Source organism: Manis javanica, chromosome 5 (genome assembly GCF_040802235.1).
Source record: "Manis javanica isolate MJ-LG chromosome 5, MJ_LKY, whole genome shotgun sequence".
Taxonomy (NCBI): Eukaryota; Metazoa; Chordata; class Mammalia; order Pholidota; family Manidae; genus Manis; species Manis javanica.
The window spans coordinates 3,841,992-3,966,539 of NC_133160.1; the positions used below are offsets into that span (position 1 = coordinate 3,841,992).

The 124,548-nt window shown below is 48.0% G+C and overlaps 3 protein-coding genes, 2 long non-coding RNA genes and 1 pseudogene across 9 annotated transcripts; 2 read left to right on the forward strand and 4 right to left on the reverse strand.

The window, feature by feature from the left end:
* Positions 1-23,766: 23,766 nt before the first annotated feature.
* Positions 23,767-42,112, reverse strand: LOC108406177 (guanine nucleotide-binding protein G(s) subunit alpha). Of its 4 annotated transcripts, none has more exons than XM_037006359.2 (13): positions 41,891-42,112; positions 38,214-38,286; positions 35,054-35,098; positions 30,994-31,051; positions 30,787-30,906; positions 28,773-28,870; positions 25,823-25,877; positions 25,617-25,690; positions 25,446-25,504; positions 25,208-25,328; positions 24,936-25,066; positions 24,559-24,626; positions 23,767-24,284 (listed from the first exon to the last, which is right to left on the reverse strand). In XM_037006359.2, exons 1-13 carry the CDS (start codon positions 42,027-42,029, stop codon positions 24,138-24,140), a joined length of 1,188 nt encoding a protein of 395 aa, XP_036862254.1. In that variant the 5' UTR covers positions 42,030-42,112; the 3' UTR covers positions 23,767-24,137. The 4 variants fall into 4 exon arrangements, with proteins under 4 accessions (XP_036862254.1, XP_036862255.1, XP_036862257.1 ...); XM_037006360.2 differs by having other exon boundaries at positions 30,994-31,048; positions 41,891-42,110; XM_037006362.2 differs by lacking the exon at positions 35,054-35,098 and having other exon boundaries at positions 30,994-31,048; positions 41,891-42,111.
* LOC108406179 (neuroendocrine secretory protein 55-like) lies at positions 35,054-92,485 on the reverse strand. Its single transcript, XM_073236404.1, has 3 exons — positions 88,235-92,485; positions 38,214-38,286; positions 35,054-35,098 (listed from the first exon to the last, which is right to left on the reverse strand). The coding sequence occupies exon 1, from the start codon at positions 88,994-88,996 to the stop codon at positions 88,277-88,279; it is 720 nt and encodes a 239-aa protein (XP_073092505.1). The 5' UTR covers positions 88,997-92,485; the 3' UTR covers positions 35,054-35,098; positions 38,214-38,286; positions 88,235-88,276.
* Positions 42,656-44,559, reverse strand: LOC118970247 (uncharacterized). The gene is made up of 2 exons (XM_037006363.2): positions 44,331-44,559; positions 42,656-43,992 (listed from the first exon to the last, which is right to left on the reverse strand). Exon 2 carries the CDS (start codon positions 43,833-43,835, stop codon positions 42,990-42,992), a length of 846 nt encoding a protein of 281 aa, XP_036862258.2. The 5' UTR covers positions 43,836-43,992; positions 44,331-44,559; the 3' UTR covers positions 42,656-42,989.
* On the forward strand, positions 44,849-46,364 carry LOC118970248 (uncharacterized). The gene is made up of 2 exons (XR_005058059.2): positions 44,849-45,084; positions 45,835-46,364. It is a non-coding gene; the product is annotated as an uncharacterized lncRNA (long non-coding RNA).
* Positions 73,192-76,700, reverse strand: LOC118970338 (guanine nucleotide-binding protein G(s) subunit alpha isoforms XLas-like; annotated as a pseudogene).
* Positions 78,295-96,281, forward strand: LOC140849438 (uncharacterized). Of its 2 annotated transcripts, none has more exons than XR_012131245.1 (4): positions 78,295-78,789; positions 80,307-80,489; positions 86,876-87,503; positions 95,230-96,281. It is a non-coding gene; the product is annotated as an uncharacterized lncRNA (long non-coding RNA). The 2 variants fall into 2 exon arrangements; XR_012131244.1 differs by having other exon boundaries at positions 78,298-78,789; positions 86,876-87,339.
* Positions 96,282-124,548: the final 28,267 nt, after the last annotated feature.

Sequence of the window (124,548 nt, forward strand, 5' to 3'; positions counted from 1 at the left end):
TTTAATTACATTTTTAGTTTTCTTATTGTTAAGTTTTAAGAGTTCTTTGTATATTTTGGATAACGGTCCATTATCAGATGTGTCCTTTGAAAATATCTTCTTCTGTTCTGGGTCTTGTCTTCTCATTCTATTGATTCAGTCCTTTTTGCAGAGCAGCAATTTTCAATTTTAATGGACTCAGCTTATCAAGTATTTCTTTCATGGATTGTATTTCTGATGTTTTATCTAAAAAGACATCAACATATTCAAAAGCATCTTGTTTTCTCCTATTTCATCTCCTAGGTGTTTTATAATTTTGGTTTTTCACTGAGGTCTATGATCAATGTTATTTAGTACTAATCATTTTTTTCCATTTATTGTCTTGATTTTGTAAATTATATCATTGTACAAAAATATAATTTTTTCTTCTCTTTTCCAATACATATACTTCCTAATTATTTTTTCTTACCATATTACACTTGCCAAAAATTTCCTAGTAATTTGAATAATGGTCATGATAGCAGACATCTTTATATTATGCCAGATTATAATAGGAATGCCCCTAGTATTTGACTTGTAAGTATGAAATAAAATTTTTTCATTCTGCTCTAATTCATTTTGAGTTAATTTTTTGAAGGGTAATAAGGTCTGTCTATGCCAAGACTAATTTTTTGGCATGTGGCTGTCCAATTGTTCCACCACTATTTGTTGAACAATCTTTTCTCCATTGTATTGCCTTTGCCACTTTGCCAAAGATCAGCTGATCACATTTGTGTGGGCCTCTTTCTGAGCTGTATTGTCCCATGGATCTATCAGTGTATAATTTTTGCCAATACCACACTGTCTTGATAATGTAGCTTTAAAATAAGTCTTCAAGTAGGGTAGCATCAGTCCTATGACTTTGTTCTCCTTCAGTATTGTGTGGGCTATTCTGGGTCATTTCCTCCCCATATAAATTTTAAAATCAGTTTGTTGATATCCATGAAATAATTACTGAGGCTTTGATTGGGATTACAGTGACTCTACAGACCAAGTTGCAAGAACTGACAACCTGACAATGTTGAGTCTTCCAATTTATCAACATGGAATATCTCTCCACTTGTTTAGTTACTTGATTTCAATCATCAGAATTTTGTAGTTTTCCTTATGTAGATTTCCTATGTATTTTGTTAGATTTATACCTAAGTATTTCATTTTTAGGGTACTAATGTAAACCCTATTATCAGGGTTTTCTTAAAAATCAGATTCCACTTGTTTATTACTGGTATATAGGAAAGCAATTTACCTTTGTATTTTAAAATTGTATCCTGCAAACTTTCTGTAATTGCTTATTTAGCTCTAGATTTTTTTGCTTTTTGTCAGTTCTCTTGGATTTCCACATAGATGATCATGTTATCTGCAAAGACAACTTTATGCCTCCCTTCCCAATCTGTATGCCTTTTAATTTTCTTTTCTTGTCCTATTGCATTAGCTAGAAATTCCAGTGCAATATTGATAAGCCAGTGTGAGAAGGAGCATCCTTTGCTTGTACCAGATCTTAATGGGAAGCTTTGAGTTTCTCACTTTAATTATGATGTCAGTTGTGGGTTTTTTGTAGTATTCTTTATAAAGTTGAGGGAGTTCCCCTCTCTTCAAAGTTTACTTAGAGTGTTTTATCTTGAACGGTATTGGTTTTAAAGATAAATGCTTTTTCTACATCTGTTGATATGATCATGTGATTTTTCTGTCTTAGCCTGTTGATGTGATGGATGACATTAATTGATTTTTGAGTGATGAGTCAGCTTTCCTTGCATACCTGAGATAAATCCCACTGGGCACTAGTGTATAATTTCTTTCATTTATCATTGGATTTGGTGTGCTAATATTTTGTTGAAGATTTTTGCATCTATATTCATGAGAAATATTGGTCTATAGTTTTCTTGTAATGTCTTTGTCTAGTTTTGTTATTACAGTAATGTTGGCATCATGAAATGACTTTGAAAGTATTCTCTTTGCTTCTAAAAGCAGACTCCTCTGAAAGAGATTGTAGAAATCAATATAATTTCTTCCTTGAAGGTTTAGTCTAATTTACCAGCCAACCCATTTCAGGATGTTGCATTCTGTTTTGGAAAGTCATTAATTATTGATTCAAGTTCTGTAGTATATATATATAGAGAGACCCATTCAGATTTATCTATTTCTTATTGTGTGTGTTTTGATAGATTATCTCTTTCAAGGAATTGGTCTCTTTCATCTAGGTTATCAAATTTCTGGGCATAGAGTTTATACTATTCCTTTATTATCATGTTAGTGTCCACAGGATTTATAGTGAAGTCCTCTTTCATTTCTGATACTAGTAATTCGTGACTTCTTTTTTTTTCTTAGTTAACCTGGCTAATCAATTTTATTGATCTTTTCAAAGAACCAGCATTTGTTTAGTGATTTTCTCTATTGATTACCTGTTTTCACTGATTTCTGCTCAAATTCTTATTATGTATTTTCTTTTGCTCACTTTAATTTCCTTTTTGTCTATTTGGAAGCTCAGATGATTGATTTTAGATCTTTCCTATTTTCTAATATATGTATTTAATGTTTAATGCTGTATTTGATATGTAAATTTCCCTTTGAGCTCTGCTTTTTGATAAGTTGTGTTTTCATGTTAATGTATTTAAACATATGTTAAATTTCCCTTGAAATTTCATCTAAGACCCATGTGTTATTTAGAAGCGAGCTGTTTAATCTCTATGTATCCTGGGATTTTCCAGTTATATTTCTGTTATTGATTTGTACTTTAATTCCAATTAAGTTCAGAGAGAAGGCATAGTTTTCTAAATTCAATGATTTCTATTCTTTTAAACTTAAATAGAAATGTAAATGTAAAAAATTTCTATTCTCATAATAGGTGAGCTTTATGGCCAGAATGTGGTTGATATTAAGGAATGTTCCATGTAAGATTGGAGAAATGTACATTCTTTTGTTGTTGGGTAATGTGGTCTATAGATGTCAGTTGTAGCCAGTTGACTGATGGTGTTGTTCCGTTCACCTGTGTCCTTTCTGAGAACATGCTGGCTGGATATGTGCATTTCAGATAGAGGGGTGTTGAAGTCCCAAGTGAAAGTCTCATAGTGAAAGTGACAGGTGCACCAGGATTCAAGGGTTTGGGAATAGACTCCACCCTAAAGAAGGTTCTGGAAGAGCATGTGGAACTGAAAATATTGCTGTGGCCATTTGTGGAAAGTGCAGCCTTCCATACTGACTGCACACTTCACGTCCTCAGGTCCCACAAATCCCTATTCTCTCCCGTCTGCCTTTTGCTTTTCAGCTGTGCTTGTGAAAGTCACAAATGATTTCCACGTTGATAAATTAAGTACATTTTTACGTGTTTTATTTTGTGGTGATGTATGGAAATGTTCCGATACATTCAGAAGTAAAGAGAATGGTGTAAGGCATTGCCTGCCATCACCCAACTTCAGCAATTATTAATATTTGCAAATCTTGTTTCACTGACCACCTCCCATTCAATAACTTTGTGGAGAATCTCACCTCACTTGACCCCCAGTAGCCCTGGACAGAGGTGACCTCTCTCTTCCTCTGGGTTTTCCTGGCACAGATATGTGGTGGTTGTCCTTTCCTGTTCAGGCCTTTCTTTCCCAGTCTATTTCTCTATTATTGTACTCTCTGAAACCTCTAAATGTTAGAGGACCTCAGCGGCTGGCCATGGCTTTCCTTCCAGTCATCTGGTCTCACCCATGCCCCTAATATCAATCCACCATGTGCAGATGACTCCTGGGGCAGAGACACCAGCCAATGCCAATAGCCATCCTATCTACATTTCTGCCTGCACAAAGCCCACCATATCATCAGAGCCCACACAGGCCTCTTTCTCATGCTCCTTGCCCCAGCCACCGTCATCCTGTGCTTCCCCAAACAGACCCTGAGCTTCCTCATCTCAGGGCCTTTGAACATGCACATCCCTTACTCTGGAACCTGCTCTTCACTTCACGCACTTTTTCCTCGCCCATTCAATAAATACATGAAGGTATGCATCATACCAATTTAAGAGATCACCTATTTCCAGTGGGTGGTGAGTGGAAGTGTACACAGATCCAGCTGTGAGCAGGTGAGCTGTGGATCAAAATGTGAGGTCCATTTGTTCGTCATTCAACAAATATCTATTGGATTAAACATCATTCAGGTAAAACATCTTAGGTTAAACATCACATCCTCTGGAATCACCCCAGGCTAAGTTGGGGCTCCTGCCACCAACTCTCAGAGCACTTTTTGCCCCGTCACTACTTCCCTGTAACATTAAATATGGTTGCAACTATATAATCTATAGTATCTTCATCCCACTGGGCACTGTGATTGGTTCACAAAGGGGCATGTGATACAGGTTGGGCCAATCCAAATTCCTCCCTAGGTTTCTTTTCTACCATAAGGGTTGGGAAAGAGTTGCTTTCTTTAGGCTGCAGTTGTTAAGGTGCTATGTGTGTTTGACTCTTAGAGGCCACCATGCCCACTCTGGAGAGATGGAGAGAAAGATGGCGATCAGATGACATTATTTGAGCACCTAGATCCAGCTGTCCTGCCCAGTGGGCTTTTGAATTACTTGACCCAATATACTCCTTTCTAAAAAATTAGTTTCAATTGAGTTTCTGTCTCTTTCAATCAAAAGCATCCTGGTAGATACACGACCTTACCTTCACATGAAGTGCTAAGCCAGGAGTCGTCATTGGTTTCTCTGCCCAGAAGAAGAGTACCCCTCGCTTCTCCCCGTGCCCCACACCTACTCTACTTGTTCCCGCCTTGTGGTTTAAACAGAAGCTGCCGTTTTATAGGCCTCACCCTCCCAGTCACCTGTGATTGGCCCAGAAATGGCTCCTGATTCAAGCCTGGCCTATCTTTCTTTCTTGAGATATTTTTTGTCCCCAAGGAGTTGGGAGATGAGTTGCAATCCATTAAAATAATATATTACTTTCTGGGGGAAAGTAATACACTCATATTCATATGGTTTCACATCCAAAAGATACTGAAGGTTATGTAGTAAAAATCTCTATAAGGAACTCTCAAAAATCAACAAGAAAAATATAGGCGCCCCAATAGAAAAAAATAAATAAAGAGATAGGAGCAAACGATTTACAGGAGAAGAAATCTAAAATCAGTAAGTATGTGAAGAGCTACATAAACTCACTAGAAATCAGAGAACTACAATTTAGAGCAATAATAGCTATTGTTTTAGACCCATCTGGCGAAATTTAAAAAGCTGGTTTTTGCCAAGCATCAGGAGGATATGCGAATATACCCACCTTTGTGCCTGCCTGTGGCAGGGGCTGGAGAGGCAATCCAGAGAATGATCCGGCACTCTTAGTGAAATCAAATACGTGCTGTACTGCCCAGAACTCCACTGGGTGTATGTTCAAAGCAACCGTCACCAGGGCCTATGGGGGGCATAGGCAGGTGTGTCCATCACACCATTGTTTGGGGTAGCAGGCAGTTGAAGCCTGGGGGGGTCACTGGTACTCATTAGGACTGTCCACAAATATTCCAGCTCTTTCTCTTTCTACAGTCACATGATAGGACTGCACTTCCCTGCCATTAAAGTTAGGTGATAGACTTTGGCCACCAAAATATGGGCAGAAAGGATGAATGCCACTTCTGGATGGAAATCGAGAGTCGGTGCAGACTGCATTCTTACATATTATTTTGCCACATTCTTTCACCTCTGGTGGAGCAACTGACAGTGATAGAGATTGTGCCTGGGCTCCGGGTGATTACAATGGGCAGAGCGCTGCTGCCAACTTATAATGGGCTGCGGTGAAGAACCAAAATGAATGAGAAATAAGCCCTCCTGGTTCTAAACCATTATGATCTGGGGAGTACTTGTTACTCCCCAGGGGAATCCACTCTAGACTGACAATGGCCACATGCACAGCAGTGGGGATAAATCTTAAAAACAGTGCTGGCTGGAGGAGAACTGAATGAATCTATGCCATAATGCCATTTTTGTCAATGAAAATAATGGGCCCCAAACAGTTTACATGTTTTCCAAGAACACATATACACAAACGGATATAAATCAAATATACTGGGATTGCTGCCAATGGCAGAAAGAGAACTGCGGCTGAAGGGGGATCAGGGAAACACGAGGCAACCCGCACAGGCCAGTGAGGACCGGCCAGGGCCTGGGGAGCATCGTTAACTCTTCTCTGGAGGTCCGATAAGAGGAACAAGATTCCCCCCTTGTAACACCTCCCTGGAGGCAACCAGTAGTACCTGTTTACTGTGTATCCTGCTGGGGGGCTAAACAAATCCACACAAAGAGATATTCTCCCCCCAACACGACACAGATGTGCAGCTTTCTTATACAAATGGAAGCACAATGGGTTGTGCTGCTTAGCCCATCATTTGTTTCTCGGTGCACTTTTGATGGTGAGGTTGGAACATCTGAGACAGGGGACAGGCTTTGACACCAGATTGGAAGAAAAAAAGGACTGGGAGAATGAAGCCAAGAAGCAGATATGTACCGTTGATCTTTCCAGAGTATCACGAATCCCTCCATTAAATTCCTCCTTTTCTTGAGGTATTTTATACTGAGTTTCTGTTACATATAATCAGATGAATTGACTGATGCCCTCACTTGCCACTTTGATCATCTATCACATTTCCACACTCCTGGGCCTGTTTTGGACTTCCTGTTTTGTTTCAATGCTCTATTTGTAATATGTTTGTAACATTTAGAACGTTTTATTTCTGGGAAGGCAACTCTCCCCTCCACAGCCTTCATTTTCAGAATTTCATTTGCTATCTTTTATATAATTTATTCTTCCAGATGAATTATAACATACTTTTCACATTAAAAAAAACTGTGTACTCTGAGGTTGTGTTAGATTTAGAGGTTTAGAGAACTGACATCTTTAAATAGGGATTCTGCCTGGTCAAAACACAAGGAGTGATGTTTTTATTTATTTAAATTTTCTTTTATGTATTTCAGTAAAATGTCTCTCATAAAATTCTGTACTTCTAACATTTATTCTTAAGTACTTTAGAATTTTTCTTGCAGATGTAATTGGTGTCTTTTTCTAGTTGTATTTTGTAAGTGGTGATTGTTAGTATATTTGCTATGCTGAGAGCATAGCCCAGTGCGTGGGCGTTTATTCTGCATCTTGCCCACTGAGTGACTCTTAGGCTGGGTCTATTTATTGCAAGAAATGGAGGATCTCCTGAAGTAGCTGCATCAGCGTGTGTGCGTATGTGCATTGGGGGTGGGGAAGTTTATTGGTGGCCGTGGGGAGTCCAGGCGCGGAAACAAGGTAGTCAGTCCTCAAGCAGCCTGAGCAGCAGGCCAGTGAGAGCCAGAAGCCAGTGAGAACCTGCTCTCCCTTCCTGGTGGAGGCCCTCTGCCCTGTCCCCGGGCACCTCTGCCCACCTGCTTATCCGCTCCTTTCTCCCATCTGCGCCCTCTGGCTCCTCCCTGCGCTCCTGGGCGCGCTGTCAGCTCAGCCGCGGCCCTGCAGGAAGTTTTCTCTGCAGCTCCCGTCGGCGGCTGGCTGCTTCCCGTGCCTCTTCGCTCACACCCCTGCGGATAGGAACCTGGTACCACCTTGTCCTCTTTTAGCGCCCAGCCAGCAGGAGCTCTGCACGTGGCCATGTGTCGTTCCCTCCCCCAGTCACTTGGTATTTCTTAGAGCACACACACACGCACACACACAGCTCTTGGCCCTCGGAGAGTCATTTCTGTCTCTTTCAGGGTGGAGAGGGGCAGGGGAGGCAAAGCCTCCCACAGCCAGTGAAAGTTTCCAGGGTGGTGGTGGGGTGGCTCCAGGCAGGGATTCTAGAACCAAAGCGACGCTGGAGTTCTGCTCTGCCAGCAGCGGCCTCCGTGGCCCTGGCACGTGAGCTTGCCTGCGCCTCAGGTTCAGCCTCCATAAGTGGTGGGACTTACGAATCAGTGAAATGAAGTATAGTGTGACGCAAATCGCGTGTAACTTCATATGTAATGTTATGTCCCGTTATATACTTGTAATTATAATATGGTATAAAATATAAATATGCAGTGATATGACATTTTAATAACCTATATTAATCTATATCACAAAATATAATGTAGTATAATCCATTATATATAATTTAGTATGTAATAACTTATACATACATAATTATATATGAAATATATTACGTAAATATAAATAAGTAGTAATATAAAAATATAATGCAATGTTAAAAATCTATAATCCATAATCAAATTTATAATACAGTATAGTACAACATAAATTATATATACATAAAATGTTTTACATATATGTGTAATTACATATAAACTATATTATAGAAATATATACAGTAATACAGTATATATTATTAATGATCTATGATAATATATAATATGTCATAAATAAGGTTTAAAGCCTCTCACAATTGTTAAGAGTATTAAGGTATTTTGGCAGGGCCTGGCACATGAACAGTCAGTAAGCATAAATTTTATTCTGTAGCTGTGTAGTGTATCTACTATATGAGCAGCAAAGTGCCAAAGAGTCCCGGGCACACAGGAAGCCCTCCATTAACTCTAGCTTTTATTATTAGAGCAGTCCAGTCTGTGAGTGTTGAAAGACTTAGAATAGGACCTGGAACTCAGTAAGCTTCAAGTCTAATTATAGCTTCGTGAATTTTGCGGGGGGGGGTTTCCTAAGCTATACAATCATATCCACACATGACAATATTACCTTTTATTGTCTCATGTTTTTAATTGCAATTATTATTTTATCCTCGAATTGTCCTCAGTGTAGCCAGAAATTGCAGAGCAAAATTAAACAGTATCGATGAGAGTAGGCGCCGTTCTTGTTCCTGACGTCAGGAATGTCAAGAACAGTGCTGGCTGTTGGACGCACACCCACCAGGGCACACAGGCACACACGATACTAAGGGAGTATCCGTTTATTACCCCTCTGCCAAAGGCCTTCAAATATTCCCCGGAAGGGACCTAATGCTCTCAAGGGCCTTTTCAATCCGCACTGAACAGTCGCCACCGAATGTGTCTTCCCTTTTGATCCATCAATGTGGAGCACCCTGTTAGCCAATTTTGGGATGCTCGTCGTTTTCATTGCTTAGGTAAAACCCTCTTGCCGTGGTCTGGATCCTGTTTGCTATGATTTAATTCATCTCTTACTTTGTAAAGAAGTGTGTCCAGCAGTAGAGACAAAGTATCAGAAACATTTTAGGAAGAACCCAAGGAGCAAAAAGCAAGCTCAACGTGACAGCATTCTTGGAGATGTTCCCTAGTTGCTGAACTGTATCAGATGCAGACAAAGCTGCGAGGGGCGCAGAAGAACCTTTGTCAGAATTGCTTGCTTCGAGGGCATAGACAGAAACTGACTCTCAAAACTCTTCCGAATTTAAACTCTTACAATGAGGGTTTGGCTTTCAGAGGGTGCCTGGAATTACACCTGAGAAAGCCCTTGCCTTGATCAGATGTATAAATGAGGTAAAAATTCCTAATTGAAAAAAAAAAGTAGGCGACTTAAGTCAAATTTTTATTTAATACAAGTGGAAAGCCTTAAGGCAAATGATAAGCTGCTATTGCAACTTCAGTTTATTGCGGAAACTGTTACAAGACTAACCTCTATATGGAGAAAATGGAAATGTTTATAGTTGTGGATGGAAGCAATTACAGAATTCTATATGTGGTAATTTCTCAATTTGTTGTACCATGAGCTATAATTTTATAGGTAAAGGTTTAATGCTTTGTTATCATATACTGTTACTTTGAATTTAACCTGTATTGCCTGCTGATTTTTAGATTTCCAGCTACTAATTAAGGAAAGGTCTTTCTCTTTTGTGAAATGTATTCATCTCTGCACTGGAATCTTATTTCTGGAGACAAACAAGAATTATTCTGGCTATTCCAGTGATAATAATTCTCTTTTTTGAGAAGTCAAGAAAACTTGAATTTTCCCTCAAAACTTTCTACATCAGCAGTCTGGTTTCTCCCTCATCATTTACCAGTTTTGTTTAGGAGCCTCTGTTTCTCTCATCTACATCTTTTTTGTGGCCAGTCGATCTACTAAAAAAGTTTTCAGTTTGAAATTAAGGAAAAAAATTATAGCACCAAATTACTCAAAATAAACTACTCTGAAGGGTTCTTCAAATGTTAGGGGCCCAAGATATTTCAATCTTGAGAGTCTTTAAGAAAATGTTGTCACCGTGGGCACTGCTACCAAAGGCTACTTCATAATTGGGAAAGAAAGACCAAAAAAAGGGGGAAATATTGAGTAACTACTGATTAACCAAATGCAAGGTGATTTTTAATGGTTCTTCAGATGTTTGCTAAACACCATGAGATTATAAAGCCCTAAAAAACAGACTTCAGAATGTCTTCACTGGCCAGTTATTACAATGCCTAAGGATCCCCAGGTTGCTATTGATCAATAAACTTCTAAAACTAGTACCAGAGAATAAGAAAAATGAGAAAACACAAAAGCATTGTTAACCTTTGCTTCAGGAGCTGCTTGGTAATACCAACCCTGTACACAGTTTTCCATTTCTTAAAGGCCATGTTCACTGACATCCAATTTAATGGAGACTCTTTCCTTTGAGGGGCCCCAACCCTGGGGAACAGAGTCACAGTTGTTTTTTGTTTTGTTTTGTTTTGTTTTCTGTGGTTCTTTCTTTCCTCTTGGAAAAAGAGAAGAACCAGTTCTTTTCTCTGGTTCATGGGTCCTTATTTCTAAGGGCTGATCTCGATTATTGTCAGACTTGAACTTCATCTCTGAAGCAGCAACGTGTGTGTGTGGAGGAAGCGTGCAGGCAACGGTGGCCAGGGGGTTCCTACGCTCACCTACCCACCATCAGAAGAGTGGCACGGATGGTTCATTAATTTCAAGAGTATGTTGATGGAAATGCCCTCTTATTTCTCTAATTGGTTCGTCCCACAGCTCTTTGTGCTTTGGGCTGGGCACTGTTCTGGGCTCTGTGTTCAATGCCTTTTATTCCAGATTCTGATACTTGAATCATTCCATTATTTATTCTTGTCTTGACTGTACCCCCAAGTCCTACCCCTTCCCAGCCTAAATCTTGACTCTTAGTTTATATCTGAAGAACATCATGTTGAAAAGGGAGGAATCTGAGATGCAAGACCAGCAATCCACAGGCAGCATGTCATACATCCTTAATTACAAAAACACACGTGTCTTGAAATGTGTGGCTGAAAGACATGACGTGTTCCCACGGTCGTACCCAGTGCCCTGAGTGCCTTCCTCAGACCCTCGTCTCTTTCACGCTACAGGCCTCAGCTCGTGTCACCTCCTCCAAGAAGCCTTCCCTGACCACACCTTCTGAAGTGACACCATCACACCGTGTTGATTTAAGTGGACCCGTGACCCTCTGAGTCACCTTGATCATTTATTAATAATCACCACCGTACTGTCCGCATCGCCCTCCTGACAGGCGTGCTGCTGTCTGGTGCATAGCACAGCTCTTGGTGGTTAGTAAGCATCCGTTAAATATTTGGGAAAATAGTCTGTGCTATGACAGAGAGTGAAAACATCTGTTTTTAAGATATAGAAGATTCCTCTTAACAGATTTATGCAGAGAAAGTACCAGAACACCATAGCAATAAAAACTAACCCAGAACTTTACATCTGTAACCCCCCTATCCCTGCCCCATTGAACCCATATGAAGGCAATCCCAGTGTGGAAACGTGCTCTGCTTCCCAGGAGAGAGCGCTCTGGGAGGACAGGAGCTACATCTGTCCTGCCACCATCTTCTTGGCGAGCACTGGGCTAAAGGCGGCATTCAACAGATTTATGATTGGGAAAAGGGTCTCCTAAATGGTGTGTTAGCTGTCATCCAGCAACTTCTCCGAGTTTATTCCCAGTCTCACAATTTGGGTTGTTTCTTGGAATCAAGTGTCTTGGGTCAGTTTAAAATCTCAGGCTCTGTATCCGGCATCCGCACTCTCTGGAGGACTTGTGCCGGGGGATGATCATCAAAAAGCCTCCACAGGGATCCGGACGATGCTGCGGTTGTGGCTGCATCCAGCCCACCGTCTCCTGGACTTGCCATTGGAATGAGGAGGGAGATGTCTAGGCTGGCATGTGCATACAGTGAGACAACGAATTTGACCGGATCTGTACTGTTGGAACTCAACCAGGAGTTGGGAGGGGTGCAAGTTGTAGCACTCCAAAATCTCATGACTATAGACTATCTATGGTTAAAAGAACATATGGGATGTGAACAGATCCCAGAAATGGGCTGCTTTAATTTGTCTGACTTCTCTCAGACTGTTCAAGTACAGTTGGACAATATCCATCATATCATAGACAAATTTTCACAAATGCCTAGGGTGCCTAAATGGTTTTCTTGGCTTCACTGGAGATGGATGGTAATTATAGATTTGCTTTGTTTATGTCACCGTATTCCTATTATGTTAATATGTGAGCGCAAATTAGTTGGGAGTTTAAAACCTATACATGCTTAAGGTACTCTACAAGAAGATATGTCAAAGAAATAATCAATCCTCCCATGTTTTCTTCCATATGCTACATCTATAGCTTTTCTTCTTCCTTCCTAATTACAACCCTTAAATAGAATTCGTACCTCATATCGAATTTACCGAGTATCATAATTCCTCCAGGTGGTAAAGATACCTTGAGACAAGTGCTGGGCATAGAAGCCACAGGGCATAAATCTGCAAAGAAGTAAAAAGCTAACCTTTGCAAACAATATGGCTTCTCTCTCACTTACCAACTTTACATTTCCCTGTATGGCCCCGGAAGATGACTGGTTAGCCAGAGACGGGTAAGATTCCTCAAGGGAGGAACAACCTAAGACAGGCACAGTCGCAGGGGAGCCATCAGGTGAGAATTTGGGGATCAACAGAGGTGAGGCTCAGAACCTCACCCCCCTGTTTTGAGAGAAATCTTCTGCATCCGTGGATGTTTTGCTGCCCTTGTCTAGCTCGAATTAACACATAGTCTACAGGCACACATCTGATCATCTACATTTGCCCTCTTACAGCACTAAACTGTTTTCTACCTTTATCTTGCATCTACCTACCACTTCAGCATTTTATTAAAAATAAAAAAAATAATAATAATAAAGGGAGAAATGTGGGATCCACATATAAATCAGGTATAAAAATCAAACGAATATTCATATTTGACCTGATTGTTTATAGTTCATAATGTGTGATCAGAACCGAAAGTTTCTGTGATGAATGCCCTTGCACTGTTCACCATGTAAGAACTTACTCACCATGTAAGAACTTGTTCACCATGTAAGAACTTGTTCGTTATGCTTCAGAAGATTGGAGACTGACGAGAATTAGGCTTGGGGTGGATTAATGATTGTGCATTGAGCATTGACCACCCTATACAGAATTTTATTGTTGTTAACAACCATTTGATCAATAAATATGAGAGATGCCCTCTCAAAAAAAAAAAAATGATGGGCATCTCCAGTGAACAGTCAAAAAAAAAAAATCTCAGGCTCTGGAGCCTGCCTGCCTGATTTGAATCCCAACTCTACCACTTATGGCTGCGTGATTGTGAACCGAGGAAGTCGTTCAGATCCCTACAGCTCATTCTCCTCTGTAAGACAAGAATGACAACAGCCTCTTGAGTTATTCCTTGTAAAGCACTTAGCCAGGGTCCAGCAGGTAGAAGGCCACAGTAACGCCCCAGCTCTTACTGTTCTCATTGTCTCAGTTTGGCAGGTGGCTCATGGGCAGCCCATGCGATTATGTAATTCCTGCACATGATCGTTTACAAATGGCCACCTATGACATTGGAAGTGTTTAAAATATTTGATCTTGAGATTTAGGATCTTTCTTTCTTTTTTCTTTTTGGTTATATTTTTGGTTCAAAAGTCAAGCATATGTGATATTAGATGGGGATGTAATGCACAGCATAGTGTCAGCAGTTACCGTGCAAACAGTGACCCTGTGCAATCATGGCCGTTAGCTGAACGTATTGTGGTGATTGTTTATATACATATATATGTAAAATATATATATATGTAAAGTCATTATGTTGCACCCCTAAAACTAACACAATGGTCTATGTCAATAATGTCTGAAAAAAAATGCTAAAATAGTATAATGAACCCCCATGGACCCGTACTCCAACTTCAACAGTCATCAACTCGTAGCCAATCTCACTTCGCCTCTGCGTCTCTCAGGGCTGCGCCAGAGCCGGCTCACTTTGTCGACCAAGAGCACGTTTCTTCCCAAGTCCATGTGCAGTGACATACTCCTGGGGGTTTGAAATCAACCGTGATGGGAAGATGTACATCATGGAAACTGGCAAATACTACACATCAAGGCTCCCCTTCCTCGTACCTCCATGCTGGGGAGCCTGTTGTTGGGCTCCCCAGCACACCCCAGCTCTAATTCCCCCTCTCTTCCCATCCCATCGTATTATTCTGGAGCATCATATTACTTTGTTTTAGTCTGTACATTTAAAATATTAGAATTCCTTTAAAAATTCCCCCATCACACATTAAAAGGTTAGCACTAATTTTAAAAAATATTGTCAAATATCCAGTTGCCATTCAAATTTCCCTGATAATTTCCTAATCTTTAAAAATTATCAGTTTGGGTAAATTGGAATTGCAAATAGGCCTGCACTATAGGGATGTGATCAGCAAAATCTAAAATATGGAAAACTTTACAGGACAAACGACCTAGTTCCTTCACGGCTAAATTGTAAGGGTGGGGGGCTGGGAAAGGTAGGGGAGGGGAGGAGAGAGGGAGAGGGAAACCTACAAATTCAACAGATTTAATAGGTGAATGAACCAAATGCAGCATGGGGGCCCTGTCCAACCACTAGTCTCCTAAGCTTTTTTTTCTTCTAAAAGCTTTGTTGTTTTAACTTTAACATGCTATCAATTTTCTCCCATCTTTATTGATGTATGGTTGACAATTTTTAGAAAACATATATTTAAATTGTACACCTTGATATTTTGATATATGTATATGTTGGGAAACAATCACCAAAAGCAAGCTAATTAATGTACATCAATTCATGTAGTTGCTATTTTCTTTTTTTGTGGTGAGAACACTTAAGATCGACACTTCTAGCACATTTCAAGTATACAGTGTGATACTATCTATGGCCACATTGCTGCACATTAAATCTCCAGAACTTACTTGTTTGCATAACTGAAATGTTACCTGTTTAACAACCTCTTCCCTTCCCCCTCAACCCCAGCCCCTGGCAACCACCATTCTAACTCCCTGCTTTTATGAATCTGACTATTTTAGATTCCACATATAAGGGAGACTGTGCAGTACTTTGACTTTCTGTGTCTGGCTTATTTCACTTAGCATGCTGTGTCCAGGTTCATCCATATTATCTAAAGTGGTAGGATTTTCTTTTTAAGGCTGAAGAATACTTTGTGTGTGTGTACATAAAACATTTTCTTTATGCATTCATCCATAGACAGATTTAGGTTATTTCAATACCATGGCTATTGTGAATACCACTGCAATGAGCATGAAAAGACAGGTATCTCTTGAGGTATTGATTACATTTCCTCTGGCTATAAACTCAGAAATGGGATTGTTGGATTATAAGGTTGTTCTATTCTAATTTTTTGAGGAAACTGTGTAGCGTTTTCCATCATGGCTGTACCAGGCTACATTCCCACCAACAGTGTACAAGGGTTTCCTGTTCTCTACATCGTTACCCACATTTATCTTTTGCCTTTTTGATGATAGCCATTCTAACAGGTGGGGGTGATATCTCATTGTAGTTTCAATTAGCGCTTCCCTGATAATTAGTGATGTTGGGTCCCTTTTCACATACCTATTGGCTGTTTGTATGACTTCTTTTGAGTAGTATCTATTCAGGAGCTTTACTCATTTTATAATTGGGTTATTTTTGTTTGGGGGGTTTATTTTTTTTGCCAGTGAGTTGGTGAGTTCCTTATATACTTTGGATAATAACCCCTTTTGGATATTAATCAGATAAATGATTTACACATATAGTCTGCCGTCCCATAGGTTGCCTTTCACTCAGTCGTTCCAGTTGCTGTGCAGGAAGTCTTTGGTCTGATGCGATCCCACTTGTCTTTTCTGCTTTAGCTGCCTGTACTTCCAGGTGATATCCACACCACCACCACCCAGACCAATTCAAGAGATGTTCCCCACGTCTTCTTGTATTAGTTTTATGGTTTCAAGTCCTATATTTAAATATTTTATCCATGTTGAGTTGCTTTTTTATATGGTGTGAGAGAAGAGTCCAATGTCATGCTTCTGCATGCGGCTATCCAGTTTTCCCTCTTTCTCCTAAAGAGACTACTTTTTCACATTGGTACTGTTGTCAAAGATTAATTGACCGTGGATGTGTGGGTTTATTTCTGGGCTTTCTCTCCTGATCCATCAGTCTGTATGTCCATTTTTATGCCAGTACCATATGTTTGATTACTGTAGCTTTGTAACATATGTTGAAATCAGGAAGTATAATGCCTTTGGCTTTATTCTTCTTGTTCAAGATTGCTTTGGCTATTTGGGGTCTTTTGTTGTTAAATATATTAATTTTAGGGCTTTCTATTTCTCTATAGAATGACTTTGAGATTTTGATGGATATTGCATTGAGTCTATAGATCATTTTGAGTAGAATAGACATTTTAACAATATTAATTTTTCCAATCCATGAACATGGGATGTCTTTCCATTCACCTGTGCCTTCTTTAATTTCCTTCATCACTATTTTGTAACTCTCAGTGTACCAGTTTTTTTTATCTTTTGGGTTGTTTATTCCTAAGTATTTTATTTTTTGTTGTTGTTATTGTGAATGGCATTGTTTTCTTACCTTCTGTTTTAGATAGTTTGTTGTTTGTGTATAAAATATGACTGATTTTTGTATGTTGACTTTTTTATTCTGCAACTTTACTGAATTAATTAGTTGTAACAGCTTTTTGTTGTTGAGTCTTTAGAGTTGTGTACATATATAATCATGTCATCTGCAAACAGATCATTTAGATGAATTTTTTTTTCTTATCTAATGACTCTGGCTACAACTTACACTGCTATGTTGAACTGAAGTGGCAAGAATGAGCATCCTGCCTTGTACCAAATCTTAAAGGAAAGGTTTTCTATTATCCTCCCTTGATTATGGTGCTCACTGTGGGATTTTCATACATGGCTTTTATTGCGTTGAGGTAATTTCCTTCTATACTTTTAGTTGAATTTTTATTATGAATGTGTATAGAACTTTGTCAAAAGTTTCTCTATATCAATTAAAATGGTCGTGTGATTTTTACCCTTCATTCTTTTAATATGGTGCATTATGTTGATTGATTTGCATATGTGGAACAATCCTTTCATCCCAGAGTTAATTCCCACTGGATCATGGTGTAAGATCCTTTTAATTTGCAATTGAATTCAGTTTGTTAGTATTTACTGAGGATTTTTGCATCTATGTTCACCAAAGATATTGAACTGTTTTTTGGTTTTCGTTTTGTTTTTTTCTTGTGGTATCTTTATTTGACTTTGGTGTCAGGGTGGTATCTTTATTTGGCCTTATAAAATGCGTCTGGAAGTACTAGCTATTCTTCTATTATTCTGGATGAGTTTAAGAAAGATTGGTATTAATTCTTCTTTGAATGTTTGGTAGAATTCACCTATGAAGTCATCTAGTTCTGTGCTTTTCCTTTTTGGGAGGGTTCTGATTACTAATTCAGTCTCCTTATTTGTTACTGGTCTGTTTAGGCTTTCTCTTTCTTGATTCAGTTTTGATAGGTTGCATGTTTATAAGAATTTATTCTTAGTTATTCAATTTGTTGGCATGTAATTGTTCATAATAATCTACAGTTTTTCTGAGGCATCTGTTGTAATGTCTCTCATTTCTGATTTTAAAATTTGAGTCTTCTCTCTTTTTTTCTTATTCTAGTAAGCGTTTGTTGATTTTGTTTATCTTTAAAAAAAAACCAACTCCTGGTGTGTTTTTTCCTATTGTTATTTTATTCTGTATTTGATTTGTTTCTGCTCTAATCTTTATTACTTCCTTCCTTGTGCTAGCTTTAGCCTTGGTTTGTTCTTTTTCTAGTTCCTTAAGGTGTAACGTTTAGATTGTTTACTTGCAGTCTTTCCTCTTTTCTAATGTAGATGTTTATCACTATAAACTCACCTCTTTGTACTGCTTTTTCTACATCCCATAAGTTTTCATATATTGTATTTTCATTTTTATTTGTCTTAAGATACTTTTACAATTCCCTTTTGTTTCTCTTTGACCCAACAGTTATTCAAGAATGCCCTGTTTAGTTTCCACCTATTTGTGAATTTTCTCATTTTCTTACTGCTTTGATTTCTAGTTTCATTCCATTTTGGATCGGAAAGTCACTTGGATTGATTTGATCTTCTTAAATTTGTTAAGACTTGGTTTTAACAAACTGTGTTTAACAAAGATAAGTGTGATTTATCCTGGAAAGTGTTTCACGGGTGCTTGATAACAATGTGCATTCTTCTGTTGAGTAGCAAGTTCTGCGGATCTCTGTTAGGTCCATTTGGGCCATAGTGTTGTTCAAGCCAGCTGTTTATTGATTTTCTGTCTGGATATTTAATCCATTATTGAAAGGCTATTGATTTTTCATGTTGATTGTATAATCTGTTTACTAAATTCTCATTTTTTAGTAATTTTCTGTGATTTTGGGGGAGAAATTATGATATTTAATTATATCATTTGCAATAAAGTATAGTTTACTCCTCTCCAATTCTCAGGCCTCTAATTTTTCTGGCTTATGTGTCCAATACAGTGATAATCAGTATGGTAATATGAGATATCCTTGTCTTTTTTGTTTCTTATTCGTGATACTAATGGACAACCTTTTAGAAGTTCCTCATTAAGTAAAATGTTCATTTTTGGAGAAAAAAATATTTTATATATATACATATATATGCACTATACTGCATATATTTTATATAGATGTATGTTATATATATATATATCTATATAGTCATATATTAAGAAACCATCCATTAATTACTCCTTTATTGGGTTTCTAAAAATATAAATGGGTATTTGGAAAAAATTACTATTTTGCTAATATTCAACTAACCTTGAATTCAGACTAAATCTTACCTAGGCATGATGTATTAGTCTTAAAATTTAATATTGGATTCTGTTTGCTTATATTTCAAGAATTTCACATTGCTATTCACAAGTGGTCTCTAATTTTACCTTTAGATATAATGATCTTTATATTAAATATAATGATCTTTAGCAGGTTTTAGAATCAATGTTATTCATATTTTACAAAAATAATTTTGACGTTTTCCTGTGCTTATACTATAGACTAATTTAAGTAATATTGGAATTATTTGACCTAAAAAGGTTCAGTAGAATTCCCTGTAAAACCACGTGGGCGGGGGTGTCTCATGATTTTTTCCCTTTTCCTCCTTAAAATATTTTCTAATTATAATAAACGTACTGAAAACTGCAAAATCATGGGTGTACAGTTCAAAGACTTCTCTCGAATGCAGTGTATTTGTTTAAGGAGCATTTAGGTCAAGAAACAGACACAAGCACCCATAAGCTTCCCTCACATTCCCATCCCACCACCAGCTTCCTGCTCCCACAGAAGCTTGGGACCATTTGTCGTGAGGCTCTCTGACTAGGCTCTGTAGTTTGTCCTTCTGGTAGCTAGTGTGCCTAGACTATTCTGTCTCCACTGGGGTCAGTTTTGATAAACAATGTTTTCCTGGGCAATTATTTCATCTAGGCTTGCAAATGGATTTACACAGAATTATGCAAATTAGTCTCTTATGATTTGAAAGTTTTTTACCTGTTACCTTCCCTATTCCTTAAAAGCTACAAGGCACTGAATGTATCTTTCTGGATGTTCCATCAAGGTCCATGCAACAGAAAATTACAAATCCTCTGTGTGTGTGTGTGTGTAATGGTGTTATTGAACAGACACTTTTGTCTATTTAGCTGTCTGCCTAGTAGTGGTTTATCTAGCTGTCTAACTATTGATCTTGCTATCTAGGCACCTCATGTATTTCTCACGGTGGAGAGAAGAGCAGCTACAAAGCATTTGAATTCATGATAAAGGAGAAAGTTGGCTGGGCTCTCCGTTTTCTCTCCTTTCCGCCTTGGGCTACACTGTGATACCATCCTGCAACCATGGAGGAGAAGCCAAGGGAACTGCGGAGGGCCTAGCCCTGCCTTGATGAGCTGATAAAATAACCCCAGGAATCACCTGTCTCCAGACTCTTCGTAAGTGAGATATAAACCTCATTTGTTTGTGCCACTCTAAGGGTGCTGTTGTATGCAGCTGAACACAGTCCTAACTGATACAAAGAATAAGATAGGCAAAACCAGAAAAGTTTAGTTGTTCATAGTATATGAATACTTAAACACGGGACGGTTATCATAGGGGCACCAAATCCCCCAACTCTCAAATAGGAACCTGTACAGCAGTTAACCTTATCGCAATGGCCTTTTGAGTGGCACCATTGTTAAAAGCATGATTTGCATAATTATTCACAGTGGTTTAGGTATGATTTTGCCTTTTTCATTTTTGTACAATGGGATACAGATTGGGTACATCTTGCCCAGATGATAGGGTTATCTCCTCATAGGGTTTTAAAAAGATTAAATGAGATAATCCATATAAAGGGCTTAGGACAGTACACATCACATGGTAAAATACTCCATGGTATTACATTATAAATATTAATTATAATGTAATAGTATTAATCAAAAATAGTGATGTTAGCTACTTGTACTTAGATGGTTAGCTCCTTATCATCATTTGCATTCCCATAAGTCACCTTCTCTAAGAGATACCCTCCCAGTCTATTCTAAAGTGGATTCCCTCCCATTCTGTTTATTAACTCAGAGACCTTGTCAATGTCTTTATTCCCAGTAGCTGACATAGATCCCATACTCTTTATACATTTGTCAAATAAAAAGATGGTCAAAAATGTCTAAGAAACTATTATGATGAAAGAATGCCCTTTGACACAGAAGAGCTTTACAGAAGACATTTCTTGTGGTATAGTTTTGCACAAATTTAAATAAAAGTGAAGGAAGATAAAAATTCTTCCCAATTCTAGATAGACCCTCTTTATACTAGGCCTCATTGGGGCAGAGGCTTAATGGTTTATTATTATTTTTTTCAATCTCTCAAAGGTCAAATAATATTTATTTATAATATTTGGCCTATAAACCTTTATAAAGTGTGGCACAAATTGCTACCTTTAGAAAATACATTGTTTTGCATTTGAATAGAGATGTAAAATTCAGCTAAAAAAATTTAAAGCTGATGGCATCTCGTAGTCAAAGATTTAGACGAAATTCTTCATAATTTTTTGGCTTCCTAAAGATCCTAGAATTTAGATTTTAAAGTAGGCCTCTAAAAGTTAGGTTTGGTATCAGGTCAGAGGGAAAATGGAAACAAAAATGTTTTAAATAGAAGGGATGAGTCCTAAGGAAGAGAAGGGGTCTTAAACACACCTGAATGACTGGAGGTGGCTCCGCCGCAAACCCCTGAACTGGCAGGAAGCAGGTGTATGTCCAGCACCTGTGTCCGAGGGAATGTGAACCCCCAGCCCAACTCTGTCACCTACCCACCCACTCCATCATGAGCTGGGGCACCTGGTGGACGTCCCCCTGGGGTCCCAGGTCATGGCCTCCTGACAACTGGCACCCTGGAAGGAACGCCAGGAGACCTCTTCCTTTTTCTGTACCTTCCCAAAGGACAGGATCATGTCATAGTCAAGCAGAGGCTTGACTCCAAATTTAAAGCCCGTTTTTGTTCACTGGTCACATCTCTTGGAGCCAGTTACCTTGACCTCTGTAGGTCTCCCTTCACCTTGGTAAAATGGTATTAACAGCCAAACCTTTGTTGCTGGGCCATGGTTGGCACACAGTAGGTGCTGAATAACTCTGATTTTTATTACCCTCCTTTTAGAAGTTATCACAAAGGCTCTACCAGGTTTGACCAGCAAGGGGGAGGCTCTGGAGTGATATTTTCTTTGTATAACTGCTCTATGGCCTGGAAATTTGTTTTCTAAGTTTGGATATGTGGCTAGTGATGTGGCAATCTTATGTGGCAGAGAAGGTTCCAGAATGTCTACATAGGAGGGGTGTACAGCCAGCCATCTTTAAGAGGGGCTAAGGGACCTATGCTGAGCCATTGTTTTCTGTTGGTCCAGCCTTTGCTTGGATGGGCGTCGGTACGGCGGACGGGCCTCGTGATTTCCCTTGATAGCTGGTACTGGGTTTGAGCTAGTTGTCTTTATTTGGGGAACTTTGGGGGCTTATGGAATCTGTGGGCTGGTCTTCTGGCTGTATGTGCATAATCAGCATTTATGTAGATTGTTAATTTGGGGGCACTTTTGCTAGTTGTTTTGTAACTAAATCTGCATGGCATGCACACATTTTCATGTGGACTGAACATCACACAGGAAGCTCTGGGAAGCTTCATAGGGGGGGCCATCTGCTTTTTCTGCCATCCTTGGGCCTATTTTGCTCACCTCTGCTAAACTATGCTTGAAGAATAATTTGGCTGGGACTAATTTAATTTGGAAAATAGAACAGGAAGTGGATTTTTGGTCTGAATTACAGAATCAACTTCATGTCCTTTTTGGCTGGTATCAGAGGGCACATGGTCGGTGCTGGGGGAAAAGCTGGCCTCTTCCTCTCCTGTGCAGGAAGCCACACCAGGGGTGCCACCCAGCTTCAGGTGTGAGCCTGGGGGTGAAGGACTAGAGAGCCCATGGACCTGAGGCCAAGCCACAACACACCACAGCCTCGTGGAGTTTGGTGTGGGGCCCATGAGTGCTGGAGGCCACTGCCCACCCCCCCCCCACCCCCACCAGTGGTGGTAAGTTTATTTGTACGTTTTCCCCAATGATATTTGAATCTTTTTTTAAATTGCATGTTCATGTACTTTGCCCATTTTTGTGATGGATTAATTCTGAAGAGCTCTTTATTAGGGATATAAGCCTTTTGTTAAATTTTTATCCAGTCCCCCCACCTGTGCATATTTTCATTTGATTTTAATTTTTTAAAAATTCCCTTCTTCTCCCACCTCCTGCCCTTCTGGCTTTTGGATCTTAGGTCATCCTTTGAGAGGTCTTCATAAATCATGATTTTAATTGTAAAAATAGCCATTTTTAAAAGTACTTTTTATGTTTAACCATGAGATCTACTTGGAACTCATTTGTGTACAGAATGAAGTAGGGGTTCAGCTTTAAGTTTCCCTAAAATGGCTATCTGGTTGTTTCAGCACAGTTTTTAGTTTTGATAGCTCTTGTTCCCTTGTGCCCTGAGGTATTAACTAAAGTGTAAGATATTTAAAGTGTACATTGTGCTGATATACATGCACATGGATACACACCTCAGCTTTTGAATAACCCTACTTCCCCTCACGTTGAAACACTATATTCCTGGATGTCCCCCACATCGCTGAGCCCATTTCTTAAAGCCGGACAGAGATTCTAAAATCCTAACTATTCTGGGGGGCCTCTAGGTAATCAGGCGAACTGTGTGATGACTTAAAAGGGTGCAGATGGTAGAGTCTCTGGATAGGGAAGCAACGGAGGAAGTGTAGGGGCTGCTTTGAAGGTGCCTGACTTTTCTAGAGGTCATGGATTTAGGACAGGAGTGGACTTTTCATATGGTCTACGATTGTTTTAGAAACCCAAAGATTAGATCAACAACATCAGATAGTGGCCAGATTTTACACCCACTGATAACCACAGGACCTTGTCACCTAAATGTAGGGCTTCCCAGCTCTTAATGCAAGTCAAAGCCATGGACAGGTATCTGCTCGATGCCGCAAGTAATTCACAGGAGTCATACTTTGCTCACATTTAATTTTTATTTTGATTTTTTTAATGCTGCACAAGACAATATTTATCTCACTTTTTTCATTTATTTCTTGTATTTCTTTATTTCTTTTTGCTGCTGTTATTTTTTTACTGAAAGATAGAGGGAACTCTTGTGGCCTTTTTATTTTTCTCTTCTTTTTCTGTAGGCCGCCTTAAGCTTTCTAAATTTGGAATATTTAAGCAAGCTGTAGGCAAAAGGGGTTTCGCAAAATCACTTTGGGGGGGAAAGGAAAGGTTGCTTTGTTAACCATGCCCTATGGTGGGTGATTAACCGCGTGTACAATCACGTTTCACTTTTAATTAATTGTGCTTAAGGCTTAATTAAATTTGGGCGCTCCCTTCTTAGAGCAGCTCGTACTGACGGAGGTGCATGCGTTGGATGATGTCACGGCAGTCGTTGAACACACGGCGGATGTTCTCGGTGTCCACAGCGCAGGTGAAGTGAGGGTAGCAGTAGTGACGTCCATCCCCACTAGCAGTGCTGATTCTCTGTGGCACAAACATAAGGGAACACACATGCTCAGTGCCACCCGTCCTGAATCCTCCCCTCCCCTCTCACCAACAGGGACATCTACCAAAGACTGTTGACCAGCTATTAGCTTTTTGTTAAAACCAAACCAAGTAAAGGGGCACAAACCTAAAATTCACACTGGCTGTCAGGGAAATAAAACCAAAGAACTGGATCCCTTAACCCCCAGAATTAGAATGAAGTGAACGTACACCCCTAAGATTAGGGAGATAAGTAAAAAAGGTCTGTACTCACCAGAAACTCATCGCGGATGAAGTACTTGGCCCGGGTCACGCGTGGGTCCTCTCCGGGCTCGGGAGTGGCTACAAAGAAGATAAATATTTTGTAACTTAAGGTAATTAAAAGGTCAGAGCAGAGCATCATTGCAGCCCCTGCCTGGATTTCCTGGATTTCTCCATATGCAGATGGAGTAGAAATAAGTTTTTCTTGCTTTTCCCCCTGCAAGTCCTGTATAGTTTTGGTGGTGGAAGGGGGGGAGACTTCCATGCCTGGAGGCTGTTCATAAAGATCCAGCTAAATGAACAACCGCCAAGAACGCAAACTTTTAACATGTGCATGACTGTGTAGGACCAATGAGCTGAGTGGGTGCCCTCCAACCAGACCCTACGTACCATCCTCAGGAGTAGTGTAGCGAGCAAATTCTGGAAAGTAGTCCTCAATTTTCGATTTTCCAGCAAGGACTTTCTCAGCGAGCAGGTCTTGCTTGTTGAGGAACAGAATCACAGAGATGGTGCGCAGCCATCTAACAGACAGAAGCGGGTTAAACACGAGGAGGAGAAAGCCTTGTTTATGATTCTTTTCTAGAACAGTGCAAATACAGGGCTCAAGGTCAGGAACGGGGCTCCTGGGGGGCAGTCAGGGGAACAGGGGGCCCCTGACAGACCTGTTGTTCCAGATGCTCTTGAAGAGGTTCAGAGCCTCCTGCAGGCGGTTGGTCTGGTTGTCCTCCCGAATGACCATGTTGTAGCTGCTGCTGGCCACCACGAAGATGATGGCAGTCACGTCTTCAGCACGAGAAAGCAAAAGCGAGTCACATTAGCAGTGAGTACGGTTCTTCAGATCACTACAGTAACATCAGTAACATGTCCCTGAAGTGCACCGAGGCCCCCCAGCTTCCATACCGTTGAAGCACTGGATCCATTTGCGGCGTTCATCGCGCTGGCCACCCACGTCAAACATGCTGCGGGACAGAAAGGATGTCTGCTCGCACCAGGGGGCGCACACGGGCCCCCTGCGCCCCCGCATCCAGACACCACTGCCTCTGCTCTTTAGAAAGGGGGCCATTCACTTACTGGAAGTTGACTTTGTCCACCTGGAACTTGGTTTCAAAGATCCCAGAAGTCAGGACACGGCAGCGGAGCAGATCCTAAAACAAAACCAGGGTCAGTGGGTCTCCCCCAAACCAATCGGAACATTAATAATCACCAATGGGGGGCAAAAATGTTGCCTAGCACAGAAAGAGGGGCTCCCAGTCCTTGCTGTGAGAACTTTTGCCTACCTGGTCGCTGGGCACATAGTCAGCCTGCTTGATGACATCAATCTTGTCCAGGAAGCTGGGAGGAAAAAGATAGGCACACGGGGTGTTCAGAGTTATTGCTGATCACCTGAGACTCCTGAGATTTTAGAAGGCTGATTCTGTGCATACCAACCAGCAGGCTCCAAAAACAGGCCTCTCAGATTCTACACCATTTGATAGTGAGAGAGTAAATAATTTAAAAATTTCAAATTGCTTGGCTTTAATGAAAGTGGCAAGTAGTTTAAAATTGTACACTTCCATGTCATTCCACTTTTAAAAAAAATGTAAAATGTCACTCCTAAAGGATTTTCCCCCCAAGGGACTAATGAACTGAGACTGAGTTACTCAGAATGGGTATTCCTTCCGTCTACTTTTTAAGAATCTCACTTATGAAAGAGAACAAGAGGCTGACACAAAGGGGCCCTTTTTGCCCTAACCACACTGAGTCGGAAACAAACACCAAGTTCCCTTCTGGTCCGTTTGGTCCGTGTAATAGGACACTCCCGATATTAGACTTTGAATTTTGAGAAAACCCTACGGTCACCCAGGTCCTGGGTCCTTTATATGGCAGGGACATAGCACAGAGAGGGGCTCAGGGTCCTAGAGATTGTCCTCAATGATAAAAAGCTTCACACGGAGAAGCAGGCGCTCCACCTCCTTCTCCACGGCCATAACTTTTCCCAAAGCAGAAAGTCTCTTGCTTATGGTTGCTCTGCACCATTAGGAAAAAGAACTTCTGAAAGATAGGCCAAATTAATACAGAAAATGAACGTTAAAACCATGGTGGTGCGGTGGGGTGGGGGTGGGGGCAGTTGTAACTGTTGTGAATTGGGCTGATCAGAAGAGAAAATCACAAAGGGGAAAAGCCTACTTCAAGAAATTCTGTAAGTTTTGTTCCCCTTTCCTTTTTACGAGTTTAGAGTTAGTCTGGCTTAGAGGATATACGAACTTGCCCAATCAGTCTTACATTACAGCACCAGTCCAGAAATAGCTCCCCAGCCGCCCTGGCCTCCAGCAGGTTGCCATGGCAACAGAACCACAGTTCTATAAATAGATCATCACCAAATCTTGTGAGAGAGACATCTGGAGTGGGGCCAGCCAAACCCCAGCTTGACAAATAAAAATAGGCTGCTTAAGGAATGGGCAAGGTACCAGTATCCCGACTTTAACATAAAGGCAGTTAAACCAGAAACAGACTGGCCGGAGCAAATGCGGGGCTGTTTTAATCATCCGACTCAGGAAGACATTTTAAAAGTTTTAAGCTATGTTGTTCTTTTTCTCTGAGTTTCCTTAGAACTTCCTGTAAACTGTGCAAATGTTGCCGTTTTCAGATAAAGTGGCAGGAGTAACTTAATGTTCTAAAAACAACTTTTAAATGGTGTGAGATTTAAGGAAAAAAAAAAAAGAAAGACTTGGCTAAACTAGTATTAATGAAGTTGTTACACCCTCCCCCGCTTCCAGGGCGCTCAAAATCACCCGGCTAAGCCCTCCTGGTCCCGTACCTGTACTTCTGGCTCGGATCCCAAATACAGAACGCAAACAATTCCAGGATTTCCATTTGTTTTGAGTTACTATAATTAGCACTTCCAGCTTTTAGTTCAAACTTTTGAGAAAATCAGGGACTTTGTTGAAGTCGGGGTAGGGGCACGGGGTCACGGGGACTGGCCAGGATGGACTGTTTTTCTGTTCCTTGAGAAAATATACAAATGTGCTTGTATATTAAACTGTGACATAACTACATATGTGAGAATTGGAAATAATCAAATATGTACTTCCTATGGGAAAGCAGGGCTGGGGAAAGGTGCACTGATAGACTTCACAGACCCTCACACAAGCTTATGTGATTTACAGGTAACAGGACTGCAGGGAACTCGCTTTTTGTTTGCTGTTTGATGGCTGTTACTTCTTCCTCCCTCCTATTTATTCAACTGGTTTTCACAACAAATTCCTTAGGCTTGGGGCTCCTGCACAGCACTCTGTTAACTTTACGTGAGCCAGTCTGGTACCCTGGTCCGGAATATGTAATACTTTCTATAGTAAAATACTTTCTGAGTTTCACATACTTACATAAAAGGCTGAAACATCACAAATATCTCCTCTCCCCCACACCCTAGTCATGGAAGATCCTCCCACTTCAGAATATTATAACTGAGACCCATTAGTGCATTCGTACAACACGGGCGAACACAGGGTATCTTTAAAATTTTTACGGCTCTGACCACTGTATCTTTGCTGTACACGTATAAGAGGAGAGCAGCCATGAACTCTCTGAAAGCAGCTTTCCAGACATGTCACCATGTGAGCCCTGGAGGAGAGCCTATGGAGGGGTAAGGCGAGGACCCCATGGGGGAAGCATCCTGCAGTTCAGGACCAGTTTAAGTGCGTAAATAAGGCTGGGGAGCCGAATCCAACACCAATCCACCTCTTGATGGACTTTATCTAGTGACGCTGGGCTTTAGGGCCGTCACTCACCTGACCAGAAACACCAAAGCAATCGTTAGCTACCAGGCAGGAGGTATATTTTTGTTCTTACTGTACTTTCTGTTTTCAGATTACAGCGATAACAATATAATATTTTTATATTATCCAAAGTGTAAGGGCTACCCTATTTCCCTAAATGCTTGGTGGTCAATCCAGTTAATTTTTCCAAGCTAATTAATTACAAACATCACTTTATTGTAAACGATTACTGTTTTGCTCTAACATGCATTAACTGTTTATATAAAATAACGTCACTGCACTAAAAAGGGCAGTTAAGGGCTTAATAAAACAAATGAATCAGACTAGAGCTTTCTGGCTACAGGTGGGGTAACTGGTTGGTTTTAATGAACAAAACTCATTTGCAAATAACTTTAAAAGGGAGACTTGAGGCTTCTGATATCTTCTCCATCTGTGCCTATTTCGTGTGCTGGTGTAAGAGGGAGGTACTTACTACTGAGCGCAGTCGATCAGCTGGTATTCATTGGAGCGCTCATAGCAGGCGCGCACACCTTCGTCCTCCCACAGAGCCTTGGCGTGCTCGTAGAATTCCTGAAAGTGAACACGAGAATGTCTAAAGACGTGAGCGTGCACCAAGACGAGGACACTGTCATTGTAAGTGAGACCATAGTTCACTGCACGACCCACACTTGCTGTGATTCCCGATTGAGAGCAAATTAAGGAATTAGCACCCATAAAGACCTTTCAGTAAACGTGTTAAACGTATTCCAAAGTTGAATTAACTCGTGCTGCTCTTACTGTGAATTACTGGTCTTGGGTGGTTTTCCTCCTGTATTTCTTTTTTGGGGGGTGGGGGTGCTCTGCAGAGGTAAACTCCTGAGTCATTTTGTTTCTTCACACAATTGCTTATCTGGTTAGAATATATGTTAATATGCATTAGGAAAATATGCTAATAAGTGATTCAGTGTTGTGAAAACAAGAAATTCCATTTGTAAGAAGTGCTGTTTAAGAATTTCACCCAAAAATATTCTTAGTTGGGAACTGCTGGCAAATCTGGCCTTGCCCGTGGCTGTCCTGTGGGGAGGGGTCATCGTCGGAAGAAACAAAGGCACAAATAACCTCGGAGTTGTTTCAGACTGCAGGTTATGGTTTACATTTCATTTGAGCATAAAAACACTTTTTTAATTGTATGGGGGGAGTCTTCCCTTACAAGGAAAGAAAAGGCTCTCTCCACTGCCAATTCAGCAGAAGGATCAAAAAGTCTGTAGGAACATAAAGTCCAGCTGTCAGGTGGACTGATAAAAGGTTACTGCTCTGGTGCATTTTTAATAGGCTGTCAGGTTTTCTTCTCCTGTTAGAAATACAGAATCACATCTCACGAAAAAGCCTGTGTATTGCATTATGGATATTGTGTTTACTGTTTCATGAATCTTTTTTCTTTTCAAAACAAATGTTATGTAGAAAAATTGACCTAGCCATACTTATTAATACTGTTTCCCCACTAGGGTAAGTTTGCAGCCAAACCCACTTAAAATACACAAACACAAATTCCCACGAAAGCCTGACAAAAGGCAACAATAACTCATTGTTTTAACTGTAGACAGTCTTTTCCTTCTGGGCCTTATAAACTCACAGATCTTCCCATCTTGTTTCCCGTTACCCTCCTCTCAACTATTCTTCCCTCACAAAAGGGTCAAACTGTATACACCTGTGCATGGGCAGGTCTGTTACCTAAAAATAGTTCTTTATGGAGCAGACAGCTTCGTAAACAGTGTCATGCACACCAAGCAGGGTGCATGGAAGAAAATTCTTTGCATTATAATTTAGTGGAAAGTCTTTTCTTTCTTTCTTTTTTTTAATTAATAATGGGAAAAGATTTCATTTGCCCCAAGGCAAGGGGCTGATTTTCGAAAAAACTAATAAAAGATAAGTGGCAAATTATTTAAAATGAGAATGTCTTTCGCTTATAAAACTCAGAGCTGGCACTTCATCCCCTGCATCCCTTGATATCTCAGGTACTTTCATTTAACTGGACAATTAGCATTTGTCTGCCATATTTAACATACAGTGCTGTCTGTCACGAGATGTGTATGAGGGAATTAAGGCTGCCACAACTCGACTTTTTCCCTCATAAAAATTTACAATCTAATAAAGTGAGAATTGTAGTATCGAAGTGTGATGTTTACTTGCGGGGATGGATGAGCCAAGATTTACAAAGGTGACAGAATTTTGCTCATCTACCTTGAGCAAAGCTCTACCTATTGTCAGCTCTTATTTTTTTAAACATTAAAGATGCTTATGGAGTTATCTTTTTCCTCAGAATCACTATCACTAAAATGTGTTTTGCCAGAAGGGTGGCTTCCACTCAGGTATGTGTGCCCGTGTGCGGAAATCACGCCCGTTCCTGGATGTGAAGGTGGCGGGTGGGCAGAGCCCGGCCCACCGCTCACCCCGGTCTGCTGTGCAGGGGAGGGACCGAGGCTACTCGAGGCAAAGGCGTAGCTTACAGGAGGGAAGTCGAAGTCGGGCACGTTCATCACGCTCAGAATGTAGTCCACTCTGAACTGGTTCTCAGGGTTGGCCAGCTCCACGGGGGGCACCAGGTTGCTCATGGCGGCCACAATGGTCTGAAAATGAGTCAGCAAAGAGGTCAGGGGCACAGGGCTGTCTGAAAGGGAGGCTAGAAGAATGACAGAAGGGACCCAAGCACATACTTCGATGGCCTCCTTCAGGTTGTTTTTGATGTCCTGCACTTTGGTGGCCTTCTCACTACAGTGGGATTGAAAAGAAAAAAGAAATCATATTGCATCATGCTGACTAACATTGTCACTTTACTTAAGACAGTCCCTGGGAAAGCATAGTATTCTGTTCTTGAAAGAGTTGCGGGTTCAGATCTGTGCAGATTGTAGGTTTGTGAGTAAAGGTGGTTTCAAATTATAACCTCCCAAATGTGACTCGAGGTCAGGCCCAATCGGGGCAGACCAGCAAACTGGCATCGAGATAATGGTCAAGGCTACTGTACCAAAGTCAGACCTGGGTCATTTATTATTTCAGATGTGTTTCCATTGTCCTGAAGCTCCCAGTGCACACCCTCACCTCCTAAAATGTCCCTCCTGGCCCTCACCAGCATCCCTGTGTCTGTGTGTTGTCAGGAGGGGGTGGGGGGAACGGTGGTCCATGTGAGATTGGGAAGGAGTTTAACTGGTTTGATTTAGGGTTTCCTTGGCCACTAGATTAGGATATGCAGGTGTTAATTACAAATTTAAGGGCTTTGTAGCTCTACCTGTTCCCTTATTTAAATAGTGTCACTGTAGCCAGCAGCACCTTAACAGCTGAATGCTGACACACACTAATCCCTCAACATGAAGAGCCGTAAGGTAGGATTCTGCCTCCAGAAGTCTTTATGGTTTGGGACTTACATGTTCAGGGTTACATGGCAGAGGTTAGAGGTTCAGGTGCTTTATAACGGTCTGAACGCAGACACACAGAATGGTCTGTGGAGAATAATCTATATTCAGAGTTGCTGGGACAAGTACAAGTCACATCCTTTGGTTTCTGGGCTCCTGATGGGATGTTTGCACCTGATCATATCAAAGTGCTGTGTCTTTTTGAAACTGTCCTTCATTAGAGGCATAGCCATGGAAGGCTCAGAGTTTGTGTTTTTAGGGGGTAAGGATGGACCTCTTGCTCCAGGTATAAATCCTGCCACATCTACTGCCCCCACCGGGCCTCTGTTTTTGAGTAGGGCAATGGGACCAGCATGCGTGACCCACCTACTGTGCACTAGGTCCTGGGACGTGACAGCACTGCACACGGAATGAAGGTGCTACTCTCACAGAGGGGGAAACTGAGGCTGAGAGGGACAACATGCCACAGGTGGAAAGGACTGAGCTCATCTTTTTCTTGTTCTGTGTAATTATTTAAAAATCTCTTGAGATTCTCAATTTTTGAAGCATTCACTTGGTTGATTCACCAGGAGTCATGGGGTGGAGATAGAAGGTGAACACATGATCCCTCAGGAGCAGACATGACAGGTCAGTGCAGGGGACACACAAAGCAGGGTTACCAAGGTGGTTAGAGGGGTGGGGTGGCGAGCAGACCTGGGTGGGGCACGGGCTTGGCGGCCAACAGCCCCATCCCCCAGAGAACCCAGTCTCTTCCTTTTCAAATAATTATAATAGCTACTATTTCCTGAGCATTTTATTCTTTCAAAATAAATATAGGCAGATCTGAGGGGTGGGCCCTCGTTTTCTGAATGACCTTCTTTCATGCTTTTCCAGGGCCAGCCCCTTTCTGTCACACCAGCCTTGGGGACACTGCTCCTTTAGTATCAAATAATGAACTGCTTTAGAGGTGCTGTTATCACTAATTGAGGGCAAACATTTGGTGGGGGGAATGACAGGTGGTACCCAGATCCCCCTCATGGCCATTTAAAAACAAAAGGGGCTGCGAGCCAGCAATTTAGGAGGGTGAAGGGCGTACTGAACACCAGTAGACAATTGGTGCCCCAACCTAGGGTCTGGCGCTGGCCCCCCGGACTCTTAATGCAACCGCCCTATATTTAAAGGGACTGCGAGTCCTAAGCCTGCTGTGGGAATTTCCTGCTTTGCACGTGCAGAACTGCTCATTTCTGGAATTGGGACCCACAGCCAGACTTGAGTGGAATAGTCTAAGCTCAGTTATTTAGGTGTGAAAACTTAAAAGGACGCGTGTTTGCTCCTGATGTTCGCTCGTGAATTCAATTTTACCCAAAACCCACAAGACGCATCTGTTCCCATTCATTAAAAACAGGCTCCATGCGCATTTAACCTCTGACTTTAAGGCTCCACCACAGTTAAAATTAGGTGCGTCCGGGTATTAAATACGCAACTGTATGTACAACAAGAGAAAAGTATTTCCAGAAACAAGGTTCTTTCACTCGGTTTGATATTTTGGTCTAAGTAGTAGTAGTGTAATTGGAAAACTTCCAGTCTTAAATACAGATATTTTGAGAACGTGTTCAGATTCATCTACGTATGTGAATAGGTGTGGGAGTATATCAAGTTTAAAACAGCTAAAATAGAAATCTAAAACCTAAATCGGGTGTGGAATACTAAAACAGAAAATTCTTCCATTGAAGCAATTACTCTGTAGATGGAGATATTATACTGGGGGCTGGCAGGGTTATTGTATTTACTGTCACTTAATGAATTGCAGATTGTAAAATTTAGAGAGAAGTCCTAATATGTCTCTAAACTGCTAAACAAAGCCAAAATATAGATCAATAGCTAGAATTCGGATAGACTGAACACACTGGAGCTGGGCTGGAAGTACTTTAGGACAGAGTGGCCCCCTCCCCGTTCAGCCCTACATCTCATCTTTGTGCTTTTGTGGGAAAAGACAGACAAAAGACAGAAGACAGACGCAAGATACAGGGATCGCTGAGACATGCAGAGAATTTTTATTTATCACGTATGTTAATACTTATATATTTACTTGTAGAACAGTCACAGAAGTGCAGGCAAGGTGTTAGGAGGGCTCAAGGGTTTAGCACAGCATCTAGCACACAGTAGGTCGTTCAATAAGGACTTGTCATATTTCTTAAATGCCAACTTTTGGTACAGTAAGCTGCCACTTTACGAAGATGCCTGTTTTGGTTCAGTACACTACATTTTTGCCAGTTAGGGATTTCACTTTTGGGGTGTTTTTTTTTGTTTTGTTTTTTAGTTTTTTTTTTTTTCCAGTTATCTTTATAGGTTAGGTGGCAGGGCCCCATTCCCCTCCCCCCACAACAGAATAGTATTCTTATTAGAAGTTTCTAAGACGGGTTAATTCCAGCATGCAAGGTGTGATAGGACATGGCCGGGAAGATGAGAAACTGTAGCCATCATCTAGGGGTAATACATTCTAAAAAAAACAGATGAACAAACATGTGTCAGTTGCTTTGTCCCGACCCCAATATCCTTTGCCCCGCCCCTCCCCAGCCACAGGCGCTGTTTCTTTGAGATGGCCTGGGCTAGGTCCATCAGCGCTGCATGTTCTCATGAGAAATAGCCGCTCCATGACTGCATGCTGAATGTGCAAGCAGAGCTAGAGCGGGGTGCCTGGCATGCGTGTGTGCGTGTGCAAGCGCGCATGTGATGGGGAGTGGGCATGTAGCAGCAAAGAAAAAAACGGACGATGAACGGGGAAAACGATGGAAGCCAGCAAGCACTTCCTGTTCACTAGCCGATGCAAAGTGCCTTGGATTAATGTGCGATGATTTTCAAAAGACCAGAATCTTTTTGAGATCATTCTTTAACGATAACCTCCCGCAAGGTGCTGCAGCGGTTTTTTTTTTTTTTCCTTCTTCCCCAGAAAGTAAGGACAGTGCAGCACCATGTGTTTGAATATTAGAAAAAATTTTTTTTCAAACAGGTCTGAAATTTTAAAATCACACCGGCCACTGGGTAGATGGAATTTAGGAGATAGTTTTAAAAAACAAGTAGCCAATTCAAATGGAGACTGGGGAAAACAAACCATACAGAAAAACATCGATTCTTGAAACCCTAAACTAATGGTCTCATGCTGAAATCTAACTTTCCCCCAGCTGGACCAAATTAAAGGATGGCCGGGGGGGTGGGGGTGGGGGGAATGTTAAGAAATTGCTTATGTGTCATGTGCAAACATATACCAAGATGGCTGGAGCGCCCCTAAAGGGCTTTTGTTGTCTTCCCAGGTCTCTGCCCTCAGTTTCCCAGTATCATCCTCATGTTTGTTTTTTAACAAAGTTTTTCTGTTTTTGAATGTGCCTACCCATCGCTGTTGCTCCTTGCAGCCTGCGGGTCCTCTTCGCCGCCCCTTTTAAAGAGAGATTGAAAGCTCACCTAATCTGCAAGGCACTTCAATTTCACAAAAACCCACACAGCCTTTCTACATTCCTCAACAAATGGCCGCCATCCTCCCGCTAATTCTTAGGTCGCCTTTCTGGCTAAATTGGAATGTCTACTGAGACTGCAGGCCGTAGAGGGAGAATTCCACACCTCTGCTGCAGTATTAGCTGAGCCTTCTGAGACTTTGATCGGGTACAGGAGGGAGAGATAATTATTTTCTTGTGCCTTCACCAAATGTACACGCATTAGGGAGCTAACGCAGTGATTTATCTCACAATTCCTTTGAGAATACAGCTGTGCGTGAGGCTCCCAATTCTCCCAGATTTCAGCCTTCACCATGTTGTCTATCTGAACACACAAAGGCATAGACATGGGTGATTTCTGCCTGTGATTTCCTAGTGCAATATTAATTTCCTCCTTTTCTGACGTCAGGAAAATTACCTATAAAATGTTATGTATATGTAAGTGTTTCCCATCAGTTGCCACCAATTAAAACTATGTCTGGACTGTGAGATAGCCAAAATAGTAGTAATAATTTAAAAAAACCCAAACCCACTCAAAAAAATGGTTAAGAATTCCTCCTTGAAGGTGGGAAGGACAGGATAGCTAAGCCTTCTAGGTGGTTTTGTAATTGATTAGCTTATTAGCTCAACCAGTGTTAATTGCACTTATTTTTTTTCGGGCACTATATGTAAGGAAGAGTTAGCTTTGAGTTAGGAAAATCCGCACTTGACCTCTACATTTCTGAAGGTCACATTAATATTGCACGTTACTATAAAAATGTAATCGGCACGGCAGTCTGCGGATAGTAAGGCAAATTTAATAGCTCAGCGCAGCCCTAACGAAGCGCACGTTTATGGGAGGAGAAAAAGGCCCTACACCACGCCAAACACCCTGTAGTGGATGGATGTCACCATTTCACTGGGAATTTCTAGTGAAGGAAACCTCTTTTGTTGCAATACCGCAGTGAGGAAAAAGGAGGAGGCTCAGCTGGATGAGATAAAAATAAGGTTTCTAGACTCACATGAAGAATTCCCCTGTATGTCACTTTCACAGGCTAAATTTAACATCCTTGGAGATTACCTATGGCTTCCTGTACAAGGCAGGCAAACTGGGAATGTGGCTTCCTCTTTTTAAAAAGAAAATAGAAAACAGAAGTTCTGGTTTTGAATGCCTTGTGTGCATTACAGACTTGCTCACTTAAGGGAGAATGCTTTCTCTAAAAATTAAAATAAATTTAGGGTCACCTGTACATTATAAAACTATATTCATTCAAGGATGTCCTGTCTTCCACTGGACTCAAGCTAAGGTAAACAGGGGCTGCTGCATCTTTTAAAAAATGCTAGCCATGTCCAGTTTTAATCAAAAATATTTATCTAGAGGGTACTGGTCTAATTATTTTTGCTTAACTAGCCCCATGAAGAAGTAACTCCCTGGAAAGTTGCAGGGGAAAAAATTACGCAGGATGTTTTTTTCTTTAAATTACAAATTCACAGCTAAAAAAGTCTGTTTCAGGCTTTCTGTTTGTTGACTGATGGCAATCTCTGGTGGCAGAGCTTTATTTTTATTTGAAGGGTATGGGCCAGGAATTAAGAATTCAGAATTGGCTTGTGACAAATGAAGGTGAGTTATTTAATTAACAGCATATATGTGCATATTAATAACTCATTGAGTCATTCAGAAGATTGGTAAAATAGACCATCCTTCTGAGTTCAGTTAGAACGTAACAGCATCCTAAACCAAAATGGCCACTTGTATGAGTGATGTCATCCTTTCTTACCCGATTATTTGATCTAAGAAATTCTAGAATTTTCCATAAAGAGCTGCTTTCAGAAGGGCAGTTCTTTTACCTCGGAAAGGTGATAGAATTCATGTTTCCCCCGTGCTTAGTGCACGTAATGGGCGACAGTGGCATTTTATTGGTTTGTTTTGGGGGTTTGGGGGGAATAACTGAATTAAACTATGCTGTGGTGATTCAATCCCCCCTTTCGAAACTAAAGGGAATGAATGCTTTTGAGGCACAAATTCTCAACTGAATGCAGGTTTAAGAAAGGGAATGGACTACTGCAAACTAGTGCCTTCAGGAGTTTGTGATCTAGTGAGGTTAACTGCTCTTACACCAGTCTACTGGAGGCTCGGTAAACTTAGCTTTTGTGTTTCACACATTTTGTCACATGAGAATGACGGAGGGGCCTATCGGAGTCAGAGGGAGAAAGCAAACTCCCTTATAGGCGGCACTCCCCCGTTAGCCTCTTCACGACGAGCCCTACCCTGTATTTTCCTTTTACAACCTTGACATCCGCGCACTCTCTCTCAATCTTTATTCTCATTGCGGTATCGGTATCTTCATTGTCCTGAGCCAAGATGCCGGGAAGGTCTTTTCAAAGGCAGAAACATCCCTTGATCTGGCCGGAAGTACCTAACTTCCAGTCTTTCCATCACTTAAATTTCCCTTTTCATTTACTTAGGCAAGACTAATGAGTTTTAAAAAAGGAAACAAAGATTTGCCCGTGATGTTAATTCCAAATTGAGGGGGTGGGGGGAGAATGAGGTGATAAATTATTAACAAGGGCTGCCTCTTGCAACTTTACATCAGAGTATCATTGAAATATTTCCCTAGTAGTTTAAAACACCCTGCACTGGTGCACTGCGCTGAAATCTGCCTGAGGTGGGGCAGGGATGGGGGGAGAAACCCCTCTCTGCAGAGGTCAGCATCGCTGGGCAAGATGGGGAACTGGGGTGGCACAGCCCCATCAGCCATGTTGGAGACCCACTGAAAGAAAATCTGTGCGCAGCTCTGCGCAGACCCCGAGAGGGGCCGGCCAAGCACTGTTTTCACAGACAAGGGAGACGTTTTACAAGAACATTGGTGCTTCGTTATTATTTATTGCTGCATCAAGACTGAAAGGAGGGAAGGGGGAATCCCTGAAGAGCTAGTCCCAGGATTTTCTAATATGCAGGCTGAAAAAATTAAGTGGAAATTGGCTGCCCAGCCCCCCCCCCCCAAACCTACCTAAACTTCCTAAAAGGTTAGTATAAAATTTGTTCCTCTTACTGTGCCCTAGCACAGATTTGACACTTACTCTCCATTAAACCCATTAACATGCAGGATCCTCATTTGCTTCACAATGGTGCTTTTACCAGATTCTCCAGCACCTAGAAAATGAAAGTAAGTCTCAGGTTATGAAGGAGGCATTTTACACACTTGGGGCGGGGAGAGTACAGCTTGCTCTTTTTTCCATAGAAGCAGCACGCAAAAAACAAACAAAATAATAGGTTTGCAATTTTCCTCGACATTTCGGCGCAGAGAAATATACCCAACTCTGTGTATACCTGCAGTATTTCACCATTAGAATAACAAACAAGAATTAAAGGTTTTTCTGTCTGCAAGTTTTTCTGGGGGAGAGGGGGGTTGTAAAATTTGTTAGGTGGGGATGCAAAGGGGCATAGAAGGAATGACGCAATGTGTCATGGGGGGATTGAACTTAAAACTATGAAGCTTAATTGTTGAAATAGTAATATTTACACGTCAATGTACAGAGCCACATAATTCATTGTTTGTCAGATGTTTCATGGTTAAAATACCCAGGATTTACAAACAATGCCCAGACACCGCAGTCTCCTCCAGATCACGTTCTGACACAGCACTTCCTCCTAAATATTTTCACAATGCAGCTTCTTTTTGTGCAGATTCCCCCACCACCCCCTTGGACTACTTAAAAATCAACCCCTAAATCCACAATATTACATTTTATCCACTTATCCACCCTCCTTTTCTTGTGAACTGTATCTTTCTTAAGATAAATGGTCTCTGGATAGAACCATGGGATGTGGGGGGACGGTAGGGAATATGGAATACCATCAATTTTCTGATATCTCGAAAAGCACATTTTAATATCATAAACAGTGCTTGACAGCAACCCTGTTAACACACAGCAACAACTGGTAGGAGGTATTAAAAAGGACAGGACTTTAATCATCAAGAAAAATATTCCTGGATACCATTGCATTTTCAGATTCCAACCCCTCCTTAACTGGCAGGGTAAGAAGGGACACAAGTCTCCATTTTAAACCACCTTTCATTTGTAAAAATGTTTTATAAAAAAAACATATCCACCAAGCTAGGGGGAAGATTGCTATTTTTCATTTTTCTTTTTTGCAAATGCACACTCTCCAATAACCCTCGCATGAACAATGTTTTGCCCTCCTCCCACACAAACCTGTTTGTTTTCTTTACCCCTTTTTCACTTTAAGTTTTATTAACTGTTTTGTTTTGCTGCCCAGAGAGCAAGCATTCCTCCTCCTGCCTTTTCACAAGGCATAATCAATATCTGTAAAGTTACAATTCGTTTCCACAGAAACATTGATTTCAAAGCAAGCACTCTCTCTTAATGAGCCTATCTCCTATTAAAATATTCAAGGCACTATCACGACATTCCATTGAGAGAACTCATGATATTAATCAGAATCTCCAATATTATTTGGGAAGTCTTAAAATGTGTAACATCCTTCTTTTACAGGCACAGGCAGATCTGTGCCTCAGTTTCCACATGTAAGAAACTAGAAAACTGAGCTGAAAAAATTACTGCAATATCTTTTGTGGTACTGTAATTCACTCAGTTTTGATGTCATTAAGATGGATTAAAAAGAGGATTTTGAGTATTATTATGTTTCCTCTTGGCGGAGGAGGCATTATTTGGTGAGAATCACCATTTAAAAATGCAAACTGTGTGGTGCAGGTTGGGCTGCAAACCTGTGCCAGAGGCTATCAAATACATCATGATAAAATGTAGCCATATAGACTAGTACACCTGGGGAAGATTAGTCCGTGGTGATGCAAGGTGTGTTCAGAGTAACAGTTTCAAATTAAGTGGAGACTGTAATCATTGCTCAAAGGTGTTAGAAATTCAAGGTACCGTTAGCATCACACTTGTGTTAAATTAGTACTCAGCAAGTTAGCATTCTTTGGGAAGATTCTAGGCTTTTCCAGGTTTACAACTTGGCAATCAAATCATGTGCATATTAATAATCACAGAACATAACTCTACCTTCAGAAGTTTTAGAGAAGACTTCACCATACGCCATTTAATTACTGAAATTGCAAATGCATAAACACAAGATACTTATTTTCACTTAATAATTTGCTGCTTTACATGTATCTGTGCCCAGAACAAAGACATGACCCCCACTCAAAAAAAAAAGCAAACCCAAACACCACCACAAAGAAAAAAACCAGCTTTCACATTTTATTCTTCATAATTAAAGCTGTTTTGTTGAAATATGACCATGAACTAGGTCTTAATCCAGCCAATTCACAAATTAACTCAGCCAAATTAATAAGGAAGTGGAAAACTTCCATACTAATTGTTTGTGTAATTCTTCTGGTCATTTCAACAATTTCTTTTATGTTTTTGTTTTTCCCCAAAGCACCTTTAATAAGAAAGGAGGAAAGGCCATCTCCTTAGTTAACAACCCCTCTACCCAACCCGGGTTTTTGTTTTTGTTTCTTTTTTTTGCCAAAGAGGAAAAACCGCAATCAAAAGAAAACCCCAAACCAAACAACCAAATGTCACTTGACAACTAATTAATGTCTTTTCATCTCCTTCCACCTGGAAAAAATCTTCTCCTTAAAGCGCTCCCAACCACCCTCCCCACCTTAAACAGGACAAAACACAAAAAACAAAAAAAAACGCCATTTCCAGACCTAGAAGCCATTTACAAATGTCATTTTCCAGTTCTGATTTGTGAATGTCTTTTTTTTTTTTTTTTCACAAGGCACTCTCAATGTGGCCAACTAACAGGAAAACGTGTGTGTGTTAATGGTTTATGGGGTGGGGGGGGCAGCTGCTACAATTAATTCTCTTCTTTGCTTTTTAAAAAGCCTGCATGTCTGGAAGGGGAAAAAAAGGTCATACTGTAAAAATGACGTGTCATTTGGCTTCGCTGGGCACTCCAGAGTCCTAACTCCATTTTTTCGAGGGAGTGGGGGTCTTATTTTAATTGATTATCCTTTTCCTTCCACCGCCCGGCCCAGCCCGGGACACGTCTCCGCGCACAGCCCGTCCTGCCCCGAACGCACCGAGTCGCGCCCAGCGGCCGCCGAGCTCCCTCCGCCCCGCACCCCCCACTCCGGCGCCACGACTCGCCCGCGCCCCCTCCCCCTCACTGCACCACCTTTACCGCTCCGAGCCCTTCCGAGGGGCTGATGTCACTCGCCCCCCCACTCTCCTCGGCCACTTCCCTCGCCAAAGCCGCCCCTAGGCGAGGCCCCCTCCGCCACCGAGGCGCACCCCCCGCGTCACCCCCTCCTATCCTCGTCTCTCTCTCCCTGTCCCTGTCCCAACAAATCACACACCCCACGGAGGCGGGTCCCCCCCCTCTACCCGCCACCCCATTTCCTGTCCCCGAAACCCTCTTTTTGTCGCAGTCTCCCGAGCCCCGTGGGGCTCCCCCTCCCCCTCCCCAACATGCACCTAAGCCCCTGGCGTCGCGTAGGCCTCGCGGAGAAGGAGAGCGAAGAGAGCGAAGGGAGGGCGAGCGCGCCGGCGAGCGGGCGGCCAGGGGAGGGGGCCCCTCGCCCCATTTTGACCTCCGCCCCGGGGTCCCCCTTCCGGCCTCGCCCCCCAGAGACAGAGCCCGCGAGGCGGGCGGCGGGCTCGGGAGCGCGCGCCCGGGGCGGGGGGCGGGCTCGGCGCGCGCGGCCTGCGGGGCGCCCCGAGGAGCCCCGGGCCGCGGCCGGCGCCCCCCGCCCCACCCTTACCCAGCAGCAGCAGACGGTGCGTGGCCCGGTAGACCTGCTTGTCCTTCTGCAGCTGCTTCTCGATCTTTTTGTTGGCCTCGCGCTGCGCCTTCTCCTCGTTGCGCTGGTCCTCGGTCTTACTGTTGCCGAGGCAGCCCATGGCGGCGGCGGCGGGGCGCGGGGCGCGGCCGGGCTGCGGCGGCGGCGGCGGGCCGGGCGCGGGCGGCCTCACGCGGGCCGGGAGGCCGGGGCAGCGCCGGGCGGGCGGGCCGGGCGCGGGCTCGGCTTCTCGGGGAGGAGCGCGCGGACGGGCGCGGGGAGGGTGGTGTCGCTCGGACCGAGGGCAGCGCGCAGCTGCTCCCCGCCCCTCGCGCCGAGGCCGAGGGGGTGATGGCCGCCGCCGGGCCGAGGCGGAGCAGAGCAGGAGCCGCGGGAGCTGCTGCCGCCGCTGCCGCCGCCGCCGCTCTTATTGCCTCGGCCCGGGCCCCGCCGCCGCCCCGACCCAAAAGCACCGCGGCGGGCGGGGGGAGGAGGAGGCGGCGGCGGCGAGGGGGGCGGGAGGAGGAGGCGGAGGGCTGAGGAGCGGCCGCGGCGGCGGCGGCGGCGGGGAGGGCGGGCGCGGGCGGGGGGGAGCGCCCCCTCGGGGTGCCCGGGAAGGGGGGTTCCTCCGCCCGCGCGCGGCCCGGGCCGGCCCGGGGAGCCGCCCCCTCGCCCCCCGGCGCGGGCCCCAGCCCGGCGGGCCGCGGGGGGAGAGGGGGCGGCTCCGGGCCAGTGACGACCCCTCGCACGACGCCAACGCTCCACCCCCCGGGCCGCGCCGCCCTGCGGCCCCGAGGCCGCGGCCCCCCCCACCTCCCGCGGGCGCCGCCGAGGGGCCGGGGTGGGCGGAAGGGGAGGGAGCGCGCGCCCGAGCCCGGACTTCGGAAAATTTTCGAACAGAAGAGAGAGAGACAGAGAGAGCCGGGGAGCAGGGCGTGCGGAAAAAGCGAGGCGAGCACGAAGCGAAGGACAGAGCAACCGAAAAGGAAAATGTGTCCACACACACGCACAAATACTGAATAAAACTCCACACTACGCAGCGATGGTGTCCGGTGGCGGGGGCGGGGGGCGCGGGGCTGGGCTAGATGAGCCGCTCGTCGCGCCCCCGGCGCCGGGCGCCGCGGCCCGAGCTGAAGGCCCCCGGGGTCCCCGCGCGCCCGCGCCCTCGGCGCCGAGCGCGGCCGCCCAAGTAGGAGAAGAAGGCGCAGCCGAGGAACACTCGGAAGCAGCAGGTCGCCCCGAACACGAAGCCGCAGCCGCGGCCCTGCTCCGTGCGCTTCTGCAGCAGGAAGTTGAGCACCCACGAGGGGCTGCGCACGGAGAAGACCAGGAACACCACGAGGGGCAGGTGGGCGCCGAGCGCGCCGGCCTTCAGCGGCCCGGGCCGCCACACGACGCCCCCGACACGCGGCACCGCGTAGTAGGAGTCGTCCTCGTCGCCCGAGTCCGCGGCCCACGCGGCCCAGGCCCTACTCGCGCCCGCGCCGCCGGCGCCCTCGTCGACCCCGCCGGCGCCCTCCGCGGCGCCCTCGTCGGTGGCGGCGGCGGCGGCGGCCTCCGGGCCGTGGGCCTCCTCCGAGGCTCCGGGCGCCCCCTTCTTCTTCTTCTTCTTCTTCTTCTGCATCTTCTCCAGCCTCTTCCTCTCCTTCTCCTGCTTCCTCTCCTCCTTCCTCCGCTGCTCCAGCAGCTTCTTCTCCAGCTTCTTGCGCCCCTTTTCGGTCAGGAGCCTCTCGGGGGCCGCCTCGCGCGCCGCGCTCTTCGGGGTCCTCTCGGAGTCCGCGCTCCTCCGCGGGGCGAGCGGCTCTCTCGGCCCGGCCAGCGCCGCAGCCGCCGCTGCAGCTTCGGCAGCCACCCCGGCCGCAGCCGCCGCCGCCTTCCTCTCGCGCTCCACCGCCCGGGCTTTGATCCTCATGGCCATCTTCAGCATGGTGGCTCGGCCACCTTGGGGTGCCCGGCGCGCGCCTGGCCCGGGCGCCCTGCTTGCCCTCGGCCTGGCCGGCCCCCGTGCGCCCCGTGTCGGGGGGAGTCGGCTGTGATCCCTGCGGAGCAGGGCGGCCCGGGCTTCGGGCTGCTGGGCAGGCTACCTACGAGTGAGCGCCAAAAAGGATGAGCAACGAAAAGGGGGCGAGAACAAACCAAAAAGCACCCAACAACAGCGAGAAACCAAAAAGCACCGAGAGATGTCAAACAACTCAAAAAAGAAGAGCGCAGAGGCACGATGGCACGAGTCTGCCGTTACCCTCGGGCGCTCCTCGGTTTGGCTCTTGGGCACGCCAATGGAGAGGAGAAGAGAGGAGAGATTTGGGGGGTGCCCGGCCGGCGCGGGGCAGGGCGGCAGCGCCAGGCGCCCCTGCCCCGGCGGCTCTTCCCCGCGCCGGGCGACTCGCCCTCCCGCGGGGGGCCACGGTGCGGCCAGACTTACATGTGAGTGAGGTGCACTCACACGCAAGGCAGTGCCCGCCGCCGGCCGCCCGCCGCCGCGCCGGACAGGGTCCGCTCCGCCGGCGCCGCAGCCCGAGCCGGAGGGAGAGCCAGCCAGCCAGCCAGCGCGCCGGGCCGGCCACCTGACGCAGCCCGCTCCGCGGTGCCGACGCGACTGAGTGTCCCCGCCGCAGACCGGCGCTCCTAACCAGCCCGATGACGCCCCAGCCTCTTCAGAGGACCGACCCACAGCGGCTGCCCCTATAAACCGAAGGGGAAGCCGAAAAATTGGCCCTCCGGGGACGTGTCCTAACTGGCCGCCACATGCCCCGGGGGTGCGGGCCGGGCTGGGGGCGCCGCGGAGTGGCACGTGGGGCACGGCTGCGGGGGGCATCGGAGCGCCCAAGGTGGTGGGCAATGGACCCCGCCTCCTAGACCTGCCTCCCAATTTTCGGCGAGTGGTGTAGCCCTGGGCGGCGTGCAAAGTGTGCGACGGCGGCGCTCACCCCCGCCGCGCGCCTCCTTACCTCCAGCTTCCCGGGTAGCGCACGCGGCACGGCCACCCGCCCCTCCCTCCCGGCGGCGCGCGCCCGCGGAGGAAGGTGTCGGCGAGTCCAAGTAATCGCGACGACGACTGAAAGGGGTTCGCATCCGATGAGAGGGGCTGTGAGCGCGAAACTAGCACGGCCGGGAGAAGTAGGCGGCAGGCGGCACGCCCGGGACGCGGGAGCCGGCGGCGGTGGCCCTGGTGCGGGGTGTGTGCTCGCTGCCCCCCAGGTGGGAAGGTGGCGGGCCGGTTATCAGTGGCCCGTCCCGAGCGCCACGAGGGTCTCTGGAACAGAGGGAAAAGTCGTTAATTGAACACGAATTTGAGAGTTGTTTAAAAACTCTAAAGTGTCCCGCACTAGGATGTGAAGAGGACACTAGGTTAAGAGCAGCGACACAAAGTTCTCAACTCGGCCGCTGCTCACTTTTTCCGGGACCTTGTGGGCCGCGGGTGCGTCTGCTTGAGTACAGTTCATTCATTCATTCAGTCGTATAATTCATTCAATAAATGGTTCGGGAGGCCCACCTTGTGGCCAGGTGAGCCACACTAGCCAGGGAATCAGGCTAAGACATGGCTACTACCTCTGGTGTGTCAAAGGCCTACCTGCCCTAAACCCAGGTGGACAAAGTTTTCATGAACTCTCTCCCACCTTTAACCTTGACTTCTCAGCAGTCAGTAACACTGGGGCTGTTTGGAGGATAAAAACAAAGGAAGGAAGCCTCCCTGTAAACAGAATCACACCTTACCTATCTAGGGGGAAAGGGGTGATTGATACTTCCAGAGGCCTTGAGAGAGTCAAGAGTTTTGAAGTTTTCTTTGAAAATAGAAAGACAGTTAACCACTCAACAGGGCAATTGAGAGGGGCCTTCCCCCCTGCCCCCTCCCCTCTTTGCTCAATGCTAAGGAAGAAAAGATATGACAGACGACGATGTCACATACATTTTTCTTGGCCCACCAGGTACACTCCTACCTCCATTCTACAAGGCCTCTTTTCTGAGGATCTGAAAGACCACAGAGCATGATTGCAAGTCTCCAGAGAACACTGGGAATTGAGGCCAGGAAGTGAATGCTGCTTGCCAGACCCTTCAAACTGCAGCTGCTCCCTCACCTCAGGGCAGGCCTGCCCGTTTCTCCAGCTCTGCTGAAAAGTTGCTGCTCTGGCCCTCCGCACCCCACAATCCAAACTGAAGTTCTTTATCACGCTTTGGATTATGGCCTCTCTTCTGCACAAAATTAACACCTTCTTTTGAGGAAAGCTCAAAGAAAGCACTGTTGCAGGTTGGTGCTTTTCACCTAAAGAAAAGCAGGGAAAAATACTGAACCAATAGACCTGCGTGTACTGGTCAGTCGCCTCACAACCAATAATTTCACTACAGTCTGAAGAGATGATGACTCCTAGTCATTCCCCGACTGCAAGAAAACCACTTGAAGACAGGGCCCAAGTTTTATATCTTTATATATATTGAATAAAAACTTGGTTGAATTTGATTAGTTGACTGATTGTCAGTTTTACAAAATTGATAAAGACTTATAACAAGGGGGAACAGGCCAGAAATTTTTGTTATGCTCCATTTGTTCAAAAGCATCTTCCTTCCTGCTTCTAATGTGACAAAACACAAATACATTATATTTAAGAGGAACAAGGTAAATAGTAACCGATAAAACCTTGATACTTATGCCAGTACCTACACATTACTACAGTGAATAAAATGAAGAGTCTCCTTATTTGGAAATCCCAGAGCTGGGTGACCACCTTCACCCTTTAAGATAAGTATCACACCTGAACTTCAAAAAGGAGCAAAGCAGTCCTATGTCATATACTGACACTCATTCCAGGCAAGGTACAATTGGGACTGTTGTCCAAGAAATGTAAACAGCAAGGTCAGACTTTAGTCATTTCAACCTCTAACCTAGCAGGCCATCCTTGAGGGTAAAAAAAATATTTTTAAGTGTACATTTCACCTATATTTTATTATGACCATCCACTGATGGACAAATCATTTACTTTGTAAATAAATGACAGCAGGTGGAATCAGGGTTTATAGGTAAGCAAATGACACTCAGAACTCTGAAACACAAGCTCGTTTGTGGTCTGTTCAGCTTTCTGTTTTCACTCGACACAAAGTGAAAGATGAGATTTTACTTAATTGGTGTGGTGAGCTGACACCGTCTAGTTTTCAGTCCAACATTTGGCATACCTGGGCCTTAAAAGTTTTAATTTTATTTAAAAAGCCATTCAGATTTGGAAGCTACCATGTGTGACCTTTTCATATAAATCAGTAATTTATTCTAATAGGTTGGTGACCATTTTAAGTACCTGCTTTATGCTTTGAGACTAGAGCAATCATTAGCATAATTCTTGGAACAGTCTGGACTAGAGGGTTTTCCAGTGCAAGGAACCTCTCATTTAGCTCAGAAAGGGATGGAAGTTGTAGAAACTTCGGCTCGGCTCCTCAGAGGGGCAAAGGGTATAAAATGCCCAGGGGGGCACAGGTCTCTGGCTCAGGTGACTTGCTTCATGCCAAAGCCAGCAAGTTGGGAAAATAACACACCCCTAACTTAAAACACTAGGTCACCTAATGATACAACTTGGCTAAACAGATGGTGTCACACGCTACCCCGCAGGGGTGGCCTAGCAACTCTTCTTCCCAACACTGCATATTTTACAACAATAGATGAATTCACATGTCAGGGTTTGAATTTTATGGGCTTGTGAGCTTCATATTGACGGGTGGATGTGTTCCTTGGCATTGTCTGAGTAAAAATGCCTTGTCTGCTTTTAGAAGCAATACACTCGCTATAACTTAGAATCTTAAAAATATCATCACCCTTAGTGATGTAATCCAGTTTTTGGACAAGAGTGTCCTTCTTGGCCTTTCATTAATTGGAGTCATTGTAAGAGCCCAGAGAAAATATAATATTTTTATATTGCCTAGGGAACAATAAATAGGTTTCCAATGAAACAGAAACCTTGGCTGTGAGGCTTTAATAATAGTAGTTAGTGCTTCCATGGTTCTTTCTGTCTTTAAAGCACATTCTGCACTTTATTTAACAGAATAACTGAAATTGTTGTTGCAAATGACTGTGACCTGAAGTCTGTGCTGTGGGACTAAAAAAGCCTTTCCTCATCCCCATTAATCCCTAGTAAAAAGGTTCTATTATTTAGGACCATAAAGTTCTTAAAAATCTAATGTAGTGATCACCTGCATTTTTTTTCTTGTCATATTCACTAGTTAGTAACTTCAACCACAAGTACTCCTAAACTTACGTTCTAAACCAACACAAATGTTTTAGTAAAACTTCACTTTAGAAAACTTGGAGCCAAGGAATTAACTGCATATGAAATCCCCCTATTTAATTTCCATCAACTAATTTTAAAATACTTTGTTTTTTATGTAGGACACGGTCCAATCCAAACAGAACCTGGGGATACACTGGTCAATGTTTTTGGACCCAATATATTGAGCCGGTGGTTTGGGATGCTGTTTAAGCATCTACTTAAAACCACAGTGTGAGGGCAGTTGGGACTTTTTGCACCTTTATTCATCTTTCCTGACTCTGATAGGTTGGCCCATCTATGGGAACACCTTCCTGCCCTCTGTGAACTCCCAGTCTCCAATACCACAGGACCTTTCTCACACCATCCCAGGAGTCCCAGAATGGGTGAGAGGCAGATTTTAATGAAGTCATCATCTACCTTAAAAGGGGAAAACAATAAAAAAGAGACTGTGCATTACTCTATCTCTTTTAAAGCTTAAACTTAAGTTGCATGATATACCTGTTAGCCTTGGTTGAAGATTCTAGATGGAGAGTTTGGGTTAGGGGCATAATGATCTCACCCATATAGAGACCCATAGACCCACTTATTGGAGATCTTAATTGGGTAAAAAAAATGTACAGATGTTACCACTCTATAGCAGGAAAGTTAATTTTCCTAAACCCAAATATCTTTAACATCCCTTGGGGGCAAAAATTTTCAAGAGGACTAAGGTAATGGGAAAATCTGTTGCTCAGAACTTGTAACTTGGCCTTGAAGATAGAAACTCATCCAGGATGAGGAATAATGTGGGAAAGACTAGTTAAAAATAGGTGTGGGTAAGCTAACTTTCATTTTTATTTACAAGGTGCCTTATTTAAATGACATTTTGATCCAATGTCTTACTATGCGAGTAACAACAGGAAAAACAAAAAGGTTGGCACTACCAAGAGTGTGCTGAAATCCTACTAAGATGTCCTTAGGTATAAGAAGCCCTTTAATTTTAATAAGAAGCTCTTATTTTAAACATTTTAATTTTTTTCATTATACTCAATTATTCAAATGTAGCCCCATAGAATTAAGAGTTTAGAGAGTTAAACACTCTGGGGTGAGCAGGTAATAAATTTCCTTTCATTAAAATCTGCTTTGTGTATACATATATACAAAGGAAACAACTGCTAAGTACAAGTTCTTTACATCCTGGATTACGACTTTATTTACCTGCTAACCAAGTGTGGGTGATCACTTTCAAACAGCCTTGCAATTAGTTACTAGTTTGGGACAACGGAGATGCTCTCAGGACTGTGGGTGTCATTTGCCTTCCTAACTGAAACCCCCTTTCTAGTCCTGTTTACATCTGCTGTCAGAAAGCCCTGAATTAAGCAATGAATGTGACATAATTAGTCACACGTTTATTTTGTCTAGAAATGTAGATAGCTTTTCATTTTTTTTGTGTTTGCCCACACAGGTTGAAATTGAAATAGAAAAAATCGATTTCAATTTAAATCAAAATCTAAAATAATCCTAGTTTAGCTCCATCCATTTCCCTGGGATTTTATTCAGGGTGGGGGGGGAGAACCATCAGGGCACATCCGACTCAAGGCTGCCTCCCTCTGCACATGGCTACGCACAAGCCCCCTACTCCCTGCCAGGCTGCCGCCCCTCCACTCCCTCACTCGGTGGTTTATTGAGGGCTTAGCAGTGTTCACAGCCCTCTCCCTGGCCTCTTGGGAGTCCTCTCAACGTCCCCAGAGCCCAGCTGGCCCTGTGGCTTTCTAAGGTCTTTGCTGACCTCTGGAAGTTATGAGGAGAAAGTTATTCAGCTCAAAGCCTTGAGCATTTGCAACCAGTCTGGGGATCAGATGAAAAGGGGACCTTTTTATGAGCTGCAGACCTCAGCTCTACCCACAGCCTCGTCCCAGGGTCTCTGCCTGCCGCCCAAGACTGGGAAAGCTGCCTCGGCTGCGTTCCTGAACATTCCTGTCTCTCAGTTTCTGTAGTCGATACTACCTTCTCAGATTACGACTCCTTTTGTGCTAATTACACCGAAAAAATTGAAAGAATGTCGCTGACTTTACAAAGAACACAAAGCAGGCTTGCTTTAAAAACTAAATATAGCTAGTTTCTTTCAGAAGGCAGACAAACTCTGTTTTCAAACGATTTGTACTATGTGGATTAATTGCAGATGGCCAATTCATTTATAAAGACCCAGGTGATGGAAGAAGGGTCCAGCTATTGGGGGAACACATTTAAAATGTGTGGTTGCTTTTGGGGGCCATTTACATAAAATTAGAAGCTCTGATTAATGATGAACTCCCCCCCACACCAGCCCAGCACTTGGTTGTAAATTAAGACACGCCAAAGATGGCAGGCTAATCTAAGCTACCATGAGAAGAGGAAAGAAGCAGAGCTGCTGGCTGGCCAAAAGCAGTACCTGTACTATTCAGGTAGAGATGGAAATTAAATGGAAAGAAAGTCTAACTTCTCCCCCGGGAAGTCTGTGGCTGCTGCAAAATGAGATGTTGCTCTTTTTGCTGACCCTAGTCTCCACTGTATGAGAAGTGATCTTCCAAAAGACAGAATTGGGAGGGGTATGCTATCCCCACCAGCCAAGCAAATTATGGATGACAGCAACACCCCCCCTCCACCCCCGCTGTGAAGTCCTCTAAGGGTTAATACGTGAATGATGTATTTTTCCAAGGAACATTAAATACTGAATTGCTCATGCTGAAATAATGCTACAGCTGTGACCCTTAGGGCTGAGTTTTGGACACTGGCTCCAGTGACAGGTGTACTCGATGTATGCCCAGTTCGGCTGAAATTGGGATGCCTAACTCAAGCCCTACCTCCCCACCACCCCCATTCATTGGTGGGTACTGTGGAGCCAGCCAAGAGAGGGCCTTTTGCCACAGACACAGAAAACCATGTGTGCTTAGTCATCAATAAAAACGCCAGCCTTGAGGTGGAGAATGAAGGCACCGGTACCTGAACGTAAAACAAGAAAATCAAGACAGACCTCGGAAGGTAGCGGAAAGAGAAAGTGGGGGCCAAGAGACCCGATCAGGACCAAACAGGTCTGTCCTATGATCCGCTCTTGGATGATTTTAGCAATCGAAGCAAGCTCAGGATTCTAGGAAATGTGTCACCAAAATTGGTATTATTAGAGGAAGTGGCACAAAGCTAGAAATGCAAAGTCTAATCTGTAACATACTAATTGTACCTATTTTTATACCAGGGTTGCAGTGACCTAACACCAAGAAATAAAAACCCTGGAAAACTAGCCCTTCCCAGATATAAGACTCAAATACCTCGAGGGGTGGGAGCCACAGGGCCAAGTTTTCCCAGAGTCCCTTGCTCTGATTTAGGGTAAGACGTCAGCAGTCCCCCACGAGGGTAGCTGATTTCTGCGGGAACCTGGCGTTAGTGAAGAGAGGCAAGTGGCGCTCTATCAAAGCTTGGGAGTTCTGGTAACATGTCAAACATGCGGGTACAGGGCAACTCTGAAATGTTAGGGGCCAACTCGGGCAGGCTGTACTACACCCATGGGGTGTTCTGGTCTGCAGAGGGAAGGAGGAAGGCTGGTCTATGTTTTGTCAAGCCAAGATGGATCCTTGACCAAGTTTGCCTTGGTCCATTCCACTGACCACAAAGGCCCTGGGTCCCTATCTTCTAACAAGATGGTGCCAGACGGCTGATGGATAGAGAACGAGCTACAGATGCAGCCGCATCTCCCACCTTGGACCCTGGTTCCCGTAAGGATGATGGTGGGAGGTGGTAACCAACTTAAAACAGCGTTAGGTTTTTTTTTGCTTCCTTATTCTGAATTATCATCTCTACATTCTGAGTACCAGGATTTTTTAATAACTGGGGCTCCCTGGAGCTGTTTCAGAAGAAGTTGATATAAAACTTAGCTGTGATTCCCGTACTTACAATCATTGAAAGCATCTCAAAGTCTAGCAGAGCTTAACTGACCCGGAATTCCTATCATGATGTTACTAACCCACGCCTCAGGGGGGCGCACCAGAGCAGGGTAATTTAAAGTCATTCTTGGCAATACAACTGAGTTTCTTAAATGGTTTTCTATTAATTAAATCAGTAATTATCCTAAGTACATCATTTCGATGAACTGTCACGAGTTAGTTGAACGCAGAGTGTGAAAAAAAAATAAATTGTTGAATAACTAGCATGACCCCAAGGACAGTTAATGTTTTAATCTTAGATATGACATAGCCTCATATTTCATTTACCTTGCACATTCTTAAATGTATTAAATGTGTTTTCTTCAACCTGGCACAACTGGATCTGCTAGATTTACTGAGGTTACAGAATCAAGAGAGAGGAACTTTGATTCAAAAAGGAAGACGACTAAAGAACAGAGCTCTACGGCAAAAATATAGTGTCTAAAATGATGCCAAAGGTAGAGAAAAACATATGCATGATTTCTAAAACATGTAAGTCAAAACAGCAAGTCTGCAAATGATAAAGGAGAGCTTCTACCTCATGCAAACCCCAGGGAAACAAACAAACAAAATCGCTCTAATTTATAGTAACTGAAGCCTTGCTTAAACCTTCCCCCCAATACCTGATAATTCTGTAAAATCACCCAGCTGTCACTCTGTTCCTTTGAGAAATATTACATTGATTTGTCTACAAAGACCCATTAGTAGAATTCCAAGGTCTGCTTAACGGGGCTACTAATAAATCTAAGGCATCAATTCGTGACCTTCTCCCCAAATTTTTGGTATGTGGCAAACTGCCAGAATCACATTTTCAAGGTTCTGTGACTGTAACATAAAGGATCAAGGCTGGACCGCTTTGGAGGGCTGAGCACACCTGGGCTCTGGAGTCCTGCCTGCACCCTGGAGGGAAAATAAGTAAGATCGATTAGATACAGCATCTGGGGGTATTATTACCAGTGTTCTGCTTCGGGCTGAGCTGTTTGCAAGAAGAAATGGACTGGACAAGACGAGCCCAGGAGGAGGTGCAAACACGGAGCATCTCCCTTCTCTGCCTCCCGCATTCCCTTCCTCCTCCATCTGCCTGGCTGTTTGTGCACTGAAAAATCAGGAAAAATTGTAGCCCAGAGAGTCTAAATTGGCTATCCACACGAGAAAGAAAGAGAGAAAGAAAGAGAGAGAAAATGATTCATGATCTATCCCCAGTTTTTGGTGACTTTGAGATAAGCCTGTTGGGGTTGGGGGTGCACAGTGGGGGCATTTTTTTTCTTTTCCTATAAAAACAACAGTCCTCACCTTCATTTTTCACGGAACTGGATTGAGCTGGTTGCAACCTAAGACAAGATGAGGGCAGGTGGCTTTAGCTTCCTCTAAATTCTATTGTGGCTGCAAGCACCAGAAAAGTCTTGACCCTAAGAATGATGTTGCCGAGAGCCCCATCGTAAAGATTTCTCCTGCCCAGAGCTGCCTGCAAGGACCCGAGGGCTACCTCCCCATCCCCTACTCTGCAGCAGGCGTCAGGTGGCCACGGCAGGAGAAGGAAGAGACCCCAACATCCTGTTCATGCCTCCCGTCCTCACCCCTCAAAGTCAAGGCTGGCTTCTAGCTCTGTTCCCTCCTATTCTAAAAGATTCGTTCACCTACGGCATTTGGTCTGTGTTGGGGCGATGTCAGGGTTGGTGGCTGGACGGACTGATCCTCTCAAATGTTCGGGCAACCTGGCTGTCTGTAGACGAAACAACCAGATGCTTTTTTATGATTGAACTTTTGATCAAATTGATTGGATGCTTTAGTGTCAAGAAGACAAAAACTCAAGTCAAAAAGGTCACCAGAATAGGAGATTTGTGGGCAATAAAAAGCCCAATGCTAGTAGGAAGCATTACATTTTTCTGGCAATGAAAATCCAAGTTTTCACGTTGTGCTAAATGACTCAAAATTCGCCAGTGAAGAGAAACAGCAGCAGGAATGGATTATTTTTTTAAGGTTATATTGTTCCTATTTATTTGGCTTTGCTGCTGCCAGAAAGTGGCTTGGAGCCCTCCTTTTTAGCACTATAAAATGTAAATAGTCTAAATTAAGCCATCTAATCTCAACCAATATTAATTCTGACATGAAAAATGAGACCAATTCTTCAGACAGGATTATGACCGCCTGACATTAAGTGATCGCCTCACTGAGCTTCTCAAAGAACAGGATGTTTTCCTTTCTCAACATGCCTATTTCTAGGAGGGGATGAAATCCTCACCCTTTTCCTTATTCTGACATTGAAAAGGCACCATGCCCGAAGCAGGCTAGCTTTGACCCCCAGATTCTGGGAGCCTCTGAATATTACTTGTCTGCTGTTGTTTTTTTCCCTTCCAAATTAAAATCACTCTATAATAAAATATCCGAGCACCCCGAGGGCCCGAAGTCAGGATGTTGCCTCAAATCTGCCTCCTTGCAGACTAAACTGCTAGCCCCTCACATTGTTTTCCAAGTGGAATTGGTTTAAACATATTTTTCTAGTGTTTTCCCCTCAACTGGCCTACCGAAATCAGCACGATCAGGATTCCTCCATCTCTGTAAGCAGGCACAATCACCACATATCTAGATAGAGAAAGAATTTGCATCTTGGCTTATCTCCGGAGGGGAGACTGCAGTAGTTCTAAGGAAAGGGGCATCTCAGTGCAGTCTGGCAGGACAGCGCCTCAATTTCAAGACCACTGCCTTCTCCTTAAGATCCTGCATATGTTGCATTTTGTTTGTTAATCCTCTTGTTAAGTGGGAGAAATAAAGTGGCTTTACTCAGAAATGTCCATAATATATCTTCCACAAAGCTCTAAATCTGGCTGTTTCATTATCTGCTGCCAGTTAATAACCTGCACAATCAGAGGTGTCTCTAGCAGCCTGACGGTGTAGTGAGGGGAATAAGGAACCCCAGAATGTCAAGAATTGTTTGGGGGGAGTTGCCATGCAGGGGGTCTCTCTTCAGGGAAAATAAAGCCCATCGGTGTTTAATTCAAGGCCATGAGGTGCTCTCTGTGGCGACCACACTTTCAAAAGAAACCTTGTGTAATTCAGCTACACAAAAGCAGCTGAGATGAACAAGTCCAAATCATCTCTCCTGCTCTGGGTAATTCTTTGCTAGAGGCTCTGGAAGCAGCCTGTGCTGTGTGCAGCACGGCAGGAGAGAGCCCTAAAACGGAAAGGCAGCAGGCACGCTGCACCCCTGTTTTTTACTTCTCTCTAAACACTGCCAGCCCGGAGTCCCAGGGCCACCTTGGGGCCCAGAGCAACCCCCGGGGGCCTCCTATGGGCTCCAAGCTGAGCAACAGGGCCAGGAAAGGGAACTGGGCCCTTCCCTGATTCCTGCCTGAGCCGAATTAAACCGATCAACATCTGCTTCTCTCCACCCCCCCACCCCCCAAGGGCATCCTCTGCCCATTGGAACATGGTCCGCAGGCTGCAGACCTTTCTTTGCAGCTCCAAGGCCTTTGAAGGTCCATTTCAACCCGCACCTGACTTTAAAGAAAAACACGATTCTCGACAACAGGGTGTGTTTCCACTGAAAACCAATGCTTTCAAAGCCAGTGGAGCAGAGCGCAGGCTGGACTGCCCCTTTCCCCTGGGGGTGAAAGTCACAGCTCACCCCACGAAGGGGATGGGGAGCCAGCACCCAGCAGGGGCCAAGCTGTACCCTATGGGCCCTTCCTCTTCACAATGCACCTCTGGCTAAAAGCAGCAAGGCCTGAGGACAGAACTGGTGATGGGCCCCAGGCTGAGGGCCCTGCTCTCGCCTCTAAGCATTCATCACGCATGGTGGCAGCCCACTTTGCGCTTGGCAGCTCAGCAGCTTACATCTCTGAGGTCCCTTCCCTGCCCCTCCTCCACAAGCCTCCCCTGTAAAAACCAAAAAACATCTTGTTCTTTCATCACAATTAAAGTGCTGTCAGGGCAAATAGCATGGCTGATATCTGCCGCAGCTGAAATGACCCTCTCCATCCCTCTTCTCTCATTTGCTAAAGTGGGCCTTTCTCTGCTGAAATCAGGCTCTTTGGTGATGGAAATTTTAGCTGGAAGCAGTTGAAGCAGTGAGTTCAGAGCAGAACCTTAACCTTGGGAGGGTGGGGAGAAAATCAATGCATTGAGCTGGCCGCTTTCTGCAGCAAGGTGCAGCTAAAGACATCTTAGCCGGCAGCTACCTCTGGTCTGGCTCCTGATTACTAGTCATCATCAGAGTGCCCGATTTAGCAAGATTTGGAGGCCAATTCTCCCTGTTGACTTATCTAAGGGGCAGGAGGAAGCTGTTTAGAAGGAAGTAAACAGGTTCTGGGTCTTGGAAGATAAAACCCAAACGCTTGTCGTTCTCTGAGGGAAAGCATGGCTGCTATTTAATTCTGTCACCAGCCTGTGTGCTACCATGTTTGCCAGAAAGCCACAACTCCTACGCATAATTAAATGCCCTCCCCCCCAGCCTTGCTCCAGCTGCTGGTGACACCAGCGGTGGGGGCTCTTTCTAAAGACCTGGCCAGGCCTGTCATCTCATTTTGTGCAAACAGCTCTCTCATCCTGTGAACCATCACAGACCTTTCTGAAAAAAGAGTCTCAGGTGGGGCACAGGTTAATGTTTAAAGAAAAAAAGAGGGGGGGGGTGTTGAGAGAAAAAAGGAGACAAAAAGAACCTGTGACCCTGAGCAGTTTTCAGCTCCGCCATCAGAATCCATGACATATATTCAAATACATGTGATGTGAAGAATTCATCACAGTCATCCTCGCCTTCAACTACTTACATTTTAAGGCAACTCACATGTCAGGAGCTTTCAAAATTAGCTTGATTTCCTTTTCCTAGAGATCATGCATCTTGGAAAGGCCCCTTCTGAGGTACACTGGGGAGCTTAATTGGCAGGCTTCCTGTTTTCTATAAGGGTATGCTAATATCTGGCAAGTCAAATTGGCAATCCAGGCCTCCCTCAATTGAATCATTAGTCGTTAATGCACCTCTGAGCAACTGGAAGCTAAGGTGCGAAATCAAACGGCAGTGTCACCCATCTCCAGGCTTTCCTAAGGCTGCGTGACAGGGGGCTCAGGGCTGTCGGTGGAGCACCAGCAATGGCAGTTCTGCTGCTGACTTACCTGCTGCGGGGGGGCCGCCTGCCTCTTGCTCCTTCTCCCCACCACCCCTGACCTTTTCTCTTTTTTTAAAGAAAGCAAAGCAACCCTACAGTCCGCAAGTCTTTCACTTCCTGGTGATCCTGCGTGTCGCTGTGTCACAGCAGAGGACACTGGGGAGAAACATGGCGCTGGTCCTATGGACCTGAGCGGGAATGGGGACAGCACCCAGAGGCTGCAACCTGGACCTGGCTCTGGACTCCAATGTCACCCCCACCCCCACCCTGCAGAGCCCAGTCAGGCACCATACTAATACCTGGAGATCTGGAGGGGGGAACCCCAAGTCCTGGGGTGCTGGGCTAAGAAAGCCAGTTCACTGAATTCACGGCACTGAGGGTGTGTGTGTGTGTGTGTGCGTGTGTGTGCATGCTAGGCCACGGAGGAGAAGGGGTGTAAGCGTCCTGGGCCAAGGAAGATGACTACACAGTGCCCCCTCCCCTGCCCCATGCCGTTTATAATTTTACTCTTGAGGACTCCACTAGTAAAACTGTGACTCTGCCCATTGGCCTCACAGTACTCTTTATTAAAATGCAAATGTCGCGTAAGGGTAGCCCATAAGCCTCTGCCAGCTAATGGGATTAACTGAACAGAACACAGCCACCTTCAGGGACGTAAGGAGGCCTGGGGTCAAATCTGCTCCATTTGCAGGCACCCAGGAAGCAAAAGCCAAGCACCACATTCATGATCTCCTTGAACCAGGCACTGGAAGCCAGTGCCAAGCTCCAGCTGGGGGGTCATCTGCTCCCTGAAATCCCCAGAGCCCTGGAGTCCTCACCTCTTTGGTGTCACTTCTCTTAGGATGCATGGTGCTTTCCAGGTATCCTAAGAGAATGGTGCAGACCAGGAAAGGGGGACCGGCCGGGGTTGGAGGCGAAGAGTGCATGAAACAAATTCATTTATGGAGGCTGCAACTTGTAATAACATTGGCAACCGAACTTCCTGAGCTGGCCGACAAGCTTCATCTTATGTCCTGAGAATGGGTTCCACTCACACGGATTTCTCGGAGTGCCTGCCAGGTGCAGGGCATTAGACAACTACAGACCAGGTGAAGAAGCCACAACTAACAATTCTGTAAATCTGAGTCTTACTCATGGAGCAAAATCGGCCTCTGTCACCTGGGAGTCCCATCAGGTGAGGCATCTACACAAACCCACTTCCCTCCTCTTATATCTAAAACGATACATTTCTGTATATACAGACTCATATTCTCAAAGAATATCCAAGAATCACGTGTCAGATGCTGAGCATTACAGAGGCCTGGAAGTAAGATGCACTGTTCAAGGGCCATCAACATACAGATAACTTCAAAATTATTTGTGAAAGGAAAGCTGGGAACTAAATTCTGGACTTGAAAGTGTGCTTTTCTTTTCCTGGTTATTCTACTTGGATAAAGACTATCTCTAGTCCCACTAGGGAACAGGCCCGAAGCTGAGGACCTAAGGTGGAGAACTTGAGCCAAGACAGAGGGAGCTGGGGGTCTAAGATGGTGGGCAGGCCAGGACCTAAGACGGAAGACTGGAGCCACGATGGAGGGCCACCTAGAAGCCAGGATGCAAGCACTCCACAGTGTGTCAGCGCATCTGGTTGTAAGCTACATAAGCTTTCTCATCCCACCCTCAGGACAGGCATCCTAGACAGAAGATTCTAAGGCTAAGCAGAAGAATTTGGACCCACTCCCAAGACAGTTTTCAGTCCTAGAAGATGCTGGAAGGCATAATTTGGCTCCAGTCAGAGCCGAGAAGAGATAGGGGGCTGGCTGGCTAAGGCAGTTCTGGCACCAGCCCGGGCAGGTCCAGTGCTCACTGGGTTACACCTCCTGCAGGAAGGCCTCCATCAGTAGCAGGATTGATGCCTTTTCACCGCCAAGGTACACACTGACTTCAAAACTCCACCACTGCTGTGTGTGTATAAATTTCAGCCTCACACCGGAAATCTAAATGGTTGTGCCTGTCGAATATCTAGACATGGCTGTTTGTTTTGACCCAAGCAGATCCTTCCGGGTTTTCTGCAGTTTAATTATCAGGGTTCACAACGATTTTACGTAAGAGCTGATTTGATTTGCTCAACTAGGTTGAAGAAGTGTTGGAAGGTAGCTGAAGTCTGGTTTTTTTGACAATCTTTCCATCTTCTTTGCCCCTTTAATCATTCGGTAGAGACTGCCCACCTCTGTTGACTTTCTGGGTTTGTTGTGATCCTAAAACCACCAAAGGGGGCAGCAATGTCTTATACCTTGGTCTTCCCTGCAGGAAGGGCGCGGATTAGGCACTCCATCCTTATATATTGAATGAATGAATAAATGAAAATACCCAAATTAGGGCAAACTCACCAACCCGGCGAGGACTTCCTCATTGAGAAGCTGGCAGACACACGAGACGCTACTGCACAAGTTAAAGGAAGCTACTAGAAAGGCAAAGAGGACAAAGCTATTTCCACAGCCAATTTCACCCCCAAATCAGAAAATAACTTATCAGTGGGGTAAAATGGGTACATATGCACCAAGAACTGGGCAGCATTCCATGTTCTTTGCCAAGCTGGACACAATCTGAATGTGAGGTGAATCTCAGATCTGCCAATAGTCAAAAATTTGAAAAAGTACTTCATGACAACTGTTTTCATTTGGAACTATGATTTTCCTCAATGAGGCCTGCCATTTTATGCTAAATCTCCATTAAATACTTCCCGATCACCTTTCTTTTTTTCTGAAGCATGATCAAGACCCCCTTACCCCCAACAATTCCTAAATATCACAGAAGGCCCATCTTATAAATTTATTTGTGGCAAGTCCCTTTTCTTGGCCATTAGAACAGCAATTATCCCCACCACCACCAAAACACTGGCCCCCTAATCAACCATTTGCTAAGTCTCAAAGCAATACAAATTGAGGTCAAATAATCAATTAGGAACACATTTCTAAGTCTTGGCGCTTGGGCAGGGTGTGAAATTTCCCGGGTGGAGAGAAGCTAAAGCTTGGGAGGGACCTGAAGAAGGGGCCGCCTGCAAGCCGCCTGGCTCTGCGGGCCGGGCTTTCTTTGAGAAGGCAGACACTTGGGAGCACAGGGTCCTACCAGAGCAAACAAGACTAGACTTTGATTTTATTTTTTCCCTTGAGCTAATGCATAAAGCAAAGGGCAGAGAGGAAGCGCCAGGAAGCTGAAGGTCTGGTCTGTTGTGTTCAGTTTTCTACAGGCCGAGAGATTTGCATCTGGGTGAGAGAGTCACTCTCAGCCCCCCCCTGCCCCCGGCACGGGGCAATCAATCCTGTCTGGTCTCCTCCTGCAGAGGCCCCCCTGTCCCCTTTCCTCCTCCCCCCACTCTTCCTCATTGTCTCCCCTCTCTAATGAACATACCCAGGAGAATAAAACTTGTTTTCCAAAGGGGGGAGGCTGTGGCGGCAGGGGGTAGGGGAAGAAAGGAAGGAAGGAAGGAAGGAAGAAAGGAAAAAAAAAATAAAACAATGCCCATACCGGGTCTGGCTGGAGCCAAATTCTTGAGGACACCAACCTGCAAACTTCTAAGGATTCCTAAGGATTTCCTCAACATCTGAGATGTGTATGTAATATACACGATGTTTGCTTTCGACTTTAGGATTCGCTTTGTTTTGTGCTGGGTAATTTTCGAATCAAAGACCTCATGAAGATTGGATTTTTTTATTAAGGACAAAAAGTCCACCATGTGCCAGATTTCTTAAAACCACTCACTTGGGTTAAGGTACGTGAAAAGACTTGCAAGATCAGGTTGTTGTGCTAGAAGGGGGCTTATTACTAATTCCCACCTCCCCACCCCCAAAAAAATTGAACATTCATTCTAGGATGAGGAGAGGAACATCTGGGGATGCGAATGGGCCCACTGGGGAAGAGGGCAAGGTCAGAGCTGAGAGCCCAGGGCGGAAGGGGGCAGGGGCTCTGGCCGCGGGCACACACAGGGCCCCGAGGGGCAGTGGGCTGGGCTGGCAGAGGGCTGGTCCTGTCCTGCCCGGGAACCCGGCCTGGCCCTCAGCTGTGCGGCTGCCCTGCCAGCGCTCCAGCCTCTGCCAGGCCACTGGTCCTCCCTGTCTTCCTTCCAGACCCCACGTTCCCAGAGGGCAGGGACCCCATCTGGTGTGAGGGCTAAATTTAGCAACGGTGCTTTTCTTTTTTCTTTTCCTCTCTGTCCCTTTTAAAAATGTTCATATACTCTCTGTATTTCTCTCTCCTTCCTTTGCACCTTTTTTTTCTCCCCTTTCTTTCTCCTTCAACAGTAAAGACCTGGCTAAGGGCTATCGGCCGACTTCGAAGTAGTTCACAGAGACTGGCATTTCACAAGTTCAGAGGCCAGAGGAAAGGAATTCAGATTCCTTGTCCCCTTTTCCCACCTCAGGGAAAGGATGGAGCAAGTAAAAGAACAAAAAGACACTACAGAGCAGGTAGGAAACGTCGCAGGACATCAGTGGGGGGGACCGAGTACAAGGCCGCTTACACACTAACACCCTCCGTAGAAGTAGCCATACATCTGGGTAAAGAACAGGAGGCGATAAGGAGAAATAAAATCATGGCAGAGTACGGGTGGGGTAGGGGATTTCCTGCAATGTTCTAATGTCCTTTTCACAATACAACTTTTGGAGGAAAATGGGAAAGGGGCCAGGGCACGTGTGGCGGGCAGAGTCCCATCCTGCGGGAAGCGGACGTGGGCAGTTGGGCCCCGTGCAGCAGACCCTTGGGCTCTCAGAGGGCACGGCACCCTGCAGAGAAGAGGGGTCTGTGTCAGAGCCCCTCTCTCCGTCTGCAAGCATGGAATATCAGGCCTGTTGTTGAAACTAAGCCCGCGGGGACCCAGGGAAGGATGAAACCCCAAGCTAAGCTACCTCTGAAACCTGGGGCTTTTCTCCACCTGGGCTTCTTACATTTCATCTAGAGAATTCTGAGATCCCACTTCCTGCCAGCAGCTCCTCCATTCTGGGCTCTCTGCTGACCTCTGGTGGGGGAGGATCTCCACTGGCCCAGGAGAGGTGCTGGGACCCACAGCCCACCTGGCCTGCTTCCCCTGCACCCCAACATCCAGAGCAGCCCCCATGGGTGGGGAATGCTGTGTTAACTTGCCTCGGCCACGGTTCAGGCTCTAAGCTGGGGGGTGTGGGGAGAAAAGAAGAGCAAGAAAGGCTTTAAAGAAGCCCCAGAAGATTATGGGCTGAAGTGGAATGCTGGACTCTAGTTGATTAACCTAAAGTTAATGTATTTTATTCAGCTTCTCTGACTTTTCAGCCATAAAAGAAAGAGGAGAAAGACAGCATCTAAGAATGGGGTATGGAGCAGAAGTCTTGTTGGAAAGGAATAAATCCCCATTACTGGGCTTTATAGGCCCTATCTGAGTGGCTTATCTGGCCCTTCTCAAAGTGATGACCTCAAGATTTTATAGCCACGGAAGGAAGGGGAGGGAAGGGGGATGGCAAGAAATGACAAGAGTGCCCGTTCTTTCTGGAAACAGGAACTTGGCCCCAGATAGCATTAGAGCCAGCTGACCTTCCACTAGAGAGGGCAGGCGTGACCTGCACCAAGCCTACAGTCAGGCCTGAGATGGTGCCATCCTTAGATAGGGAAGACTCTTCATTAATAAGAATGCCCCTTGGTGCACCATGCGTTTGCAGCATTGAGGAATTCAGCGGTGCTGAAAAGGAGAAAAGAATTAAAACTAGCCCTGACATCTGGGACCCTGAAAATCCCACTGATGCTCTCAGTAAGGATTCATCCTCAGCCAGTACCCTCTCTGTAAAAAATCACTGAGAATCTACCCCCAAATTCTACTCTCCAGTTTTCCTAAATCTTCCCATATTGTGTCAAGTGCTAACTCCTCCAGGAAGGCTTCATGGGTTTCCCTGGTAGAAAAGGGTCTTCTGCCCAGCTCAGAATTTCTTCTCTAGCCCTTGATTGGGGTGTGACAGACCACACCACTCACCTCTGCTTCTTGCAGATTCTCCCAGGGACAGGTACCCAGAAATTATTAATTATTTGCCAAAGGACAAAAGATAGCCCTACAATTTCCTGTGCGATCTGCCATTTTTGGAAGGGACACTTTAAAGAGGAGTCGGGAGCCGGCACACCTGTTCTGGTTAAACTTTTTATAAGGGAATGAAAGAAGTTTTAAAGTGAGAAGGACATGCTTCTCACTTTTCAGATGAGGAAAACTGGGACCCAGAAGATAAAGGATTTGCCCAAGACCCCAGAAGGCGTTCCTAGGAGAACCGGGGTATGCGCGCAGGCTGGCAACTGCGGCCCCTGTGACGGCGTTTTCTTGTACTGGCTGAAGTCTGCAGAGCCAACAGTTAGTGATAGGGTTTGTCCTCAGATATCAGTTATTGGACTGATAAACCTGTGAATTCTCCTGGGCCCTGGGGGTGGGGCCTGTATTCCCTGAGAGTGGAGATGAGGGGCGGGGGATGCAGACGGGGGCCTCAAGGCACCAGCACGCCGCAGTGGGTTTTGAAAAGCTGCGCTCTCAACAGTAAAAGCCGAGCGCCACCTGCCAGCCAGCTCTGAGCAGCCTTGCTTTTCTTGTTTCTACTTCCCAGCCCTAAATGTTGGTGTTCTCATCTCTTTCCCTAATTAAAAAAAAAAAGGTATTTCTTGCTCAGAAGCACCCCCAAAATAAGAAATCTTATCTTTAAAAATATATATATCAGAAAAAAAAAGGAAAAAAGGGAAAGCAAGAAAGAAGTGAGGGAATTTCTTAGGAGACTGATTTCTGAGCTGTGCACACCTCTGGGGAGAATAGGACAAGTCCCTTCTCTGCATTCAAGGCAGCCCTATGGTCCCCCTCTTGACCTTCTCCATGACCTCCCACCTTCTTCCTGGCAGAATGAAAGGTCAGCTCCCAACTTTGAGCTTGTCTTAATGTCTGAAGTCAGACCCCACCCTCTGGGGAATCCAGGTATTAGGGCCTGAAGGAAAAAAGAAAAGAGACCAGAGGCGTCTGACACCTGTCAGCTTCAGTTTCAGGATAAGGTGCCTGCAAGGGTTTTGAGTACAAGTCTACCAACTGACTACAAGTCTATCCAGAATCCCTTTTCTCAAGCGCTGCCACTGCCCTCACTGTAGGTCACTTCCTCTTTATCCAGAAAGGTGACCACAGATTCCCCAGGGCTCTCTCTTGGACCACCCAACAAATGCAAGGCCCTCCCCTGACCATGGCAGGACCCCAGGAGGACTCTACTGAGCCAGCACAAAATGGAGCCTTGTTAACCCTTTTAAGAATATAAGTTTGAATGTCACTTGGCAAATTCATGGAATCCTCAGAGTGCTCGAGTCAACTGTGGTCCCAGGAGTGAGAACTTTCTAACATCCGAGCCAGTGTTCTTCTGCTCTCCTAGGACCCTCCAGAAAAGATGGGTCCTCTGCCCCCCTCCTCCCGCATCAGATCAGACTCCCTCCCTCAGGGCAAGTGGGAAAATATCAAAAAGCAATCACCATACCCTCTACCCAGCGCCAACCAACCCACCTGCCCCAGTGATCAGCAATTCCTAAGGGCACTCCAGAAGAACTGGACCCCGTCAGGAACACTTCCAAAGACTCACACTTGGAAGGGGGCACCCGCCATCCAGTGTCCACCTTAAAATCAGCCCTGGCCATGTGTTTGCAAAACAAAATTATCTAATATGCTTCCCTTTTAACAGCTAAAAAGGAAGAAATGAAATCACATAGATGCTTAATTATAAATAGCCATTAGTTTTCTGGCAATCCAATTGTTCAAAATGTTCCCCTAATGTCTGGCATTTGTTTTTGGGTTCTGCCCCAAGCCTTCGAAGCATTTCCTTGGAAAGAGGTTGCACTTGGTCCCAGGCAAAAGGTCAAAATCAACATTTAAAAAACAGGCCTCAGGTCATTTCAAGGATTCTGCAGTGAGGAGGTGCTGGGGGTGCTTAGCTGAACTTGGAACATGTAAGACCCAGTTTAAATTTTGCAAATCCAATATGTCATTTGCCAAAGTACCCATCAGCTTCCTCCCCTCACCCTAAAGTAATCCTAATGGTAAAAGGAGTGTTTAAATTCACATAGATGTCTGGGGTGGGAATCATCAGTTATTATCTTAACCTTTTATTCCTTCTAGACTTTGCAATTAACTTAAGGGTCACAAATTCTCAACTCTTTAAGAAAAAAAAACAACGAAAACCTTGTTTACAAAAATATTAAAGCCTTCTTCCATAATGGTCACTTGAGAGGCTGGTTAGATACAAGTTGTGGGGATTAGGCCACTGCTTAAAAGTAAAATCATGACTTCGTCCTACTATGACCATTCTAGAAATACGGGTTGCAGGATCTGCCCTAGGAGGGAGGAGGGGGTACCAGCCATCTTATCAAAGACCAAGTGCAAGGTCTTGATCAGGAAATGTCCTTGCTTAGGATTTCTGTTGGCACAATCGGCCTTTATTTCTAAAAGATCTCATTTTACCTTTGTCAGGTACAGTCATCCGGAGGTGCTTCCCCCGACCTCTCCCAGACCCCACAATGTGACTTCCTGCCTCGAAAGATGAGTTGCTAAAGGTTGAGGGCTTGGAACGAAGGTGACCCAGCTAACAGGGCCCACATCCCATCACTGGTGGCCACACCCTGCCAACTAAAGCCTTCCTTAGTGCTTCACAGGACACACGTAAGGTGGGGCCACAGCCACCCAGAGCTGACCTAGTATTAGCAGCCATCTGAGCGCCAGTCCTCAGGATCTTGGCGCCCTTCGCTACAATGCGGAGTGAATTAATTTAGTGCATACCAAAGGGAGAATTCCTAGCTTGCTACAAAGGCCCCTAAAAGACCCCTAAATGTACATGTGATCATTTAAATGTTAAAATCCATTCAAGCCCTGATTTATCTCTCCGGCCTATTGATTAGCTACAGGACTGATGTGGTTAATCAGAGTCTTAGACCAATTCATTACTAACATCATCCCTGGAATGATTCCTTTTTCCGTTCTCCTTAGGGCCATCTGGGTCGCCTTCTTTTCTGAGATTTCTGGAAATTACTTCTACTCAAGAATGCAGTATCACTAATGCTGGAATAAACGTTTCTGACTGATTATTAGTAACTGAAGACAACAACCCTTTTTCTGATAGGAAAGATAAATTTCCCTTTTAAGGTGTTTGGGGTATGACATGCATGATCTCTACCTTGCACAGAATTTCATCTCGATAATGTTCGGGCAGTCACTGCAAGTAGGAGTGACCCGGCTCCCCAAGGGACCTTTGGCAGTAATGAGAGACAGTCTGGATCGTCACACTGCACATGTGGTGGTAGGGGATGGGGGTGGACTGTATGCGTGCATGAGCGTGTGTGTGTGTGTGTGTGTGTGTGTGTGTGTGTGTTACTGGCATCCAATGGGTAGAAGTTAGGGAAGCTGATAAATATTGTATAGTGCACAGGAGGACCACCCACATGAAATATCCATGGAGCCACTAAGGAGGACCCTATGTGTAGACAGAGTCCCCCAAGACACTGCTAAAACCCCAGTGCATAGCCAGCAGGGAGATGTCACAGGTGAAGAAAAAAAGGCTGGGTTTGATTAAAACTTTGGGGTCTATTAAAGACATACTTTGTCCTAGAGTGGCTTTCCGGGGGAAGTGAGATGGAGCCCTTCTCTACCTTTGCTGGCTCTCCTCATCCCTCTCATTTTAACCACAGATGTGACACTTTTCTCTGATGCCGCCTCACCATCTAGTGGCCACCTGAAATAGCAACTCTCCCTCACCGTCTGCGCCTGCCTACAGACATTTAAAAATTCATATTTGCAGGGGCAGTGGGCAGAAGGACCCCTGAATGACATATCAGATTTTATTAACAATTAAGAATTTCTAGGCCTAACGGACCTATGTGGAGAGTGACTATAAGGAGTGAAGATGGACACTTTCTAAGATTTCAGAAGCCCCTGAAGATCAAAGACTCAAGGGGCTGATGACAAGTAAGGCCTGGCTTTTTATTAACGAGGACCCCACAGGGCTTCTGTTAAGTCCTTTGGACACTTAAGATGTTACTGTATGTAACCAGAGATAAGAAAAGGGCAGCGATTTGAAAGGATGTGTCCCGGCGGTCCCAGTCCCTTCTGGAGCCATCCACTTCCCAAGTAACCCCATCTAGTCCTGACAGGTTTTCTTGTTTTTCTCTTTTTGATGGACCAATCAGTTACTTTTACAGCTAAAGAAACTGAGTCCCAGGAATATGGCCCCAGAGGTTGTGGGGAGCTGGGATGGACACGAGCTAAGATGCAGGAACACCTGGCTCCTGCTTCCCTTGGCAGAGCCCTGTCGGGCAGCCCTTCTTGGTACTGAGTATATCACAACGCAAACTTTGATTTCTGTGCATCATAATAAGCATTATTAACGCTTTTCAAAAATCTCACTGCTGCAAACTTACCTGACTGCAGGTCCCCTGTAAAAAAAACATCTTCACAGTCATGTGCACATTAGCAGTGGGTCTGATGAAAGGCAAATGTTCAAATAGGGATAAGGAGAGAGGCAAGGTGGTCTTTTGCCTGAGAGGTGGGGGGCAAGAGCTGGATAAATCAGGAGAGGCTCTTCATACCTACGTTACTTGCTTGTGAAAAATTGATGTTCAGTGGTAACACTGAGCCCATGACAGCTTGTCTGTGGCACTCTTTAGAAAGTGGGGACAAGAGATTTCCCTTCCCATTATCAACTCATTAAGGGAAGTTTAAGATACTCTGTCCCACACACCAAATGTGTGTGACAACTTCAGAAACACTGACTCATAATGAGTTCGGGATCAGATAACAATTCATGCCTTTATACCTCTCTCCTCGCCCCAAATTGAATCATTAAGAAATATTTAGTAAGATGTAATGTTCAAGTTCTGTGGGCAGAACTCCACAAGTCAAAATGCTCACAAATTCTCCTGAGGTTTAACAAATTATTCTGCAGTGCAATTTGGGATTTTCCTGCTAAGTACGACAGCAGCAAGCTGCTTTGCTCAGCTCCATCACACATTAGTCACCTAACATTCTCCCCGGAATCCAGTCCCATTATTGCATGTGACAATTCTAACGTGAGAGCTGTGCCCCTTTTGTGCCCCCTGCTTGCTGGAGACTAGAGCATCCTCTGTCTCAACTAAGCATGTGTTGATTGACAGTAATGAAAGGTCACACACTGTTTTGTTTTATGTTGCTCCCTACCTCATTCTTGAAGGGCTCATCTTCCATTCCTGCTGGCTGGCCTGCTTCACCATCTGGCTGTTGGGAAGGAAGACTAAAGACAACCTTTTTTTTTTTTTTTTGCATGCGTAATAACCATAGAACAATCCGCACTCAGGTCCTGGGACTCAACCACAGTACAGAGTCGATTTATAGATAGGGGCTGATAAAAAGGAGGCGGCAGCAGCAGGCAGGGAGGCGGTAAGTAAAATGCCTTTACTCATCGTCTGCTGGCCAGGTCACTCACCTGAGAGTGACTTCACACAATGATACATTTGGGGAGGTTTCGTTTGTCATCTGCTTGAGCTTTGTTTCTAAAATATATACAAAGAGTGTACTCTGAAACAGAGACCAAGGCCTGGGACTCTGAGAACTTAAAAGTTGACAGTCTTGTGGGGAAACAAACAAGCAAGCAAACCCTCAAAACAAAAACATCACTTGGAGCAGGGAGAGAACAGACTAAGAGAATTAAATTTCTAAAAATAATGGTTACCGTTTATTGGGCACTTACATGTGCCAGACACAAGGTTGAGAACACCCCTCAGAACCTTTCCTCGGTTTCTGGGGGGCAAGTGCGCCTGTCTCCAGGGGAATTAAGGAGAATGACCTCGCCGCCCCCTCTGGTGCTCATGGAAGCCCCCTCCTCCTTGCCCACAGGCTCCTTGGCCTACCTTCGTGTCAGTTTGTATCTGGGCCTTCTCACCTGTCTTTCTCAGTTTTATAAAGACCACTTAGGACTTGATGATTCTTTGGCAGGACTCCCCAAAAGAGACTAGACTCAGGCCCACTGTCCTCTCACTCTCTGGAAACTGCAGGCCAGACAAGCATCTGAGGATGGGACAAAGACCTTTTAGTCTTAATCCTAATGAAATCTGTTAAGACAGGTGTTAGTAGGGGTCAGAGCCTCAGAGTCCCGGTTACTAGAGGACCACCGGGGTCGGAGGGGTTCATGGGACTCACAAGTGCTTATAGTTCCCTTCCAACTGTTTTAGTTAATGACAGGGACCCTGCCCTATCAACTGGCCCTGATCTTTCAATTTTGAAAATCGCTACTCTTCCTGAGAAATCTGATTTTAAAATGGACAAGTGGGACATGTTAATTTCATATCCCACTAGGAACCCGGAGAGGCCCTAGGTGAGTCTGGGGAGAGACCCTTTGCCACAGGTTAAAGGAACAAGACGCGTTAGAGGCCAGTTTCCACTCGCTCTTTGCCTGCCTCCCAGAAGTAGCTTTATGTAGAGGCATTTGAAGAGCCATACTGCGCTGGGCGTGAGGGTTAAGTTTTATTCGGTGAGGAAATGGACTTTCAAAAGAAGAGGCATAGCCCGTCTGAGGAACTTCGGGTCTGGTCAGTTAGGTCAGCCTCTCTAAAAAGAATTTCTTTTCTTTTTTTGCTTAATAACAACCTGTCTACATGGAAGTCAAAGGTGAGTTCTAAGATGCTGCACTGACAATCACTAAGCAGGAATCACCCCAACTAAAAGTACAGAATACTTTGAAAAAAAAAAAAATTCACTATGGAGAACACTGGGCAAGATTTATTTAAAACCCAGGCCGGGATTTTAAGTAGTCTGATACACTCTAGCACTCAAAACACAGGGGGAGCCATGCATAAAAGCAACTGAATTATATCGTCCTCCTCCTTTTAGTGGAAACCTGAGGAAGGAGGAAAGCCTTAGACCCTACTGAAGGAGACTACTGGGTTATCAAAACAAGACTCTAAGGAAAACCGGTATTAAAAAAAAAAAGTGAAAAAGCCCAACAAACAAAAGTCTGAAGTGCTGCCAGAAGGGCTAAAGCAAATGTGGAAATGAAATATCATCATAGCAAAGACAGATATCTCAGAAATGGGGGTGCTCACATTTCATGTACACTCAATGGACTTTTATAACAAGGGATCTGTCAGAGTTTGGCTATAATTCAGAAAGCAGAAAACTGCAGACACCTGTCATTTGACAAGGGATTTTAAGTGCACGTAATACCTTTACAAGAATCATGCTTTCCACTTGAATAATGCTGGAGAGCTTATTGCCACATTTTTTTCTTAAGTACTGTCTTACCTCAGTTAGAAATTTTGGATTCCTCTACTTACCTTGCAGTCTTTGGGTGCAATTCCCTGACATTTGATCTCTGAGTTTTTGGTTTATTTGCCTACGAAGTGGGGCCCCTCACGTTTTTATTGCCCAAGGCTGTTTCAAAGGACAAGTGTGCCTTTTAGAAATATAATAAGAAAGTGGTATCATTATGCATAATAATTACTATGACTCGTTACTAATAATGCTGAAGGCAGGGCGTTCATCACTTTCACGTGTGGAGTGGAGAACCCCACTTTTCTTTACTTAATACAATTTCCCATAGTTCATACAATGTGGGCAAATTATAAAAATTAACCTACTTGTATAGAAAAGAATTGAGAGACATCTATGGGAAATCAGGTTTTAACAGTCAGGGAAGAATTTCAGCCATTGAGAAGTGTGAAGGACTTTAGGGAGCCAGAAGGGAAAATCACAAAAGTCTCTTGTCATTCTGAAACTTTTGTGGTCTGATAGCCATTCCATTCTCAGTGCACCAACCAGCTCAGTGGAGGCATTTTGAACACGAGAAATGGCTGTACTGAAAAAAAAAAAAAAAAGCCCTCTGCAAGATGGGATACAATGCATCACCATTACACCTGGTGGCATAAATAATCATGCAATCAGGTGAAATTCACTGTATAAATACAGTGTTGGCAGAATGGTCATGATTATATACAGCATTTGCTTGCATCATTTTAATAAATGCAGCAGATACTGAGAAATTCTATCTAGCAATCCCTTCAATTCTTAAAAAATGAGGAAATCACACCCAAATCAGGTTGCCAAAAACATGTTTAAATCACCAAAATTACTCAAAAGGACAACAGAAACAGGGAAATAGTCTATTATTGGATAGTATTAGGAAAAAGGCCTCAACTCTTTAGATACTCTCAAATTTAAGTCATGTTATTATCTACTTACCTACTCGTTTCCTTTTTAAGATTCCCTGTAAAATCGTTAAGCTGTTTGGGCAATAAAAACAGAGAGGGCCTATATACACACATACACACACACTCATTTTTAAAGCGACAGATGAATCTGCATGTCACAAATTCGGAACCCAATCAAAGGATGGTCATTTGATCTGCATTTTCAGAGGGAGGAATATATGGCTGTGTCTTGTTTTTTATGTTGGGGCTAGAATGTAAGAAATCCTGTCCTAAATGTGAGTAAGTACTCATTCTTCCTCCTTTCCCCTCCCCAGTCAGTCACTCAGACCCAGAAGGGACTCCTCGCTTATCATTTTGGCAAAATGAAACTGACAAACCACATGGCCACATAGGTTAACACTTGTGCTACAAGATGTGGCCTAGGATTTAGCCTCCCAAACTGCACTGTCTCCAAATGTGCTTGCCACTAACACCCTGGGGGCAAAGCCAGGAAGAGGGCAGGGTGATCCCAGCAAATTTCCTTTTATTAAGGTTAATTCCCCCCCCTGGATACCAAACAAGGGTAAACAAGGGAAACTGCTAAGATTCTTAATACTTGGCTCCCAATGGGCTGCAGCATGGACGTTTGCATGACCTGTGGTGTGAGCCTCTAGTGCTGATATCAACTGACTGCACTCCCCACCCCACCCCCCACAGTAGAGGGCTCAAGACCTGGAGCAAAGGAGACTTCCTGGTGGGAAGGCTTCATTTCACAAACTAGGCAACTGAGGCTCCAGCATGTAAGGAACGTGGCCAGTTAGGGTTGTGTGCACACTGTCATCTGGTTCTCCTGTCTGCACCCTCTGTGTCCCCCCTCCCCCATCAGCAGTTTGCTTGCTAGAGTTATGCTGGGAATATTGAAATGGGCCTGTTATGCAAAGCCAGTTGTCTGCAAGTAAACAGTGTGCTGTCATTTGAGGCTCTGTGGTCTTGGTGCAGTTGGGACATTGAAAATTTAAAACTACCCCCCCCCTTCTGTATATTTCTGGGAAAATGATGATGTCATTATTTCCCTGGGTGGGCACAATTAAAATGACCATCACATTTAAAACTGTGATTTGTGAAAAACACACATCACAATGGTATAGTTATGTCCATAATGTCATTAATTAAAACAGACACATATTATAAAAATTTAACAAAGGAGCACAATTGTGATGTTGAAATCCCTTGAAAGTTTTCAGAGAATAAAATAAATTAAGGTTGTGGCGCTTTACTTTTTAAATTTACATACAAGCCTAAATTTACATTTAAAGCTACACACTCAGACCATTGATAATTTGCTCCTTTGAGCTAAGCAGAGATTTGAGGAGGGGAAGGTGTGGAGTGGGAAGGGCCAGGAAAACAGGGAGAGGGTATTGCTGGGGGATGAGGGGGATCCTGGAGAAGGAAGGGTCATGGAAAGGTGGAAAAGGTGAAGAGAAGGGGGGAGGGGAGGGCCGCCAAAGGTGCCCACTATAACCTTTCACATTTTGGGGTATCCCAGCCCACTTTAGAGGAGCTTACCTTTGGTCCTCTTTGCCCCCAGCTACAGCTGCTTGAAAAAATTCACATGCAAATATTTACATATTTTACAAGTCATATTCACAGTTTTACTACATTTCGTCCACATACTTAAAATACACTGGAAGCATTTTTGAAAAAATTTTATTTTAATTGCATCTCAAACGCAAGACGGCATTCCACTCCCAAGGCACGGCCCCTCTCTTGTAAAAACCAAGCCCCTCCTACTACACTCTTTGTAAAAGTGTAAATGATTGGCTTACCTCTGGCTCTTCCCTAGGAAAAAATTATTTCATATTTTTAACACACAGCCACGCCCACCCCCCTGGCACCAGCCCCGGGTGGTTTGGAATTGAGACTCGCCTCCAGCATGTTAAGTGTTTTCCTCCCGCCCTCCACCTCCCTACCCCGCCATCCACCACCAGGTGAGCTGATGTATGCATAACACCGAGCTTAGGGGTGCAGCCCCTGACGCCCCAGATACCTGAGTGTCTGTTTTTTCAACCGTAAAGGCGGGTTTGGCGAACGAATGAGAAGTGAGGAAACGCTTAGCGCAAAGGGAAAAAAGAGAGAAAGACATACAGAAAAAAGGTTACGGGAGGCCAACGGGAGGCGCCCCTTCTCCCCCCGGCCAGTGGCCCAACATATCACCCAAGATGCCCCACCACCTTCTCCGCATTTTTCACGCCGCCCGCTGCAGAGCGCCAGCGCACAGGTACCACCAGAGTGTGCGAACACGAAAGTTTTTGCCCGCGCCATGGCGCAAAACACGAGACAGCCCGTTCCCCAGTACAAGTACACAGTCGGCGGGTAATTTGGGGGTGCCGGGGATGGGAACTGGGGGACACTTGAGCACATCATGCACAGGCGAACACAATATGGACACCAACACACACCAACGACAAGCTGTCTGAATCCAAGCAGCCGTGCCAGGCGAGGCGGGGGCGCACCTTCCCCAACGACCCCAGCCCACCATGGCCCCAACCAGCCGAGCCTGGGGAATCCCAGGCCCCTCCCCGGCAGTTCCTGGCTCACCTGAAGCCCCCGCCTTTCTTGCCGGACCCCACCCCAGGACTCGGGGGCATCTTACGGTCGCTGGCGCTGGTTTGTCCAGCTGGAAACGACCCTCAGTGTTGTACGGCACCACTTTTCTCCCTGGAGGGCACATACTTCGACCACCCAAGCCCTCCCAAGCCCCTCACCCGCTCCCAGGGCAAAGTTAGGGCCCCTCACTGGAACTTTCTAGCAGGCTCTTCCCGCCTTGGCCCAGTCCCCCTCCTCCCACCGCCAGGCCCCGAGCCCCACTGGGCAGCCCCGCCGCCCCCTCCCGGGGTCCCTCAGCGGCCCTGCTCCCCACGGGCACGGCCCGCCGCCTTACCTAGAAGCAGCAGGCGGTGTGTACACATGTAGCCCATCTTTTCGTCCTGCAGTTGCTTGTCGATGAGCTTGCTGCGTTTCTTCTCTGCGCGCTTCTGGGCGCGCTTCTCCAGGGCTTCCTTGCGCATCTGTCTGCGCTTCTCCGCCAGAGGAACCTTCTTGACCTTGGGGCCGCGCGGGGCTTTGGGCTGGGGGCTCTCGGCCCGGCCGAAGCAGCCTCCGAAGGCTTGCATGAGGAAGTTGCGGAGCAAGTTGCGCCGGGGCTTTCGGCGGCGGCGGTTTCTCCGGGATTGCAGCCAGCGGTGGCATCCGGAGGTCCCATCGTCGGATTCGTCGCTGCTGTGGTCGTCGTCGCTGCTGACCGACCCTTCGTCGTCGTCGTGGCCGCGCTCCGACCTGCCCCGCCAGGCAAACGCCCGAGGAGGCTGCGGAGTAGGCGGATCGGCAGCCTGGATCTCGGGGCTGGGGGGTCTAAGGAAACGCAGCTTGGGGCGGGCTCCGGAAGCAGGGGCCGCAGGGGCTGCCCCGGGGACTGGAGCGGCCGGGGCCGCCCCGGCGGCGGGAGAGGCTGGGGCGGCCCCGGCGGCGGGAGCGCCGTCCCCCGTAGAAGGGACCTTTTCTCCCTCCGCGGCAGCGGCGGCTGAGCTTCCTTCCATCTCGGTTGCTTCTCCCTCAGCTGGGGGTCTCTCTCCCTCTGCTCGCTCTCTCTTAACTGGGGCTCGGGAGACCTCGATGGGCGGGTCATCCAACGCGATTGGGGGGCTGTCCATGTTGACGGGAGCGTAGTCGACCCCAGTGGGGGCTCTGCCAATCTCGAGCTGGGGTCCGGGGATCTCCATCGGGGGGCTGTCGCCTGTGAGGTGTGAAGGAGCGCTGACGGCCTCTCGGGATGGGCTGCTGCTGGCGCCCGGGACCCAGAGGGGGGGCTCGTTCGCGCTGGGAGCGAGGAGGACCGCACTCGGGATCGCGACTGCCACGAACTGGCCGTCGTCGTAGTCGATTTGTGGGATAGCTCGGGGGAGCCCAGGGGGTTGGTTGTCACCCCCAAAGCTTCCTCCATCAAACTCAAATGGCAAAGCCTCCTCAGGGGGAGGGCTGCAGGCTCCTCTGAAGCCTGTGTTTGCAGGCCTGCGGGCTCGGGGCTCCTCTGGAGGGGCACTGAAGACCCCTGGACCTGGACCTCCTTGAGCAAGGTCTGAGACCTGCAAGACAAGTTGGCTGCAGCCTTCCTGGGCAGACTGCTCAAACTCAAAGGGCATGGCTTCTTCAGGAGGAGGGCTGTACCTTCCCAAGCCTGATCTGGCATCACCAAAGACTCCGGGCTCCATGAATGCTGGGCTGAAAGCCTCGAGGCCTTCATGGGCCCCAGGGGTACCTCCAGGCTGCTCCAGGGTAGGCCAGAAGCCTCCCAAGCTTGGCTGATCGACTTCGAAGGGCATGGCTTCCTCAGGAGGTGGGCTGTAGCTTCCATGGGTTCCAGCTTCCTCAGTGGCCTGGTTGAGGTCCTGGCGGTTGGGACTGGAGATCTCTGGGGGTCCACAGGCCTCGTCTTCAATCTCGATGGGGACGGGCTCGCTGTGAGGCGGTTCGGTCTCCATCTCTTCGGCTGTGCCAGGCCCAGCACTGGGGGCAGCTGCCCCTGGGGCCTCCAAAGGTGGTTGCTCGAGCTGTTCCCCAAGTTCAAGGGGGATATTGCATTGTCCTGACATATTATTGCCGTCGAGGCGGTTGCACACGCCCATAACACGGTGGCGGACTCTTAAAATAAACTTGGGGCCCCGTAATACGGAGCACCCAACCAAACTAGGGTGAAAAAAATTTTTTTGAAAAAAAAAAAATCAAAGTACCAGCTAGAAAGCTCTCCAACCTCAGTTTCCAACCCTCCTAAGATCTGGGGGGTCAAGGCCTCAAACCTTAGATGGTGCTGGAAGAAAGTCTATTGTTGCTGGTGGGGTCTTCGCTCATTCCTGGCCACTTTGTATCCCCTCGGGTTTTTATGCCCCCTGACCCCCACCTTGGCCTGCCCTCGTGCCCTCCCTCTGTCTCTGCGCCAGGCCAGCCCCTCCTGCCTACTTAGATCTGAGGAGCGTGCCGATTCGGTCCGAAAATCGCTCGTAGTGCTCTCTCTCTGCCACCAGGGGACGCCGACCCCAGTGCAGAGGCAGCTCCGGAGTCGGATCTGGGCGCCGGCAGCCCCGGACTTGGGGTAAGGGGGCTGATGAGTGTAGGCCACGCAGGCACGTTTTGGCTCATTCCACTCCTCTCCCTGGCTGATTTGGAGTCTTTCTCCGCTCTTCTCCCCTGGCCAGAGAGAGAGCTCTCCTGCGTTGCGGGACACGTGACGCAAGACGTGGGCCCCGGGCTGCTTGAGCGCAGGAGCTGACACCCTCCCTCTCAGACCCAACTGACTCTTCTGTGGGGGGAGGGGGGGTGGAAAACTGCAGGAGGGTTTCATCACCCCAGGTTACCCCTAAACCCCTGAGCCGCAGCCCCCAGCCCTGAGTAGCCTCTGATCCTGAGCCCCAAGTCCGGAGTACAAGACTTTGGACGCATGGGAAGGGGGCGTGGGCACGCTGTGGTGATGCGACAGGTGGTCGTGAGCCCACCAGTAGAGCAGATAGGAGGCTTAGAGTGAGGGGATGCTGAGTGTGTACGTACAATTTGTTTTTAAGATGCCTTGGGGTACTTCCCCCACCCCCGCCCCCGCTTCTGCAGCTTTCATTTGCCGGCTCGCTGAGGCTGGCTCCTGTAAAGCACTTCAATGTCCCCCATCCCCACCACACTCTGGGGGTCTCTGCAGTAGTCTAGGATGGCGCAGGCAGGGTTCTCCCTCGTTTATGTGGACGATGATGCGGGAATAAGAGGGTCTCGGACATGTACCATAGAGACCCTCTAAGCAGTAGGTGCCGCGGCACGGAACGGGGGACGCGGGGAGCACACGGGGACCCCACGGATTAGCCTCAGAGTTTCGGGGGTCCTATTATTCTTGGGAAAGGTTAAAAGGGATTCTAGTTTGGATTTATGGCTGGTTTGGGGTGGTCTTGGAGACTGGAAAACACCGTACGCATTAAACCCAAAGACACACACCCGTGCCGCGCTGGCCGTGCCGGCCGCGGTGGCCGCGCTGTGCGGCTCCCTGCTGCTGGTGTTGCTAGCTACAGGGTTGGTCCGTCAGCTCCTCTAGCCCCTGTCCAGCTCCCTTCTAACCCCCTCTTCTCTGGCTTTGGGTCTCTCAAGGCAGCCTCTTTACTTTCCCACTGCTAGAGATCCCCGAGGCGGCACTAAGTGCGGCCGCCTACCCAGCGGTCGCAGTGCTGCGCTCCCAACGCCAAAGTGCGTGGTGGGCTTTCAAAGCAGCCGGGGCTAACACCCGCACTGCCTGGGTGGGCTTGGTGAGTGCACACGCACTGCTCTAGCTACTGGGTCTACGTAAGGATTTGAGCCCCGCGGTGGGGGTGGGGGTGCGGGAAATGCTGCTTGCGGATCTTGTAAAACCCGGGACCTGGGCATCAGCGGGTAACACGGACCTGCGAGTCACCTTTAAGTGCAAAGCAGCTGGGATGGAGGCAGGTGGTCGCCTGGCCGGCGAGTGGGGTACAGATGGCACGGTGAGTGTTAGTTACACGGGGTGAGCTGGGGCGAGCAGACCGACGGCCTGGATCTCTGTATCACAAGCCACAGCAGGTGTACCATGCGCGGTCCAGTCTCGTTAAGTCTAATGCATCCCTCTTCGAACGAGGGGACCTCAGCCACAGAGCATCGACTATCCACAGCGCACTGACCATGCATCCACGATCTACATGGCCGCACGGCATGGAGGAAAGCTGACAAAGTCGGACCCTGGATAATGTTTGGGGCCCCCCAGAGGAGTAACACCTCTGCCCTAGGGTCTATATAGTTCCAAGTACCAATAATGAACTTTTATCCAAACTTTGGCCAACTACCCCCACGCACCGCAGCTCTACCATTTGTGCATCCATGGAATGGGCCAACTGGGTCCCAACAGTCCCCTCCGACCCTAGTGCCGGGTCAGCTATTGGGCTGGGGTCACGCCAATCAAGGCTGCCTGGCGAATGAGCAGGGGGCGTCGGACCGGAAACCGGATATGAGTGGGAGGTCCAATAGGGGGCGCCGCGTTGGAACGCCCCAAGAGGCCGTGCTGCTGGGGTGGCTGGAAGCACCTGGTGGGCCGGTGTATGGCGGCCAGGCCTGGACGCCACGAGGGCAGCTGGCGCCGTGGGGTCACTCTTCCTGATGCCACAAGTTACGATGGCTGAAAGGGGAGCTCGGGATCTCTCAGGGGCCAAACGTTGGTCTCACTGAAGGCGGTGGGCAAACCCACCCAACAGAGGGACAGCTGCTGGGCGAGGCAAGAAGATTCCCAGGGCCTGGAAGTAGAGGGCCAGGACCCTGAGGAGGGAGAGGGCTGCCTGCCCCGATGCGAGGAGCAGCCCCAGAAGGATAAGAAGTTGAGGCCCCAGGGATGCTGAGCCCTGCCGAAGTGGAAGGTCAGTAGACGTTGGGGTAGGGAGGCCGCGATGGGGGCCCCAGAAGTATGGTTGGCTCTGGTCAGGCCTCGCCTTCGGCTCACTTCACTTGGGCTCCTTCCCAAAGCACTATTCATCAAGGAACGGGCACAGGGTCTCTTTGTTAGACATCCTCATGAGCTTGTGGGACCCCTTTGTTAAACACTTTTTCTGGTTATCTTGGGTCTTTGCCAGGACAGCACATGTGGCGAGGGGATAAAGATCCTGCAGATACCAATCCTCCATCCTTAAGCAGCATAGAAATGCAAGAAAAGACCTCCAACTGGAGGGACCTTGAAAATCTTGGAGAAAACGGCGTTTCAAATATAGGGGGATAGAGGCCTAGGCTGCAGATAGAAGGTAGGGGATGGGAGACGTTGGCCTACCATGAGCAAAGATCCAGTGGGAGGAAATGAGACATGCCTAGGGGTAAAGAGAACAGGCTACCTTGCTGGGTCGTGGAAGGGCAGTGGGAGAGATGGCAAGAAGAACTGGATAGGATCTCTCTGAGGGTATCATGGCGCAACAGGGCAGTTCTGAGGCGATTCTGGTAGGAAATGGAGCAGTTGTTGAACATTTTGTGGTACGTGTGAGGATCTGATCCTAGTTTCAGGAAAGGTTGAGGCAGTGTGGAGGATGGCCTGCTGAACAGAACAAAGGAGGCTGTGGCTGGTCATGACCTTTAAAGGAGAGAACTACCCCAAAGGAAGCAGAAAGGGACTTAAGAGGGGTCCCAAAGGACCCTCACAACTTCTGCACCAGAAGGGCACAAAAGGCAGAGGAGCCTAAGTATGGCACTGGGACAGAGGACACAGTGGATTAGGAGAGGAGCTGGCATGGTGGCAGAGCCAATCTGACTTTACACATACACACGGCAGGGGCGAAGAAAGGGGATTTTTACAGCCTGTTATTATGGAAGATGGGTCTGAAGTTTAGGAAAAGGTAAAGACCCCAAATTCAAAGTGACAGTTATAGTTGCTAGGGCATGAATGAAATCACTGGATCAGGTAATACCCTCAAGAGGAGAAATGTTTGGTGATAGAATTTGAACACTTGGAGAGGAAGAGAGATGGTACAGGGGACTGGAAAGGTGCTGCTGGGAGCATGCCAGAGGGAAGAAGAGAGAATTGGTCAGCACTGCTAAGCTAGCTGGCGGTTTCCTAGCGTCCACCCCGTTGCTGTTTGGGACCAGGTAATTCTCTTTGGTGGAGGCTATTATAGGCACTGTAGATGGTTAGTGGCACCCCTAGCCTCTACCCACTAGATGCCAGTAGCATCCCCTTAGCTGTAGCAACCGAAACTGTTTCTAGACTTTGCCAAATGTCCTCTGGGGGGCAAAATTGACCCCAGTTGAAACCACTGCTGTAAGCTGAGAAAGGACCCTTAGATTTGAGTAGGAATCATCTTGAGTTAAGGGTAAATCAGGACTGGGAAGAGAAAAATTCAGTATTTAACTCTGGTGTTCCCCTTTCTGTCTACTCTTGCTTATTTTTCTGTAGTGCCTGGCCACCAGGACCTGAGAACTACAAATCACTTGGGTGAGTGGGCTTCAGAGTTGAAACTCCAGCACAGATGAGCAGTGACACTTGAGAGACCAGAAGTGTGACCTGATGTTTGTTTTGAGGAGCTAACCTGAAAGGCAGTGGGGTGGCCTAGCTCCAGGGACCAAGCAGCCTGGCATGGTAAGAGCTTGGGGGATCAGCTGTGGGTTGACTGGGGGCCACCCGGATTGTGGGACTGTCTGGCAAGCCCATGCAGGGCTGGCAATTTTGCTGGCTCAAGACAGAGTGTGGAAATGGCCAGTGGTATGAGGTGGTGGACAGCCTAGTCTGGGCCTCACCCTACCAGGGGCACAGTTTTCAGGGTCTGCCATCATACTTGTAGAGTAGCAAAGTACCTTAAGCATGAATTTCCAGTTCTGGATGGATTTCTGTCAGGGAAAGAGGTATAGATTTGATCGGAAAAGCAGGAATGAGGAAGGAAAGTCAACTAACGGGTTCAGGTAGATTACGAAGAGGAAGGTGAGATGGGCTGGTGAGTTGCCTGAAAGACAGCTGAGCTGGGCGAAGGGCAGAAGCTGTGTGCCGGGGTCAGGACCCTGTTCACTCGGGGAGTATGTGAGAGTGAGGAGGAAAGGACTGGCTCTCAAAATCCAGGTGAAGCTGTCTTGAAAATTGTGTTTACTTAGCTACTCAAACAGAATAGGTTTTCTACACTTGATGAATTTAGAAAGTAATGGGGAAAGCTACTCATGTTTCAGTTAAACTCTGCATATCCAAGGAAACTCAGCCTGTTCAGACCAAATGGCTCAGGTGCCGCTGGAGCAGATCAGCTGGCTTTGTATAAAAAAGCAACCCCAAAAGGAAAGAAGGTATTTCTTCCCTGCTGACTCTGTGAATAGCACCATTGCAACCCACAGGGCCCCCTTCCCTGGCAGCCCCATGAGGCTCCCTGGACTTCCCAAACCGGGTCTTACTGCTGTATCGACGCCTCCAGGCCAGCCTGCACACATTATAATGAGCAAACGATTGTTAGTATACTTAGATTTGGGGGTTCGTACTCATTGCCCAAAGCACAAGGCACATCCTCATTTGAAGTAGCTGCCTATCAGCTTCCTTTTTTAGTTCATCCCTGTATCCAGGAAAGAGAAAGCAAAGTAGTAGAGAATCCCCAAGGAGAAGAGGTGGGCAAGCCAGGAGGAGCAGAAAGCAGGAAAAATGATCTGTTTTTGGTGGTGACATTCCCTTCTAGCCTGTGTCTTTAGGGTGGTGGCGGGAGGTGGGGGTGAGAGTGGAAGGTTTGCAGAAGAGTCTTCTCTGCAGCCCACCCGTGTCATAAGTTGTCAGTGGGTTTCTTTGAAATGAGGAAAAAGAGAATCTCTCTACCAGTTAGTTGTGCAGAAAAAGCAAAGCAGACAGGAGAAAACACAGGAAAGAGAATGCAGGCAACTAATATGCTTCTCAGCCTCACAATGACAAATGTTTTCTGAGTGCTGACTGAGGAGCAATATGACTTTGAAGCTGTTCAATTAATTACTGTTAAATTAAGACTTGCTGCGCCCATCCTTACACCTTCCAGCATCTCTCTGCCAGCCTTGGCCGGCGGAGGCAGCAGCCTACTGCTGTCTGCAGAAGGGACTGCGTGGCCAGACTGCTTCAGGCAATGCCAACCGCAGGGAAAATGCCTCAACCTGATGAGGGTGTGGAGCAGGTGCAGTGCTGATTTTAAAGACAGTGGAAACCAGACTTCTGAAAACACTACATCTGCTCAGATTAAAAAGCCCCATGCTGGAGCCCCCACCATGAACTCAGACCCCTTGGCTCAGCTCACTTGCTGTCCTCAGCAGCCCCCCTCTCAGAGGGGCTCCCTAGCTCTGCTGCAGCCAGGCGCGCCACTGTCACCTGACCACTGTGCTTGTACAGTGGATCTAGACATTCGCTACTGTTGCCCAAATGGCAGTGGGTCCTTTCTCCAGGCTAGCTGATGATGCAGCAGAGAATTTCGAGGGGACAAGTGGCCATTCCAGAGAACATGACCAGCCCCATAGTAAGGGGACTAAGGGAGGGGCAAAAGTGGGGGCTGGGGTGGTGAGAGGGGATCCTGGAAGATCAGTCTGGCTTTAGTGGAAGCTCTGTTTAAAATTCTGGCAAGTCATAGTGGCAATTCTGGGCACCCTGGGGGCTTCTAAGCTACGTCATTTGAATTTAGGGGAATAGTATACTTCACCTTCTTGCACAACCTCAATTACCCAGTGAATTTTCCTAATGAAATCTAATTGAGACAGCAACATAAGCCAGGGCACTCAGTAACCAGCTTCTATGGATCTGGGGGGTGAGGGGTGCAGGGGGACTTCTCTTCTTCAGCTACCAGCACTCCTGGCCTGCACCCCTCAAATTTGGGAGTCAGGGCCTCTCCCTGAACCAAAATCTTAAGACTTAGGATTTGGACTATAAAACAAGATTTCCTAGGTTTTAAATCTTCCCATTTGTTTGAAGCAGTTAAGTTACATATATGAAAACACCCCTGCACCAATGAAATTGGAGTTTCTGGCCCAGGTCTGTGGGAGTCTCCCAGAGGGACAGTGACTGTAGGTGTGGCTACTCTGAGCACCCTGCTAGTGGCCCTCCACTGCCATTCTTGGCTATGAAAAATGCTCTTCCTAGTGCTGAGCCTACATGGCCCCTGCTGCCACCAAATATGGAAGATTGCCATGGAGTCTCCCCCAAACCCTTTGCCTCCCAAATCTCCCATTTCTTCAAACTACTCCTTAGCCCTCACATTTATGGGCCTTATGACTTCCATCTCCATGTCTTTTCTGTTCATTTCCCATGTCCTGATTTCCTTACATCTTTTGTTTTTTGTGATCCCCCAAAACCTTTTCCTTTTGTCACCCTCAAATCTTCCCCCACCTGACAGACACCACCACCCCTTTTGTCCACGGAGCCTAGTCTTACTCTGGCCTTTCTGATAGCCGTGGCCCCTGTTAACTTGTGATGGGCTGACCCTAAACCCACAGAAAACAAAAATTGGCCATGTTTGCATGTGAAGCCAGGAAGGCAGCCTCCCCAGTTCCACCCTGGAGTAGGGAGTTTGTGGGCAAGCAGGGGTGTGGGGCATCCTGGCGCCAGCTCCTCTCGGATGTCCTGCCTCTACTGGCTGAGCACTGTCAGCAGGTGACAGTGGCCCTGTACTGCGGACTCTGGGCTTTGAGAGAACCAAGCCACTAGTCTCATACTATGGCTGCCCTGCTACGCGAATTAACTAGGCACCAGCACTGGTACCAGGGCCTTTGTGGGGGAGGGGGGAGGAGGGACTGTGAAATTTTAAAAAGGGACAACAAACATCAGTAAAACTCCTTATATACAGCCCTGTGATAGGTGGCCAAAAAAGGTTAAAGTATAAAACAAAAATGGAATGTTAAAACACTTAATTTGACATAAACTTTTTTTTTTTATTTTTAACATTTGTCTTCTTTTGCATTTACAACAGACAAAATTGGTTTGGGGGAGTGCAAAAAACTCTTAGCTATTACAAGGTCCTGCAGTACAGAAGCAGATACACAGTTTATCTGTATAACCATGGTCTTCAAATTTAATGGGAGGGGGCAATTAAGGAAAAAAAGGCTCCTGGGAGGGAGTGATAATGGGAAAAAAAAGCTGAGAAAACTGGTTTATCCTAACTAGCTGCAGCCTCTGGGGCATAGTTCTCCGGTCTAGCCTAACCAGGGCACTTGCAAGTGTTAGCAAATAACATATTCAACACTTGTGGGTAGTTAAGCAGTGTTGCTGGCAGCCGGCTGTCTCCCAAGCGGCTAGGATTCCCAGGCTGCAGTACTGGCTCCGTGCTGCCTGCTCCCACCCTTCTGAACAGCTTGCTTTTAGACACTAGATCAGAGAGAGCAGGGGGTGGGGTGGGGTGGGGGTGGGGGTGGGGGAACAAGCACGCCGAAGACAAACACCAAGTATCTGCCCTGAAGGATCGGCCAGTTCATTTTCAGGTTCATAGTAGGACGTGGTGGAATTCTCTGTTGTCTAACTTGCCTCTTTAAACCGTTTTTGCCACCAACTCAAAAACAGATTTGACAAGATTGAGATTAGATCAACACAGACAGATTTCTTCGCAGCTGGTGCTTTTTATTTGATAAACCTTTGAAATTTTTTGGCTCCATTAGTGTTAAAAATCATTGATAGAGTCAAATCGGGCAACTCTGGGCTTGTGAAACTAATCAACTGACGTGAATTTGGAGCTGAAAGGGATGCTGGGAACATCTCATTCAGCTGCTTCATTTTTCATGTGAAGAAACTGAGGCAGAGTGGGGCTGGGTCTGACCCAAGACCACTGGGCAGGGACAGGACTAGAAGATCCTTAGATCTTAGATCCTGCTACCCCTTCTTTGGGGCATCAGTATTTAGGAAAAGGAGTCATTAGTGTCAGAACCCCGAGAGCAGGACTAGGAATTCCATCCCTCCCTCTGGAACATGGAGATTAAAAATGTAATGTGAGACTCTCATCCTCTTAGCTGGGCAGTTTCCCCGAGAAGGCCAGCACTTGCCGGCATATGACATCACTTGCCTCTGGAAGCTTAATTTGATTTTCGTGATGTGTTTTTTGTTATAGGTCACCTTTCTGTTAAGAGACATACTTTCCCCAACACCATGTTTTCTGCTGTTTCAGTAGCTTCCCTCTGTATGAAGAGCAGTGATAACTCAGATGAATGAAGGAAAACCCATGTAGATTACTGGGAAAAAAAAGGAAGACCTAATTCTTATCAACACTGAAGTGTCAGCTTTCTTCCCCATTAAACCTTCTATCACAGATGCTAAAAGTCAGCATAGAGTGAAAGGCTGTAAGCAGTTCCAGGGGAGAAGCTTCTAGTGCATTAAAGAAACATCTGAAAACAGTTCCCAACTTTAAAATTTCCAATTCTTGAATTCTGATAAGCATAGACTAAAGTTTTGTTAGAAGTAAACATATGCCAAATTTTTGACACCACACAATATGTGAACATGGCTATATGAGTTTCCAACTCAAAAAGTTGAGTTATAAGAACACCTTTGTGCAAGAAAAAGTTTCTATTAAGCAGATGATTAATGTAGTTAAGGAAAAAATCCAAAATATTGGAGCATGCCATTACATTGAACTAGCTTTATCCTGCTCTTCCACTCTCTCTCCATTTGAAATATTTTAACTGGCTGGTAGATCACCTGTGTGGTCAACTATTAAGATGTGTTTTTTTGAGAAAATTTTCTCTCCAGACAGACCCTACCCAAGTTGAAAGGGCAAATGAGCCCATTCAAATGCTAACCCCAGTTTAGCAGGGTGAGACAAAGGGCCAGTTGGGAGACTAGTGAGTTGGGAATGCTTGGAGAACTTGCCAAAAATGTCTCTGGAAAAGAAAGGCGGCAAGCAGCCTCAGGGAGAAAGGTTTTAAATGTCTATGGAGTAAAATGCCCTTTGCTTGGGTGGGTGCTGGGCACTTCCCCAGGGCACTGATACATTCCTCAGCTGTATGGTCCCTAAAGGCTTTTCCGTCCCGGAGGGAAGTTGGGGGAGGGGACTGAGTGGGGGAGGGTATGTGTGGGTGGGGAACAGGTTTTCAGAATCAGGTAGTTTATGGAAGAGTAAAGATGGCACAGTATTTATGTACCTAAATGCCTGCCCCCACCAAATAATGACCCTGGCATATTGTAATTAAGAAATAGAGTGCTGTGTCCCCCCCTCACCTCTCCCAACAGGCAGACATCTGTTTAAGGAAACAGACCAAGACTAGGGCAAGCTTGCAGTTTAGGCACTGAGGACCCTTTTTTTTTTTTTTAAACACTTTATTCAACCTGCAACAAGGCAATATGCTAATTTCTCTAATGAAAAAACCTGTTCCCCAGACCACCCAACCTGTAAGATGGCTTCCACACCAAAAAGCACACCCAAAAAGCCAACCAAAACCCTGGCTTCTTTCACCTGCCCACTAGAGACATTTTACTTGGTGAACTGAGGCTAAGATATTCCCAGAGGAAAAGCAGAACACTTAAAGCCACAGAAAGGAACATAGCATCACTGTTCACGTCATGTACAAATTTCAGCTTTGGGGTGCTCTAGTTCATTTAGGCAATGACACACTTTCAAGCCAAAGGCAGGGCATGCCTGGCCCCTCTGCACGTCCTGGGCAGCCTCCATATTTCTGATACATCCATGCTGCCCAGGGAAGCCCCTTGCTAACAAGCTGCCCTCCCACTATTTACTGGTGAGGACCATCACGCATCCAGCAGTCATTAGTCAGCGCTGGAGCCCAGGAAAAATTAAGTTCTGGGGCGCTGCGAGCCTTTCCTAGGGAAGAGACCTGGAAGGAAAACCATGTAAAGTGTGGTCCCTTTGGCTGCATCCCTTTCTTAGCAGTCTAAGAACGCGACCCGACTTTTCGCCTCAAGCGCTTCACTCCCCCCGCCCCCTCCAAATCATTCTCACCGGCATAGCTCAGATCCGCGCAAGACGCGCACGCACTAAGAAATTTTCGATTTCCAAATTGGGTGAGGTTTTGTAATGCATTTCACTTACCAGTCTTTTCTTCCAGGACTGGCGAGAAAGACACCCTTTCCGCCCCCAAGATGCATTACCCGACTGCGGCAGTTTATGTGCTTGGACAGCGGAGCAGTTTAAACCACCAGGTTACAGACTCCAAACTTCTCTGCACCCGAGCTGAAAATGGCCGGTGCGCGCCTCCTCCCCTCCCTTAGGCTACCGAAGCCGCCGGCCCCTGCCCCCTCTCTACCGGTCGCCCAAGGACTTGCATCGGATCCAACACCTTTCCCCAGCTCGGCCCGTGCCGCGCTCTTTGAGGACGCATTGTAGGGTGTCCTGGTGATAAACGCGACCCCCTCTCCAGCCAGTTTCTTATTCCGCTTTACCTTCATGCGCGCGACCACCTCGCGGGTCTCTCAGCCCCGCTCTTGCACCCCCAGGGCCTTGCACAAACAGCCCGGGACCTCTCCAGACAAGCTGCGCCCAGCTCTGCTGCCAGACCAGCTGCGCCAAAAGGTTAGCGATGCCCCGACGTGACCCAGACCAATCCACCAACCCTGCTAATCTGTAAGGGCACCCCCAAGACTCCCGTACCTCCTCTGCCTGCCCTCCAAGTATGGGCGACTGGGGGAGGAACTGCCGGCCGGCCGGGAGAGACTGGCTCTGGAGCGCGTGAGCAGGTGCGTACGACTCTTTGCTGCGGTTTCTGGCCCTGGGAGCACCCAGAGGCGGGTGGTGGCGACCAGGACTGGCGCACAATCGCGGGGGACACTGGCGCCGAGATCCTGCGGCTCCAAATTGGCAGCGCCGGGACCTGGGCTCCAGGCTCTGAGCGTCTTAAAGCGCCGCGCGCGCGCGCACCTTTCCCGGGAGCCGGCAGCCTCCGGAGTTCTCGCCCAATCCCGGTCTGATTACTTTTCGCGCATTGCAACCGTGTTGCTACAGCGCGGTGGTTCTGGCATTGTGAAAGTTGGCGCGCGCACCTCCGAACTACGTCTCGGGCGCACGCCAAGGCCATCTTCTTTGAGACTAGCCTCCCTAGGAGGGAAAAAAAAGCGCATAAAACAAGTGACTTACCTGTGCCTTTTGGGTGTGCGGCTGGAAACGTGGGGCGGGCTCGGGCTACAGTCGCGCGTCCCGGACACCCGCCTGGCGTCCTCAGGCTGTCTCCAGCCCGGCGCGAGGAGCGCCCTGCCGTCCAACAAGACTTTGGCCACCCAGGCACCTCCGGCGCCCAGAGGAGACTTGGGGACCCCTTTCCAGCCCGCCCTGGCCCCCCGCTTCCCTGGCTGGCCAGCTGAGCCCACTCTGACCACCTGCTTCCTAACCTACAGTTCCGTCTCCTATCCTTCCTCCTGCCGCTCCCACACCGATCCCGGCCCCCCCCCCAGTTTAGCGGTGGTCAACCAACCTGGGCCAAAGAACACAAGGAGAATCTGGACCGCGTCCTCCATTAGTGACGCCGGATGGGTATGGGGCCCCTTTTGGAAGGAGACTCCGGGGACGGGTCGCGGCGGGTGGGTTTCTTGGGTCTGCAGCGGCGCTGCTGCTTCCCCTTGGGCTCTTCGGGGTCCCCCGGATCCTTGTCCTCGGGCTCGGGCCCTTCCCCCTCCTGGGGGCTCTGGGGCTCCTGAGTGCGGGGCTGTGCGCGACCCGGGGACGCGTCGGGGCTCCGCAGCCTCAGCGCGTGCAGGCGCTGGGAGAGAGACTGGCCGAAGGTGGGGCGCCTGGGCCCCCCCGGGCCGCGCTCGTCCTCCGGCTCGGTCTCGGGCTCGGTGGTGGGGGCGGTCTCGGGCTCGGTCTCGAAGTCGGTCTCGGATTCGATTTCAGACTCAGTCTCGGTCTCAGATTCGTAATCAAACTCCTGCTCGTACCCTAGGCACTCGGGGAGGGAGAGCTCGAGGTCGGCCTCCTCGTGCTCGTGGTCAGCCTCGGGGGGCCCCGGGAGCACCTGGGCGCCGGAGCGGTGGTGGGCGTTCAGGAAGCTCCGGCGCTGCTGGGCAGCCGCGCGCTGCTGGGCGCGGGCGTTGGAGGTGGCAAGGGCGCGGAGCAGCGCGATGGAGCAGGAGAGCCAGAGGAGCGCGGTGGCCGCCCGGCGGCCTGTGGGTGGGCACAGATCGCTGTGATTGTGGCGAGCTCGGCGCCACTGCTGAGCCCGGGACCTACGATCCATTCTCTTACGCGCACCCCGAGAAGCTGCCCTGCCCTCCGGCTCTGCAGAGAGCGGCTCCGAAGCGCATCGGCTGCTAGAGCCGAAAAAGGTGCACCTCAACCAGGTGAGAGGCTGGGTCCGGAGGTCCCCGGCCCCACCTCAGTGTGGGGCAGAAAGGGGAGCACCTACCTTCCTGACCACTCAACTTTCTAAAGCTCCGCGCCTCTGCTTACCTCTCTGAGCCACCAAAAAAAAGGGGGGTTGGGGGGGAGGGATGGGGCAAAGGACCAAAAAGTCTGTCTCCTCCTAGGCTCCTGTCTAAGGCTCAGACTCTGCAGTCCGACTGGGGAGAGCTGCCTCCGCTGGTCCTCTCGCCTGGGAGAGGAAAGAGGAGACTGAGGCGAGGAGGGGCTGGGCGGAGAGGTTGTGCAAAGTTGCGCGCCCGGACTTCTGACGGGCATGTGCAGTACGGAAGTGGGGGCGCCTCCCCGCGAGCTGCGCGGTGGCGCCGAGACTTAGACCCTAGTGGGCCGGCAGGTGGCAGGAGGGAACCTTGTTTGAAAGGATTTGGATGAATCCAGGGGCGGGGGCCCTGGTGGGTGCCAAGGAGCGAGCAAACGAGCTACAGGTTAGCGTACGTGGGCCGCTGGGCATGGTTCTCCAAGGGCTCCGTACCCCCCCACACCCCCATCCCCTCAAGTTCTCTGAGGTTATTGAAAAAATGAGCAAAGCTAGGAGCTGCTAAAACCCAAACTGCAAATTGCAGATATTCCGCGGAAAACAGGGTCTGTATGCGTATTAAGGGGCCAGATCCTGGGCATTTTCCAAGGGCTTAATAGTTTGGCGATGGTAACCTCAGGCACTCGCTCATCATGAAACCACCTTCGCAGATCTGTTCTAGCGGCCGTAATTAGAAAAGTTTCCAAAAATCACACACCCCCATGCAGTCACATTTGTTTAATTTACCTCATGGACAAATAAGCATCAAGTCCATGAAGGGCCCTCACAGACCGGGTGATGGTTTGTAAGTCCCCAAACCCACCGGTGGGCGGCAGTGAGGTCTAGCTGAGAATAGTGCTGGAAGACACTTCAATTCGCAGGAACCACTATTTAAGGGCGGTCTTTTCCGTGTGGATATTTGGTAGGTATAGCAGGCTCTCTGCCCCTGTGGGGTGTTTCAGGGTGATCAGCTACCCAGAAAACCTCAGGTGGTACCCCTGAAAGCTCTCTCTCTAGGAAGTTTGCAACAAAGTTGATTCATTCAACAAATATCTATTTAGAGTGCCTAGCACGTTCCAAGCTCTGTTCTAGGTGCTGAAAGTAGAGTTAAAAAAAAATGAATGAATGAATCCTATATTAAGGAAAGGATATTTAGGATTAATCTGATGTTAATCAGAGCATTAAACCACTCAGAATCCCTCCATAACCACCAACATTGTTGAATCCAACTTGAATTCTGCCTGAGAAAACTACTGGATCAACCAGAGCATTTGGGTTAGGGGATGGCTAGATACCCCTAGAGCATGAAGACTAAAAAGTTGGAGGAAATCAGTACATCTCTTTCTCAGCCTTGGAGAATCAAATAAGCTCTGTGTCCACTGGCGGAGGGGGGAGGTCCCTGGAGCAGTCTTTGCTCTCAGAAAAGGATGACATTAGAGGCTCTTGAGTCCAGCCGACTGTTTTGGGTTGTGCACCACCTTCCTGTTAAAACATGGAAGGCCCCCTCTGCCCTAGGCCAGGTGCAAAGGTGGTATATAACTCAGCAAAACCGTCTCCCTAGAATCCATGGGAAGTATCGACAAGGTTGCTTCACTTGGGACACATGGTTTTTCTGTCACTGAGTCACTAAGGGGAGATGCTTGAAGAAGTGTGAGCTCTTGTGATTCTGTTTTCCCTTTTGAGTGGTCTGCCAGGCTTTGTCACCTGGTGCTGAGGAGTCTTGCACCCACAACTGTGACTCAGCATGGTGGGACAGCATTAATGTATGAATGTTGTCAAGCCGGAGTTAAGACCCTAGGAAGATCTTAGCAACTGCTTTTGATGTGTTGAGGTTTTTCTTTTTGCATTTTGGACATTCTTGAATGTTCCTGACCTGGCCTTTGGCTGTTCCTTATATGGCATCTTGTGTTAGTTTGTAGTATTAAAATATGGGTTGGTTTAACAAAGTGGGATTAATCTGGCAGACCTCAGAACAAATGTCTGCATCCTGGTTATGCTTAGTTCTAATGCTTTTCAGCGAGACTGAAAGGGCTTTATTATCATTAAGTATCTGGATAGCTCCAATAATCATGTAGGTATTATTATGGGACACTGGACAGGGGCGTTGGGAGATGTTCATCTCAAATTCTGATCTCTCAGCCCCAGCTGAGGGGGCACATTTCTGAAGGTTTTACTCACTTTGACCCACCTGCTTTATTTCTTTAAATTAGCACAGCTCCTCTGATGGTGTATGGAACATAAAGACATCTGGTTTTCAGGGTGAACTGGGGAAAAAATCAGGGCTATGTGGGTACTAGTGAATGCCCTTTCAATGGAGACGAATGCCAACCATCAGTGACTAGGTGTGTGATGGTTTTTTAGTGCACATCAGAAAGAACTTCCTTTTTCAGGAGTGTTTTGTGCCTATAATGGAGATGGCAGCCCAGAGCTGATCCACTAATATAGATACACCAAAATTGCCTGCATTATTAAAAAAATGTGCATTACATAATACATATTTTTGGACTAGATTCTGCATTAATAATGCACTTTCTTTGCAAGATGCATTTTAATCAGCAAATTCGCATTTTACAAAATGCTGCATTTTAGAGCTCCTACCATGTGTAGTCACAAATACATTCAGTGTATGTTCCACACAGGCTCCAGGAGGACCACACTGAAATATGGTTCCGCCTCACACCTGGTGCCGAGGTCGAGCGAATGGATCTGTGCAGAAAACGCTCTTTAAAATGCATCATGTGCAGGGCTTTAAAGAGACGCCCACTGCTTGGTGAATTTCAAAAAGGAGCAAGTGAGTGATGAACGACCTCGGCTTGTTACCAGGCTAAGGAGCGAGGGGCTCTGTCTGTCTGCTGGTAAATAAAGTGTGGGCATATATCACCTTCGGGCTGTGCCGGCGGGAGGCTCTTGATCCGGTTGGACAGGAAGGTGCAGCTCCCAGTTCATCAGAGAGTCATACAGTACCGTTCTGATGTGATGACATGTGAAGAATATTGTCTCCAGCCCCTTAAAGGATTGTCCCGTGGAAGGGGCATGGAGATGTATCATGTACGGCTCCCGAGGGCAGAAATAGAATCTATGGGTGGTAGTCACAACAGGCAGATTCCAGTTTAACCCTAGGAAGAATATTCTAACAATTAGGACTCTGAAATGGAATGGTTGTCAGGAGGGAGTGTTAAAACAAAGGACAGATGATCACATATTGGAGGTGTTTTCTGTGGGACTCATGAGCCAGGTAGAGTTGGAACTTGAGCCCACCAAAGCTCTTTTCTGCTCAGATTCTGATTGCATGGAAGGCATCTGCAGGCCTTGGGAGAGGGGTGGGGGCAAGGGGCGACGGGCTGTGTTGATGGACAAGCTCTTCCGACTGCTTCTATTTTAGAAGCATTTGAAAGTGCACGTGGCTCAGGGACAGGGAAGGAATGTTAGGGTGGCAGTTTCTGGACATAAGCAAACAGGTGGATGCAGACAGAACCAGCAGCCTGTGTGGGCCTTTTATAACCAGGTAGGGTTCTGAGGCACTTTGCTCCCCAACTCACTAGCTGGAAAAGAAATTAGTCAAGTCTGTCTATTAATTATGTTGGTCCTCTTTGTCTCCCCTCCTGGAGTTGTCTCAGAAATTAAAAATGAAATTGGCTCTTTAGTGATCATGAGTTGAGTCACTTCTGTGACTGAGACAATTCCAGGCATTGTGGGGAGATGGAGGTAACTGAGAGTGAACAGCTCCTGCATATCAATGTGAAATGCCCTCAGATATTAAAATGTGGATTGCCAAGAGGTGCCAAATAATCAATCCTGTACCAGATAGATAAACCTGGGAGGGAAGTTGAGTACCAGTGGTTTCTACCAGAGGCGGAGTTCATCGGGTAGGTTTCTGAAAGAGGTAGGTTTTTACCTGTCTGACTTTGAGATTTTCCCTGTTTTTAAAGCCGGTTGAAGGATTGCTTCCAGTCCACTTGTTCCTATGTGCCTGTTGTGTGCAAAGCCCTGTGCTGGTTGCTGTAGGGGAGACAGCAATGAGTCATGAAGTCCCCAGAGGATTCTTGGGCTGTTGTCGTGGGTCCTGTAGGTACCAGCAGGAGGAGACACAAAGGTGGAGGGTTGGTCCTGCTCTGTCAGGAGAGTGGGTATAATCACCCTCGAATATATTTTTTGGACAGTCATTGAAAAGGACTATTTTTGGAGATGGGGAGCTTTTCAAACTTCGTTTGAGTAGAAACGAATTAAGGAGTTTGCGGGCTCCCCACCCCTGACTGTGGCAATCAGCCAGAAAGGCTCAGTCCCGCTGAGAATTTGGCATTCCTCTCCTGCCTGCCCCCCAAAGAGGTCTGGGTACAGTATGAAAAGCACTGGGCTCATTTCTCTGGCGCACTGTTTTGCTATTACTCAGATGGCAGTGATATTGATCGGCTCTCACCAGTGGAAATGGTGACAAGCCCCAAGCTCTTGATTCTGTGATTTGGGGAGAGTGCCATCTGGAGCAGATGCAGACATGAGGGAAAGTAACCATCCTTTGACATGGCTGGGTTCCATCCAGGCTGTTGGTGGGTTCACCATCCTTTGTGCCATTGCCTTTAAAGGGAGGTAGGATCGGAAATGAACTGTATTGCTAGTGTGGAGCTATTAGAGGGCGTCTCAGGACTCACCTTGTCTCTGCCTTAGCTTTGTGCTTCACCAAGGTCCTCCCGCTGTCCCAACACCCACCCATCCACTTACCTACCTGCCACCTCTGCTGCAGGTGGAGCAATTTCTAGGCTTCTGACCCCACAGAAAATGTCTGGAAGCTCCCTGGGTGTACAGGGCCTCCCTCTCTGTGCTTGGGCCCTAGCACACAGTTGTCATGTGGCCCCTGGTTTTCTCTGGACTCTGGCCATTTGCCTGCCTTTCTCCTGTGGAAGTTGGGGCTGGGTTCTGTCCATCTGTCTAGCCCCCCTTAGCTTGTCTGCTTCTTTCCCATGGCCAGCTGAAACATCAGTTTCCAGATACGCCTGCATCCCAGGTGACTCTGGGCTCTGCTGTCCCCCTGCCCTCCTGTGAAGACACTCCTGGCTGCTAGGGGCAACTCCTTGTCAGGAGCATCCTTTGGCTCATGGCTTCAGCTTTTGTCCAGCCTTCCCTGTCATCCGCCCTTTCCTCCAGCCACCAGCACTGACAGAGAGCTGCAAAGTCTGTTTTGATCTCATCTGCTGAGGATCTGACTCACCCCTTCAGACTTGGGGGAGCGAGCAGCCGTGAGCCCAGAGGGGAGGGACACTTAGCAGTGTCATGGCCCAGGCACATGCTCACAGACATCCTTTTAGCTCAGCTCTTCAAAATATGATGAGACCAATTTTACACGTCTAGTCACTGAGGCTTTGGTAGATTGGGACTGTTTCTATGTGCGCAGAGTGAAGTGGGGAATTGAGGCAATTATCTTCAGGCAAATGGCTCTGGGCTCTGTAATCAGTCCATCCTGGTCACGGGGGAATCAGCCTCATTCACTGTAGCGATGCTTTGAGTTCAAGAGGATTCTAGGTATTTGTTGGTTATTTGTGCTTGGCTTTGTTTTTCCAAAAGGCAGTCTGGTGAGGATCCAGGCTGCCTGGCCCGGGGGTTCGATGTGCAAGGCCCTGTCAGCCAGGCAGGTGTGCAGAGTGGGTCTGGATCAGTTTGCCATCAGTAGGCGGCGGCTGTGGTCCAGGGGCCCGAGCTCCCCTGGAGGGCACCTATTTGCACTTCACTCCTGCCTGCCCCTATCTCCCCATTTCCTGGTGCGTAAGGATCCTGGGACGTTGGCCAGATGATGGACAAGGTCACCTCCAGTGCCAGGATAATAAGAGATCCCAGTAGGGCCCACCATTAGACCCGAACCCCATGTGGTAAAGGAAACACCCTGAAACTAGGAGAATAAAAGAACAGGTCTCCTCGAGATCAGAAATGACTTGCACCCTTCTTCCCACTTCCATAGTTTTGGCTAAAAATCACTTGTAAGCCGGGAGTCTTCCCCTTGGCTCATCTAGAAATTCCCTCATAAAACACCATTGCCTCTCTTCCAGCTCCTCACTTCTGAGGAAGATTTGTTTTCCGCATCTCAGACGTCTGCTTTGGTTCGAGGCAGTGAGGACATCGACTGTGATCGCCCCGGGAGCAGCCCCCGCAGTGAGGGCTGCTGGGCGCCGGGTGGCAGGACCCCTTCTAGGCGCCCCCACCGCCACCCTCTCCCTCACCCACCCTCTCACCGCTAGAGAACAAGACGAATCCAAGTAACTCCAGCTGTCAGCGCCCTTGGAATGAGGTGCTGGGGCTTGGATGGGTGGAAAAATAGATAGGAATTAGAAAGTTGTTTTTTAGACTGTCAGGAAAACTTCCTCTTTGTCACTCTGAAAATTTCAGTTTGTCAACTTGAAGTGTTGCTTAATTTGTTCAAAAAACACCAAAACTTCCTGTGCACAATTGAGGTCAGATGGTTTTAAAAAACATGTATCTGCCCTCAGACTAGTGCGGCATGAGGTGGGTCATGTGCTCTCGTATTCCTGCTGTTTGCTGAATCGGGCCATCCCTCCCCAGGGCTCTGCGGCGATTGGCTTACAGCCGCACTGCTTATCGTATTGTAAGATCTGCTGGGGCAAGTGCCTTCTAGCTGCATATTTTTTCAGAATCTTCCGATTTTGCCTATTTTTTTAATAGAATTTAAGAGTCATTTTTATCAAGTTCTGTAATGACCTTGGTGACATTTTTTTTTGGTATTATTAATCTACAATTACATGAAGAAAATTATGTTTACTAGGCTCCCCCCTTCACCAAGTCCCCCCCACACACCCCATTATAGTCACTGTCCATCAGCGTAGTAAGATGCTGTAGAATCACTACTTGTCTTCTCTGTGTTGCACAGCCCTCCCTGTGCCCCCCCACATTATACATGCTAATCGTACGGCCCCCTTTCTTTTTCCCCACCCTTATCCCTTCCCACCCATCCTCCCCAGTCCCTTTCCCTTTGGTAACTGTTAGTCCTTTCTTGGGTTCTGTGATCCTGCTGCTGTTTTATTCCTTCAGTTTTTCTTTGTTCTTATACTCCACATACGAGTGAAATAAATCATTTGGTACTTGTCTTTCTCTGCCTGGCTTATTTCACTGACCGTAATACCCTCTAGCTCCATCCATGTTGTTGCAAATGGTAGGATTTGTTTTCTTCTTATGGCTGAATAATATTCCATGGTGTATATGTACCACATCTTCTTTATCCATTCATCTACTGATGGACACTTAGGTTGCTTCCATTTCTTGGCTATTGTAAATAGTGCTGCAATAAACATAGGGGTGCATCTGTCTTTTTCAAACTGGGCTGCTGCATTCTTAGAGTAAATTCCTAGAAGTTGAATTCCTGGGTCAAATGGTATGTCTATTTTGAGCATTCTGAGGAACCTCCATACTGCTTTCCACAATGGTTGAACTAATTTACATTCCCACCAGCAGTGTAGGAGGGTTCCCCTTTCTCCACAACCTCGCCAACATTTGTTGTTGTTTGTCTTTTGGATGGTGACCTTGGTGACATTTTGACTAGAATTGCATTCAGACTATAAATTAAGTTGGGAAATAGAATCTTTGGGGGTTTTTTTTCTATTTAGCCTTAAGCCAGAAGTATGATCTCTCTTTATCTGCTTGAGTTTCTCCCATTAAGCATTTGTGTTTTCTTTATGTAATTCCAATACATCATATATAAGGTTGGATATATGAGTGTATATCATATATTTCCCAAGTATTTGATACTTTGGTGAATGGGCTCTCTTGTTTCATTATATTTCAGGCTGTTTATTATGTGTTTATTGGAATGGTATTCATTTGGGGGCATTTTTCTCATATTCTGCTATTGGTTTATGAGGCAACCAGCAGCCTGCTCAAGTAAATACTCCGCAGAGGCTGTTTAAGGGTCTTGTAGAAGGGTCTCCTGCGCAGGGGAGATCGGCGAATCGAGTCAGTGGGGCCAAATGCCGATCCAAAATGAAAGGAGAAAACTCAAGATGATGTAGTGGTTGTTTTTGGTTTTTTTTTACCAGGCTAAATTTATTCAGGAAAGAAACTGTTCTTGATACAGAGGCTGTATAGGCACCCTACCTTTTAGCATTTCAGTGTCATTTCTTTTTGAATGATGATAGATAGTAATTTGGATTTTTTGCTCTAATTATGATTTTAGAGGGTTTTTTTTAGAGTTTTTAAAAATTTTGTTATCGTTCAGTTTTTAAATGACTCTACTTATTAGCGTATTATAGAAACCAGTTGGCAACTCCATGTTGGCATCCCACATTTCTTGGAATTTTTTGCATTGTCTGAAATCTCAAAATTAGGAGTTTCCAGCTCATGTCGTCTTGGACTTGACAGTTTTGTGATATTTGGTAATTCTGGGCTTCTTTTTTTCTTTTACAATAGTTTGTGGTTTGTCCTTTTGTATTCTTCTAGTAAGCCACCTCCCTTAGTTAGATGGATGCCTCTGCTGATGTTTGTCACCCTCTTCCTAGCTTCTCCACGCTGCCTGTGGGCCTCGTGGTGCTCCCTGGAACTGGGCAAGAGAGGAGAATCCTTACTCCTTTCTAGATGAGAGGGATGCAATGGGGACATTCTATTGTGTTTCTTCTTTTAGAGGGATTATCTCTTTAGTGTCTTTTCTCTGACAGTATTTAGGTGGTATCCTGTGCAAGAGCTTGAGCGAGAAGGCTGAGGGGGAGAGGTGAGAAGCCAGACTCAGGACCACATGGGCCTGGACGGTATGTCCCTCTGCTGCATAGCTGGCCAGTGGCATTGACTGCACTTCGGTCTCCTCAGTTGCAAAATAAGGTCCTTCTAGGGTCAAAAAAACCCTCCCTTGCAGAGTTACAGAGATGATCAAATGAGGAAAGAAATAGAAGTGCCTAGTAGTGATCAGTAACTAGCAAACACTGTGCTGGTAGCTCAGTTGATGGAAGCCATCGTCGATGGTGGCGGTGGTGGTGGTTGTGGTAAAGGCCTAGAGTCAGGGGAGTGATGGTAAGAATTGGGAGGGACCCCACCTAAGCAGAAAGAATCTAGTTGGAGAGGCCAGTCCTGCTGGGTTTTGTCTGTATGAGTTTCCAGTTCTCTCTTAGCGGCTTCTTGATGACCGTCGTAGAAGCCATGGTCTGATCTATGGATGTGCACTGAGTACCCACTAGGGGCCATACACTGTGCCAGGCACCAGGAATATGAGGGTGAGCTTAATCGGACTCCACCTCACCGCTCAGTGCATCTGGAAACAAGGAGTCATCATATTAAGGAGGGTCCTGTGATGCCGGAGCTAAGGGCCCTGGAAGGGAACTGCATGTTTCAGAGTGTGCAGCAGAGGAAGCGGCCCTAAATTGGGCATGTCAGGGGATACTTGCCTGAGAAAATGATGCGTGCACACTGAGCTGTGAACTGAGGTTCGAGCACGAGGCAGCAGGGCGGGTGCCTTTCCAGGGGCAGGAATAGCCTGTTTGCGTGCCCTGAGCGAGTGTGTTTGGGCAACCGGCAGAAGGCCGGCAGGACTGGAGCACAGAGCGCCATGAGTCTGCAGGTGGGCAGGGGCTTCCCTTGTAGGGTCTCGTTGGCCTGGCTGCACCTAATGCAGTCTTGTGTCTTGAACCTCCTTAGAACAATGGGCAGCCCTTGTACTGCTGACTGGGAGGCACCATAGGCAAACTGCCTGTTTCAGAAATCTCTGGCCACACGGTAAGGGGGTGGAATTTGAGAGGAAGCTAGAGATGATGGTAGCTGTCCTAGAGAGTCGGTTGGTTCTAGAAATACAGAAATACAGAAAAGGGTGGTGGGAGTGGCTTTGAGAGTTATTTAGGAGTCTGACTGACAAGGCTGGCGAGAGCATGGGTGTGGGGAATCAGCTGTGTGGCAGATGATGGACGCCTAGGTGGAACGGCGTGGAAGTCGGTACCCTTCACAGAGCTAGAGAAGGTGGGAAGAAGCCTCGGTGTGCCGTGGCAGGAGACGCTGAGCTCTGGCGTGCTGAGTGGGTGAGAGGCAGCCAGGAGCCCTGTCTTTGACTCACACAGTGAGAGGCGCCATTGGACGACATGTGAGGCGGATGGAGGGGCTGTAGTGGAAGTAGGCGATCTAGTGAGGAAGGTACAAGATGGGGACGCCTGATCGTCTGGTGAGGAAGGACACGAGACAGTCAGCCCTAAGTTTCTGCTTCCTATTGAGGAGCACTTCAGCTGCCCCAGAGCTGGGAGGGACTCGGGAGATCAAGTCTTGTCCCTTCATTGAGAAGTGACGAAGCTGAGCCTGGGAGAGGGGCTGGCCCTGTGGTCAGGGCAGAGCCATCTCCTGGATGGCATTTCATGCCCCTTTCAGCCCCTCTTTCACCAGACCAAGTGGAGAGTCTCCATGCAGAGGTAGCCATGAGCCGGGGGCTCAGATGCCAACCCCCTTGATGTCAGATCTGGGTTTCGTCAGCATCCAGACGGACAGTCCCAGCCTCTCCTGATCACTTCAGAAGTGACGTTCTGCCGGCTCCTTATGAGAGGAGGGGCGAAGCCAGGGCTGGCTGGAAGTGGCTTGGAAGCTAGAAATGGAACTATACCATGCCCTGCATGACCAAGCCTGGCAAGGTCCACACAGCAGGGTGGAAGGAAGGGGCAAGGTCAGAGTGAAGGTGATTTGGTGACTCCCTTTTTCTGCTGGTTATTCAGAATCCAGCCAACTCCAAAAGCATCAGCTGTTAGTTATGGCTGGTCCCCCAAGTGTGGGAAGTAGGGACAAGAAAGGCCTTCCTACAAGGAAGAAATAGATGCTTCTCGAGATCGTTTTTCAAGAGGTCTACTCTGGGAAACCTGCAGCATAGCAGCAGCTTCTCCCAGCCGCTACTTGAAAAAATGTAATGTGTAATTACACATGGAATATGTGAAATAGATATATAAGTCAAAAATACTAACTGGAGCTCAGGCAGACACTGGCTTTAATGACCCTCCACCAGCCACAGCCTCTCTACCCCACCTCTCAAATCTCTGAGGTTACCACCTTCATGTATAGTGACCAGTTTCCATAGAACACGTCTTTTTTTCAAGACCCAAGTAGTGTTTGTGTCACTTTGCGGCCTTTGTACTTAGCAGAGTATCTTGGAGACCCTTCTACAGTGGTTCACATGAGAGTTCCCTGCTCTTTTGAGTTGTTCCCCACCATCTCTGGTCTGAAATAAAGATTGTCAAAGCCACTTCCTGTTGACGAGCATTTCAGTTGCTTCCACTTGGTCCCTGTTGGAAGCAGCATGGCCACCCCTGTCCTGGCATACACATCTGGGCACAGGCTTACAAGGGTTTCTCTAGGGTTGACTTCAGGCAGTGGAACAGCTCAGTCTCAGGTAGACGTAGAGCTTTTGTTCAGTTGCCCTTCAGTACAAGGCCACTGGTCTGTCCCCACCAGCTGAGTCTGTCCCCACCCCTCTACGACCACCCATTCCTCTGGCCAAGAAAGCAGTAGCCCTTCTGGTGTCTCCAGACCCCCGGGATGTGGGAGTGAGGGCGTGGGCCTTCTTTCCTGTGGCACATGACCTTGGCTTCACATTCTTGTCTCTGACCAGTTGGGAAGAGAAGTTGAACTTTGGTGAAACATATTTCAGGGACCCGCCAGGAGGGAGACGTGGAGAAAACTCACAGAAGCAAGCAGGGAGGCCGCGGAACCAGGGCTGCATTTCCTTTGCTTCTCAGGAAGGGTGCTGAGCTTGTGGGAAGTAGCGTTGTTCCAACTGCTCTTGCGGTGCCATGCGAGAGTGCTGGGCTGCGCCCGATCATCTGCTGCTCTGACCTGACTGATGACATCCTGCTCCATTCCCTGATCTAAACAGTTTAAATGGGGAATGGCCACAATTGAAGTAATGTTCTCCAGCTTGGAACGGAGGTCCCCATCCTCCCCTCTCTGCCCTGCCCTGCTCATGGCATCATGCGTGAGTTCAGGCACGACATGTAAGGAGGGTTACCATACAATGTGTTGTCCGGAGGGACTTTCTGGGCATGAAAGGCCCTGGGGTTTTGGCTAAGCTGGGACTTGGATGGCAAGCCAGCTGAATGGCACCCCGGCTTGTCATTAATAATAACATTAATGATGTTATTAACAATAGTTATAACACTGTAATTACATAAATAAAAATAATGAAACAGTATAATTAACACTACTTTTTAAATCACATTTAAAAGAGTTCCCATCTCCAACTAATTTCAAAATAGACTTCCTGTAGTAAGAGAGGTCTGCCATTGACAGCCCCTGGTCGACTGGGTAACTGCCCGCATGAAATAAGCAGTGTGCTCTGTTTCTGAAGCGTAACAGAGACTTAAGGAAAAATTCAAACTCAGAAGAAAGAAATGGGGACTTTTCTCTGGCTCCTCCCTGGGGGTTCCTGGCCGGGAGCTGAGGTCAGTGGCCCCCCGTGCTTGGAGCAGCAGCACTGTGGACTCTGGGCCCCTCCTGCCGCTCGGGCCTGGGCAGAGCCACTGGAAACACCCTTCAGCTCCATGCCTTGAGTTGGGCTGTGAATGGCCATTGTAGGCAGAGGATATGGTCAAAACTGCCTGAGCTCGAAAGTACCTTAAAAGTCTGAAAAAATTATACAGTCCCTTAGAAATACTGAGGTCATTTTTGCTCAAACTTTAGTTACATCCATAGTACCTTAATGATTTTTGCCATATTCCCATTCTATAATTATACCTTTTTCTTTAAATCAGCTTGCCTTCTTCGTGTAAATGACTTGGTTTTAAAGGAAAATTTTACTGATATCTACTTTTTAAATATTCACGAAGGTAAATGCTTGCTTCTAGAACAGCGTTAGCCCTTCTCCCCTTGGAATTACCCTGGGCACCACCTTGATCTAGCCCAGCATTTTCTTCAACCATGTTAGGGTGGCTCAGTCTGTTTCTCCACCTGGGATGGTACTGTCAGGTCCCTGGGAAAGATATTATGACAGGTGGTCTTCCTATATGTGTGGCATATTCTTGTCGCCTTGCCAGCAGACATTTACCATCAAGGGGGACAGATCAGATTTGACCTGAGTATCTATAAGGCAACTCTTAGCTGAGGAGTGGTGGGAAGGACTCTGGCTCCAACCAGCTGAAGCCTGTTGAGTCTCAACAGGACTAAATTGCTTGGGGCACATTTCTTTCCATGACATTTGCCTTCTAATAATAAATTGACAAATGTGGTTGTGTTGATCTGCCTTTACCATGGCATTTGCCATCACTTAACATGTTTTTGTTTGCAGATGCGGACACAGGCTTATCAGTGAGGCTTTAACCCGTGCCCTTGACCCCAGAGCTCTGTCCCAAAGAACAGGAGCGTGAACTTGGGCACCTTTTACTTCCTGCTAGCACTTCTCGAAGGACTCACCAATTCCCCTTGAGAGATGGGCCTTTCCTCTTACTTTGGGCTTTTCTGAGGATTTGGGTAGGGGAGCGGTGGGCCTTTTTCTGTTACCATGCTTTCTGTTCTTGATTGGATACCAGAAAATGCCAGAAAAGAGTAAAAATACGTATTCAGACATGTTGTAGGATACACTTTTCATAAAGTTCAAGAGCAGTGAAACTAAGCCAATATACATGTGATAAACCTAAAACGTTCACAGCAAGCATATGATAAACCCAAGATTACACGTCAGTTTATCTGGGGGTGGTAGCAGGGCATCTAGTACGTGAGGCCGCCAGCTGTGCTCCTTCTTGGCTTGGCTGCAGCATCATGGGCTCCTTGTAGTATTTTTAAATACTAAATTTAAATTTTAAAAGTATGTGTTCAGCCTGTGTCCATGAGTTAGTGGAATGGGATAGTTGAAACCAATCTCGGGCGTGCGGGGAGTGGACCCGTTGTGCTGTGGCCGAAGGTTGTTTTCAGGCTGAGCCATTGTGACCGGGGTGCTAGGGCTCTGCTCACGTCTCCCATCTGTGCAATCGACAAGTGGCCAGAGAGCTCCTAGCGCAGGCTAGGCCCTCAGCAAACATTTGTCAATTTCTTTTCACATGTATATTTTTAAACTTGTTGTTATGGAAATTTCCTGCACACTGAGGTGGAGATGAGGCCCAGGGGCCCCTGCGCAGCTGCGCCAGCCACCGGCCTCTGCCACTCCTGCTCCCTCGTCACTCCCACCGTCTCTTCAAACAAGTCCTAGAGATCATACCAGTCCACTGCCCTGTCTGAGTCCTGCTGGGGTCTGCTGAGGGCTGCCCTTTTTTCCCCTTCTCTTCCCCATGAGATGTTTAGTCACTGCACAGACCTCAGGCACCCCCTCCTGGGAGGGAGACCCTTACCCCGGTGAGCCCAGGAGGCTTCTGAAGCCACCACCTATCTTCTGGGCCCCCTTATAAAGGCCCCCCAATTGATCATTGGAGACTTCCCCAGTTCCCAAAACAAAGTGGACACATTTTCAGCAACCCAGCAAATGTCAGCCATGCTTTTTCTAAAAGAATGCACATTTGGAACAAGTAGAGCCCAAATCAGTGTGATGTCAGTTGTCACTGTCTATGTGGAAAGACATTGCCATGGCCAGCTGCCAGCCTCTTTGCGCCATATTAATAGCAGGGCCATGGGGCCCAGGGGGGTGGCAGCCAGGGAGAGGAGAGGGACAGCTGTGGTGGGCATCACACCATGCTGCAGGCGTGTGCTCCCGTGTCATGGCATACGGATGGCACACACCTTGCCCTGCCACTCAAAGCCCCCCAAGTCCACACCTGTCTACTTGTGGGGTCAAGAAGGGGCTTCAGCTGACAATACTCTTGACAAAGGAGCCAAGTTCAGCTGGCTCGGATTGGGTGGCAGGTTCAGGTGGCCCTGTGCTCTGGGTCAGCTTACCCTGTTACTGGAAACAGGCATGTGCCAGCCGAGTGAGGCGGTGGCGTTTAAACAGCTGGGGTGTCAGGTTCTATATGCCAAGGCTGCTTAGATATTTTTAAAGGTCACAGGCCAAATGGACAGAGGGGCAGGGGGATTTGGAGGACACTGCATTGCCGCGGCTGGATATGGTCCGGAGAGCTGCATAGACTTGGTGCCTGGGGGGAAGCCCAGCACATCCAGTCCAGAGAAGGGGCAGAGGAGGACTGGCGAGTCCGCTCGGGCACTCGGGGGGCAGCTGCAGGGGCGGGTCTGAGGTCGGGCTGGGGGCAGGGGTGAATGGGACTGTGTGGCAACATCAGGGGCAGGTTTATAATTGAGAGGTCGGTGAGGCTGAGCCCCCAAGCTCAGAGGAATGGGTCAGGGAATAAAGCCGGTGGTCAGAGTCCCTGGGTTTTTTTGTCAAACAAAACAGAACACCAGCTGAGCATCCGCTATCCACCCGACGCCCTTGGGGCAGCTCACTTCTCTGCTGGACTGTGAACTGACTGGTGGGGAAGGGACCAGGGGTCCTGGGGGATTAAACTAGTCAGGCAGCACCTGGCGCTCAGAAACCAGTCTCTAAATGGTGGCCACTATTATTGATAGCAAAAACTAATTTGTGAGAAACCACCAATATAGAATGGAGTTGGAAACTGCCTTCCAGACCTAATCCCGCCCAGAGGCAGGCTGTGTTTCAAATGCACGGAATTTTTTTTTTAAGTCTGAGTTACGGTAGCTGCCAACGTTCAGATGTAAGGAGGTTTTACCACAAGCTTTGGCGATTGGGATTCCCCCGGCCGCGGAAGCCTTGAGTCTGGGGCCTGCTATTGGCCTGTCTGCAGGCAGCCGCAGCTGAGGGGTGACCGCCCCCTGCCGGGGAGCCACAACTCCGCCACCGCGTGAGCCGCCACCTGGTCCGTCACTCACCTCTGAGCGGGGCCCGGCCCTGTGGGCATCCAGGCCTGCCCTCCCTGCAGCAGAGTGAGCGTGTTGTCATCTCAGGAGTACGGCCAGCAGAAGCAGCCATTGAGTTGACATTCTGCCATAACACTGTTCTGGGAACCTGGGCTCCTGGGCAAGCACCGAGTGGCCTGGCCTCGGGAGGGGGAGGCAGAGGAAGGGGCCACGAGCTTCCCCAAGGGCTTGGGCCAGGCCCACTGAGCAGGCACACCCATCACTTCCTCTCACGTCCCCTTTGGAACCTGAACAGCAACATGCAGGGTTAGGGCAGTTATCATGGTAATGCCATGTCTGAGCGTAGGGCCTCCCATCTGCATCCTTATGGGGGCTCATGGGAGCTGGGGAGGCCCCCAGGAGGCCAGGCAGGGCCTGAAACCTGGACGTGTCTTCTCAGCACGGGAGGGGGAAGGCAGGAGGGCGCTGATGGCGGGGGCTTCTCCTGGGGCTCCTGGGTACCTGGGCTGGTGGCCAGCGGCCCTTGAGTTAATTCCTATTCATGTGCAGACTTCTCTTAGTGGTCCAGGCCCCTGGGAAGAAGCTGTGGCAGCCGTGACTGTGACTGGTGGGTGACCTGATGGCTGAGGAGGCCTCTCCTCTTCTGGGGGAAACCCTGGGGTCCACTGTTCACATGGAGCCCACCCCGAACTCTGGAGACCCCTCCTCCCTGGGGCTTTGCCCCTTCTTTATTCAGTGTGTTGGGGCGCCTGCCATGTCCGAGGCGTCAGGAGAACACTTCAAGTCATTTACTCTTTACAGCAACCTTACAGGGAAACTGAGATACAGAGAGGTCAAAGTACTTGCCAAGGTCACACAGCTGGAAAGTGGGTGAGTGTGACTTTGAACTCAAGAGACTGGTCAGTTTCCAGAGCCCATTTTACAAACTACTGCCTTCCGGTGTTGCTGGGAAGCTGCAGGGGCTCTGGGGAGGGGTCCGAGGCGATGCTTGGGCCGAGTCAGGAGCCCGCCCTGCGGCAAGCTAGGGATGGTCCTGGGCTGGGATGAGCTGGTCACAGGCTGGGCACAGTGGGAGGCCCTCCTGGCGTCAGGAACTGCCAGGGAGGACGAGGAAGGCACTGAGTTCTCTCTGCTCCTGTTAGGGAGGGTGTCGGAGGCTGGAGGGGCACCAGCGAGAGCATTTGGTCCCCGAGGCCTGGCCGAACCTGTTAGCGGTGGCGAAGAGTCTGTGTGAGAGGCACTTGCTGATGGCCAAGTTGGAGGGCTCAGGAGCTGCCTGACTGGACGGTGGTCTGAGCCAGGGTTGCTGGGGTCTGCTTTCTGAGGTGGTCCAGGCTGGGAGAGCCTTGCCCTCTGAGGCCTCTTGCTTGACAGTGTCGAGTCCCTGGTGCTTCTGGAACCTTCCTCAGCCCTTTGGGGCTCTGCCTGTGGTCAGAGCTGGTTCCTTTTGGCCGGGAGCAGATGCGAGCCCCAGCACAAGGCAGCCTTGGATTGCCGCCTGGGTGGGTGGTGGGAGGGTGCATGACAGGTCAGACTACGGAGCATGGGCAGGCGGGGACATGAGTCACGAGTCGCGGTGACCCGACGTAAGCAGTGGCCTCCCTCCCTCCCACCTGCCCTCCGCAGGGGCAGCTCATCGTCAGCCTCTTGTGGGTTTCTTTTTCTTTTTCTTTTGTATTGAAGTATTGTTGATATACAATCTTATGTTAGTTTCAAGTATACAACACAGTGATTCTGCAGTTACCTATATTAAATCCTCACCCCCTCTGGTGCGGTTACTGTCTGTCAGACAAGGGGGATGTTACAGAACCAGTGGCTGTATTCCCTGTGCTCTACGGCCATCCCCGTGACCACCTCAAATTATGATGGAGGATTTTTGTGCCCCTTTTGCCCCTCCCCCCCACCCATGGTAACCGCCAGTCACTTCTCAGTGTCTGTGAGCCTACCGCTGTTTTGTTCCTTCTTGTTTGCTTTGTTCTTATATTCCACAAATAAGTGAAGTCATACGGTACTTGTCTTTCTCTACCTGGCCTGCTTCATTTAGCATAATACCCTCTAGATCCATCCGTATTGTTGCAAATGGCAGGGTTTCTTTTTTTTAATGGCTGAGTAATATTCCGTTGTGCGTATGTACCACCTCTTGTTTATCCACTCCTCTACTGATGGACACTTTGGTTGCTTCCATATCTTGGCTATTGTAAATAACGTGACAATAAATATAGGGGTGCACATACCTTTCAGCATCAAGGATTTTGTTTTCTTCAGGTAAATTCCTACAATCATTTTTATATTTTGATAGGTGAGGAAAGTGAGCCTGAGAGAGGTCAGTGCCTGAAGCCCCCTTTTCAGTCACCTGATGAAAATGGCAGGCCTCAGGGGTGAGCCAGGAGGGTGAGTGGGTGGCAGTGCCCACGTGGGCACACTGTTCTTGGACGGAGCTCAGTCACCATCCGACTCTGGGTGACTGCTGTGCTCAGGGCTCCGGTGGTGACACAAAGTGCCCCAGCCCCTCACCACCAGATGGCGCCGCTGCAGTAACGGTGCTGGTGGTGGCTTTTAAATGCCCCTTTTGCAGAATCTATGGGGTGGGGTTTCTATACCTTGGCCTCAGACACCTCTTGGACCTGCTCTGGACCTGGCCATGTGGTTCTGGGTAAGAGATGGCACCTGCACAGACCTCTTTGTCTGTGATGGTGGTTGGGTGCCGAGATGTTTCCATGGGCTCTGTCCTTTCATAATCATCACAATCGCAGAGCCGATGCCTCCGTTCCTCTGCTCCCCGTTCCCTGTCCCCGCTCTACAGGATCGGCAGGAGCACCACGGCTCCTGCGCCCTGCCCACCAGGGGGCTTTCAGGAAAGGTTCTCTAAGCTTTAACTCGTGCACTGGCCTTGCTGGGCTGAGGAGCCTAGACGTAAACTCTAGGCAGGTGATCTGTCTAAGATCACGCAAGAAGGCCTTGGAGATTGCAACTCCAGACCTCTCATCATTGGCTAAATTATGACTGCTTCTCTCTTCAATCAATAATGGGCAACAGACTAAAGATTCCACAGAAATATAAATTGCACTGATGGGTGTTTTGGCTATTGGAAGAAAGACATCAAGTTGAGCTGAATGTGACCTCAGCTGCCACGGCATATGTGTGTGTCAGACTTCGTTTATCCTATTTACCCTTTCCCCCTTTTTTCCTTCTTTCTGCCTGAGGCTTTCAACTTTCAGGTGTCCTTGCCGTCTTTGGCATCTGTGACCCTTGAAGCTATGACACTGCTCTGTGTGGCACCACCGAGCCTCATCAGCACCTCCTCCTTGATTTGAAATCTTAGTGCTTCGGTCTCTTCTTGACGGGAGTTTAGCCTTTGCTCTCTGCGGGAAAGGTTTGTTGAGAAAGTAGAGTTATATGGCCAAGGTTTCGGGAGGTAAGGACTGAGCCTTGCCCTCCACCAGAACCCCGCTGTGCCCTACCACATTATTGGCACACGTTAGTTAGAGTTGGGTCAGATCTAGCTTGAATAAAGGCCCAGCAAGGTGGCCTCTTGCTTCGGGTTCACCACTGGGCTTCCTTAAGATAGCTTGACTAGTTCGTGGTGCAACTCTACCACCCAGAGCCACCTGAAATGAGAGGACGTACTCTATCGGTTTAAGGCCAAGCCAAATCAGGTGGTAGGCAGGAAACTTCTGCCAGAACGTCTGTTGTTAAAAAAAAAATTAATAGGGGCACAGCCACGAAGCACGTACTTTGTCCTTCCATGTGTAACAAGTGGGCCTGTTGAATGCAGTGAGGTAGCCGTGGTTCTGTCTACACACACCCTGCTGGTATGGGGCGCTAGGGTGCTTAGATTTGTGGACTTTGCCCCTGGGGAAAACCCTGGGGCTCAGAGCCATCTGAACCTTCAACATCGCTCCCGTCCCAGCCACTGACTTGCTCTCCTAGCTCTGGCTGTGTTCGCAGTCTTCTAACTATCTTTACATCACAGCGAATGTCCTAGGCAGAATGTCCAGCCTTGGGCTGGCATGTCTCATCAGCCGGTCCCATCAGCCCGGAGTCTCCGGAGTCAGGTGTACAGACCTATCGCAGAGGCGTCATTGCCAGATGGCACGGGAGCGGAGCGGGCATGAGGTGGAAGGGAGGCAGCTCCCCGGCACTTTTCCATGAGCAGCAGGACCAGCCTTTTGCTCCGCTTAGGAGTAGGCTCACAGTGGCTTTCTGACTTGCAGCCTTTGTGCAGAGCCAGGCAGGGGTTCTCCATCGCCTCAACACTCCAGTTGGGCAATTGTTCATAGGCTTTTCTCCTGGGGCCCCACACAGCACAGTATCATTAGCACATACCTGCCACTCAAATCAAGGTAGCGACAGAGCCTTCAGAAAGAAGCCTTCGGAAGATGAAATGTGGAGGCTGCTGTCAGTGCGCGAGGCCACGGCAGTGCTGTGGTGAAGTTCTTTTCCATGGTGTTCCGAGCCTGCTGCTGAGGCCCAATAGACCCATGTTCAAAGGCGGTTTCTTCAAAGTAAACAGTACTGCCTTTGAACCGGGAAGGGAGACCGAGAGTTGAGGCAGGTTTCTAGGTGCATGTTTGCACGGGGGTCCACAAGAAGGGGGCTGGATGGGCCTTTGGTTTAGGATCACGTAAGAAACCCTTGGGGTGCAGACACAAAAGGGCCCTGTGGCATGCATGTCCCTCTGGGACCACCCCAGGCCCTGGCTGGGGCAGGGTTGTGAGGGGAGGTGGGAGACCCTAAGCCACATTAAAAAGTCAGCGAGGGGGTGAGCTAGGCACAGCCTGGTGGGAGGCGATGGTGAAGAACTCTTCCGGAGGGCCCCCCCCAATCCTGTTGTGCTCAATTCAGAGGGTTGGGTGGAGGCTTTCCTGAAGGGCTCTGAAGAGCACGGCGCCCACAGGCTACGTGGCCAGAAGGTCAGATGTGCTGAGTTGGACAAGAGAAAGGCTAGCCCTAGTGGCCATGGCATCTGCCTGCCCCCCAACGGAGGCCCCCCTCACCAGGGCGTCAAGAGGAAAAAGCGATCCTGCTCCAAGCTGCTCCAGACCTGCAGTGGCTCCCATGCCCTGGAGTACAACCCGCTCCGGCCACGGCCTTGTGCACCTGCTCCCCCTGCGTCCGAGGCCCCCCAGGCACGCAGCCCTCACAGCATCTCTCCCTTCTGGTTGCTGCCTGCCTGTCTAGACTGTGAGCTCTGAGGGCAAGGGCCATAGCTACCTCGTGGGTTTCTGCCTTCTCCAGCTTCTGTGTCCTCGTGTGGCGTGCAGTAGGTGCCTCATAGATCTGAGAGCACGGAGTAGGTGCCTTTCCCTTGGCTTATTCCCCAGAGCCCCACCCATATCTGCAAGGCCCATCAACTAGCGGGTGCTGTGCTTGTGCTCACTCGCTTCCCTGTTTCCTCCTGACTCAGTTGCTGCTTTGGGGTCCCTTGGGAGGCAATACTCCCACCTTCACCCTCAACCAGGTCAGGTCCCCTCTGTCACTTCTGTCCTTACAGTTTGCTCTTTTCCTTCATGGCACTTAGCACAGCTTGGAGCTCTAGGCCCACCTTCCCCACAAGACTAGACCCCAGGCAGGGCCTGCCTTGCACTTAGAACAGAGTAGACATGCAGCTGATAGCTGGCTGGATAGCTAGACAGAGGCGGACAGACAGACAGAGCAGAGGGTCAGACGCCGGAGGACAGGGAAAAAGGCAACCCAAGTTGAAGCAGCACAAGTGCAGAGTGGCTTCCTGACTGCTCATGGAATGCTCTGGGCATGGGCAGGAAGTGCTGGGGGGAGAGGTGTCCCCGGGACGTACTGAGAGCAGAAGCAAGGGGTAAGATAACGTCCTTCCCGTTGGAACAGACGCTTCTCTATAACAGGTTCCCCCAAGGAGCTGACAGCCTCACCCTACCACAACAGCAACATAGAGCTGACATGGAGTTCCCAGGGCTCCTGGAACCCTGATGCCCATCTGAGCCCTTGAGGGTCTGGCCTGGCTCAACAGGCCAGGAAAAGGGAGCTGGGGGGTGCCCCTGGTGCCCAGCTCTGCAGGAAAGGTGCCAGGTCCATCGTGGCATTGTGCTGGGGATTTGTCATTTGACCGTGCTTGGGAGCTGGGCCAGAAACCGCTGGCCCTGAAATTACACCTGCCAGACTTGGGCAGCCCCCAGTGAGGTACTGGGCAGAAGATGTGTTGGGCAGGTGGGACAGGAGGCCAAGGGGGCGGCAGGAGGCCAAGAGGTGAGAAGGGACAGGCCCTCGCTGCCAGACAGACAGTGCAACAGGGAAGGGCTCAAGGTCATGGAACTGGCTGTGGAAGCAGCGTGAGGGAGGGAATGAGGCTCCGCTTGGTTATGCACCCCAGCTCCCTGCCCAGGACTCGGGTGCAGAGCTGTGAAGGTGAGGCCCTGCCTTTCCTGACCACCTGCCCCCACTCCCTGGCCCCATCATGGCCACAGACCTGCTCTCGGGGCCTCCCGGCCTGCTGCCTCCGGCCCTGCCGTAGACCTTGCCTCCCTTCTGTAATGCCGAATGCCACTCGTTTCTCTGGCCCATAACCTTGCCTTTTTCTCAGGGAAAAACAATGTGACCATCCTTGCCGAGGCATCCTTGCCAGCCATCTTCGTGGCATCTACCTACTCCCATCTCCCCCTTCCTACCACCTGTTCAGCCAGTGGGCATGCTGGCCCATTGTGGGGCTGGGGTGCATGAGTGCACAGCAGAGGCGAGGATCCCTTCCTTGTGGAGGGACCCCTGTGGGGAGAGGGGGCCATAAACAAGAACTCGGCATGTCAGAAGGGGATGAGCTCCGCACAAGGCTGAAGCAGGAGGGAGGGGAGTGGGAGACAGGGCAGCAAGTTTCAGATTTAAGTGGAGCCCCCAAATGTTCCATCTGAACCCCAGGGCTTCTGTCCCTTCAGCACTTGACATTTGGGGCTGGATCATTTCTGGTGGGAGGTGCCCTAGGCATTGCAGGATCCTTGGACTCTACCCCTGAGATGCCAGCCACCCCCACCCCTGCCAGCTGTGCACACCAGGAATGTCTCCAGACTTTGCCCTGTGGAAACAGCCTCCCAGTTGAGGGCTATTGGTGTACCATTAGCTTACACACATTTCACCCTGACCTGCTTGGTAGGGAAAAAAGACCAAAGATTTAGCATGTTGACCTGCTGTCCTCTTTAAATCTGACCTAGACTTGACTCTACTGCCCCAGGGTAGCTGAGGTAAAAAGAAAGTCTTGCCCTTCCAAGGGTCCTGGTGATGGAGGATGTTTAGCTTAGTAGAGAGACTGAGGGATGACGTTCTAGCTCAGTGTGGATCACGGGCTAGTACATGCATGTATTGCCGAGCTCCGTCCAGGGCTCTGAAAGGGCCTGGAAACAGTGACACCCCGGTAGCAGAAAGCACACCCCACACTCAGAGTTTGGTTTCTAGCACCATCCTCCAGCAAGAGGAACCAGGCTCCTTGTGAGAAGAGCTTACTCTTGGGCTGAGGCAGAGCCTGCCTGCAAAGCGAGCCTGGAGCCTGGTGTCGTGGCAGAAAGTGAACAACTGCTCAAAAACTCCACAGAGGCATGGCAGAGGATGGGCCACTGAAAGCACTGTGCAGACAGGGGCAATCTGACTAACAAAGTAGCTCTAGATTATAATCTAATGTATAAAGTAAAATACCCATGCTGATGACTGAGTACATAGGATCTCTCGTACAGGGAATTCCAAAGAATTCATGTGGACACCACCCACTCTAGGAAGGTGGACATAACTGCCCATCCCTTAAGTCAGGGCCACACTTAGAGAGTTGCATCTAGAGCCCAGTGTGGAAAAGAGGGACATGAACATTATACCGGGGGCTGGGGAGCTGCACCCCATCCAGGGAAAGGGTCAGAGTATCAGTGGGAATCATGCTGAGAGGGGACCGTCCCAAGGCCTCGTGTCTGTGGGCTTCCTCCCAAACCCATTACCCCAACCTAACCATGAGCCAAACATGAGGGACGTGCTGCAGAAGATCTGCCGGCGCTCCTCAGGATGGTCACAGTCATCAAAAACAGGGAAAACCGGAGAAACTTGCAGCCAAGAGGAGCCTAAGGAGACATAACACCTGAACGTCATGCGGCCTTCTGGGTGGGATCCGGAGCAGAAAATGGACATCAGGCTGACACTAGCGACCTCCGAGTAACATGTGGAGCTCACTTGGTGGTAGTATGTCAATACTGGCTCTTTAGTTGTGACAGATTACTGTGGCAGTGCGACCGTGGGTGCAGGTCACCTGCACTATCCTGGTAACTTCTATAAATCTAAAACTATTCTAAAATAAAAAAATTTAAAGCACGGCTGTGTATGTGTCATGTGTGCAAATGGTTGTGCCCAACCTCATGAGAAACAAAGGCTTCAGGCCTCCCTGGACAGAGGTGAGCGCTACAGACAGGACAAGGCGGGTGAAATCGCACCCGACTGGAGCTCCTGAGGTCCCGTGTCCCGGTCTCGCAATCCTGATCTTTTCTCTGAACTGCAACTTGGATTGCATATTCACAGTGTGTGGGGTTCCTCTTCTGCCAGAATGCATGCTGCCCAGCAGGGCTCTGCTCCATCCCCTGGGGTCTCCCGAGGCCTGGGTGTGCTGGCACCCGGCAGGGGCACAGCCAATATCCAAGAGCAAACAACAGTTCTTCACACAGGGCTGGCTGGGCAGGAAGGAGGAAGCTGGTGGGCTGGGCACGGGAGAGGTGGAAGAGCTGGTGTCTAGGAGGTGCCTGGGGCTTTGGCTGAGACCAAAGATGGGCAGCGGCAGGTCAGAGGGGTGGGCATTAGGGCTGAGGCAGGGCCAGGGAAGGGGATGGAGGGGCTTCTCACGTGGAGCCCGGGACATGTTAGGGGAAAGGCCCAGGCCCCCCAGGCTGGAACCTCTCATTCCAGGGCCTCCTTGGCTGGCCTGGGCCTGGCAGAGCCTGTCTCCGAAGCCCCGAGCCTGTGCCGGGCAGCCTTCCCAGCTGCTGGCCGTGGTGTCCACAAGGTGAAAGCCCAGAGCACCCTTGGCAGAAGGAGGTCCAGGGGGGGCCCCGTCCACTCACAAGTATCTCCCCACACCCCTCCCCCTAGCATCTTCACTGTCTCGAAAGGCAGGATGTTATAATCTGAGGTGGACTGGGACAGGTGCCCACATACTGGGCGTTCACGCCTGCCTGCAGAGGGAGCCTCCTGTGGCCTGCCCCTCACCGTGCTCTGTGACACCCTGCGAGCTGGGGGGAAGGACAGCTTCCTTCTGGGGAGAATTCTGGGAAGGGCTGGGGAAGAGGGAGAGAAGCCGAGGTGCTCCCAGCATCGTCCGCAGCTCTTGGGGGCCAGTCACTACCCCCTCCCTTGGGACAGTCTGAAAGACAGGTCTACATATCCTGAGTGCGGGGCTCTGTTGTGGGCCTCAGGGACACAGGAGGACGAGGTGGACATGGGCCTGTCATAGAGCTTAGAACCCATGGCCACGTGAATAGCAGGGGCTTGGCCAGGAGAAGGGAGGGCTTCCTGGAGGCGGTGGCAAGTACATGGAATGAGGAGGAGGTAGCCAGGTGACTAGGCAGAAGGGAATTGTGCCCACTGGAGAGGGGGTAGTACGTGGGAAGGCCTTGACCCTGCAGGACTCTCTGACCCCTACCCCCAGCTTGGGTCTTCACAAGGGGGCAGGAGCCATTGAAGCATTTCAAACAGACAAGTGACAATCCAGTTTGCATTTTGGAAAGTTCCTCCTGGAATGCATTAAGGCTGGAGTGGAAGTGTGGAGACATGGGTGGGAAGACCGTTGGAATCGCCCCTTGATGGATGACAGCCCCCGGAACAGGGACGAGGTGGCAGAAGGCGGGAGATGGAAGTGCAACGCAGGGGGATGGGAGGGCCAAGTGGGGGGCCCTGGGGGCTGGGCCTGCTGGCCAGAGGGGGCGAGGCACCCCCTGAGTTCGGCGTCTCCTCCTGCTCTTTGAGTCCCCATCTGTAGAGTAAGGCTGCCTAATGCGCCGAGTCCCCATGGAGCGTGGGGCCCCCAGGGTGTTGGGGCCACTGAGTAGGGCTCAGACACAAGCCTCTGCCACCCCACTTCAAGCGCCACAACACGCAGCGCAGGCTTGATTGCATATGAGCTGTCCTCCACCACAGCCCGCGCCCACAGCCGCCGGGTGCCCTTTCTGCATGGGTGACTCACCAGAATTAATGTTCATTTGAGTTTTACTATAAATTATGCCTCACATAATTTCTGCATTACGGATGGAGGACGGCTCCCCAGGAAGGGCGGGCACGGGCCCCTTGGTCGGTCCCGCCGGGGAGGTGCTGAGTCATCGCCTCTCCCCCGCACCGCTGACGGCACACAGGCCACGGCAGGTGGCTTAATGGATGCAGCTCCCCAGCCCACCAATGCCAGGTGCCCCCCTCAGGCCCCCTGAAAGGGAGGGGAGGGGGCTGACTGTCATGTCCTTGTGCCACTTGAATATGGAAGAGTGGGATGTTCAAGGTGGAAAACCCACAGTGTAAGGGTGGAAGGGTCTCCCCTTGCCTGCGTCCTCCCCTGCCTCCTTTCCTTCACGTATTTACAACCATGCCCAACATTGTGTGAAGAAATTGTTGCTGCAACAGTGAACAAAATTATACAGGGCCCCAGCCCTTGGGGAGCTACGGCCTAACTGGAGATAGACTCTAATTGGATAATCGCAGAAGCACAGGTCATGCTGATGAGGGGGTGCCACGGACGCGCTGGCCACTTCCCAGAGGAGGTGATGTGGGGCTGAGACCCTGCAGACGAAGGCGAGGAGGTGCATGTGCAAAGGCCCTTTGGAAGAGAGCCCAGGGGGCAGGCGGGACCCCAGGATGCCGGGTAGCCGAGGGGAGCAGCATGCAGGGCCAGCGGGCTGGAGGCCAGGAAAGAACCATCTCGTATCCCGAGAGCCCTGGGGGGTGGACGCACTGATGTTTTAGGGAGAAGGGGTAGGACCTAATCAGGCCTGCGTCTCTGGACATGGTTTTAGGGATGAGGAAACTTAGGCCACGGCAAGCAGAGGCTCAGGCTGAGCACTAGGAATGGGTAAAGGGCCTCCTCTCCCTCCCTTCCACTCGTGGACCCGGCCCCAACTTTGCCTTTCCAGGAGGAGAGAGAGTGCGGGGCTTGGAGGGTGGGCGGCGACGACAGCAAGGCAGCAGAGGCTGCAGGCCCGCATCATTTTCAGGGGCATTGAAACCTTAGGCTACTTTGTAAAAATCTGACAAGCCAGGGACTGTGACTCACCCACCCCAATTCCCCCGGCAACGGCGGAATAAGCCAATTTGCTTAAACCTCCAGCTGATCTCGTACATTTGTCTTTTTCTTTTTTAATATCTGAAGCTCAAAAGAAACCAAAGTTTACACGAAAAGAAAAAAACCGGGCATACTAGATCGAAGCAGGCTGTGCTTATCTGTTTTCCAAAAGAATCGAATTAAAAAACAAACCCCCCACACAGAACCTCCCCCCGCCCTCTGCTTGTTCTTCTTGCCTTGGCTGCTGGAATCAGTCGCCCCCTAGCCCGCAGCGCCTCTGCTCCGCGGGAAATCGCCAGCCCCCCCTCCGGTCCTAGGCTCCCTGCTGTGGGAGCGCAGAACCAGGCGTGAGGCCAGACCAGCCGGGTGGGCGCTGTGGGTGGGCCCCGTGGGATCGTTCCTGACATGCACGTCCTGCCACTGTCCCACCTGCAGACCGGGGACTGAGGCTCAGAGAAGTCAAGTGACCTTCCTACAGTTCTTACCTTATAAATATCAGAGCTGGGCCTTGACCCCCAACTCTCACGCTAAAAACCAAAGGACTAAAGTCATAAGCCTTCCCACTTGTCCCTCCACACATTGGGTATACACAGAACTGTAGGTACATGATTCATTTATCTCCTGGTTCTCAGCCAGGGCCAGTTTGCACCCCCCACCCCCCAGGGGACATTTGGCAACGTCTGGGGGCATTTTTGGTTATCACAGCTTGGGTGGGAGATGCCATCAGCATTTAGCAGGTGTGCTGAACACCATACACTACCTAGGGCGGCCCCCAGTGGAGAATGATCCGGCCCAGCATGTCAGTAGTGCTAAGGATGGGAAACCCCCGTCTAGGCAAAAGGCGGTGGGTCAGAAAGGTGTATCCCTATGTGCAGAGATAGGGCTGGAAAGATAGGCACCAAAATGACTCCATGTTTGGGGAAAGGATTTAGGTAATTTTTAATTTTTCTTCCTTATGTTCTTCTGTACTGTTTGAATTCTTTAAGGAACAATGTGCATGTATCATTCTTATAATGTGAAAAAAAAAAAAGAGCTGTTTTCATTTTGTAAAAATATAAAAGGGACTGGGGACTTATCAATTCTGATCCAGTTCCCTTACTAACTAGCTGTCAGGAAGAGCTCTCTGGACAAGATGTCTATCTGGAAAGCAGGAAGGTCGGCCCCTCTTGCATTATATTCAGGAGAATAAAGTAACACTGTCCTGGAAAAGCTCTCTCAGCTCAGAGAAAAATTGTTACGAATGCTGAAATACTGCTTCTCATATATTTTTCCCCTCTGAGGCGACAGGTCCATCTTGGCAGCATAGGAATTTAGGAGCCGGGGACCCAGTGAGGCTCCTCCACGTGCCTGGGAAACAGAGGAGGGTCCAGCATGGTCCTGCCCCCCGGGGTGGGTGCATCGGTGCCCTTCCCTTCCAAAGACAGCGTTTGAGTAGCCGGGTCATTTTCATTTCATTTCTAGGCTGGACCAGGGCTGGCGTTCTCCACCAGGGCACTCTTAACATTCGCAGGGGGGTGCTTCTCTGCTGCAGGGCTGTTCTGTGCATTACAGGGTGTCTAGCCACAGCCCCAGATTCCACCACAAGGTGCTTGTGGCACCCCTCCTCCTCCAAGTCGTGACAACCCAAAATGTCTCCAGTCAAGACCAAAGGGTCTGGGGGTGGGAGGGGCGGGGCTGCCAAAATCACAGCCAGGACCGAGCAGCCGGTGGGGCATGCTTGGCGTTTTCACGTGAGGGCCTTGGAGAGATGATGCAGGCTGCTGAAGCGGGATGCTGTGATGGGCTGTGTTTCCGAGTCACTGCCCGTGTTTTCCATCCGCAAAAGTCTTCCCTTTGTGGCCACCCCACCCAAAACAGCCCCTCACCTGGGCAGGACTCCCAGGGGTCTGGAAGCCCCTGAGGCCTTTGGCCAAGTCTCATTAGGTCCTGATGAGCCTGGGGCCAGGACTCCAGTTTTTCTACAAATAATGACCCCACAGACAGGCTGTGCTCCAGGGGAAGAAACCAGGGACTGAGCCTCGTGTCCTGGGAGTGCTGAGCCCACCGACTAATTGAGTGGCAGAGGCCTGGGGGGTGGGGGTGCGACTGGGCCACTTTGCAGCCAGCACCTAAATGGGAATCAGAAGGCAAACTCTAAATTGAGTAAGATAAAACCAGTTTGGAAATTCAATATCTCACCTCCCCTCCTGTCTTTTTAAAAATCCATAATTCATAGAGAACCCAGTCAGGGGGTGTGCAGCTCAGATTAAATCATCCTTTTTTTTTTCTGAAGACTGAAGCTGGGAGAGGCATTTTCTTGAAATGGAAAAAATAAAAAGCAACTCTCTGGAGCTCATATCCCGTGATCTTGACCTTCTTGGCACAGACCTCCATCCCACAGGGCTGGGAGCAGTGCAGACACACGCAAAGCCACATTCTAAAGCGCATGCTAATTGCTCTACCGGGAATTCCTGCGTCTGCGGTCCTAGCACAGGCCCATGATGATGCACAGGTTTACTCATTGCGGAGTGGTTGATAATAGCAACAGACTGGGAACAAAGCAGAAGCCCAGCACAGAGGACCGGCTAGAGAAGCCCGCTCTTCCCTTGCTGTAGAATTAGCACGTAGTGCTAAAAACAGAAGCGAGGAGGCTCATTGTGTAGTGACGGGAGATGCGTCATCGCATTGTTGAAGCACGGCGGGGAACAGTGTTTATAGTAATGCTACCATCTGTGTTTATAAAGAAAAGGAAAAAACACACGTATGCCCTGGCTCGTCTATGCCTCGTGTATCCCTAGGCTGGCTGGCTCTCAGGAGGGGGACAGGGAGGCCAGAGGGGGAGAGAGGCCACAGGACACCTCCCTGCAGACCCTTATGTATGTTTTCATTTTTGAACCCGAAATAAGTGCTCAAGAAATAAATATATAAAATTAAATTTCCTCTTAAAAAAACCAACCACACACCAAACTAATTTGTTATGAAAAACCTATCAGCGGGAAGAGGTGATGAATTCCTCTGAAAGAAACTCAAGTGTGTTGCCTGGGGAAAATCCAGGACCATCTCTGGATCCCAGGACTCTTCATCCTAGAATTGTTTTCTAAGGAGTTTTTGCGTTGCTAATATTCTGCACAATACTTGGGTGTCTTCCAGATTACAACTCGGTGGGCAACACTCTCCAGTCCTGGGCCAAAGCTTGTCCCGGAGTTCTTGTCCCCTTTCCCCTGTTTCCCCAGGCAAGCCTGTGAGGGTTTGGGTTGATTCACTGATGGCCAGTGTGCTGATAGCATGGGCTCGTTTTTATGGCTATTTCCTGTTTATGGCAGTTGATGCAGATTTTTCCATTCACTGTGGTAGTGTAGAAGTTCTCTTTCAAGTAAGTAGCTTAAGAGCAAAACAGTATTAAGTGGATAACAGCACAGCTCAGCCTGCAGATATGCAAACCCCACAGAGTTGGAACCTGGTGGCTGAAATTTGGGACACACAGCTCTGTACAGCATCACCCCCTTCCCCCAGCAAATCTACTTGGCTTTCAGTGCTCTGGCATCTTGGACTCCCTAACCCAATACGATCAAGAAAAGAGGAAAAAATAGGCATTTGCAGTGAGTTTTCAGTTACTCTGCTGAGCAGCAAATGCAGGTGTCTGTAGTTTGGTGGGCAGGGGAAGGCCCCCCACAGTACACCATGCTCGTCTGCTGTGTTTGATTCACCCCTGAACAGAGATGGTGGCCTTCACTTGCCATTCCATTTTAGAATGTATTTTCTGTTCTGTTTTAAAATGTATTGTCCATTCTCCAATGTCAGTTATGCCTTAAGTACCACAAATCCTTGGCTGATAAAGGAGGCCTAATGAAGTCTAGGGTTTGGCTGGATCAACACTTGCCTGCAGCCCCTTCTCAGAGACATTGCAAACAGAGGTGAATCCTAAGATGAAGCTCCCTTCAGTGGATCTGTGGTTAACAGATGAAATGACTGTATTGCTTTATGAGTTACTTAAATAAAAGTGAGCTCCAGATTACATTGTGGAAACACATGGGAGGGGGCCCAGTGGAGATGGGCATGTGTGTCCTGCCTGGGGCTCAGGGCATCCATGTGGTCACTGCTGCAGAGGCCACACCTCATGGGCCCCACTCTCCTGCTGGCCTTCAGACCCAAGGCACCTGCTGGCCGAGAGCTGGTTATAGCTGGAGCTGTTGGGCTCTTTCCGATTGTTAGCTGTTTGCTTCTAGAAAGCCTTGGTAATCCTTCCATCCAACTTTATTTAGGATTGAGCCTGGGAGCGGTAAGTTCCTGGGGAATGAGAGTTCTGTTCCTGGCTGGTCTGTGGACATGCTTCCAGAAGGTCTTTTTGAGATTTCTAAGACAATCCTGAAAAAAGTTCTGGAGGCTGCCAGGCCCGGAACAGGCACGAGCAGACAGCACTAACAGCTCTCCTACAGAAAGCAACCCGGATGCGCACCACACGAGTGCTGACTGACTGTACACACGCCACATGCTTGATCCACATCCACGGAGGGTCGTGCTGGTGAGACTCACATTCACGGACGGGCAAGTGGAGACGCTGAGAGGTCAGGCAGCTTGCCCACAGTCACACCGATGAGCCCTTCGGCGCCGGCACAGCAGAGGCGCAGCGTGCGGAAAGCCGGGGAGCTGCGGGCTCAGTGCTGCCACGCAGGTCAACGGCAGCCAGGTATCCGCAGCTTCGTGCGCAGCCACCTAATAAATTCATGGGGACGGGCTTTCCTCAGCCCCCTGCTCAAGTCCCAGAACTAGTTTAGAACGGAATAAATGCTGTTGAAGGAGTGAGTGCCTGTGGGTGGCCACTGCGCAGCTCCGAACGCTGGCCCCTGGGCTGTCAGCTCTGCAGGGTGGCTCAGCAGAGTGACTGAAAGCTCACTGCAAATGCCTAGTTTTTCCTCTTTTCTTGATCATATTGAGTTAGGGAGTCCAAGAGGCCAGATCATTGAAAGCCAAGTAGATTTGCTGGGGGAAGGGGATGATGCTGTACAGAGCTGTGTGTCCCAAATTTCAGCCACCAGTTTCCGTCCCTGAAGCTGGACGTCTTCAGGGAAGACCCCGCAGACTCTACAGGTACTCCAGCTGCCCCGCAGGCTTGGGGCGCAGCTTCTCCCCTAATCCCTGCACGAGATCCCTCCCCCACGGGTCCCCAGGCACAGGAAGATGGCGATTCTTAATCCAGATCAATGCCCAGGAGACCGGAGCCGGATGCCCACCTTCCACGCTGGAGGGAGTGGGTGTGGGGTGGTGGGCTGGCAGGCAGGCTGCACAGGGCTGTGTGTGGGTCCAGACCGCCATGTGTACCCAAAGGCGACCATTTTATACACCAGTGTCTAATGAAGGTTGCAGGTGAATGTGAATGGAACTAATGAGAAAATAATTATCCAAGCCGGGAAGCCGCCACGGCTCTGGAGGCTGTGACTTCAGTGCTAATGGAAATGTGGCAGAGGGAGGGGGGCCGGAAGAAGCATCCCCTCTTGCACTTTCCTGAACTTGATTTTTCTGGTTCCCGGCAGTTCTCTGGTGGGGAAGATGAGAGGTCCGTCTGGGTGGGGTGGGGTGGGAGATCCGTCTCAGCCGTCGCAGAGCCAGGCCCCCCCTTACTCCTAAGAGGGGGCCACGTGGAGAGAAGTGACCCTGGGACCAAAGTTGCGCCTCGCAGCTCAGCAAATCCAGGGGCTGGATTGGAGGGAGAAGGGCCTGGCGGCAGTTGGTTCTTTCCCTGATCAAGCACTCTGGGTCACGCTGAACACGAAGCCCCCTCCTAGAATCCCCTCCTATGGCTTTAGGAAAGGGCCTGGTTGGGAGGGTACCCAGGAGAGGACAGAAGAGGCCCTGCAAAGACCCAAGTGCTATCCATGAAATGACAGCACCAAGGCCAATGGCTGGGAGGCCTGGAGGCCACGGCTTCAGCGGCGACATCAGGACCCCTCCCTGAGTTCTGAGCCATGCTCCCTGCTGTCCGGCAAGGTCCCTGGATTGCTGGGTGAGAGGAAGGGACATGGACATCTCACCTACCAATGTCTGCTGCTGGAGCCATCGATGCTCTGGCCTTCTTGGTGGTCCCCATTTATTGTTCCTTGCAACCTGGCTGTCCATTTTGATAAAGCTGCGGAGGGAGACGACTGACCTTGACATGCTATGGATGCTAGTCTGTGAATTTCACCCACCTCGTGCCCCCAGCCCCCTCCCCATTTCCTGAAAGCCAGGACAATTATGGAACTGAAGACCTAGACCCAGTGTTATGGACCCGTGGAGCAACGCAGACCGTAGGCTCGGGTTGCTTCCCGAGGCTCCCAAGCATTGCTTGAGGGGGTCTCCACTGCCGTGGGCTTGTGCAGTAAGAGAGGAACACCCCAACTCTCGTAGCTTACATGACCCCAGCCCTTGGGGCCAGACCCAGGTGGCCCTTGTAAGGCAGCAAATGAGCTGACTTGCCTCACTTAGCATTTTCTACTAAGAAAAGAAGTGAGTTGGGTGGGGCTGGGGGGGATGGGGGCGGGGCTTGGCCACTCTGCTAATGGACCTTTAAAAGTCCACGTTCTCCAGGAATGGGGTCTAGGGTCTGTATTCTTCTTAAAGCGCCCCCACCCCAGCCCCAGTCTTGGAGACACTGGACTAAGGATAATTCCAAAACGGATCCCTCATTCAAAAAAATTCAGGCAAGAGTTGAGGTTGCCTGGCAAGCAACCAACTTGATTTGCATGAGGGTGGGGGGCGGTGAGAGAGGCTCCCCCTTCCTTGACACTTGCTCTCTGAGCAACCGGAGGCGGTAATTATGCATGCAAAGTAAAACTAAGATTGCGGAGAAGTATCTGGAGAATCCAGGTCAGAAGAAGCAGGCTCGTCTAAAATACCTAGATAATTAAAGAAAAAAATATATTCATTGCATAAATGGCTCATTAATTCACTCCTCTGTGGGGGCACACAGCTTAAAAGCAGGCACTTTGATTAATCCACGCTGTATTAAATCCTCAAGATGCTTTTTTTTTCTTTTTCCTGGACCTGGATCTTCGTATTTCTTTCCTCTAAAAAATCATAAATAAAGTCCCTTTGCAAAAATGCATTTCAGATTTGGCTTGGCAGAATAAGCCCTAGAGTTGGTCGAATCAATTTGGGTGCTCCTTTTCTTTTTTTAAGTACACATTTTGAAATCAGATGCATTCTTTCCAGTTCACTGCAAATGCTAATTTTTTTTTCCATCACATTTCAAAGTTACATTGTGTGTGGCTAAGCGAATAACACCCTGCACAATAGCGCTTCAGAAAGAGTGAGGAAGGACATGATCCCAATCAGAGGGGAAGCCAGAGAAATGGTTAATTTAAAAGGCAGACCACTGATTGGGAAGAAGTATCTGTAGAATTATTTATTTCCTTAAAAAAAAAAAAACCCTGAAAATTTAAAAACCACTTGGAAAGAACAAACATCTAATCTGACAGGTTGATTTTCAAGACCCTCTTAATGAAATTTCAGCCCGTCTGTCCCCCACTCATTCTCCTGCCTGTCTTCATTTTGACTTGGTGGCGGGGGGCGCTACGGACGGTCCCCGGGACCCAGCTCACTTTCTGTTTCTCCTTAGCTGGTTTCCAGGCACAAGGGATCTCCAGGTGTCTACGTTGTGTTTCTGCTCCTGATCCCACGTCTTCCCACCCGTCGGGCTGGCTCCCAGAGATGCAGGCCAGCCCCCGTGGAAGGCCTCTCACCGGTTGCTCAGGGAGCGCACAAAGCCATACGCTGACCTTGTGGATTCTATTGTCTAGCCTTTAAAAGGTTGACTTTTTTTCGTCTGTTGGTTCAAGCCAGAGAGTCTCCTCAGTATCTTCCTAGGGATTAGAATGAAATGCTCTGCAACACCTTGTTTTGCCAAGCAGGTGCTGGAGCACAGGGACATTGTGTGTCTAAAGCACCTGCTCGGCAAGCAGGGCCCAAGGGTCATCAGGGGCCGTTCCAGGGGTGCCGCGGTGCCTCTGTTCTAGCTGATAAACACACTGCTAGATGTTCCCACTCTTCATTTAAGGAAAGAGTCCTCAGATTTGGGATGTTATAGACCATCAAATCATAAAAATAATTAGAGGAGAGATGGCTACCTTTCACTGTCTGAAGAAAGGGCATTAAAAAGTAGCCACCTTCTAAAGCCACTTCTCATAAAAGGCAGAGCGTTTGGACCCCCTACGGGCAAGGTGGGCAAGAAGGGCAGAATCTCAGCACTGATTAAATGTGATCACTTAACAGATATTTTCCGAGCACGTCCTCTGGGCTGCTAGCATTCCAGGCCCTCAGGACCCAGGGGAAGGCGGGTTCTGCTGCAGGACCACCCTCTGAATTGATCCAGCCTCAGAGAGAGATGACACTCTGTCCCTGTTGGGCT

Coding starts and splice junctions, on each gene's coding strand:
- LOC108406177 (XM_037006359.2), bottom strand. CDS start 42,029: ATGGGCTGCCTCGGCAACAGTAAGACCGAGGACCAGCGCAACGAGGAG. Junction 24,627..24,935: donor CTACACTACTCCTGAGGATG/GTACGTAGGGTC, acceptor TCTTCTTTGTAG/CCACTCCCGAGCCCGGAGAG. Junction 24,285..24,558: donor TCATCCGCGATGAGTTTCTG/GTGAGTACAGAC, acceptor TTTGTGCCACAG/AGAATCAGCACTGCTAGTGG.
- LOC108406179 (XM_073236404.1), bottom strand. CDS start 88,996: ATGGATCGTAGGTCCCGGGCTCAGCAGTGGCGCCGAGCTCGCCACAAT.
- LOC118970247 (XM_037006363.2), bottom strand. CDS start 43,835: ATGCTGAAGATGGCCATGAGGATCAAAGCCCGGGCGGTGGAGCGCGAG.